The sequence below is a fragment of the Chrysemys picta genome, chromosome 11 (genome assembly GCF_011386835.1).
Source record: "Chrysemys picta bellii isolate R12L10 chromosome 11, ASM1138683v2, whole genome shotgun sequence".
NCBI lineage: Eukaryota > Metazoa > Chordata > Testudines > Emydidae > Chrysemys > Chrysemys picta.
Window position 1 is genome coordinate 68,825,577 of NC_088801.1, and position 107,679 is coordinate 68,933,255.

General features: G+C 48.1%; 1 protein-coding gene across 18 annotated transcripts; it reads right to left on the reverse strand.

The window, feature by feature from the left end:
• Positions 1-34,949: 34,949 nt before the first annotated feature.
• Positions 34,950-98,104, reverse strand: LOC101931742 (zinc finger protein 271-like). 18 transcript variants are annotated; one of them, XR_010591381.1, is made up of 8 exons: positions 97,826-98,104; positions 90,813-90,979; positions 88,266-88,392; positions 54,311-54,424; positions 53,429-53,887; positions 51,837-52,715; positions 45,636-46,981; positions 34,950-35,524 (listed from the first exon to the last, which is right to left on the reverse strand). XR_010591381.1 is itself a non-coding variant. In XM_065561101.1 (8 exons), the coding sequence occupies exons 4-8, from the start codon at positions 88,297-88,299 to the stop codon at positions 46,011-46,013; spliced, it is 2,457 nt and encodes an 818-aa protein (XP_065417173.1). In that variant the 5' UTR covers positions 88,300-88,392; positions 90,294-90,428; positions 90,813-90,895; positions 97,826-97,880; the 3' UTR covers positions 41,318-46,010. The 18 variants fall into 18 exon arrangements, 14 of the variants coding, with proteins under 14 accessions (XP_065417173.1, XP_042701567.2, XP_042701566.2 ...); XR_010591382.1 differs by lacking the exon at positions 97,826-98,104 and adding an exon at positions 97,271-97,644 and having other exon boundaries at positions 90,813-90,895; XM_065561101.1 differs by lacking the exon at positions 34,950-35,524 and adding an exon at positions 90,294-90,428 and having other exon boundaries at positions 41,318-46,981; positions 90,813-90,895; positions 97,826-97,880.
• Between the last annotated feature and the right edge of the window lie 9,575 nt (positions 98,105-107,679).

Genomic DNA, 107,679 nt, shown 5'->3' on the forward strand with positions numbered 1-107,679 from the left:
CCTGCGTCTTCCCACCAGATCATCCTTCCTAGGCTGGAAAGGCGTCATTTAGTGCTGTTCTTTGCAATTCCTATGAGCAGGGTGAGTTCCAAAGGCTGCACAGACACTTGAATGGATCCTCACAGCCGCCCCACCCAGTGAGAGAGGTAGGGGAAGACTAATGGCCCCCATTTCTTGATGGAGAAACTATGGCAGAGGAAGGCGAAGTGACTTCTCTAATATCAAATGGGCAGGCAGTGGCAGAGTTAGGACTAGAACCCAAGCATCCTGCCTTCCCTTGGGAGACTTTCCCCAGGCTCTAGGAGGAATGGGACCCAGGAGTCCTGACTTCCAAACCTACTGACTGCTCAAATTTCAGACACCAAATGCTCACAATAAAGTGCTCTCAAATAAGCTACACGAATTGTACATTGAAAATATGCAGCAAGTAATTTGGAAGAACTAACATACTCAAGACAATCACACTCCTCCCAGACATTACTGGAGTGAAGGTGGTAAAACTTATCAACTAAACATCTTTGTTATGAATTGTTGCTCAGTTTTCAAAGTGAATAACTAGAGGGTGGAACGCTTGGTCGCTACCAAAGGCTGAGCTGGCAGGGAGTGGAAGGGGCAGGAACACAGTCTCTACCCCTGAGCCTGTAACAATTCTTGTCTGAGTGAAGTGAGGCTACCATGCAACTCAGTGGCAGAGAGAGAGATGGTAATTTCCTGTGATATCCTCCTCCTTTTTTTTTGTATGGCTGATGTAATGGTAGAGCAACAACTATAATTTTACATGGTCCATTCTGGGTGAACAGTCGCATGATGGAGAGTCTTTAATTTTCCATTTGTTCAGAAAGTATCCACATCTGCCATGGTTTGTGTGGACACAGTTTAGGGTTGCCCATGAGCTTCGTGGGAGATCAAAGCCACGGATCTTCTGCATCAGGTATTTCATGAGGTGTTTGTTTGTGACTTCTTGTGAACTCCATGCGGCTCTCCCAGCTTCATCAGGGTTGAAGTTCCATTGTTGAAGATTCAATGCATGAGTTTAAAAGGGCTTACGTGACTTCAAGCAGTATATCAATGCAATAGCCTGAGTGATCCCTGCTGAATGATGTTAAACCTGATTAAACTAAGGTTCAGTGTTTTAGGAGATCATTGTATTGAAAAGGCAAATGTTTCTGTATTATGGTGGGATTGTATGGAAGTTCTTTAAGGAAGAGACGTGGCAAATGGAAACCTTGAGAAGTGCTATGAGCTTCAAGGGACTCTTTGAAACAATGTGCTAGAGAAACAAAGTTGTGTCATTCCTAGGAAATACTGGGGAGAAGGGAAGACAATATCTCAGTCTCAGACCCAACCCTTTGAAGCTCCACCCTGGTGAAAGACCCTTGCCTGCTGATCGCCCGTTGCATGAAGACAAGATCAGAGGCCTCTAGTGGGTAAAAGAGCGACTTACAGATTCCTGGGTGTACTTGTTTTGAGCCATGGTGGTTATGATGAACTAGTAACCACAAAAACCCACCTGGGAGGGGTTTGAAGGCCTGGTCACTGGCCAGAGCCCTTGCTGGAGTGGGGTGATCTCTGGGAAGCTTAGCAGTGTGTATGTAGGTTCTTCATACAAAGGAAGCTGTGTTTGGGTACCCACTCCAGGATAATGTACATGTGGCAGCTTCCACATTCAGTCATCTTCGTTGTCTCACTCCCACTGCGGCCTCTGTATCTGTCATAGCCCTTCCAAAAAAAACCCCCAACCAACCAAACACCACCCACTCCCTCCCCCCAGTTCCCCTTACCAACTCCCACACAAACCCTCCTGTAGTCAGCTGCTTGCTAGCTCCTTGCTGAGACTTTTATACTTAATCATGTAAAGCAGACAAGAGTACAATCATACAAAATAATAAATATTAACCTGTGTCCCTGCCTCAGTTTCCTCATCACTCCAGGGAATTATCTGTGCTGGGTCAAAGACCCCGGGCTAGCCAGAGTCCTGGGGCCCATCTGGGCTCAGGAAAGTAGGCAGCTCCTCCCCCCACACTCCTCATGAGGCTTCTACATGTTAGGTGACCTCTCTCCTGGACCCTTCATCCAGCTTCTGTGACCTTGCTCTCTCCCTCCCCTACCCCTCACTTCCTCTTCCTGTCTGGCCCCTGTTCCTGTGTGTTTATTTTAAACCCCTCATTCTCACCTAGTCCTTTTTGTTCTTCTCCTTATAATTGTAAGCAGTCAGGATGAGCTCTACCCTGACATCTGGTGGTGAATTATGGCGAGTGTGGAAAAGAACTCCAGGGGCTGATCTTGTTTGCATAGGCACACCCACCCGCGTGGCATGAAACAACAGCAACTGAAAGTGGTTACTTTGGCTGTGTGGGATCCCCAGTTTCTCTGTTATTGGGGCAGGAAGAATAAAGTTTTGTTACCCTGATTCTGTGAATCAAGGCCAGTGGAACTGTTGTATGACAGAAGGACTGAGTGAGTCCTTCACCATTACCTAAGTAGCACTTGCTTGACAAAGAGCATGGGTTACAAAACCTAGTGAATTAAGAGAGAATGGTGATAGGTGTTTGTATCTGATGGTATTGGACAGTACCCCTGTGTCTCTGAGGGCTTGGAACACCAATTGCACTACCTTCTCTCTCTACTGTTAAATGTCAGAGCTAACTTTGATTCCATTAGGAGTCTAGTTACAGACTGCTGAGTTGAATTCACTTTGGGCTAATGGTACACCAGCATTGGGGCTCCTCTACTCTGACCTGAAATCACAAAAGAGTTAAAGTTATTAAGTGCTGTGTTAACTAGTGGGGGAGCCTGAAGCTATATTGCTAAGCAGCTAGTGGAGCAATTTGTAGGGTTGACTAGAGGAGCAATGAGCAGTGTGGAGCCTTGTGGGGACGGTTGGAGTGGCCCAAGGAATGGCGAGCAGAGCTGTTTGCGGGGCCGGCTGGAGTGGCTCACAGGTTGCAGAGTGGAGCGCTTCGTGGGACAGCAGGAAGTGGACTGGCTCATGGTGAAGGCTGTGGTGGAACCCCACGGAGGGAGAGACGGCCAGGCTCGGATCATGTAAGGTGCCCCTTGACACCCTGCGTGCTCCCCTTTTACTCTGGGGCTGCACTGACCAGGAACAGAGACTTTGGGAGTTGTTGGACTTTTGGGACTTTGGGTGGTTGCTGGTCCCAAGAGACTTTGGGGCTGTTGGACTTTGGGGACTCTGGGTGATTTTTGGGTTGCTGGATTCAAGAACCAAAGGGAAAGAACACAGCCCAATTTGCTGGGGTGGGTTTTTTTGCTCATGGTTTGTGTTATGAATCCTGTTTGTGGTGTTTTTCCAATTTAATGCTGATGTTGTTTTACCTCATGTTATTAAACATTTTCTGCTACACTCAGACTCTGTGCTTGCGAGAGGGGAAGTATTCCCTCTTAGAGGCACCCAGGGGGTGGTATGTAATTGTCCCAGGTCACTGGGTGGGGGCTCGAGCCGGTTTTGCATTGCATTATTGAAATGGAACCCCTAGATACAGAACCCGGCCCTTGTTGCTGCCAACTTAGATGGGCAGAAGGGTTAATGTTCCACTGACACTGCTCCTGCTCCTCCTCCCTTCAGGAGCCTTCTACACGTGTTTTCTAAGGATGCAACTTACCCATTGTCCCAGATGTTTGAACCTCAATAGGGTCATTCTGTCCTAAGCACCTTGTAGCTGTCTGGTGCATGGTGCTATAGGGCTTGTCAGCACTGGGGGCTCCACATACTTACAGGCTCTCCTGACACAGCAGATTTTCATAGCACAACTCCACAAAAAGAACCACAGTCCATCACTTGTACTGTCATAACCCCAAACCATACAGATGTGGTGGGAAAACGGCAGCAGGAAGAGAAATAGAACCCCTGAGGGCCTGCCACTGATTAACTGACTTCAGTGCTGGGTGATGGAGGAAATGAACTGAACTGATTGAAACACAAATACACACCCAGTGCTAGAATGGTACAATAATATCACCTACCAGCAGTGCAGACAAATCACTGAGGCTGAACAGGCAGTGTCAGTGCCTGAAATGGCTTCTTGCTTCTCCTCTCATTGTATTTCTCCTTCTTCCCCTCCACCAGAGGGGCATGAGACACAGGAATCTGGGGAGTCAATACTGCCAAGCAGAAAGCAGGTTTAGCCTGAACTGGGAAGTTACCTTGTTTACCAGGAGATAAGAAGCTAGGGCATTGGAGCAGGGGAAGGAGGAAAGCAATGGACATTACTCATCAGATCCTAAGCACATTGAAACTCTGGAGAGGGAACAGCTAGGGAGTGTTACTAGACGTAATTCAGAGCAATGGGAGAAGTTAAATATGAAGCAAAAGAAAAGGTATGTGTAGAACACAGTTTGTTCTCAGGGGCCTGGGAGGGGAAGGAAATCTGCTAATTTCTTCCTGTTCATTCAGTTTGCTTTACTTGTTCTCCTCCCTTATCCTAAAGACACTCAGGGTGGAAGTGGTGAGACTTCTCCCCTGAGGGAATGGCTTTGAGTCACTTTCCTTTGCTTCTTCCCACCTTTACCAGGGCAGCTAGCAGGGAGATGATCCTGACCGACAGCTATTTTCATTCTTTTCTTTCTAAGGGTATGTCTACACTACGAACTTAGGTCAAATGTATAGAAGCCGGTTTTATAGAAATCGGTTTTATACAGTTGATTGTGTGTGTCCCCACATAAAATGCTCTAAGTGCATTAAGTCGGCAGTACCAAGGCTAGCGTCCACAGTACCGAGGCTAGCGACGACTTCTGGAGCATTGCACTGTGGGTAACTATCCCACAGTTCCCGCAGTCTCCGCCACCCATTGGAATTCTGGGTTGAGATCCCAATGCCTGATGATGCAAAAACAGTCTCGCGGGGGGTTCTGGGTACATGTCATCAGGCTCCTCCCCCTCCGTCAGAGCAATGGCAGGCAATCGATTCACGCCTTTTTACCTGGGTTACCTGTGCAGACAACATACCACGGCAAGCATGGAGCCCGCTCAGCGTCACCATATGCCATCTGGGTGCTGGCAGACGTGGTACTGCATTGCTACACACCAGCAGCTAATTGTCTTTTGGCAGTAGATGCTGTAGTATGACTGGTAGCCGTCATCGGCTATCTGGGTGCTGGCAGACATAAGGCTGCATTGCTATACAGCAGTAGCTCCTTGCCTTTTGGTAGTAAATGGTGTATTACAATTGGTATCCATCATCGTCGTATTCCTCAGTGAGTTCAGTCAGAGGCACCTGGGCAGACATGTTTTGTTTCCTGGAGACTCAGTACTGCCGGCAGTCCTATTGAACCGTCTTGATGATGATGGCTAGCAATCGTAATACAGCATCTTTTGCCAAGCACCCAGAAGATGCTGATGGCTATCAGTCATGCTGCACTGTCTGTTGCCAGCCTAAGATATAAAAGATAGATGGACCAGCTTTGTTCTGTATTCATTTGCTTCCCCGTCCCCCCGTGAAATCAACGGCCTGCTAAACCCAGGGTTTTGAGTTCAATCTTTGGGGGGGCCATTCTGTGTGACAGTTGTTTGTGTTTCTCCCTGATGCACAGCCACCTTTGTTGATTTTAATTCCCTGTAAGCCATGTCGTCACTCGCTCCTCCTTCAGACAATAGTTTCGCGCGTTTTTTCAGCCCAGACGCCATAGCACTGGGATCATGGAGCCTGCTCAGATCACCGCGGCAATTATGAGCACTATGAACACCACGCGCATTGTCCTGGGGTATATGCAGAGCCAGAACATGCCAAAGCAAAACCAGGCAAGGAGGCGATTGCAGCGCGGCGATGAGAGTGATGAGGAAATTGACATGGACATAGACCTCTCAAAAAGTACAGGCCCCAGCAATGTGCAAATCATGGTGTTACTGTGGGAGGTTCATGCCGTGGAACCCTGATTCTGGGCCCGGGAAACAAGCACAGACTGGTGGGACTGCATTGTGTTGCAGGTGTGGGACGATTCCCAGTGGCTGCGAAACTTTCGCATGCGTAAGGGCACTTTCATGGAACTTTGTGACTTGCTTTCCCCTGCCCTGAAGCGCCAGAATACCAGGATGAGAGCAGCCCTCACAGTTGAGAAGCGAGTGGTGATAGCCCTGTGGAAGCTTGCAACGCCAGACAGCTACCGGTCAGTCGGGAATCAATTTGGAGTGGGCAAATCTACTGTGGGGGCTGCTGTGATCCACGTAGCCAACACAATCAAAGACCTGCTGATATCAAGGGTAGTGACTCTGGGAAACGTGCAGGCCATAGTGGATGGCTTTGCTGCAATGGGATTCCCAAACTGTGGTGGGGCGATAGACGGAACCCATATCCCTATCTTGTCACTGGAGCACCAAGCCACCGAGTACATAAACCGCAAGGGGTACTTTTCAATGCTGCTGCAAGCCCTGGTGGATCACAAGGGACGTTTCACCAACATCAACGTGGGATGGCCGGGAAAGGTACATGATGCTCGTGTCTGTTTCAAAAGCTGGAGGAAGGGACTTTCTTCCCAGATCAGAAAATAACTGTTGGGGATGTTGAAATGCCTATAGTTATCCTTGGGGACCCAGCCTACCCCTTAATGCCATGGCTCATGAAGCCATACACAGGCAGCCTGGACAGTAGTCAGGACCTGTTCAACTATAGGCTGAGCAAGTGCCGAATGGTGGTAGAATGTGCATTTGGACATTTAAAAGCGTGCTGGCGCAGTTTACTGAGTCGGATAGACCTCAGCGAAACCAATATCCCTATTGTTATTGCTGCTTGCTGTGCGCTTCACAATATCTGTGAGAGTAAGGGGGAGACATTTATGGCGGGGTGGGAGGTTGAGGCAAATCGCCTGGTCGCTGATTATGCACAGCCAGACACCAGGGTGGTTAGAAGAGTACAGCAGGGCACGGTGCGCATCAGAGAAGCTTTGAAAACACGTTTTGTGACTGGCCAGGCTACGGTGTGAAACTTCTGTTTGTTTCTCCTTGATGAACGCCCCCCCCCTCGGTTCACTCTACATCCCTATAAACTAACCACCCTCCCCTCCCCCCTCTGAGCACCGCTTGCAGAGGCAATAAAGTCATTGTTACTTCACATTCATGCATTCTTTATTAATTCATCACACAACTAGGGGGATAACTGCCAAGGTAGCCCGGGATGGGTGGGGGAGGAGGGAAGGAAAAGGACACACTGCAGTTTAAAACTTTAACACTTACCGAAGGCCAGCCTTCTGATGCTTGGGCAATCAACTGGGGTGGAGTGGCTGGGTGGCCGGAGGCTCCCCCACCGTGTTCTTGGGCGTCTGGGTGAGGAGGCTATGGAACTTGGGGAGGAGGGCTGTTGGTTACACAGGGGCTGTAGCGGCGGTCTCTGCTCCTGCTGCCTTTCCTGCAGCTCAACCATACGCTGGAGCATATCAGTTTGATGCTCCAGCAGCCAGAGCATCGACTCTTGCCTTCTGTCAGCAAGCTGACGCCACCTATCCTCTTCAGCCCGCCACTTGCTCTCTTCTCCTTCTAATCTTCACTAGCCTCTGCGAAGGAGAAACATTTGCAGATGGTGGAGGAAAAGGGAGAGGTGGTTAAAAAAGACACATTTTAGAGAACAATGGGTACACTCTTTCACATTAAATTTTGCTGTTCACATTACACAGCACATGTGCTTTTGTTACAAGGTCGCATTTTTCCTCTTATATTGAGGGCCTGCTGGTTTGGTGTGAGAGATCACTCATGCAGTGCCAGGCAACAGAATTCAGCTTGCAGGCAGCCATGGTAGGCCACAGTCTTTTGGCTTTTTTAACCTTCATAACATGTGGGAATGGTTTCAAACAGCAGCGCCCTCATTTCCCATACCAAGCACCCATTGGGTTGGCTATTTAAAATGGGTTTGCAATGTAAAAGGAGGGGCTGCAGTTTCTGGGTTAACATGCAGCACAAACCCAACTACCCCCCTTTTGCAAAGGCTTTGGGAGTACATGAAGGGGAGCTTTCTGGAGATGTCCCTGGAGGATTTCCGCTCCATCCCCATACACGTTAACAGACTTTTCCAGTAGCTGTACTGGCCGCGATTGCCAGGGCAAATTAATCATTAAACACGCTTGCTTTTAAACCATGTGTAATATTTACAACGGTACACTCACCAGAGGTCCCCTGTGTGCCCTCAGGGTCTGGGAGCACGCCTTGGGTGAGTTTGGGGGTTACTGGCTCCAGGTCCAGGGTGATAAACATATCCTGGCTGTTGGGGAAACCGGTTTCTCCGCTTCTGTTAAGGCTGGATCCCCACTTTGAACTTTAGGGTACAAATGTAGGGGCCTGCATGAAAACTTTTAAGCTTAACTACCAGCTTAGCTTTGGTTTCGCTGCCACCATTTTAATGAATTCCCTTCCTGGGAAGCCTTGAAAAACCTTCACCAATTCCCTGGTGAATACAGATCCAAACCCCTTGGATCTACAACAGGGAGAAATTAACCATCCCCCCTCCTTCCTTCCACCAACTCCTGGTGAACACAGATCCAATCCCTTTGGATCTAAAACAAGGAGAAATTAACCATTCCCCTCCTTCCTCCCACCAACTCCTGGTGAACACAGATCCAATCCCCTTGGATCTAAAACAAGGAGAAATTAACCATTCCCCTCCTTCCTCCAACCAACTCCTGGTGAATCAAGATCCAAACCCCTTGGATCTTAAACAAGGAAAAATCAATCAGGATTTTAAAAAGAAGGTTTTTAATTAAAGAAAAAAAGTAAAAATCATCTCTGTAAAATCAGTACGGAAATTAACCTTACAGGGTAATTAAACTTAAAGAGCTTAGAGGACTCCCCTCTAGTTTTAGGTTCAAAGTACAGCAAACAAAGATAAACACTCTAGTAAAAGGTACATTTACAAGTTGAGAAAACAAAGGAAAACTAACATGCCTTGCCTGGCTATTTACTTACAAGTTTGAAATAGGAGAGACTTGTTTAGAAAGATGTGGAGAACCTGGATTGATGTCTGGTCCCTCTCAGTCCCGAGAACGAACACACTCCCCAACAAAGAACACAAACAACAACCTTCCCCCCCCAAGATTTGAAAGTATCTTGTCCCCTTATTGGTCCTTTAGGTTAGATGCCAGCCAGGTTACCTGAGCTTCTTAACCCTTTACAGGGAAAAGGATTTTGGAGTCTCTGGCCAGGAGGGATTTTATAGTACTGTACACAGGACAGCTGTTACCCTTCCCTTTATGGTTATGACACGCCCCCCAAATTACAGGGTTTTCTTTAGCAAGGGCTAAAGAGTGTCGGATGGTGCTTTGTAGGTTGCTTACAAAGTCTAGAATGTTAGTTCCTGGAGAAGGCGTAAACCCCTCCCATTGCTGCTTCACCAACTGTAATGGCCCCTTAACCTTGTGGCCATACACAAGTTCAAATGGTGAAAACCCTAAACTGGGATGTGGTACAGCCCTGTAGGCAAAAAGCAACTGCTGCAGCACTAGGTCCCAATTATTGGAGTGTTCATTTACAAATTTACGTATTATGGCCCCCAAAGTTTCATTAAACCTCTCCACCAGGCCATTGGTTTTATGGTGGTAAGGGGTGGCAACCAAGTGATTCACCCCATGAGCTTCCCACAGGTTTTTCATGGTCCCTGCCAGGAAATTAGTGCCCGAATTTGTAAGGATGTCGGAGGGCCAACCTAACCTGGCAAAAATGTCTGTTAATGCCTGGCACACACTTTTAGCCCTGGTGTTGCTTAAGGGTACTGCTTTCGGCCATCGGGTAGCAAAATTTATGAAAGTCAGTACGTACTGCTTTCCTCTGGGTGTCTTCTTTGGGAAAGGACCCAGAATATCCACAGCTACGCGCTGAAATGGGACCTTAATTATGGGTAGTGGCTGGAGAGGGGCTTTAACCTGGTTTTGGGGCTTTCCCACTTGTTGGCACACCTCACAAGACCGGACATAATTAGCAACGTCCTTGCCCATTCCCTCCCAGTGGAAGGACTTCCCCAACCGGTCTTTGGTTCTGTTCACCCCAGAATGGCCACTGGGATGATCATGGGCTAAGCCCAAGAGCTTTACCCGATACTTAGTGGGAACTACCAACTGTTTTTGAGGATGCCAGTCTTCGTGGTGCCCACCAGAAAGAGTCTTTTTGTATAAAAGTCCTTGTTCTACAACAAACTGGGATTGGTTAGAAGAGCTGAGAGGCGGTGGGGTGCTCCGCGCCGCTGCCCAAGCTTTCTGAAGGCTGTCATTTGCTTCCTGCTCGGCCTGGAAAGGTTCCCTTGATGCTGGAGACATTAGTTTCTCCTTGGACTGTGGACTGGGGCTTGGTCCCTCTGGAAGCGATGCAGGTGCTGGGGCTGTTTTCATTGACTGTGAACCGCTGTTTGCTGGTGCACTATGTGGTATCTCAGGCTCTGGCTGAGCCTCTTGGGTAGGGTTATCTGCTGCTTTCGCCAGGTTAGGCTCGCTGGTGCCCTCTGGCATTGGAGTTGTAGACGGGTTTGCAAGCGCTGGACTCAGGGCTCGCAATGGTTTTGGTGCTGGTTGCGTTGCCAGTTCTGGTTCTGGGACTGGCTTTGGCTGGGTCTCTGGGATTGGATCCACTACGGCTGTTGCAGTCGTTGGCAGGGGATCCAGTTCCACCACCTTTGTTTGGGTTTCCGGTAACACAGACGGGGCCCTGGTGGACGGCTCAGGAACAGGGATGGGGGTGAAAGCTTGCTTAGCCTGGCTGCGGGTGACTATTCCCACCCTCTTGGCTAGCTTCACATGGTTGGCCAAATCTTCCCCCAGCAGCATGGGAATGGGATAATTGTCATAGACTGCAAAAGTCCACATTCCTGACCAGCCCTTGTACTGGACATGCAACGTGGCTGTAGGCAAGGTTACAGACTGTGACACGAAGGGTTGAATTGTCACTGTAACCTCCGAGTTGATGAGTTTGGGGTTCACTAGGGATTGGTGGATAGTTGACACTTGAGCCCCAGTGTCCCTCCAGGCGGTAACCTTCTTTCCGCCCACTCTCAAGGTTTCCCTTCGCTCTGAGGGTATGAGAGAGGCATCTGGGTTTGGGGATCTTTGGTGTGATTGGGGTGTAATGAACTGTAATCGGTTGGGGTTTTTGGGGCAGTGAGCCTTTATGTGTCCCAGTTCATTACATTTAAAACATCGCCCTGCTAAGGTATCACCGGGGCGATGTTGGTTGGTGGAGACTGGTGTGGTGGGGTGAGAAGGCGTCTGGGGTTTCCCTTGGGATGTGGGTGGGGCCTTGGGTTGTCCCCGGTGGTAAGGTTTTGTTTTGGCTTGCCCCTTCTGATATTCGCTCCAACTGCTACTAGTTTTTTTTTTTTCTGCCACCTCCACCCATTTGGCTCCAATCTCCCCCGCCTCAGTTACAGTTTTGGGCTTCCTATCTAGGATGTACCTTTTTATTTCCTCAGGAACACCCTCTAAAAACTGCTCCATTTTTACTAGGGAAAGCAGATCTTCCAGAGATTTAACATTTGCTCCTGATACCCAGGCATCACAATTTTTGTTAATGTGGTAGGCATGACGGGTAAATGACACATTGGGTTTCCACTTTAGGGCTCTGAACCGCCGACGGGCATGCTCGGGTGTTAGCCCCATTTTGAGTCTGGCCTTGTTTTAAAAAGTTCATAACTGTTTATGTGTTTCTTAGGCATTTCAGCCGCCACCTCTGCTAAGGGTTCACTGAGCTGCAGCCTCAGCTCTACCATGTACTGGTCTGCAGCGATGCTGTATCCAAGGCAGGCTCTTTCAAAATTTTTTAAGAAGGCCTCAGTATCATCGCCTGCCTTGTAGGTGGGGAATTTTCTGGGATGGGAAGTGGTACCTGGAGCGGGGTTGTTAGGATTGCCTGGTGCATCCTGCTTAGACTTTGCTACTTCCAGTTCATGCTTCCTTTCTTTTTCTCTCTCCTCCATCTCTTTTTCTTTCATCTTCATCTCTTTTTCTTTCAGCTCCATCTCTCTCTTGTGGGCCTCCTCTTTGGCTTTTTCTTCTCTTTCTTTTAGCTCCATCTCTCTCTTGTGGGCCCCCTCTTTGGCTTTCTCTTCTCTGTCTTTCAGCTCTATCTCTTTTTCTTTCAGCTCCATAGCTCTCTTGTGGGCCTCCTCTTTGGCTTTTTCTTCTTTTGTAGTCATTTTCCTGTTTTCTTGTGCTGGGTCACCCCCTCTGCAGTTGACTGAAACTGGGAAGCTCTCAGCTCTGGCTGCTGCTGAGTTAACAGAGACTTTCTAACTAGCTACTCCCGAGGATGTAAAAAGAAAAAAAAAACAATTCAGCTTGTAAATTCCCTTTACCTTTGTTTGCCCATTGAACCCTTCTCTTAACAAAGGACCTTGTTAAAAAAACTTAACACCTTTGCCTTCAGGCAAGGAGAGATAAGATATGCATCTATCTCCAGCTCTGCTTTCAAGCAGCTAGAAGGAAAAAAAAAATCTCACTGGCTTTTGGGTTTAAAATGATCCCACCGCTATGCCACCATGTCAAGGCTGGATCCCCACTTTGAACTTTAGGGTACAAATATAGGGGCCTGCATGAAAACTTCTAAGCTTAACTACCAGCTTAGCTCTGGTTCCGCTGCCACCATTTCAATGAATTCCCTTCCTGGGAAGCCTTGAAAAACTTTCACCAATTCCCTGGTGAATACAGATCCAAACCCCTTGGATCTACAACAGGGAGAAATTAACCATCCCCCCTCCTTCCTTCCACCAACTCCTGGTGAACACAGATCCAATCCCTTTGGATCTAAAACAAGGAGAAATTAACCATTCCCCTCCTTCCTCCCACCAACTCCTGGTGAATCAAGATCCAAACCCCTTGGATCTTAAACAAGGAAAAATCAATCAGGTTCTTAAAAAGAAGGTTTTTAATTAAAGAAAAAAAGTAAAAATCATCTCTGTAAAATCAGTATGGAAATTAACCTTACAGGGTAATCAAACTTAAAGAGCTTAGAGGACTCCCCTCTAGTTTTAGGTTCAAAGTACAGCAAACAAAGATAAACACTCTAGTAAAAGGTACATTTACAAGTTGAGAAAACAAAGGAAAACTAACACGCCTTGCCTGGCTATTTACTTACAAGTTTGAAATAGGAGAGACTTGTTTAGAAAGATGTGGAGAACCTGGATTGATGTCTGGTCCCTCTCAGTCCTGAGAACGAACACACTCCCCAACAAAGAACACAAACAACAACCTTCCCCCCCCAAGATTTGAAAGTATCTTGTCCCCTTATTGGTCCTTTAGGTTAGATGCCAGCCAGGTTACCTGAGCTTCTTAACCCTTTACAGGGAAAAGGATTTTGGAGTCTCTGGCCAGGAGGGATTTTATAGTACTGTACACAGGACAGCTGTTACCCTTCCCTTTATGGTTATGACAGCTTCCTTGCTGTGAGCTATCTTCATTGTCTTCATCGTCATCTTCCTCGTACCCCGAACCTGCTTCTCTGTTGCGTGATTCTCCATTGATGGAGTCAAAGCACACGGTTGGGGTAGTGGTGGCTGCACCCCCTAGATGGCATGCAGCTCCGCATAGAAGCGGCATGTTTGCGGCTCTGCCCCGGACCTTCCGTTTGCCTCTCTGGCTTTGTGGTAGGCTTGCCTTAGCTTCTTAATTTTCACGCGGCACTGCTGTGCGTCCCTGTTATGGCCTCTGTCCTTCATGGCCTTTGAGACTTTTTCTAATATTTTGCCATTTCGTTTACTGCTATAGAGTTCAGCTAGCACTGATTCGTCTCCCCATATGGCGAGCAGATTCCGTACCTCCCGTTCAGTCCATGCTGGAGCTCTTTTGCGATCCTGGGACTCCATCATGGTTACCTGTGTTGATGAGCTCTGCGTGGTCACCTGTGCTCTCCACACTGGGCAAACAGGAAATGAAATTCAAAAGTTTGCGGGGCTTTTCCTGTCTACCTGGTCAGTGCATCTGAGTTGAGAGTGCTGTCCAGAGCAGTCACAATGAAGCACTGTGAGATAGCTCCCGGAGGCCAATAACGTCAAATTCCGTCCACACTACCCCAAATCCGACCCTCAAAGGCCGATTTCAGCGCTAATCTCCTCATCGGAGGTGGAGTAAAGAAACCGGTTTAAAGGGCCCTTTAAGTCGAAAAAAAGGGCTTCGTTATGTGGACGTGTCCAGGCTTAATTTGATTTAACGCTGCTAAATTCGACCTAAACTAGTAGTGTAGACCAGGCCTTAGGAACCCACTATATTAAAAATGCAAATGGTTATGTCCTATTGTGGGAGCATATGCAACTTCAGTAGGAGGAAGACAGGATTAGTGCAATAGCTGGGCAATACTGTGACCATTTCAAGACTGTGTGTGGAACAATGTAGCAAATGTGGGGTTATGGAAGGAAATGGGCAACTGCTGGGTGGTTGCTGTGGTGGAGGAGGCCTAGGAGTTAATGGCTTATGAATAATTCTATTATCTCTGCCCCACTCCCACCCCTACCCCTGAGCTAAAATCATGGTTTCTACAGAAAACCCCGCATCTCAGGACCAGGGGCTGGGAAGTGGGCCTACCAATATGCAGACAGTCGGCCTGGGTTTGATAGAAAAATTAAGGGAGATGGGTCCAAAGCTGACCCCAAATCAGGAAGCACCCCGATGAGAGAAGTGGCACCTCCTCAAAATGCAGAATGGGCTAAAGCAGAGCTGGGTGGGAAGCAACAACTCAGAGCAGGATCCCTGGCTAGACCACTGAGGGGAAATCCAGGTGCAGTTGCCCTGACCTGTGACATCCAGGTGGGAGTGGGAGGAGCAGAGCTCAAGTTGAAGGTTTTGGGGTAAGAAGGGATGTGGGAGAGCTGAGCTGCAGAGGATCTAAAGAGAAAAATTATACAGGATGCTAGATAAACACCTCTGCATGGAGTTTGGAAGTTGCACACTGGCTGGCTAGCAGAATGTTTGTTATCTGAACAGGTGAAATGTCACAATATGAACCATAATGTGCAAACCGCCAGTTAGGAAATAAACCTATCAAAGCAATATGTCAAAGTGTTTCCCTAGGGTGTCAGTCAGCACCGTAGATACACTCCCTTCTTCAGCGGGGAGATGGACAGATTGCAATTTCCTGCAGTATTCTGGACAAACCTTACTGCGTTGTTTCAGTATTTTAGAAGCCCATTAAATTAAAAATGGAAATGTTTAGATACTGTTGTGGGATTTTTGTAAGATCTCTTGGAGGAAGCCTTATTGCACCATTACTGCAACCTCTGGGAAGTAGTTCAAACTTGAAAAGATTCTGTGGCACAATGTAGCAGACCTGAGTGGTCTTTTGGGCCAATACATGGGAAGTGCAGTTCCTAGGAAGTACTGGGGAGGAGGGGATTGCAACCCCCACCTATGGGCTCAGCCTTTGAAACTTCACCCTGAGGGGGTCACTTTATCTGCTGACCACCTGTTACATGAGGCCAGTTCAAAGATCCCAGTTAGAATCACCAGGGACAACAGACAAAGAAAGGACGTTGGACTCAAGAGCCTGAGTTTAAGCTGACTCTGGGCTTTCGTTCTGACCTAGTAAATGGCAAGGACCTCAGGTTCATGGAGACCCCCAATCCCTATGGATAGGCTGGAAGGACTGACACTGACCAGAGCCCTTATGGTAAAGGTGGGTGGTGAGCTCTGGTAAGCTTACCATGTTTGTAGGTTCTTTTATTATTTTCAATGTTTCCCCTCTAATTTAGTTTGATAGTAAAGTGACATTTTATAGATGTCATCTCTCTTTGGGCTGGGATCCCTTGACTGCAGCAGCTCCCAGATATCCTACCTCTCCTCTTTCCCTTACATCCTTCACTTCTCTGGCCATTGGTTTGCTGCATCTCTGAGTCCTCTCTCTATAGGCCCTGCCCCCAGCGGCTAGTTACCCAGGCTACACTCCCATTGCCATCCGTGGGGGTATCCTGGGCTGTGAGGGCTGCAGGTTTTGGCCCATGGTCAATGCAGGCGCTACGGCTGCTGCACACCTACTTGGTGACTCCTGCAGCCCATCGCCAAACTGCTGGGCCATATTCTGCAGGGTGGCCTCCCTGGCTGAGAATCTGGGAGCAGAGAAATCCTGAGTTAGAGAAGGAAAATAGTCCCAACAGAACACTCTGTAAATGGCTCCCAGAGACGTCCCAGTGACACCCGACTGTGCAGCCATGGGGTTCTCTCGCAGGAGTTCTCCTGCTTCTTCTTTGTCACCGCGGGCAAGAGTCTGGCAGTGGGAATGGAGAGGGGTGTCTGCAGGCTTTCTGAATTGGAGCCTGACAGGGCTTGTGCCCTTGGTGGTGGAGGGCCCAGATTCAATCCCCACCTGTGCCCATGGTGTCTCTGTGTGGCCATGGGTTCTCTTACCCATCACGGCAGACTGTTCAGGAGGTGGAGGAGAACCTTAAGAGGAGGTGGCTCTGGGCCTGGGCAGCACCAGGACTGGGGAAGCCAGGCGGGACACTCTGGTACCTGAAGTTGAACGTGGTATCCATGGAGCTGGAGAGGACAGAGCTGGGCCCAGAGTCCAGAGGCAGCTCCTCAGTCAGCTCCTGTGAGACCCAAAGGAAACAAAGTAGCATGTGAAATTCAGGCCTCACTGATCCTTTGGCGCTTCCCAGAGAGAAGGCTGCCCAGCACCCAGACACAGACAGCACAACTGGGCCCTATTCTCCCTATTCCCTCCCTATTCAACTCAAACTTGGCTCTTCCTCTCCCCACCCCTCCTCAGTGCCAGGAATCCCTGCTCTCTCCTGTCCCCTTCATCCCCACCCATCAGCCTTCTGGCACAAGGCAGGGCCCCTCCTCATCCACTGTCTCCTGCCCCCGCAGAGGTCCCATGTCTCACCATGACCCTCTCCATTAGGGTGGCTTTGCAGCTGGGCAACTCCAGGGTGTCCTGCCAGCTCTTCTGTGCTGGCGAAGTGCACGGGGGATGGTGTGCAGGTAGTGGATCTGCTCAGCCATGTCCTGAACCCTGTGTGATAGGAGTGGGACAGAGAGAGTCTGATAGCCAGGGACACCCCTTGCGATTCAAACCAGCTCTGGGTCTCATGCCCACCATGGGGGAGGCCAGGAATGGCTCCCCTTTCCCCAAACCAGCACCTCCTCCAGCAGAGGCAAGGTTAGAAGTTGGGACAGGGCCTGTGTGGGAGGGGCCCTGCTGAAAGTGGGACCATTTCTGGGGGATCCAGAATTCTAGGGGATAAACATCCCTATTGGGGCTGTGGATTGTCAGGAACAAGACCCATCCATGGAGTGCTGGGATGGGATGAAGGGCAGACAGACTCAGTTCCCACTAAGATAGGCAAATTTTGTACCTTGTCTCTACTTATTTTGTGGTCAGATCCCTCATTATCTTTCTTCTCCTCTGCAGCCAGGTCCTTCTCCTCCTCTTCTTCCTCCTCCTCTCTGGCATCCTCTTTCTCCTCCTTCTCCTCTCTGGCCAGCCCTTCTGCCTCTTCCTCTTCTGCGGCAAGGTCCTTCTCCTCTTCCTCCTCCTACATGGCCACAATCTCCTCCTCTTCCATGGCCAGTTCCTCTTCCTACATGGCCAGGACTTCCACCTCCTCATCCACGTCCTAGTCTTCTGCTCCTCCCTGGCCAAGACCTCCTCTTCCTCCTACGTAGCCATGTCCTCCTCCTCCTCTTCCTCCATGGTCACTTCCTCCTCCTTTTCTATGGCCAAGGCCTCATCATTCTCTTCCTCCTCCTCTGTGGCCAGGTTCTCCTCTTCCTCCTACTGCTCCTCCTTTTTCTCCTCTACGGTCAGATCTTCCACCTCTTCTATTGCCAGGTCCTTGTTGCCATCCTCCTTTGACTGGTTACTGGGGGTCACTGGGCAGAGAAGGGAAGAGAGGGACCTCTTATGCTGCTGGGGGAGGAAGGGGACAGACAGAGGTGCAGCATTTAATGTTCCCCTCTCCAATGCAAGGGCCACGTGGCAGAGAGGGCCCCACATTGCCCCTTCTACAGACCCCCCTTCAACTCCTGGGCTCCATGGCAGAGAGGGCCCTGCATTGTCCCATCCTCCCTGGGAGGACCCACCCCCAGAGCATCAGTGACCCACTTCCCAGCACCACACCCCATACCTGCTGCAGGGGGCAGCTGTGCGACTCCCAGTGGCATCAGTGGGGTGAGTGGTTCAGGCCAGACCCCTTGGCTGGGATCCCCCCAATAACTGACAGAGCGATGAATCACAGGGGGTTAATGACCCCTTACTACTCCCTGTGCCCAGGGATCTCCTCACCTGCAGTAGAGAAACATTCAGCACCTGTGCTCCAGAAAGCTTCCAAGGAGTGTCTGCTCTGCTCAGCAAAAGCAGTCCCAAGACATGTTGCCTGTCTCTCATCATGGGCTGGATCCTGCCTGTCCAGCTGGAACTTGGGCCACCTCCATCTCAGCCCAGATGTCGTCTCTCTCCCCTTGCCACCAGCCCCGGGAGCTGGTCTCCTCCTGGTGAGCAAGGCCAGACACGTCCCCCCTGCTTTGCTGATGTGGAGATGCTTCTCCCCCAGTGGAGATGGAGGGGCAGCTCTCTGGGGATGATGGCAGCTGCCCCCCTCTGTCTCCAGGGCCACCTGCAAAGCCTTCCTCCTGAGAATCCTCCTCAGCACCTCCATCCTGGAACTGAGCACAAAGCAGCCGTAAGTCTGGGGATCACAGCCTCTCACCAATGGGCCTGTCTGCCCCCCAGCTGGGGTGACTCCCCTTCACCCTGTGCCCATCGGGGGGCACCTGGACTGGGATCTGCACACACTGGCAGGGCTCACCATGCAGGCTGCTCCCAAAGCTCCCCTGGCACTGGGACTCCTGGCCCTTGTTCCCATTTGCCTTGGCATTTTATAGCTGGTTTTATTAGTGACTTGTGGGACCTTGAGCAAGTCGCTCCCCACTCTGTCACTCAGAGCCCACCTGTAAAAGGGGGATCTGATACTTACCTGCTATTATATACGGCTGTGAGATTTACCCAGGGAAATCTGCTCTTGAGTCCACCCACAGAGACATGTTGTAAATGTAAGCAGGGTCTGAATGAGCTCTCCCCTGACATCTAGTGATGAGCTGGGGGAAGAGGACTTCAGGAGCCGACCTTGTTTGCATGGGCACACCCACCCTGCATAGGTGCTCAGCATGATGGGATTGCTTTGCCCAAATGATCACTTCTGGCAGGTGTTGGATCACAAGTCACTTTGTTATAGGGGGCAGGAGTGCTAAAAGGTTGTTATCCTTGTATGAATCAAGGGCAGCAGAACTGTGCTTTGCATGCCCTGATTGAGGGACTCACCCTCAACTAAACTGCCAAAGTCTTGTAGAATTGAGAGTGTGTGGGTATGTATGTTTATACAGGAGGATGGGGGTTGTGTATAAGGTTTTTTGGACTCTATTTGGTTTTTTCCCCTTTTACTGTGTCATAGTAGAGCTGATTAAGATTCAGTTGGGAGTCTTGTTGCAGGCTCCTAGAGCTGAAACCAGGTCTAAGCATTAGACTTGCTTTGGAACAGTGTTTGATGTAAGATACTTTTTAGGTTGTACTACCAGTGAGGCTCCCTACTAATAGCTAAACTCCTTGAGAGCTGTGTTAAATGGTGGGACTTCAATACATCCCAGAGGGTGTAGAGTGGCTGGCTGGGTAGCCGATGGAGTGACGAGTGGCTGGCAGCATGGCTGATGCTGGAGTGAGTGCCTGGCCAGCAGAGCAAGCAAGGTACTCCCTCCCCTCTGCCAAGGTGGCAGGTGAATTCTGCACATGCAGCTCTGAAATTTGGGTCTTCACTGACCAAGGACAACAACTGTGAGCAGGGTGTAGTGGAGGGAGAAAGGAGGGGTATGTTAAAGGAACTTTTGGTTGCTGGTCTTAAGAACCTGTGGCGAAAGGACACTGCCCAATGTACTTTGGGGTGTGGGTTTTTCTCATGTGTTTTTCTCATTTTCCCAAGTTAATGATGGGTTATTTCCCCACTTTTTATTAAAAGTTTCTTTTCTACACTCACTCTGTGTTTCCAAGAGGGGAAGTATTGCCTTTAGAGATACCCAAGGGGTGGTGTGAATTATCCCAGGGTTACTGGGTGGGGACTCGAGCAGGTTTTGTGTTGTATTATTGAAAAGGAACCCCTAGATATTGAACCCAGCCCTGGTTGCTCCTGACTCCAACTGGCAGAAGGGTTATATTAGACATTTCATTATTGGCTTGGGATGGTGCCCAGCAGGAGATCAGTAGGGATTCTTGCCAAACAACACTTACCCACTGTCCTTCTGAGCTCAGAGGATGTAACACCCATTGTCTGATCAGGACTCACTAGTGCTAGGAGCTGGAGAAGTGTCTATACCATCCCTGGACAGATGGGGACGCTGAGGCATAGAGTAGGGAAGTTGACTTGTTTACAGTGTATAAGCACAAGGGATAAAAGTACAGTCATAATCCCCACAGTAACAATACAACAAGAGGGGGAGCTTATTAGGTACAGGGAACAAATGACAGGGCTAAGGAAAGAACAGGAGTAACCGGAAGGAGAAGCCATCAACAGTACTTTAAACCCAGTGCAATGCCAGCATTTACAAGGGACCCAACCCCTCTGCCCCCATCTCACTCCCAGCCCCTGTGTAGCAGAATGGTAGTTGAGTATCAGTTCTCTAGGGGATGCTGCCGCCCAGTACTCATTGGCCAGCTTGAAATTCACAAGTAAAGCAAGCAAACCTGTGGAGTCTCACCAGGTCTTCAGTCTCCCTCTACAGTGGACAATTCGGGTGGCTCTTGGTAGCCTGACCACGAATCGTTCCTCAGCCCCCGGGTCCTGGTCTCTGTGGCTGATACCCATGGCCCAGTGGCCACCAATAGGGTTCAAAGTCTCCCTTTGTATAAGAGTGGGAAGGCCAATAGAGGATAAATACCCCCAAAGACAGGGCTCGAATCCAGGGGTCCTGACTCCCCACACCCTGCTGTAATTACTGCACCCCCCGTGCTTCACAAGTTGCGTCTTCCCACCAGATCAGCCACTAGGCTGGAAAGGCATCATTTACTGCCGTTCTTTGCACTTCCTATGAGCAGGGTGAGTTCCAAAGGCTGCACAGACACTTGAATGGATCCTCATAGCCGCCCCCGCGCAGTGAGAGAGGTAGGGGGAGATTATTGTGCCCCATTTCTTGATGGAGAAACTACAGCAGAGGAAGGTGAAGTGATTTATATAATATCAAATGGGCAGGCAGTGGCAGAGTTAGGATTAGAACCCAAGAGTCCTGCCTTCCCTTGGGAGACTTTCCCCAGCCTCCAGGAGGAATAGGACCCAGGAGTCCTGACGCTCAAACTTACTGACTGCTCAAATTTCAGACACCAAATGCTCACAGTAAAGTGCTCTCAAATGAGCTACAAGAATTGTACATTGAAAAGAGTCAGCAAGTAATTTGGAAGAACTAACAATCAAAGCCTCCCAGACATTATTGGAGAGAAGGTGGAAAAGCTTATCAACTAAATATCTTTGTTATGAATTGTTGCTCAGTCTTCAAAGTGACTAATCTTTCAGAGGGAAGTGGCAAAATCAGAGGGGATTTCAAGCTCTCCCCCCCACCAATTTCCTGACTGCTCCCAACTCAGACTGTCTCTCCCTCCATCTCTGGCCTTCCCCCACCCTCCCCTGCCTGGCACCTCCATACCCCAGACACACAAAGGGAACCCCACTGAGTTCTCTTCCCCTCCTCAATCCCCAGTTTTGCCATGGGGCAGATCCTGGCAGGAGATCAGTGGCTTCAGTGCTGTTAAGGCAGCTCGGATCCCACCCACAGGTGCATTAACAACAAGCCCCAGGGGCTGTGAGATCTGAGGCTCCTGGTGGCATTTGTGCAGTCACTTTTCTGACCATCCCCAGGGTCTCTCTCAGTCACCTGGAGTCTCCGGCTCAGCAGTTGGGGTTGGCAGAGCCTGGGGCTGCCTTGGAGGGCTAGTTCCTGCCACTGGAGGAAGTACCTGCCTGGACTGGGAACAGAGGAGGCTTTAATGAAGGTCTCTCCACAGCACAGACCCTCCCGAGGAGCAGCAGTGGCTCAGCCTGGGCTCCCAGATCACAGGGGAGGCAACACCATCACACCCAACCCAGCAGAAGAGTCTGTCCTATCTCGGGGACTCTCTTTTTGCCCCAGCACCCCCACGAACATGATACAGTTCTGCAGTGATCTGGAAGCCTACTTTTGCCGCTTCCGACTCAAAGAATACTTTCAGGATAACACTGAACAGTGCACTGATACACAGATACCCTCCCACCAACAACACAGGAAGAAGAACTCCACATGGACTCCTCCTGAGGGTTGAAATGACAGTCTGGACCTCTACATAGAATGCTTCCGCCGACGTGCACAGGCAAAAATTGTGGAAAAACAACATCGCTTGCCTCATAACCTAAGTCGTGCAGAACGCAATGCCATCCACAGCCTCAGAAACCACTCTGACATTATCATCAAAGAGGCTGATAAAGGAGGTGCTGTTGTCATCATGAACAGGTCTGACTACCAGAAGGAGGCTGCCAGACAACTCTCCAATACCAAATTCTACAGGCCACTTTCCACTTTCCTCAGATCCCTCTGAGGAATACACTAAGAAACTGCACCATCTACTCAGGACACTCCCTACACTAACACAGGAACAAATCAACATACCCTTAGCGCCCTGACCGGGGTTATTCTATCTACTACCCAAGATCCACAAACCTGGAAATCCTGGACGCCCCATCATCTCAGGCATTGGCACTCTCATTGAAGGACTGTCTGGATATGTGGACTCCCTACTCAGACCCTACGCCACCAGCACTCCCAGCTATCTCCGTGACACCACAGATTTCCTGAGAAAACTACAATGCATTGGTGACCTCCCAGAAAACACCATCCTAGAGGCTCTCTACACAAACATCCCCCACACAGATGGAATACAAGCTATCAGGAACAGTATCCCTGATGATGACACAGCACAACTTGTTGCTGAGCTCTGTGACTTTATCCTCACACACAATTATTTCAAATTTGGTGACAATATATACCTCCAGACCAGTGGCACCGCTATGGGCACCCGCATGGCCCCACAGTATGCCAACATTTTTATGGCTGACCTGGAACAACTGACCTGGAACTTCCACAGCTGACCTGGAACTTCCTCAGCTCTCGTCCACTCACGCCCCTTCTCTACCTACACTACATTGATGACATCTTCATCATCTGGACCCATGGGAAGGAGACCCTGGAAGAATTCCACCATGATTTCAACAGCTTCCACCCAACCATCAACCTCAGCCTGGACCAATCTACACGGGAGGTCCACTTCCTAGACACCACAGTACAAATAAGCGATGGCCACGTTAACACCACCCTATACCGAAAACCCACCGACCGTTACGCCTACCTTCATGCCTCCAGCTTCCACCCCGGACACACCACACGATCCATTGTCTACAGCCAAGCGCTGAGGTACAACCGCATCTGCTCCAACCCCTCAGACAGAGACCAACACCTACAAGATCTTCACCAAGCTTTCTCAAAACTATGATACTCACACAAGGAAATAAAGAAACAAATCAACAGAGCCAGACGTGTACCCAGAAACCTCCTGCTACAAGACAGGCCCAAAAAAGAAACCAACAGAACTCCACTGGCCCTCACCTACAGTCCTCAGCTTAAACCTCTCCAACGCATCATCAGTGATCTACAACCCATCCTGGACAATGATCCCTCACTTTCACAGACCTTGGGAGGCAGGCCAGTCCTCGCCCACAGACAACCCGCCAACCTTAAGCATATTCTCACCAGCAACCACACACCGCACCATAACAACTCTAACTCAGGAACCAACCCATAGAACAAACCTTGATGCCAACTCTGCCCACATATCTACACCAGCAACACCATCACAGGACCTAACCAGATCAGCTACAACATCACCGGCTCATTCACCTGCATGTCCACCAATGTTATATATGCCATCATGTGCCAGCAATGCCCCTCTGCTATGTACATTGGCCAAACTGGACAGTCACTACACAAGAGGATAAATGGACACAAGTCAGATATCAGGAATGGCAATATACAAAAACCTGTAGGAGAACACTTCAACCTCCCTGGCCACACAATAGCAGATGTAAAGGTAGCCATCTTACAGTAAAAAAACTTCAGGACCAGACTCCAAAGAGAAACTGCTGAGCTCCAGTTCATTTGCAAATTTGACACCATCAGATCAGGATTAAACAAAGACTGTGAATGGCTATCCAACTACAGAAGCAGTAGTTCTCTCCTCCCTTGGTGTTCACACCTCAGCTGTTAGCAGAGCACCTCACCCTCCCTGATTGAACTAACCTCGTTATCTCCCTACTGATTTATACCTGCCTCTGGAAATTTCCATTACTTGCATCTGAAGAAGTGAGGTTCTTACCCACGAAAGCTTATGCTCCCAATACTTCTGTTAGTCTTAAAGGTGCCACAGGACCCCGTTGCTTTTTACAGATTCAGACTAATACGGCTACCCCTCTGATACATCACACCCAAGAAACTCAACCCTGATACCTTAAGTAAAGAGAGACAGAGAGAGCAGCCTCCCCTCCCTTAGCAACAGCCAGAGCCCTCTGGTGACAGCAGCTAAGGACACCACTTCCAGGTTCTTATTGGCTCCCATGTTAATCCAAAGTCACTCCTCTTCCTTCCTTGCAGCAACTCTGGAGTCAATGAGACCAGAAATGTGACATTGGGGAGGGGAAGACGCCAAAATCTAGTTAAACACTTCCCCCTTTCCCCTGCTCTCCATATCTGGGGCAAGGACTCAGGGCAACTATCTTCCCTCCAAACCCTGAACATCCTACAGTTCTGAAGGGGGAGATCAACAACATTTGTGGTGATTTTATATTAGTATTTGATCAATGGAGAGAAAGTTATCACTGCCCCCGACCGGCCATTCACACAGTCCTGGGCAATGCTGCTTTAACAGGAGATGGGAGGGGATGGAGGAGCCAGAAGATTCAATAAACTTCCATGCCCTGTTGCTGGCTAATAATGGCTACCGTGGACCCACCCCAGAAATGGCTGGTCTCAGCACTGCAGGAAGAGACCCCTCATGGTGAACGTTCTCCATGGTCTATTCAGGACCCTTCTGGTGAAAGCAGCTATCAGAATGTGAGGAGTTAGTACATGAGGATGGAGCATCTCAGCCACTCTGGGCTCTGCCTGAGGGAACAGGGACACATCCACACACAGAACAGTCCACTGAGGGGATTGAACCCCTTGTCTCGCACCGTCTGAGGAAAGGAAATTCAGTCAGGGTCTGAGGAAAGGAAATTCAGTCAGGGTCTGGCCACCTCTCCTGTTAGCAGTTGGAAGTTACGGGATAGTGTGAGGCCAAGATAGTGCGAGGCCCTGCCTGGGATGTGTATCTGAAATGGGGCAAGTCACTCTGATCAGCAACCCTGTGGATTTTAATGGAGATAAAGGGGGAAACAAATGATTCTCAAATGTGATGGGGAAAGTTGATCCCTGGGGAATTTAACCCCTCTGCAACCTCTATTGTGGAGAATGACTCAGGGCAACAGGGTCCCTCCAAAAAGGAGAAGGGACATCAAATGAAAAATATGGGGAATACCTCAAAGCCTAAAAGGATTTTTTAAAATTAATAATCGATAATTATATGGCAATGGTAAAATCTGAAATGTGATATCAGTAATTAAAAAGAAAAAGGGGCAAATATGAGAAATCTGGAAAAGTTTGAGGGATTTTCTATCAACCATTGATACAAGATAAAGAGGTAAAATCTGAGTGGATTTCATATCAATATTTGATAATTAGGGAGAAAAGGGGAAATCAATATTCAAGGATTTAAGAAAAGGACAACGTCTGAGGAGATTTTATGTTAATATCAGACGATTAGATGGGGAAAATCTCAGGGGATAATAAATCATAGATAACGAGAGAGAAAATGGAGCAAAATGTTCAGGAATTTTCTGTCAATATTTTAGAACTGAGGAAAAAATGGGGCAAAAACTAAACATTTCCTAATATAACAGGAAAACACCAACATCTGGGGGGACTTTATGTCAATATTGAAGAATTGGAGGGAAAAGTGGGAGTGTTTAAGGGGATTTGTGATGGGATGCAGCTGGCCTTTGCAGCTCCCTACAGGAGACCCCCACAATCTTACTACACCCCACCCCAGGAAGCAGCGAAGGTGGGTCCTCTGGGCCTGCCTAGTGCCTACACAGGTCTCACAGAAGCAGCCACTCAGAGCCCAGCAGTCTCAGAGAAAAGTTGCTGCAGGGGAACAGCAGGTCAGTCCCTGGCTGGGACTGAAGGAGTAAAGCAAGGGGACTCTTCCCTGGCCTGGTGAGTGAGAAGAACCTTGTGACAGGGCTGCAGATAGAAGGGCCCTGTCGGAAGAGGCCAGGGAAATAGCAGTGATGGATTGGAGTGAGCAGTACATGGCTGCTGTGTATAGGGTCGAAGCCTAAAAGGATTTTTTAAAAATTAATAATTGATAATGATATGGCAATGGTAAAATCTGAAATGTGATATCAGTGTTCAGTAATTAAAAAGAAAAAGGGGCAAATTTGAGAAATCTGGAAACCTGGGTTGGAACCTGGGGTAATGGCCGGGCTCCCCTGGCAACAGGTAAAATGCTGTAAGCCCCCAAAAGGGGACAGGCCTAATTTGGGAGCCTGAACAAAGGGCTGAATTAAAAGGACCCAGAGCTGGGGCTGAAGGCCCTAGCGAGGAGAAGCAGACTGCTTCTTTGTTGGACTCTAATACCCTGGCAGGGGTTCATTGAGACTTTGGGACTCGGCCAGAGGCCCGACGACGGAATTCCCACCAAGTTGGCCGGCGGCCTGCAGGGGACACCAGGAGGAGAAAAGGTCTGAGATGCTGCACCGAGATCCTCCAGATCTTGGTGCCCCATTAGGGGATTATACAGCAACATACAACAAACAGCACAAACTGATGGATCCCCCTTGCCTGACATTCACAGAGGCAGCAGGGAGCCCTGGGCAGTGCTGCTTTAACAGGAGCAGGGAGGAGCTAGAAGGCCATGAGGGGCAGGCATTGGGGTCTGGCAATGAGCTAGTGGCTGAGGGAGGCTGGGCAGCTGCCCTTCCTGCTGGCTCTCACCCTAGATAGAATCATAGAATATCAGGGTTGGAAGGGACCTCAGGAGGTCATCTAGTCCAACCCCCTGCTCAAAGCAGGACCCCAATCCCCAGACAGATTTTTGCCCCAGATCCCTAAATTGCCCCCTCAAGGATTGAACTCACAACCCTGGGTTTAGCAGGCCAATGTTCAAACCACTGAGCTATCCCTCCCCCCTCATCCCAGCCAGGGCTTTGTCAAGCCTGACCTTAAAAACCTCTAAGGAAGAACATTCCACCACCTCCCTAGGTAACCCATTCCAGTGCTTCCCCACCCTCCTAGTGAAATAGTGTTTTCTAATATCCAACCTAAACCTCCCACACTGCAACTTGAGACCATTACTCCTTGTTCCGTCATCTGGTACCACTGAGAACAGTCTAGAGCCATCCTCTTTGGAACCTCCTTTCAGGTAGTTGAAAGCAGCTATCAAATCCCCCCCGTTCTTCTCTTCTGCAGACTAAATAATCCCAGTTCCCTCAGATGTAGCTGTGCCTCACAGCTCTCCCAAATTGCATCCCTCACCCCATTCCTACTTGGCGAATGACTCATGGCAACAATTTCCCCCCTAAACAAGGACAAATTGCTGCAGATAAAATGGGCAGGAACCCCCCCCAAATCTGAGGAGATTGTAAATTCTGCACTGGGGAGAAAATGGGGCAAAAGCTGTGGCAGAGAACAGAGGAACTCAATCATGGGAGAGAGAAGAAGGGAAAGCAACAGGGGTTTTACATCCATATTTGCTAATTATGGAGCAATGGAGCAGAGCTGGGGAGGATTTTATCAGTCTGGGAGAGGGAAGAGGTAAAATCAGAGGGGATTTCATTCCCCCCTCCCCCTCCTGTATGGGCACCTGCTCTTCTCGCCCTGTAATGTCCTGGCTGCACAGAGATGGTAAAATCTACCACTCATCACATGATCTCTCTGCTCCTTACTTTCCTTTTCCCTTCATCCCCGGCATATTTCACCCCTCCTCCACCTGACAATTCTCCCCCCCCTTGATCCCCAGAGCACCCCCGCCCCCAGTGTCTTTTCCGATTGCATCCCCCGGCCTTGTCCCGGGGGCAGCCCCTGGCCGGCGCAGTCACAGCACGGGTCAGTTGGGGGCAAACGGCCCTGGCTCCAGCCCCCGCCACAAGCTGCAGGTTGGTTGGGGGTGCATGGCCCTGGCTGCAGCCCCCAACTGCAGTCCTGCCACAAGGGTGCACGAGGGGGTGTGGGCTCTGGATGGCGCATACTTCAGGTGGCTCCCTGGAAGTGGCGACATCTCCCTCTGGTCCTAGGTGGAGGCATGGCCAGGTGGCTCTGTGTGCTGCCTTGCCTGCAGGTGCCACCCTCCCAACTCCCATTGGCTGCAGTTCCCAGCCAATGGGAGCTGCAGAGCAGGCGCTCATGGCATGGGCAGCACGCAGAGCTCCCCTAGCTGTCCCTGCACCTAGAACCCAGAGGGAGATGTCACCACTACCAGGGAGCTGCGCGGAGCCGGGTAGGGAGCCTGCCAGGCTCGCACCAACCAGATGCCTGGCAACCTTAGAATATCAGGACAAATGGCGTCCCGATTGTACATCAGTCGAGATGCGGGACAAACAGTTAAATATCGGGACAGTCCCAATTTTATCAGGACATCTGGTCACCCTAAATACACCACTCCTATCTCCTGCACTGCAACACTTTCACAGTTTGCTAACCAAGGACCGCCAAGACCCAGAGTTCAGAGGTGCGTCCACGTGGTTTCAGCACCAGCCCCTGAGGGGAGCAGGGAGCATCAATCAATGCCTCCATTGCTGCTGCTTCCCTGTCTGCAACTGGCTCACAGAGGTGGGCCTGGGTTACCGGAGCTCTCTGTGCTAACCCCATGTATTGGGGTGTGAAAGGGGAACTCTTAGAGCTCAGACCTGTGGGTGCCCCCTAAAGTTCATTGACACCCAGTGACTGTGAGCGGTGTAAACTGCAGAGCCTGGAGTTCAGGGCAAGCTGTGGCTGGGGAGCTAGGATGCAGGGCCCTGTGTACTGGCTCCCTGGAGTTGCTCTAGCGGTTGGGGAGACTGCAGTGGAGGGTCAGATTATGGCAATCTCGCCAGGACTGCTGAACACCCTCAGCCAGTGACCCCCGGAGGGTAGCATGCTTCCAAACTCCAATTGACTCCAGCTTAGGGTCTCTCTGATCTGCTAACTAAGGGCATGTCTACACTGGCAGAGTTACAGTGCTGGGAGTTACCGTGCTGCTCAGAGAGCGCTGAAGGGAAACTGCTGTTGTGTGTTCACACTGTCAGCTGCCTGCGCAATAGCGTGTTCACACTTGTGGCACTTGCAGCGGTAGTTGGAGCATTGCATTCTGGGAAGCTATCCCACAGAATATTTCTTTCTCTTCTGCCGCTAAGAGTTGTGGGACGATGGAGGGGGTCACGGGGCATCCTGGGTCCTGTCCCAATGCCATGTGATGCATTGCTTCGCATCCCAGCAATCCCTGTGCTTCTGTCCGCATTTGGCGCCATCTTTCAACGGTTTATGTATTGCGTACCCTGCCTCTTTGGGCTGCAGGAATGGATCCCGAACTGTTGACCAGTTTGCTGCTTGCTCTGACCAACACATCACAAATAGCAGTGGAGGTATTCCTTAAACTACAAAGCCAAGAGGAGTGCGACATTGATCTCGCCACTCGTACTAGCTACGACACGAGATTGCTTGTGGCATTCACGGAGGTGCTGACCAGAGTGGAACACCGCTTTTGGACTTGGGAAACAAGCACTGCGTAGTGGGATCACATCGTGATGCACATCTGGGATGACGAGCAGTGGCTAAAGAACTTTCAGATGAGGAAAGCCACATTCTGTGTGATGAGACTGTGTGATGAGCTCACCCCAGCCCTGTAGCGCAAGGACATGAGAATGAGAGCTGTCCTGTCGCTGGAGAAGCATGTGGCGATTGCACTGTGGAAACTGGCTACTCCAGACTGCAACCAGTTCAGAATGGGAAAGTCGACTGTTGGACTTATGTTGACGGAAGTGTGCAGGGCCATTAATTGCATCCTGCCCCGAAAGACCATGACTCTGGGCAACGTGCATAACATTGTGGCTGGTTTTGCACAAATGGGCTTCCCTAACTGCGGAGGGGTGATAGATGGCATGCACATTCCAATTCTGGCACTGGACCACCTAGCCACCGAGTACATTAATCGCAAGGGGTATTTCTCAGTGGCTTGTGGATAACCGTGGGCATTTCACAGAGATTAACGCAGAGTGATCTGAAAAGGTGCATGACGCATGCATCTTTTAGAACACTGGCCTGTTCAGGAAGCTGCAAGCAGGGACTTTCTTTCCGGACCAGAAGATCACTGTAGGGGAAGATGAAATGCCCATTGTGATCCTGGGAGACCCTGCCTACCCCTTAATGCCATGGCTTATGAAGCCATACATGGGGCAACTTGACAGCAGCAAGGAGCGGTTCAACAACAGGCTGAGCAAGTTCAGAATGACTGTTGAGTGTGCTTTTGGCCGTTTAAAGTCCTGCTGGTGCTGCCTCTGTGGGAAGCTGGACCTGGCTGATTACAATATTCCTATGCTTATAGCCTATGCTGTATGCTCCATAATATTTGTGAAGGGAAGGGTGGACTGCAGAGGCTCAGCGCCTGGAGACTGAGTTTGAACAGCCAGAGACCAGGTCTATTAGAGGGGCGCAGCGCAGGGCCATAAGGATCAGGGATGCCTTGAGGCAGAAATTTGAAGCTGAAAGCTACTAATATTTGTTGCTATGCTTGGGAGTGCAGTGCTTGTAATGCTAGTAGGTGATTGTGATTGGTGCAGACGATGCAATATGAAGGTTTATCATAATTGTCTGTTGCTTTGCAGGGCTCTGTTTGCTTTCAATTAATAGAATAAAGATTGCTTTCAAACCAATACAATCCTTTTATTAAAAAACAACTGGAGGAGAGAATCAAACAAACAAAAAATCAGCAGTGAGGGGGATGGGAGAAGGGAAGGTCCCAGGAGGAGGTGGAGTCCCAGAATGGCTAAAGATTTGTGTATGTTCAGGGATCAAATCCAACCTTCTCCTTTGGAGTACAGTGCAGCAGGTACTGTACTTCAGCAGGGCCAAACTGAAGAGGGATGGGTGCTGAGTCCAGTGGGCAGTGACAGTCCTCAATGCTGGACTGTGAGGGGGGAGGAGTGGAATGCCGCAGGTATAGACTCGAGCCAGGAGGTTGATAACAGTGTGTTGGCGGTGTCTGGGGGGAGCATGGGAAAGAGTTTTGTGACAGCGGCTGCAGGGGAGGGTGGGCGTGGAGCTGCTCGGTTTGCAAATCTAGTATCGCCTGGAGTGTGTCCACTGGTGCTCTATAACATTTAAGAGCCGCTCCGTGGCGTCCTTCTGGCATGCCACATTCTCCTTTCGGTGTCTCTTCTCGCTGTCCCACCACTCCTTCAATTCCTGTTTCTCGGTGGTGGAGCGCATCATAACATCACGCAGAAAGTCCTCCTTAGTTCTTCTTGGCTGCTTTCTAATTCTGTGCAGCAGTTCAGCCACAGATAACTAAGAGGAAGGCTGGGCTCCTAAGGTCATCTCTCTGAAGTTTAAACACAACATTTTACAGAATCAGTATTGTTTGCAACACACAACACTGATTCAGTGATTTAAAACATAGCCAGTACTCACACACCTGTCACTAACTGGCTGACCCCAGGCAAGCATGCATGAGCCACAAGACCCCCAAAATGGTGAGTAGCCGCAGGGCAGGGTAAATCACTCTTCCCGGACCCTGCTGTACACTGGGCACATGGCTTTTGGGGAGAGCCAGCACTGGGGGGAGGGGGGGCTGATAATCATTCCTGTCCCCACACTTTCTACAGGATGTGATCATTATGGAAAATATCTCGCTGCTGAGGGTGAGCAGGGAATCAAGAGAGAGTCTAGTCCAAGACTGCGGCTTCCATCCTGGCCTCTATGTGGCTGGCCTGTGTGCAGCAGTGGTCCCCTGCCTCCCCCCGTGATGGCACAGCGATGCGGGAAAGTTACCGTTAATGGGGCAAGAAACAAAGCAGCTCTGCTGAAGAACCTGCAGCAGCGAATTGCCCAGTATCTCCATGAGAGTTTCCTGGATATCTGAGGGAGATTCCCGTGAAGTGAGGGAGTCAATCAACAGCCTGTTCCACCACTCAGACTAGGCATGCGGTGGGAGACAAGCCTGCTTTCTGCAACCCTCCTGCCCCCAACAACTCATGTCAGCAATTCCCCAAATCAGATCCACTTACCAGGGGCCTCCTCTCCTGTTTGAGCTTTGCCAACATCTGACAGCTGCTACTGGCTAGGCTCCTCCAGGATAGAAAAGAGCTCCTGACTGCATGCATCTCTGACCTCCAAGGTATCCTCTGCCTCTGGGTCCCCCTCCCCCTCCTCATCCTCCTGACTTAGTCCACTCTCGACTGGCACGCAAGCCACCCAAGTATCCACAGTGGTCTTCGCAGTGGAGGTGGGGTCGTCGCAGAGTATCATGTCCAACGCTTTGTAGAACCAGCAGCTCATGAGTGCAGCACCGGAGCAGTGGTTTGCCTCCCATGCTTTGTGGTAAGCGTTCCGCAGCTCCTTCACTTTGACTGTGCACTGCAGTCATGGCCTCTTTGTCATGCATTGAGAAATCTGTCCGTAGGTATCATAATTCCTATGGCTGGAGTGCAGCTGGGACTGGACAGCCTCCTCTCCCCAAATGCTGATGAGGTCCAGCAGCTCAGCATTGCTCCAAGTGGGGGATTGCCTGGTGTGTGAAGCAAAAGATGTGCTGAGACCATCACCGAGCAAAAAGGAACGGGACTTTCAAATTTCCAAAGGAATTTACGCAGTGGGGATGACAGTTGGTCACCTGAGGGCAGGGCAGCAGAGTTCAAACCAATGACCAGAGAGGCGAGAACAGGCATTGTGCGACCACGGTGTCTACAGCGTTATAGCCCCAGCACAGAAAGCTCTACACCTCTCTTTGGGGTGGTTTTTTTAAAGCGCTGCAACAGCTCAGTTTCTATGCACTAAGTGGCTTGGCAGTGTGCACACCTCGGGAGTTACAGTGCAGAAAGCTGCTTTACTGCGCAGAAACTTGCCAGTGTAGACTGGGGGTGTGTCTACACTATGGGATTAATCCGAATTTATATAATTTGAATTTTGGAAACAGATTGTATAAAGTCGAATGTATGCGGCCACACTAAGCACATTAATTCGGTGGTGTGTGTCCATGTACCGGGGCTAACGTCGATTTCCAGAGCATTGCACTGTGGGTAGCTATCCCATAGCTATCCCATAGTTCCCGCAGTCTCCTCCGCCCATTGGAATTCTGGGTTGAGATCCCAATGCCTGATGGGGCCAAAAACATTGTTGCGGGTGATTCTGGGTATATCCTCTCCCCTCTCCAGGGAAGCAATGGCAGACAACCGTTTTGCGCCTTTTTCCTGGGTGAACAGTGCAGACACCATACCACGGCAAGCATGGAGCCCACTCAGCTCAAGATAGCAGTCATGAACATTGTAAACACCTCACGTGTTATCTTGCAGTTTATGCTGAACCAGAACCTGCAAAACCAGGTAGCGAGGAGTAGGCTACAGCAGCGCAGCGGCGAGAGTGATGAGGATATGGACATGGAATTCTATCAAACCATGGGACCCGGTGCTTTGGAGATCATGCTGTTAATGGGGCAGGTTATAGCCGTGGAACACCGATTCTGGGCCCGGGAAACAAGCACAGACTGGTGGGACCGCATCGTGTTGGAGGTGTGGGATGATTCCCAGTGGCTGCGAAACTTTCGTATGCATAAGGGCACTTTCTTGGAACTTTGTGACTCGCTTTCCCCTGCCCTGAAGCGCCAGAATACCAAGATGAGAGCAGCCCTCACAGTTGAGAAACGAGTGGCAATAGCCCTGTGGAAGCTTGCAACGCCAGACAGCTACCGGTCAGTCAGGAATCAATTTGGAGTGGGCAAATCTACTGTGGAGGCTGCTGTGATGCAAGTAGCCAAAGCAATCACTGAGCTGCTGCTACGAAATGTAGTGACTCTGGGAAATGTGCAGGTCATAGTGGATGGCTTTGCTGCAATGGGATTCCCTAACTGTGGTGGGGCGATAGATGGAACCCATATCCCTATCTTGGCACTGGAGCACCAGGGTGCCCAGTACATAAACTGCAAGGGGTACTTTTCAATGCTGCTGCAAGCACTTGTGGCTCACAAGGGACGTTTCACCAACATCAACATGGGCTGGCCGGGAAGGGTTCATGACGCTCGCGTCTTCAGGAACACTAATCTGTTTAAACGGCTGCAGCAAGGGACTTACTTCCCGGACCAGAAAATAACCGTTGGGGATGTTGAAATGCCAATAGTTATTCTTGGGGACCCAGCCTACCCCTTAATGCCATGGCTCATGAAGCCATACACAGGCAGCCTGGACAGGAGTCAGGAGCTGTTCAACTACAGGCTGAGCAAGTGCAGAATGGTGGTAGAATGTGCATTTGTCCGTTTAAAAGGTCGCTGGCGATCGTTACTGACTTGCTCAGACCTCAGCCAAACCAATATCCCCATTGTTATTTCTGCTTGCTGTGTGCTCCACAATCTCTGTGAAAATAAGGGGGAGACCTTTATGGCGGGGTGGGAGGCTGAGGCAAATCACCTGGCTGCTGATTACGTGCAGCCAGACACCAGGGCGATTAGAAGAGCACACCAGGAAGCGCTGTGCATCAGAGAAGCTTTTGAAAACCAGTTTCATGACTGGCCAGGCTACAGTGTGAAATTTCTGTTTGTTTCTCCTTCATGAAAACCCGCCCCCTTTATTGACTCATTCTCTGTAAGGAACCCACCCTCCCCCTTCCCCCAGCTTGCTTTCACAGGAAATAAAGTCACTATCGTTTAAAAATAATGTATTCTTTATTAATTGATTATAAACATAGAAAGAGAACCGACAAGGTAATCTGGGTGAGGTTTGGTAGGAGAATAGGAGGGAAGTAAAAGGCCACTGAAAAAATTCAATATAATGACAGCCTTTTGATTGGGCTGTCCACTGGGGTGGAGTGGGAGGGTGCACAGAGCCTCCCCCCCCCCCGCGTTCTTACACGTCTGGGTGAGGAGGATAAGGAACATGGTGAGGGGGGAGGGAGGTTATACAGCGGCTGCAGCGGCAGTCTGTTATCCTGCTGCCGTTCCTGAAGCTCCACCAGATGCCGGAGGATGTCCATTTGATCACGCAGCAGCCCCAGCGTTGCAGCCTGCCACCTCTCATCTCGAGCGTCCCTCATGACCTCACGTTCACTGGCATCTTTCCTGTATTTAGATACCGTGTCCTTCCACTCATTCAAATGAGCTCTTTCATTGCGGGTGCATTCCATTATTTCCGAGAACATCTCGTCTCGCGTCCTCTTTCTCCGCCGCCTTATCTGAGATAGCCTTTGGGATGGAGGAGGGAGGCTTGAAAAATTTGCAGCTGCTGGAGGGAGGGTTGAAAAAAAGGAGAGAAGTTTTTAAAATGATACATTTTACAGAACAATGCTTATACTCTTTCATGGTGAACAACACTATTCACATTACATAGCACATGTGATTTCAGTACAAGTTCGCATTTTCCATCTTAATATTGAGTGCCTGTGGCTTTGGTGTTAGAGATCACAGACGCAGGTCCGGGCAACAGAATTCAGCTTGCATGCGGCCATGGTAAGCCATTGTCTTTCGGCTTCTGCACCCTCCTTTCCCACATACCAAGCAAAGCCCGTTGACTGCTGCGGTTTTCCTGTTAACCTTCAGCAGCAGAAAACAAACTAACCTCCCCCCCGCATCCAATTCTCTGGGATGATCGCTTTATCCCTCCCCCCACTGCGTGGCTGGTATCAGGGAAGATCCCTGCTAGCCAAATGCAAAAAGCTCAGGGCCAAATCCCCCCCCCCCCCCGTGCTTGGCTAACTGCAGGGAAGGATTTCTTTTCAGCCACAGGCAAACAGCCCAGTAGGAACGGCCACCTCTGTCCCCTTAATTAAATTCCCGTATTTCAACCAGGTTACCATGAGCGATATCACTCTCCTGAGGATTACACAGCGAGATAAAGAACGGATGTTGCTTGAATGCCAGCAAACACTGGGACCATACGCTGCCAGGCTTTGTCATGCAATGATACCAGATTACTTGCTGCAAGCATGGTGTGGTCAAGTGTCCTACCATGGAGGACGGAATAAAGCTGCACTGCCCAGAAACCTTGTGGCAAGGCTTTTGGAGTACCTCCAGGACAGCTTCATGGAGATGTCCCTGGAGGATTTCCGCTCCATCCCCAGACACATTAACAGACTTTTCCAGTAGCTGTACTGGCCATGAATGCATCCCAAGTCCTCAGGGCAAAGTAATCATTAAAAAACGCTTGCTTTTAAAACAAGTTTTATATTTTAAAAGGTAAACTCATCTGAGGTCCCTTCCATGGGGTCATGGTCTTGGATACTGGCTTGGGAGGGTTGGGAGGGTACTTCAGTCAGGCTGAGAAAAAGATCCTGGCTATTGGGGAGAACGGAGTGCTAGGTGCTCTCTGCAAGCTCGTCCTTCTCCTCCTCTTCCCCGTCTGCAGACTCCTCAGGTGTAGCTGATGAGATTATCCCCGCCTTGGAATCCACGGTCAGAGGTGGGGTAGTGGTGGCGGTCCCCTCTAGAACTGCATGCAGCTCGGCGTACAAGCGGCATGTCCGCAGCTCTGACCCAGAGCGACCGTTTGCCTCCTTTGTTTTTTGATAGGCTTGTCTGAGCTCCTTGACTTTCATGCGGCACTGATCTGAGAGGCCTCTCTCCATCATGCCCTTGGAGATTTTTTCAAAAGTTTGGGCATTTCGTCTTTTCGAACCAAGTTCTGCTAGCACTGAATCCTCTCCCCATATAGCGATCAGATCCAGTACCTCCCGTACGGTCCATGCTGGTGCTCTTTTTCGATTATCGGCCTGCATGGTTACCTGTGCTGATGAGCTCTCTGTGGTCACCTGTGCTCTCCACACTGGGCAAACAGGAAATAAAATTCAAATGTTCGCGGGGCTTTTCCTGTCTACCTGGCCAGTGCATCTGAGTTCAGATTGCTGTCCAGAGCAGTCACAATGGTGCACTGTGGGATAGCTCCTGGAGGCCAATACCATCGAATTGCGGCCACACTAACCCTAATTTGAAATGACAATATCGATTTTGGTGCTACTCCGCTCGTCGGGGTGGAGTATAGAAATTGATTTTAAGAGCCCTTTATTTCGAAATAAATGGCTTCGTTGTGTGGACGGGTGCAGGGTTGATTCGATTTAACGCTGCTAAATCTGAATTAAAGTCATAGTGTAGACCAGGCCTGGGCCTAAGTGAACTAAGGAGGAGCTTTACTCCTGTCCTGGGCAGGTGGCTGCGCTCAAAATGCCCTAAGCAGTTAGTTGGTTGGAGGTGCTTTCTTCCCTGTTAGACCCAGCTGCCCCAGGGCACTGACACGGCCTGTTGCGTGAGTAGCTGTTCCCCCTGGGTTGGTATTGTGTAATCACCATGCAGGAATCCTTATTTAACTAGACCCTCAAAGCACAGGATACTCTCTACTATGGGACAAGATGAAATGGATCTTTAATGGCCCACAGTTGGGCGGATTGTTACTGGTGCCAGTGAAAATTCGGAAACAATGTTTAATGCATAGTAATTTATTTGAGAAAGAATCACACAAGCAATAAAGGTTACATAATAAACATCTCCCTAGTAAGCCTCAATTCCCAAAGCATAAAGCCTCAGTAACTACGTTGCACTTACACAGTATCCTGATTGGCAAACAAAGCAGGTATAGCCACCAGTTCTAGACGGAGACTTCTTTTCTTTTCTTCTTTCCACTCTCAGGTACTTGGTCTGTCAAATGCCTCCTGGAGTAAGGTCTAGGTTACCCTGAGGCCTTCTGGTTCAAAGGTCCCACAAAGGTCCCTCACAGCAGGGTCTTGGTTATGCTGAGGTCTTCTGGCTTCCAGTATCACGGAGCTCTTCAGATGTTAATTGGGAAACTAACCAGCTAATTTACTTTGTTTAGCATTTATACCTTTTCTTCTCAAAGGAGTCAGATGTTCCAGAAATATGCCCAGTGGGTGTTTTATTACTGTTGTTTTTTCTAATTCATATTTTGGAAGTGGGGCTGCAAAAAAGATGCAGACCAAAACGCAATCAACGTTTACTCTCTCATCAATCATTCACTTGAGCTCTTAGTGCGGTGTCTTCCAAAAGTGGTTATTTCGACCTGGGTCAGCCTGTACCAAGCCCACTTGTTTTTATGTCTTCTTTATTTTGTGAGCTGCCCCCTCCCCCCCCCGGCTGATATATTCCAAAGTTGAAATTCTTGCACAAATTGAGCCATTTCAGTACTTCTAGTACATTTCCACATCTAATGCTAAGAGAATTCTGCTCTCAGAATCCTTTAGCCACTTCAGACATCCCAAGCCACACTGAACTCATGCTTATCACATTCATTCATATCAGCCACAGTAATTCACAATAATTTGGCACTGTTCCAACAGTTTCACAATAATTTGGCACCGTCTCAACTGTCCCCCACTCGATATCCAATTATCAAAGGTAATCCAACTTATTCATAAATTATCTGGAGGAAAGGGTAAATAGTGAGGTGGCAAAGTTTGCAGATAGTTAAGACCAAAGATAGTTAAGACCAAAGCAGACCGTGAAGAACTTGTAAAAGATCTCACAAAACTAAGTGATTGGGCAACAAAATGGCAAATGAAATTTAACGTGGATAAATGTAAAGTAATGCACGTTGGAAAAAATAACCCCAAATATACATACAATATGATGGGGGCTAATTTAGCTACAACTAATCAGGAAAGATATCTTGGAGTCATCGTGGATAGTTCTCTGAAGACGTCCTCGTACTGTGCAGCAGCAGTCAAAAAAGCAAACAGGATGTTAGGAATCATTCAAAAAGGGATAGAGAATAAGACAGAGAGTATCATTTTGCCCTTATATAAATCCATGGTATGCCCACATCTTGAATACTGCGTACACATGTGGTCTCCTCATCTCAAAAAAGATATACTGGCATTAGAAAAGGTTCGGAGAAGGGCAATTAAAATGATTAGGGGTTTGGAACAGGTCCTATATGAGTATAGATTAAAAAAGCTAGGACTTTTCAGCTTGGAAAAGAAGAGACTAAGGGGGGATATGATAGAGGTATATAAAATCATGAGTGGTGTGGAGAAAGTGAATAAGGAAAAGTTATTTACTTGTTCCCATAATGTAAGAACTAGGGGCCACCAAATGAAATTAACAGGCAGCAAGTTTAAAACAAATAAAAGGAAGTTATTCTTCACACAGCGCACAGTCAACCTGTGGAACTCCTTGCCTGAGGAGGTTGTGAAGGCTAGGACTATAAAAGGGTTTAAAAGAGAACTAGATAAATTCATGGAGGTTAAGTCCATTAATGGCTATTAGCCAGGATGGGTAGGGAATGGTGCCCCTAGCCTCTGTTTGTCAGAGGGTGGAGATGGATGGCAGGAGAGAGATCACTTGATCATTACCTGTTAGGTTCACTCCCTCTGGGGCACCTGGCATTGGCCACTGTCAGCAGACAGGATACTGGGCTGAATGGACCTTTGGTCTGACCCAGTATGCCCATTCTATGTTCTTATGAAAAGTGATGACTAAGAGGGCATATGATAGAGGTCTATAAGTTCATGAATGGTGTGGAGAAAGTAAATAAAGAAGTGTTATTTATCCCTTGTCATAACACAAGAACCCAAAGTCACCAATGAAATTAATAGGCAGTAGGTCTAAAACAAACAAAAGAAAGTACAGTAGAACCCCATTTATCTGAACCTCCATTATCCGTATTAACTGAACAACCAGTGCATGCAGGTCCAAAAGCAGGTGATTTCTCCTGTGGCTGCTAGATGATGATGCATCCTCACACATTCCCATTCTCCAGATTATCCAATTTTTGATTATCTAATGTGGCCCAATTAGATTGGATGAACAGGGTTCTGCTGTACTTCCTCACCCCCCACACAGCCAACCTGTGAAACTTGTTGCCAGGGGATGATGTGAAGGATAAAACTGTAACAGGGTTCAAAAAAGAATTAAATAAATTGATAGCGGATGGGTACATCAACTGCTATTAGTCAAGATGGTCAGGGATGCAACCCCATGCTCTCGGTGTCCCTAAGCCTCTGACAGCTAGATGCTGGGATTGGACAACAAGGGATGGATCACTTAATGGTTGCCCATTGACTGCTGTTGGAAGACAGGATACTGGGCTAGATGGACCATTGGTCTGACCCAGTATGGCCAGTCTTAAATCGCATGCCTGACTGCCGCAGAAACCTCTGCCCCCACAGTTAATTTGCCAAGACCAAACTGGTTAGCAGTGGACCTGTAGCAGTCAGGAGTGCACAGCTTCCAGATGATTATAGCAATCCACTTCTGGACCAACTTCGCCACCCACTTGTATGTGTCTTGACACTGCAGAGTCAGGGCAAGCTCCTCACAAAGCTCCAGAAACATTACTTTTTGCATATGAAAGTTCTGCAGCCACAGCTGGTCATCCCAGGTCTGCATAACAATGTGATCCCATCAGTCTGTGACTGTGGCCCTTCTCCACAGGTGCAGGACTACATAGGGAGCATCAGCAGCTATACCAAGAATCATGAGCCGCATCAGCCAGTTGACGTGTATCTTCCTCCTCTGACAGAAGCCTTCAATAGCTCGGAATCTGCCACCAGCATCTCACGTATGTTCTGCCCACTTTATGAAACAGGAGTGAAAATGCAAGCATGGCAAATTCTTCAAATGGGGCCTCACGCATGTTGCTGGGTCCAGCTGACGGCAGCTTGCAGACCCAAAACACAGCTTGGCTGGCTGTATTGGCGGGTGAGACAACTTCTGATAAAGTGCTGCGAGAGGGACACTCAAGTGTTTCCATGGTGCACAAGGAACAAAGGGCTGAAGAGGCTACAGCTCGGAGAGAGCTAGGAAGCCTGGGAGAGGCTGATTTGACTGGGTCTGTGCAGTGCACTGTGGGCACGTGAGCGCTGGTGTGAGACTCAGGTCTTGAAACTCTAAACCCAGGGTCACCGTTCAGTGTGGACTCTCCAGCACAGGCTTAGACACACTGAGCCTGCAGACGCGAGTCCCACACACCCAGGCTCACAAAAAACAAAAAAAGAAATAAAAGAAATAAAAACCAATATAATTTGCAGTCTTACAATAGAATTCCGGTTATCACATAATCAGTCTCTTATTCTGTAATGATTAACATCATGTTTAATTCCATTATCACTGGTAACAACAACATATTCAAAGATTACAAAATCTTATCATATTGGTTAGTTTTCTCTCAATCCTCATTTCCACCAATGAGCCCTGTGTAATGCTCTGTTCTCCACTAACACAGGTGCCTTCCATTTCTAAGAGTTCATTTGTCTCTGGGGTGTGTCTATACTGCAACATAAGACCATGATTGAGCCCAGGCTCAAGCCTAAGCCCTTTTGCATCTACACTGCAATTGCGCTAACCCAGGGTCCCAGGACCCTGCAAGGCTGGAGGGCCCAAGCACAAGTTAAGCTGAGATCCAGGGTCTGAGCCCCATTGCTTTGCAGTGTAGATGCAGCCCTGCTTGACTGGGATCCCAGGAGTCAGCTGGAAGTATCCCACAATTCCATGGGACAAATTCCTTAGTCTTCTCTCCCCCAACAATCTGCAATCCACTCTACTGAAAGCAGAAGCCTTCCCCCCTTTGCAAATGGCAGCTGCTCAGGTCAGCATTAACCCATTCGCTTCTGACTACTGATCTGAAAGCACACTATCAGAGTCTCTCCTGGGTGTGCAAAGGAGAGCGAACCCATCAAGCCTTTGGCAAAGCGAGCTGCTTCCTGGTAACATGCAGGGTGGGCAGTAAATTTTCCCAAAGTGCACCACAGTCCTGGAACTAGAATGGCCACAATTTTTTGGTGGGGAGGGGAGACAAGGGATGTGGGTACTTTGACTGGAGTCTGCGCACATCCAAAAGCATGCTTCAGTAGGATCTTGTGAACCAGGAGTATCGGTGGGAAAGCGTACAGCAGGGTTCTCATCCAAGGGAGCAGGAAAGTGTTGGACAGGGAGCCTCTACTACTTTCAGCACCCCATCATGCACCGGGAGTGCCACCCTAGATGGCACCGCAACGGCCAAAATATCCAAGAGGCTGTCCAAGGGCTCAGTGAGTTCCTCCGCCTCTAACCCCAAGTTTGAGGTCACCCTCTTCAAAATATCCTGATGGGCCCTAAAGTCATCTGGAGGGAGCGGGTGAGCAGGCCTGGCGACCACCTCGTCCGGGGACGACGAGGACGATGGTAACACTCGGTGGGGTACAGGTGCCCCTTCCTCCACTGGAGAGGCTTCCCCCTGAGTCGAAGCCTGTACCTCGGTACCCACGTCAGAACCCGAATCCGGTTCCTGTACTGAGGTGGGGGTGGGGGATGGTTCACTTTCCCAACACGGCTATGGACGATTGCGGGGAGTATGGTCCCAGCATCATAGGGAGCCTCCATGGGTTCCAGTACAGCCAATGAAATGGCCACTGAACTTGTGGCAAGACATCCGCTGCAGGGCTGGTACTACTGTCTGGTGTGTGGGCAAACCCAGTTCCTCTGGGAACAGGAACCAAGGTCCCCTTCCAACTCCAAGGAGGACTCCTCCCTCAGGGACCAATGCTGTGCCTCTCGCTGCCGGTTAAGATGCAGAGCCAAACAGCGCCGGGGGGAACAGGGGCTGCTAACAAGGAGTTTCACAAGGGAGTTCTCCAGGTGAAGGAGGAGCAATACAGCACCCTTTTGGGGTAAGTGACTGTAGTGTGTGTTTGTTTGTGTTTGGGGGTTACTTGCTGTGTGCTGAGCTTGTGTTTGTCAGTCTGTTTGGTTGTTTGGAGGACCGTGTGCTGTGGCTGGCAGTTGGAAGCTGTGAGCTTCAAAGGAAGGTTTGAAAGCTAGAAGCCTCTGGTAAGTGCCTGAGCCTTAATCAGTGGGCGGGGCATTCATACAGGCCAGGGCTTTATAAAGCAGTGCACAAGCGACCAGGGAGCTTTTGCGAACAGGGGCTGCTAACAGGGAGTTTCGCAAGGGAGTTTGGAAGGGGAGCAGGAAGGGGGCGAGGGTCCCTTGCCAGTTCTATCTGTTTTCCCTTTATTCCCCTTAAAACCTATAAACCAACTACATTCAAAACTTCTCGCTTAAACAACCCTTTCAGCGGACAGGGGGCTGCAGACAGGAGTTTGACAGAGGGAGCCTTACGATGGTTAGGAACACCACAGAAGGGTAGCAGACATTTTCAGTTTCATATAAAATGAAATTCCAGAGCAGCTTATATCGGATAACTCAAAATCAAAACAGATTCTCCCATTGTGTTCTCCTCTGGTCCATTCAAACTTTCTTCACTCTGTGCCATCTCATTATTATTGAGTCATGTTATATACAAAAGATTTAGTATCAGGGGGTAGCCGTGTTAGTCTGTATCCACAAAAACCATGAGGATTCCGGTGGCAACTTAAAGACTAACAGATTTATTTGGGCATAAGCTTTCGTGGGTAAAAACACTTCTTCAGATGCATGGAGTGAAAGTTACAGATACAAGCATAAATATACTGGCACATGAAGAGAAGGGAGATACCTTACAAGTGGAGAACCAGTGATGACAAGACTAATTCAATCAAGCTAATGCTGCTGGGGCGAGGGGGGATTGTGACAGTGATGGGGAAGGAGGGAATCCGTTTGACTCACCCCATTTCCTTTGGGTGTCACCCGAGGCTGAAATGACACATTTTTCCTACCCCGCTCCTGCTCTTTGTTCTATTTCAATCTACTATACATGAGGAAAATGGTAGAAAAAATATTTCTGTCCAGCACAACCCAGACCAAAGTGAGAACAACTTGGATTGAGACAATCTGTCCCCAAAGGGGAACTCGATGACTAACAATCACTTTGTAATGGGGGAATGGTATCAATGTGATGCTCATAGTTTGTCTAGGGTAGGAAAAATGACGGAGGTGAGATCAGGCCAAGCTAACCCCAGCCACTGTACCCGGGTTATGTCTGCACTGCAAATGTAGTCATGTTGTTACAACAAGATTGCTGAGCACCTACTTCCATATACAATCCCAGTGGAGACAAGACACAGGCTGTTTTTACCTCAGTGTAGCTAGTCAAGGTCAACACTATCTCTCGTACGTGGTGCTGATGGATATTTCTGGCAGGAGAAGGACACACTCCCAGCTCCTGTCTTCCACAGGGACTGGTAATGTAGGTACTCTTCCTTTCTGTATTATGCTGTATTAATCTTTGTAATAAAAACCTCACTAATAAATTGATTAAACCTAGTTATTGGACAGATCTTTTTTTTAATTTACATTGCACCCACAACAAGTGTGATCGTGTCCAGTTACTTCAATTAGTTCTACAATTTGCGGTATGCCGTTGTTTACTGTTTCAGAATAGAAATATTAAAATGCTACCTGTTCCTAGGTAGCACGCCAAATAGCTTGGAGTATTCTTTCCCGCTGGCTGAACTACACTTGAACTTCCTCCATATCATGATGGAGGAGTGGGGGAAAGACCCACAGAAAATAAGATATCAATTTAGCAAACGGTCATTTGTCTCAAAGTCCCCAAAAAATCTGAGGTACATTCTGTCAAACAAAAGTAATATCCAATTATGAGACCAAATCACCTTCAGGACAGAGAGAAAAATCCACAACACAGAGGGGTAGAAGACACTTTCAGTTTCATATAAAATGAAATTCCAGAGCAGGGTATGTCTGATAACTCAAACTCAAAATAGATTTTCCCAATGTGTTCTCCTCTGAGCCATTCAAACTCTCTTCACTCAGTGCCATCTCATTATTATTGAGTCATGTTATGTACAAAAGATTTAGCTTCATCACAAGGGGGGGAAAGCAGCCAAATTTCTCACCTGCAACAATCCCAGCTCAGCAGGAAAAAGCCCAGAAGCAGCTTTGCCGGAAGCAGAAATGAAAGCACAGAATGATTACTCTGTTTGGGATCCATTCAAATTCCCCCGCCAGGTCTTGACAATTTCACATCTAGCCCCAATGACTCTGATTTAGGATCAAAGTGTGATACCTAAGCACAGGGAGCATACAGATCATGGCATCACGTGACACACTGGGAGGTGCACGGGTAGAACGTGGGGAGGATAAACGCTATTATGGCTTACACAGAAGCTAATGCTGCTGGGGCAAGCGGGGATTGTGACAGTGATGGGGAAAGAGGGAATCCCTTTGATCCTTTGGGTGTCACAGAGGCTGAAATTACACATTTTTCCTACCCCTGCTCTTTGTTCTATTTCAATCTATTTTAATTGAGGAAAATGGTAGAAAAAATACTTTTGTCCAGCACAACCCTAAGCAAGGCGAGAACAACTGGGATTGAGACAATCTGTCCCCAAGGGGCTAGGAATCACTTTGTAATGGGGGAATGGTATCAACGTGATGCTTGGGGTTTGTCTAGACTAGGAAAAATGATGCGGGTGAGCTCAGGTCAAGGAGAAAAATAACCCCATCCACTGTACCTAGGTTATGTCGGCACTGCAAATGTAGTTGTGTTGTTACAAGATCACTAAGCTGAGCAGCTACATCCATGTACAATCCCAGTGGAGACAAGGCACAGGTAGTTTTTACTTCAGTGTAGCTAGTCAAGGTCAAACCCATCTCCCCCATCTGGTGCTGATGAATATTTCTGGCAGGAGGGGGGCACAGTTCCAGGTGATAGCAGACAAAGGAGTTGATAAAGGATGATGGGATTCACCCCAAAAGAGAAGGGGCAAAAGACAGAGGCAGGCAACTCACGTGGAGCTGAGAGACCACACTGAACAAAATGGTGCAAATTACTTGGGAATTATTTTACAAAAAATCTTTGGCCAGCTCTAGTCAAGAGGTTTATGGCATTACTTGCCTGTGTGGATTCTCTGATGTCTGATAAAAGCTGACCTCTGTCTAAAACTTTTGCTGCACTCAGGGCATGTGAAGGGTCGCTTTACTGTGTGGATTCTCTGATGTGTGATGAGGGTTTTCCTTTCACTAAAACTTTTCCCACATTCAGAGCACGAGTAGGGTCGTTCTCCTGTGTGGATTCTCTGATGTGATATAAGGTGTGAGCTCTGACTAAAACTTTTATGGCATTCAAAGCATGTGTAGGGTCTCTCTCCAGTGTGGACTCTCCGATGTGCTGTCAGGTTTGATCTGTGTTTGAAGCTTTTCCCGCACTCAGAGCATGTGAAGGATCTCTCTCCTGTATGGACTCTCTGATGTGTGATGAGGGTTGAGCTCACATTGAAGCTTTTCCCACACTCAGAACACGTGTAGGGTCGCTCTCCTGTGTGTATTCTCTGGTGTGTAATGAGCTGTAATCTTCCATTGAGGCTTTTCCCACAATCAGAGCATGTGTAGGGTCGCTCTCCTGTGTGAATTCTCTTATGTATGATGAAGGCTGAGCTCCAACGAAAGCTTTTCCCACACTCAAAGCATGTGTAGGGTCTCTCTCCAGTGTGGACTCGCCCATGTCTGATAAGGTGTGAGCTCACATTGAAGCTTTTCCCACACTCAGCGCATGAGTAGGGTCGCTCTCCTGTATGGATTCTCTGATGTATGATAAGGCTTGAGCGCTGATTGAAGCTTTTCCCGCACTCACAGCATGTACAGGGTCTCTCTCCTGTGTTGATTTTTTCATGGCTAATAAGGTTTGAGCAGCTACTGAAGCTTTTATTGGGCCTACGCTGACTCTCACAGGTTTTTGCCTCTGCACGACTCAAAGAATCTTTCCCTTTGGATCTTTCTGCTAAAATCCCATGTGGCTCTACTTCCTCAGTATTTTCCTTCTTGGGAGTCGTCTTCTTGTTCTCACTCACCATCCCATCACCTGGAAGGACAGAGAGAGAATCGAGACATAGGTCACTCCCTGTGCTGGGGAGAAAGGAAACCTCAGAGAGTGGAATGGAAAAAGTGAGAACAAACCAAAATAAGTGCGGGAAAGATCAAACAAAATAGGATTTGATTTCCACCCTTTATCCCTGCCCCCCAAATCCCTTCCCCAAAGGACAGAGAGGTGGGCAGTAAATTTTCTCACAGTGCACCACAATCCTAGAACCAGAGCAGCTATATTTGCGGGGGGCACTAGAAATTCTGTGTGTGGTTATTTTGACTTGGGTCTCAGCACTGCTGTGTGGACACCAGAGTCCTAAGTTCCAGCACAGGTTAGAAAAGTCTTAACACAGGCTTAAAATATAATACAGACACTCAAGACCAGGGTTTTTTCACATGTGTCATCTGACTCAATTCCCACTAAGCCTGAGCCCTGGTCTACACTAGGGGTGAGGTCAACCTAAGATACGCAACTTCAGCTACACAAATAGCGTAGATGAAGTCGACGTATCTTAGGTCGACTTACCTGGCCGTGAGGACGGCGGCGAGTCGACCGCTGCCGCTTCCCCGTCGACTCCGCTTCCGCCTCTCGTGAGCTGGAGTTCCAGAGTCAACGGGACTAGACGAGATGCGATAAATTGATCCCCGATAGATTGATTTCTACCCGCTGATCTGGCGGGAGTGAAGACCTGCCCTGAGATTATATTGCAGTGTAGATATACCTAATGTCTTTTGCTGTAAGCATTGGAGGAAGGGGTCTCGCACTTTGTTGGAAGATTTGCATCATGAGAAAACCACCTGTATTCTATTTTCTCATTTTCTAATCTGTCAGAGTAGCAGGAGGTGGAGAAGTGATGCAAATGCATAAGACACAAGAGCAAAGCTAAGAGATAAAAGCATAGAATCAGGACTCAACATTCCTGTACCCTGCAGTTTGAACTTGGAGTATGACACATTCATTCCTTCACTGACCATCATCATGTGCACAGCATGGAAGTGCTCCTTGTCCAAAAAGGCCGTTAGATGGGGATCCAGGGAGAAGGAATGTCCTCTGAAGGCACCAACTGTTTCTCTCTTTGCCCCATAAACTTTGGACCCAAATGGCAAATGACAATTGCTCCCAATTTAATCATGGCATTCTTTGGCACCAGAATGAATTCCCCTGAACTAAGGAGCAGTGTTCTAACAATAAATAGTTTAGCTGAGCCATAGGTCATCATAGTTTCCATCTCTGTGGTGAAAATCAACCACTGGATACCTGCTATTTCTGCCTGATCTAATCCTTGGCCTTGCTCGGGATAACTTGACACTTCTCTGTGGTAGAATCCTTACCAAACCACACCAAACGTCAGTAGTAATAGTGAGGAATAGCTTCCCCAAACATGCCCCATTTGTTTATTAGATATGGTGGCACAGATCTAAGATAGGGACTAGATCCAGGCTTGGACCAGAATCCCTGTAACCCACCAAAGGTGGGGTGTTTATTAAAAACTGGCATAATTCTGAAGCTGTCTCACATTCAACAATGACTTCGTTGTATACATATTTGCAGCATCTGCAAGAGGTAAGCTCCTCAAAAATGCCACTTCCATGTTCTCCATCTCTGCAGAGATAGGGATTGTGTTTCCCAAATAACAGGCAGCGTGCACCTGATTTGGAAGGAAATGTCTTCAATAGTAAGCTCCTGTAGGGCCTGGACAACAATTGCTTTGTCACTAACTGGGGAATACACTTAGAATCATAGAATCATAGAATATCAGAGTTGGAAGGGACCTCAAGAGGTCATCTAGTCCAACCCCCTGCTCAAAGCAGGACCAATTCCCAGCTAAATCATCCCAGCCAGGGCTTTGTCAAGCCGGGCCTTAAAAACCTCCAAGGAAGGAGACTCCACCACCTCCACCACTTCCCAGATATCTGAAATTATATTGCCATATTGCCAAGTGAACAACAGTGTGTTGACCAAACTAAGTTAAAACCCACAGTGCTTCATAACACTAGCTGACAGAACTGGATCAGAGGGATTTGCGATCCAACTATTAAGCAAATTGAGTCAGTATACTCTTCAGCTAACTAAAGACAAGTGGAAAAATACCGGTTGTGAAATCATGGCAGTGCTGTTGCAATGACAGCTACCATGTAAGAATGGAATTTTACTGAACCCTAAGTTCTACCATGGAACTATTATTCTGGAATGTAGTTTGCTTATCTAAGTTCTCACAATCAGAATTATTATTCAGGGATGTAAATTGTTTTACTACAAACTACCAGTTTGTCTGGATAAGATGTACTGGGATATCAGTTCTTATAAGTAAAAGGTTAAAAGTGTGATAACTGATAAAAATATAAATGTATTATTGTAGCAAGTGTAAGTGAAATAGTGGTATTTATAATCAAAATAAGAAAATAATCAATAATGCATATATAAAGTATATTATATTTGAAGTCCTTTGTATTCATGTTAACTTCTAACAAACTGTATGGCAGGTAGATGCTGCAGGAGGAACATCTGATTTGTATCTGTGCTGCAGAATGAAAGCTTAGCAAAAATTAAGATACAAGAAGCTTGTAAAATACACTTAAATACAACAACTTCTAGGTGTTGTGCTATATTTGGCTATGACAATATATATATGAAATTAGGTGAGAGAAAGTCTGTAAATTCTATAATTAGCCTATATTAATAGTATATACAGTATGAAAATTATATATAATATCACATATGTTTCCTGAACTGTCCTCATGTTAATATCTTCCAAATTGCTTTTTCACTTACATTAAACAAAGAATTGAAATATTGTAATTAAGGGCTAGGCACAAACATAGCATAGATCAGTGCTTCTCAAAGTCGGGCCGCCTCTTGTTCAGGGAAAGCCCCTGGCGGGCCAGGCCAGTTTGTTTACCTGCCGCATCCGCAGGTTCGGCCGATCGCAGCTCCCACTGGCGCGGCTCCCACTGGTGCTCCCAATGGAGGCTGCGGGAAGCGGCGCGGGCCGAGGGATGTGCTGGCCGCCCTTCCCGCAGCCCCCATTGGCCTGGAGCGGCAAACCGCGGCCAGTGGGAGCCGCAATCAGCTGAACCTGCGATCATGGCAGGTAAACAAACTGTCCCGGACAGCTAGGGGCTTTCCCTGAACAAGCAGCGGCCCGACTTTGAGAAGCACTGGCATAGATAACCTAGGCCTGGAATGTTCAAAACAAAATTCTAGTCTTGTGTATATGCCTCACTGTTTTTCTTCAATGAGTGGGGTCTGCATAACTGTCAAAATGTGAAGTATACGCCATACTGAAACCTACAACATATCCACCACATAGAAGGAGTAGCAATTACTGTCTATGAAAAACATATCACAGAAAATAAAGAGGAAAGATACATTAGATAAAGTGATATGGGGAAAATTGCAAACTCCCCCTCCCTGTTAGGTATAAATATAGGAGGGACAAGCACAGAATCTTTGAGGAAGTGGACTGCTGCAACTCCTGTCTTCCGCATGGATTTGTAACATATTTACTCTTCCTTTCTCTATTATGCTGTATTAATCTTTGTAATAATAATTTACTTATCACTTGATTAAACCTAGTTATGGGACATCTCTTGCTTTTAATTTATATTGCATGCAGAACAAGTGTGATCATGTCCAATTACTTCAGTTAGTTCTAGAATTTGTGGTATGCCATTGTTCACTGTTCCAGAGTAGATTTTTTTAAATGGTTCTGTTTCCTTGGGAGCATGCCCAATAGCTCGGAGTATTCTTTCATGATGGCGGAACTGCACTTGAACTTCCTCCATATCATGATGGAGGAGTGGGGAAAAGACCCATAGAAAATAAGATATTATCGCATTAGCAAACGGTCATTTGTCTCAAAGTCCCCAATAAATCTGAGGTACATTCTGTCAAACAAAAGTAATATCCAATTATGAGACCAAACCACCTTTAGGACAGAGAGAAAAACCCACAACACAGAGGGGCAGAAGACACTTTCAGTTTCATATAAAATTAAATTCCAGAGCAGGTTATGTCTGATAACTCAAAATCAAACACATTGAGAGGTGCAGGGGTAGAACGTGGGGAGGATAAACGCTATTGTGGCTTACACAGAAGCTAATGCTGCTGGGGCGAGGGGGGATTGTGACAGTGATGGGGAAGGAGGGAATCCCTTTGATTCACCCCATCTCCTTCAGGTGTCACAGAGGCTGAAATGACACATTTTCCCTATCCCGCTCCTGCTCTTTGTTCTATTTCAATCTATTTTAATTGAGGAAAATAGTAGAAAAAAAATTATTCTGTTCAGCACAACCCTGAGCAAGGTGAGAACAAGTGGGATTGAGACAATCTGTCCCCAAGGGGGAACACTGTGACTAACTATCACTTTGTAATGGGGGAATGGTATCAATGTGATGCACGGGGTTTATCGACACTAGGAAAAATGATGGAGGTAAGTTCAGGTCAAGGGGAAAGCTAACCCCAGCCACTGTACCCGGATTATGTCTGCACTGCAAATATAGTTGTGTTGTTACAACTAGATCACTAAGATGAGCAGCTACCTCCATGTAGAATCCCAGTGGAGACAAGGCATGGTAGTTTTTACCTCAGAGTAGCTAGTCAAGGTCAACCCATCTCCCCCACCTGGTGCTGATGGATATTTCTGGCAGGAGGATATAAGAGAAAGAAGTTGATAAAGAATGATGGGAATCACCTCAAAGAAGGGGAAGGGGCAAAAGACAGAGGCAGGAAAGTCACGTGGAGCTGAGAGACCACACTGAAGAGAATGGTACAAACTATGTGGGAATTCGCTAATGTAGTTTACAAAAAATCTTTGGCTAGCCCTAGTCAAGACATTTATGGCATTACTCACCTGTGTGGATTCTCTTATGTCGGATAAAACCTGAGCTCCAACGAAAGCTTTTCCCACACTCAAGGCATCTGTAGGGTCTTTCTCCAGTATGGACTCTCCGATGTCTGATGAGGTATGCACTGACTTTGAAGCTTTTCCCGCACTCAGGGCATGTGAAGGAGCCCTCTCCTGTGTGGATTCTCTGATGTGTGATAAGGTGTGAGCGCTTGATGAAGCTTTTCCCGCACTCAGAGCACTTGTAGGATGTCTCTCCTGTGTGGACTCTCCGGTGTCTGATGAAGTATGAGCTGTCTTTGTAACTTTTCCCGCAGTCAGAGCATGTCAAGGATCCCCCTCCTGTGTGGATTCGCTGATGTCTAATGAGGTGTGAAGTCACACTGAAGCTTTTCCCGCACTCAGAACACTTGTAGGGACGCTCTCCTGTGTGAATTCTCTGATGTCTGATAAGGTGTGAGCTCTCACTGAAGCTTTTCCCACACTCAAAACACTTGTAGGGTCGCTCTCCAGTGTGGATTCTCTCATGTATGATAAGGTTTGAGCTTCGATTGAAGCTTTTCCCACAATCAGAGCATGTGTAAGGTCGCTCTCCGGTGTGGATTCTTTGATGTGTGATAAGGTCTGAGCGCCGAGTGAAATGTTTCCCGCACTCAGAGCATATGTAGGGTTTCTCTCCCGTGTTGATTCTATCATGTCTAATAAGGTCTGAGCCACTACTGAAGGTTTTCTCTGGCCTATGCTGACTCTCACAGGCTTTAGCCTCTGCATAACTCCAAGAAACTTTCCCTTTGGATCTTCCTGCTAATGTCCCATGTGGTTCTACTTGCTCAGCATCTTCCTGGCAGGAGGTCTTCTTCTTGTTTTCACTCACCATCCCATTGCCTGGAAGGAGAGAGAATGCAGACACAGGTCACTCCCTGTGTTGGGGATAAAGGAAACCTCAGGAAAAGGAATGGAAAAAGGTGGGAACAAACCAAAATAAATGCTTGAGAGATAAAAGAAATCAGGATTTGATTTCCACCTTTACTGCCCATCCTCAAATCTCTTCCCCAGAAGACAGAGGTGAGCAGTAAATTTTCCCACAGTGCACCAGTCTTAGAGCTAGAGAGGGCACATTTTGGGAGGGGAAACTAGGGACTCCGGAACGTGTTTACTTTGACTCAGGTCTGGGCATTGCTGTGTGGATGCCAGAGTCCTAGGTTTCAGCACAGGTTAAAAAAGTCTTAACATAGGGTTAAAATACAATGTAGACACTCAACCCATGGTTTCTTCAAGATTGTTAAGCTGAGCAGCTAACTCCATGTACAATCCCAGTGAAGACAAGGCACAGGTACTTTTTACCTCACTGTAGGGTCAACCCCATCTCCCCAATCGGGCACTGATGGTATTTCTGGCAGGAGGACAACACAATCCCAAGACATATCAGACAAAGAGTTGTGAAATAAGGGTGAGGTGCAAAAGACAGAAACAGGCAACTCACGTGGAGCTGAGAGACCACACTGAAGAAAATGGTGCAGATTACTTGAGAATCAGCTAATGTATTTCTTTAAAAATCTTTGGCCAGCCCTAGTCAAGACATTTATGGCATTACTCGCCTGTGTGGGTTCTCTTATGTCTCATAAAAGCTGAGTCCTGTCTAAAACTTTTCCCGCACTCAGGGCATGTGAAGGATCGCTCTCCTGTGTGGATTCGCTGATGTGTGATAAGGTGTGAGCGCCGAATGAAGCTTTTCTCACACTCAGCGCATGTGTACGGTCGCTCTCCTGTGTGGACTCTCCGATGTCTGCTGAGGTTTGAGCTGTGGTTGAAGCTTTTCTCACAATAATAGCATGTGTAGGGTCTCTCTTCCATGTTGATTCTTTCATGTCTAATAAGGTCTGAGCAGCTACTGAAGGTTTTCTCTGGCCTATGCTGACCCTCACAGGCTTTAGCCTCTCCACAGCTCCCAGAAACTTTCTCTTTGCATCTTCCTGCTAATGTCCCATGTGGTTCCAGTTGCTCAGCATCAACCTGCTGTGGATTCTGCTCCTCGTTCTCACTCACCATCCAATTACCTGGAAGGAGAGAGAGAGAATCCAGGCATCGGTCACTCCCTGTGCTGGGGAGAAAGGAAACCCCAGAGAGGAATGGGAAAAGGTGGGACCAAACCAAAATAAGTGCTGGAGACATCAAACAAAACAGGATTTGATTTGCATCCCTGCCCCAACCTGCCCTACCAAAAGCCCTTCTCCTGCGGACAGAGAGACGGGGTCATTTCTGGGTCCACATCCAATTCAGGGGGAAGGAAGATTGGGGAGGAAGCTACAACCAGATGTCAATCAGGAGAGGTGGGAAGCCAGGAGTGACATCTGTCATGAGGATGCCAAACCTGCTGGTAACAATTTTGAATTCCAAGAAGTCACAAGATCTTTGTAGGAAATCCCAAATGTTTCCTTCATTCATGGACAGTTTCTGAGTTGGTTCAACAGATGCCTCACCTGTCTGGGCACCTTTCTGGAGCTCTCTTTCTTCAGAGCCCTGGAGATCTGGCACCCATGGCTCTTCCCCTCGTTCCAGCTGGAAGATCACATCAGGTTTGGAAACTGGAAACCCTGCGTAAGAGAACAAAAACAAGAGAGATCAGTGGAATTTGTGGGATACTTGTCACAAAGAACATTCCATGATTTTACCCTCAGATCACTTTTAAGCATTCCTGGGCTCCAATCAGTAGGACAGTTATTATTATTAATCATGTTCATTACAGTAGTGCCTAAGGGCCAATAAAAAATGGGGCCCCATTGTTCTCGGCATTGTATAAACACAGAGTAGTAGAATGTCCATGCCCTGAGGTGGGGGAAGAATTAGAATACAGGAGCAGAGTGAACAATGTAATGGCACACAGATATGACAAACACAGGCATAACCTGATACTATTGTATTTAACTGTGATGGGGTACACAGTCCCCACATTGGGCCTGATAGGGTTAAAGGACTACCGGCTACAGGCAGCCACGCCCCGAGGCCTATGAAACATGCTTCAGCTGGAGGAACAGGTTAAAAGATGCTTAGAAGTCCAGGGAAATGGGGGAGAGGGAACAGGCTAAGGGAAAACAGGTCCTTCTCCTGAAAAGCCACTTGGAAGGTTGGACCTGGGATAGAATGACAGTGGTGAGACCCCCCCCAGGCCATGCCTTCTCCAAACCCCACTCCTCCTTTTCTCACAACCAACAGACCCCACATGGCTCTGCTCTTTTGAACTCAGGGGGAGCTTGAATGGGAGATGAGACACTAACCAGGACTCTCAACAGAGGCCGTTGCCATGGTGGAGAACTACCTGATGTCCCTTGGGTCCAAAGCTGAAACACCAAAAGCCAGTCTGGTGCACCTCCGGAGCCCCAAGTCCCACTGAGCCCAAATCTCACTGAAGCTATCCAGCTGGTCTTGGACACTGAATCCTAGCAGATAGGAATACAAAGACCAATAGAGGAACCTGGAAGCCCACCTTCAGCTAGTGAAGAGACATTTGGGTCAAGCCGAGCAGCCTTATTTGAAGGGGACATCCCACTCAGGAGAATTAATGGCAAAACCTGGGGGTTGCTTGCATGTGAGCAGCCAGGCCATTTCAGGTGGGACTGCCCACTCATGGACTATAATTATGGGCAGGCCTGGAGAGTGGATAACTGGGCTCAAAAATGGGCCCAGGGAAAATGTTAGTCTCCTTGCTAGTGAATGGAGTAAAAGTACAAAATAGACTCTGGCTGCAGTCAGACTTTAGTCAGGGAGCGATTGGTGGAGTCAGAAGCAGAATCTAGAGGCATGATCTACTGCCCATGTATCCATGGGACATACAACCCTGTTCGATGGGACCAACTCACTGTGCAAGACCACATCGAGACAGTGCAGGCCAGAGTGGCCAAAGACCTGGCCTATCTGGTCATACTTCGGCATGACTGGAAGTTTTTCAGGAAGGATGTCCAGGGATGGCGTGGAGCATCTGCAGAGGGGCTAGAGCCTGGACTGGAAGAACCAGGAGGAAAGCAGATGGCCATGGTGGCCAAGAGGAGGTACCAGAGGAGATAGCTCCATTGGAAGCCAAAGATCCAGGAGAGAGAAAGTATGCTGATGGATAAATGACTTTTCTCCTGAACTTAAATGAAGCAGTAAGGGCCTGCTACCACCTCTCAACCTGGACCTGCTGTCTAACAAATAAACATTGTGGGAAAGCAAAGGAGGGACCCAACCCTGAGTCAGGTTTACTAACATCTCACCAATGTAGATGACAAAGTGCTAGACGCTCAGCAGCTGAAACAGTGGCGCTATTTCTGATAGGGGAGGTCAGAATACAGCTTCTGTATCCAGGAATTTCCAAAAGGGATGTGCTTCAATTGGCCCATGCAGTGCTGTGCCGGGGCACTTGGGGACAGAGAAGACACTCAACAGAGTGACCACGGAGTTCTACTGGCCGGGCATCCATCCCAGAGGCATGGGACTATTGTGCCTCCTGCCCCAAATGCCAGTGGGTGAGCCAGAAAAAGATCTTAAAGGCCCCCCCTGGTACTACTACCCACTGCAGGGGTCCCTCTGACTGTCAGATGCTGGGATTGGGGGACAGGGGAAGGATCACGGGATGATTGCCCTGTTGTGTCCATTTCTTTGGAAGCATCTGAAATTGGGCCCTGTCAGAAGACAGGATATTGGGCTAGATGGACCATTGCTCTCACCCAGTATAGCCATTCTTAGGAATAGGCATAGAGCTCGTGGGCCCATTGAAAACGTCTGCAGCCAGGTACTAATGTATATTGGTGACCTTGGACTGTGTGACCACATAACCTGGGGCTATTCCCCTCTGGTCACAAATAGCTGTCATCGCCAGTAAGCTCATGAAAGTATTTGCCTGACTAGAGATCCCAAAAGAATTATTGACAGAGCAAGGGACAAACGTCACCTCACCGTTAATGAAGGAGGTGTGCGACCTGTTGCAGTTCAAGTCCTTGAAGACATCGGTATACAACTACCAAACCGACAGCCTGGTGGAACAGTTTAACAAAACATTAAAAAATTGAGGAAGATCATGACCACTGATTCCTAACACTGGGACCATTCTACCTGTTCTGCTCACCACCCATGAGGTGCCCCAGGCATCCACAGGTTTCTCCCCATTTGAATTACTTAAGGGAAGGTAATCAAGGGGAATCCTGGACCTCCTCCATGAGACATGGGAAGGGCAGAACTCCAGAACAACCTACGTAGTGCAGTATGTTATACAGTCAAGAAAGAAACTGAAGACCCTGGGGGCACTTGTGAGGGAAAAGCTGCAAATGGCACAACACCACCAGGAGCAGGTCACCAGCAAGGCCCATCTCTGAGGGCTCCAACCTGGAGACTGAGCGATACTTCTGTTCCTGACTTTGAAATCCAAGCTACTGGCCTGATGACAGGGCTCTTTCAAGGTGATAAGACAGGTGCGGGAGATTGTTTATGAGGTCCGATAACCCAGAAGGAAGATATCAACCCAGGTATATTATGTCAACCTGCCCAAGTCTTGGAAGGGACAGGAAGGCCTCCTTGTCATCCCATTCCCTCCCTACCCCAAACTCGGCCCTCCGGCCCCCACACCCAAGATAACATCACGGTACTGGTAGGGAAGAACCTGCAGCCCAGCCAAGAGCAGCGAGGAAATGGGGTAGAATGAACAGGCTGGAGGGAAGCCAGGTCCTTTTCCTGAAATGCCACATGGAAAATTGAACCTGGAAGGGAACCATGATGCTGGTGAGTCCCAATTGCAGTGCCTTCACCAAACCCTGCCCTTTCCTGAGAACTGGCAGGCCCTGCGAGGCTCTGCTCATCTGAACTCTGTTCAGTTCCAGATTGTTTGGACTCTAGAGGACCATGATCCAGCTCAAAGAGAGGAGAGGTAGGAAGTGGCCCAGGGTGGCAGGTTTACATCCTCTGCACGGAGGAGTTGGTTGGTGTTGCTTCCCACGGGTCCTTGGCTGGGACCCAGTGGAGAGAAAGGCCCGGGTCCCCCTACCATGCCCCGCTCTTGAGCTAGACCAGAGACGAGCCAAAATTGTGATGCCTCTGGCCTAGAAGCAGGTGTAGGCATCTCTACACACCCCCTCTTTGAGTCAAGAGATGGAAAACTGGGTATGCTAACCACTAGGTCACCTGGCCTCCCGAACAAACTATTACATTAACATCATGAATTTTACCTGTACATTTGAACAAGCTCTTGAAAGCATGAAAACATCACTGAGTATTATACTGAGATAGGCCAGACTATATTGGACCACAGAATATTTACACACCTTTGTATCAATGTGTCATGTATTTGTGTGTTCCTGGCTCGCTGGGGGTTGGGGTGGGGGATGGGTTTCCTGTGGAATCTGCTATCAGCACGGGGTGATTATTGCCAGATTCCAAGGCTGATTATGCAGATATCCAGCGTTTGAGGCTTTGTCCCACTTCGGTAAGAGCAGTGACTGGTGCTACCTGTTTCAGGAGACTGGGGAACAAAGAAAGATTTGGGGGCACAGAAGGCTGTTTGAGATGATTGAGGTGGGTATCCTTGGGTATGTACACTGCAAAAAAACACCTCACAGGGACCCTCTGAGCCTGGGTCTGCAGACTTGGGCTCACACTACGGCAATAAAAAAAGCAGTGTACATCCTGTTCAGGCTGGAGCTTGGGATCTGAAGCCTGGGGTGGTGTGTAGGTCTCAGAGCCTGAGCTTCACCTCAACCTGGAACATCCATGTGGCTATTAGTGCTGTAGTGCTGTCACCATGCCTCAGTGGGTCACAACTGAGAACACCAAATTCAGAACAAACTACTGAGAAATAGGGCAGACTCACCCCAAAGCTGGTGGTTATTCTCCCATAAGTTATATCAATCCAGCAACAAACGTAAACGTCTATCGCACCACACTGGCTAACAAGAAGTCAGAAATACAGCCTCCTTAGGTATTCCAGTCCTTGTATCACCACCAAAACACTAGACTTAATGATGAGGGGTTATTTACAACCAATTTCATTAACTAGAGGGTTCTTCTGATCCCAAAGGACTAGCCACATACCCAGGTCAATATATAACTCAGATATTACCCAACAGTCACTTTTGCCAATCCTTTAGTATCTAATATCTGAGGGTTTATTTATAAAAAGAAAGAAAGAGATGAGAGTTAAAATTGGTTAAAGGAATCAAATACATACAATAATTGAAAAGTTCTTGGATCAGGCTTGTAGCAGTGATGGAATAAACTGCTGGCTTGTTAAGTTTCTGGTTGCTTCCAAATCATTGGAAGGTTCTCAGTCCCTTGGTTAGAATGCTCCCATTAGTATAAGTTCATAGTCCAGAGGTTTGAGCAGGAAAGAGGCAAAACAGAAATGCTTCCAGGGCCTTGTGGAGGGAAACTCATTGTTTCAAACAAAGCCCTCCACACAACTTGTGGAAAATCACAGGTAACAAGATGGATTTTGGAATCACATGAGCAAGTCACATGCCCATGCATGCTTTGCTTAGTCATATCAGAGGCCATTACCCATACCCATACCCATTACCCATAGCAGAGGCCATTACACACACAGGACTTTCCTGTGAACACTCTGGTTAGAATGTTGACAGGAAAGTCCATTAAGCATAGATGGGCGACTTCCATGGTCCACTGTGAGTTAAATGTACCTTGATGGGCCATTTAGCTTGAATAGTCCCTTACCATATGCAAGCTAAATAACTTGTGGGTGTTACCACATGAGCAAACACATTTGAAATATATGTTATACATAGTTAATATGTTATACATAGTGAATATACATAGTTAATATTCATAACTTCAGATACAAAAACGATACATGCATACAAATAGGATAATCATATTCAGCAAAACCCACAACTTTTCTATTGACACTGTACTTGTCACACTTTGTACAAGATTTGTTACAATTTTATAACAGTGGTAGCAACAATGAATTACCTGGTCTGTAGACCCAAGCTCAGAGGCTTCCTGCCACGTGTATTTTTTTGCAGTATAGACATACCCATTGTCTTTATTGATACTCCACTGATGTGAGCTGGTTTCATCTAGTACTTTAATGACCCATTTATACCATCCCAGACACCTCATGTCTCCCGCTCTGCAGCATGAACATTTTTTTAATCCTTTTGCACCCCCTGGCTAGCAATCCCTAGGCAAGTAGGTCACTACCGTGTATATCATTCATGAAAATTCTCACTTCATCACAGCTCTTCCCCCTTTCAGACAGAACTGAGCAGGGTCACTTTAACCGGTGACCTTGGGAAGTTTAATCCCAGAATTGTTATCCATGGATGCCAAAACCAATTTCCTATGCCTTGGTAGCTGTCCTACCAGAATGTCATAGAATTATACAACCAGAGAAACACAAGATTAGAAGGGACCACAAGGGTCCACAATTCTTACAACACAGTTTTCATAAAAACATAAGAACGGACATACTGAGTCAGACCAATGGCCCATCTAGCCCCGTATCCTGTCTTCCCACAGTGGTCGGTGCCTGATGCTTCACAGGGAGTGAACAGAACAGGGCAATTTATCAAGTGATCTATCCCCTGTTGTCACATCCCAGCTTCTGGCAGTCAGAAGTTTAGGGACACTCAAAGGTGATGAGGTTGCATACCTGACCATCTTGGCTAATAGCCATTGATGGACCTATCCTCCATCAACTTATCTAATTATTTTCTGAACGCATTATACTTTTGGCGTTCACAAGATCCTCCTGGAAACCAATTCCACAGGTTGTATGTGTGTTATGTGAAGAAGTATTTCCTTATGCTTGTTTTAAACCTGCTGCCTATTAATTTCAGTGTGTGACATCCGGTTCTTGGGTGACGTGAAGGGGTAAATACCATTTCCTTATTCACTTTCTCCATGCCATTCATGATTTTATAGACCTCTATCATACCCCTCCTTAGTTGTCTCTTGTCTAAACTGAACACTCCCAGTCTTTTTAATCTCTCCTCATATGGAAGCTGTTCCATACCCCTAACCATTTTGTTGTCTTTCTCTGTACTTGTTCCAATTCTAATATATCTTTTTTGAGATGGGGTGACCACAACTGCATTCAGGATTCAAGATGTGGGTGTACCATGGATTTACATAGTGGCATTATGTTATTTTTTGTCTTATCTATACTTTTCCTAATGATTCCTAAAATTCTGTTAGCCTTTTTGACTGCCGCTGCACATTAAGAGGATGATTTCAGAGAACTATCCATGACTCCAAAATCTCTTTTGAGTGGTAACAACCAGTCATTTTATATGCATAGTTGCGATTATGTTTTCCAACGTGCACTACATTTTGCATTTATCAACAATGAATTTTATCTGCCATTCTGTTATCCAGTCATCCATTTTGTGACATCCTTTTGCAACTCTTTACAGTCTGCTTTGGGCTTAACTATCTTGAGTAATTTTGTACCATGTGCCAAGTTTGCCACCTCACTGTTTACCCCTTTTTCCAGATCATTTATAAATATGTTGAACAGCACTCGTCCCAGTACAGATTCCTGCAGGACCCCACTATTTACCTCTCTCCACTATGAAAACTGACCATTTATTCCTACCCTTTGTTTCCTATCTTTTAACCAGTTACTAAACCATGAGAGGATCTTCCCTCTTATCCCATGACTGCTTAGTTTGATTAAGCACCTTTGGTGAGGAATCTTGTCAAAGCCTTCCTGAAAGTCCAAGTACACTATATCCACTGGATCACCTTTGTCAACATTTGTTGACTCCTCAAATAATTCTAATGGATTGGTAAGGTACGACTTCCCTTTACAAAAGTCATTTTGACTCTTCCCCAACAATTAATCACAGTTAACTCATCCAATTAACTCAAAAAAATTATTGTGATTAAAAAAATTAATCGTGATTAATTGCAGTTTTAATCACACTGTTAAACAATAGAATACCAATTTAAATTTATTAAATATTTTGGATGTTTTTCTACATTTTCAAATATATTGATTTCAGTTACAACACAAAATACAAAGTGTACAGTGCTCACTTTATATTATTATTTGTTTTTACAAAACGAGAGCCAACATAATCCAGAAACTAGCAGGGGCAACCTGGGTGCATCAGCATCAGTGTTGCGAACATCTGCAAAAGTACTTGTATATTTGGTAGCTGAATATGGAGCAGATGCAGCCACACACAACTTGTGGATACCCAGCTAAATACAGTGATGTGGTGCATCACGGGAACCCTTAAGTCGACTCCAACACCATGGCTACCTGTCCTGTCTAACATCGCTCCCCTGCCAATACGCCAAACTGCTGCAACATTCCGTGAAGCTCAGTGAATCCAGGAAAACAGATGTCTTCCTATCACCAAGACCTTGACAACTCCCCCACGCAATGTCTTAAGTCCTGCAAGCCTTTTTGGGAACATTCGTTTAGCCTCATGCAATTAGACTATGATCAGAAGGAGGTTTGGAAAGCAACTGGGCTACACAAGATACAAAAAGTAAGCATCTTGTGCCAAATCCCATGCAGAAGGTTCCTGGGTTTAATCTTTCACAGTCATCTTGGTCAACGCCGAACCAAATTTGAAACAACCATGGTAGATGCGGATATCAGAATTCAAAAATGGAAAATCAAGGACTCCCCGGTGTGCGAGTGTGGTTCCCCATGACAGACCATCGAACATATCACTACCTACTGCCCAATTTATAAATATGAAGGAGGCATTACTGCAGTAGATCCTGCTACTCCTGATGTAGCCATTTGGCACGATCAGCTTCAGGTGAAACTGTACTTGATGCTGTACACCAGCCATACGAAAGAAGATTACAAATATTTGCACTGTAAAAAATGATGAACAAAAGAAATAGTATTTTTCGATTCACCTCATACATGTACTGTAGTGCAATCTCCTAATTGTGAAAGTGCAATTTACAATGTAGATTTTTTTTGTTACATAACTGCACTCAAAAACAAAACAATGTAAAACTTTAGAGTCTACAAGTCCACTCAGTCCTACGTCTTGTTCAGTCAATCACTAAGACAAACAAGTTTGTTTACATTTGTGGGAGATAATGCTGCCTGCTTCTTATTTACAATGTCACCTGAAAGTGAGAACAGGCATTCACACGGCACTTTTGTAGCTGGCATTGCAAGGTATTTACGTGTCAGTTATGCTAAACATTCCTATACCCCTTCATGCTTCGGCCACCATTTCAGAGCACATGCTTCCATGCTGATCATGCTCATTACAAAAATTATGAGCTAATTACATTTGTGACTGAACTCCTTGGGGGAGAATTGATGTCTCCTGCTCTGTTTTACCCACATTCTGCCATATATTTCATATTATAGCAACTGGTTTCGGATAATGACCAAGCACGTTGTCGTTTTAAGAACACTTTCACTGTAGATTTGACAAAACGCAAAGAAGAAACCAATGTGAGATTTCTAAAGATAGATATAGCACTTAACCCAAGGTTTAAGAATCTGAAGTGCCTTCCAAAATCTGAGAGGGACGAGGTGTGGAGCATGCTTTCAGAAGTCTTAAAAGAGCAACTCTCTGATGCAGAAACTACAGAACCCGAACCACGAAAAAAGAAAAACAACCTTCTGCTGGTGGCATCTGACTCAGATAATGAAAATGAACATCCATCAGTCCGCATTACTTTGGATCATTATCAAGCAGCATGGATGTTTGTCAAAAGGAACAGGAGGGGCAAGGATAAAACATAACATAATAACATAAAAATGGCCCTACTGGGTCAGACCAAGGGTCCACCTAGCCCAGTATCCTGTCTTCTGACAGTGGCCAATGCCAGGTGCCCCAGAGGGAATGAACAGAACAGGTAATCAAGTGACATCAAGAGACTTGGTGGGATAACTCACATGACTGGAGTACTGTCATGGATGGATATAATCTGTTCAGGAAGGACAGGCAGGGCAGAAAAGGTGGGGGAGTTGCATTGTATGTAAGAGAGCAGTATGACTGCTCAGAGCTCTGGTATGAAACTGCAGAAAAACCTGAGAGTCTCTGGATTAAGTTTAGAAGTGTGAGCAACAAGGGTGATGTTGTGGTGGGAGTCTGCTATAGACCACCAAACCAGGGGGATGAGGTGGACGAGGCTTTCTTCTGGCAACTAACAGAAGTTACATGAGTCCCTGGTTCTCATGGGAGACTTCAATCACCCTGATATCTGCTGGGAGAGCAATACAGCAGTGCACAGACAATCCAGGAAGTTTTTGGAAAGTGTAGGGGACAATTTCCTGGTGCAAGAGCCGGAGGAACCAACTAGGGGCAGAGTTCTTCTTGACCAGCTGCTCACAAACAGGGAAGAATTAGTAGAGGAAGCAAAAGTAGATGGGAACCTGGGAGGCAGTGACCATGAGATGGTCGAGTTCAGGATCCTGGACTTCAGAAAAGCAGACTTTGGCTCCCTCAGGGAACTGATGGGCAGGATCCCCTGGGAGAATAACATGAGGGGGAAAGGAGTCCAGGAGACCTGGCTGTATTTTAAAGAATCCTTATTGCGGTTGTAGGAACAAATCATCCCGATGTGTAGAAAGAATAGTAAATATGACAGGCGACCAGCTTGGCTTAACAGTGAAATCCTTGCTGATCTTAAATGCAAAAAAGAAGCTTACAAAAAGTGGAAGATTGGACAAATGATCAGGGAGGAGTATAAAAGTATTGCTCAGGCATGCAGGAGTAAAATCAGGAAGGCCAACTCACACTTGGAGTTGCAGCTAGCAAGCGATGTTAAGAGTAACAAGAAGGGTTATTTCAGATATGTTAGCAACAAGAAGAAGGTCAAGGAAAGTGTGGGCCCCTTACTGAATGACGGAGGCAACTTAGTGACAGAGGATGTGGAAAAAGCTAATGTACTCAATGCTTTTTTTGCCTCTGTCTTTACGAACAAGATCAGCACCCAGACTACTGCACTGGGCAGCACAGCATGGAGAGGGGGTGACCAGCCCTCTGTGGAGAAAGAAGTGGTTCAGGACTATTTAGAAAAGCTGGACAAGCACAAGTCCATGGGGCCAGATACGCTGCATTCGAGGGTGCTAAAGGAGTTGGTGGATATGATTGCGGTGCCATTGGCCATTATCTTTGAAAACTCATGGCGATCGGGAGGTCCCGGATGACTGGAAAAAGGTTAATGTAGTGCCCATCTTTAAAAAAGGGAAGGAGGAGGATCTGGGAAACTACAGGCCAATCAGCCTCACCTCAGTCCCTGGAAAAATTATGGAGCAGGTCCTCAAGGAATCAATTCTGATGCACTTAAAGGAGAGGAAAGTGATCAGGAACAGTCAGCATGGATTCACCAAGGGCAAGTCATGCCTGACTAAACTAATCGCCTTCTATGACGAGATAACTGTCTCTGTGGATGAGGGGAAAGCAGTGGACATGTTATTTCTTGACTTTAGCAAAGCTTTCTCCCACAGTATTCTTGCCGGCAAGTTAAAGAAGTATGGGCTGGAGGAATGGACTATAAGGTGGATAGAAAGCTGGCTAGATCGTCGGGATCAACGGGTAGTAATCAATGGCTCCATGTCTAGTTGGCAGCCAGTTTCAAGCGGAGTGCCCTAAGGGTCGGTCCTGGGGCCAGTTTTGTTCAATATCTTCATTAATGATCTGGAGGATGGCATGGACTGCACCCTCAGCAAGTTTGCAGATGACACTAAACTGGGAGGAGTGGTAGATACGCTGGAGGGTAGGGATAGGATACAGAGGGACCTAGACAAATATTAGAGGATTGGGCCAAAAGAAATCTGATGAGGTTCAACAAGGACAAGTGCAGAGTCCTGCACTTAGGACGGAAGAATCCCATGCACTGCTACAGACTAGTGACTGAATGGCTAGTCAGCAGTTCTGCAGAAAAGGACCTAGGAGTTACAGTGGACGAGAAGCTGGATATGAGTCAACAATGTGCCCTTGTTGTCAAGAAGGTTAACGATATTTTGGGCTGTACAAGTAGGGGTATTGCCAGCAGATCAAGGGATATGATCATTCCCCTCTATTCGACATTGGTGAGGCCTCATCTGGAGGCCTGTGTCCAGTTTTAGGCCCCACACTGCAAGAAGGATGTGGAAAAATTGGAAAGAGTCCAGCGGAGGGCAACAAAAATGATTAGGGGTCTGGAGCACATGACTTATGAGGAGAGGCTGAGGGAACTGGGATTGTTTAGTCTGCAGAAGAGAAGAATGAGGGGGGATTTGATAGCTGCTTTCAACTACCTGAAAGGAGGTTCCAAAGAGGATGGATCTAGACTGTTCTCAGTGGTACCAGATGACAGAACAAGGAGTAATGGTCTCAAGTTGCAGTGGGGGAAGTTTAGGTTGGATATTAGAAAAACTTTTTCACTAGGAGGGTGGTGAAGCACTGGAATGGGTTACCTAGGGAGATGGTGGAATCTCCTTCCTTAGAGGTTTTTAAGGTCAAGCTTGACAAAGCCCTGGCTGGGATGATTTAGTTGGGGATTGGTCCTGCTTTGAACAGGGGGTTGGACTAGATGACCTCCTGAGGTCCCTTCCAACCCTGATATTCTAAGTGTTCCATCCCCTGTCGCTCATTCCCAGCTTCTGGCAAACAGAGCGGGTTCGAGCAGATGATGGAGCAAAGACATGAGGAGGCTGAAGGGAAAAGCTCAGACTTGCAGATGGAAGCAGGACCAAAGAATTCTGAGGGGAGACTGCTGGGTGAGGAAAGTGGACAGTGAGAGGGCAAGGAAAAAGAGAAGAGCAGCTAGTCCTATAGGAAGAGGGGAAGAGTCAATGGAGATAACAACACCAAATATGAGCCCCAGGAGGATACGGGATGGGTTGTGGAGGTTTGCAAGGGACAATAGAAATCGAGAGGACTTGCAGCCAGAGGGAACAGGGGATAGACCAGAGAAACGCACCATAACCAGGGAAAGGCAGGTCTACGTGATTGGGGACTCCTTACTGAGAAGAATAGACAGGCCTGTAACTAGAGCTGATCCAGAGAACAGAAGGGTGTGCTGTCTGCCAGGTGCTAAGATACGGGATGTGGACCTGAGGCTGAAAAGGATCCTAACAGGAGCAGGAAAGAATCCGCTGATTGTCCTTCATGTGGGAACAAATGATATGGCTAGATTCTCGCTGGAAGGGAGACTATGCCAGGCTGGGGAAGATGCCTAAAGAAATCGAGGCTCAGGTGATCTTCAGTGGGATTCTGCCTGTTCCTAGAGAAGGGCAACAAAGGAGTGACAAGATTATGGCAATCAACAGATGGCTCAGGCTGTGGTGCTATAAGGAGGGCTTTGGGATGTATGACCACTGGGAAGCATTCACGGACAGAGGACTGTTCTCTCGGGATGGACTTCACCTGAGTAAGGAGGGAAATAGACTTCTAGGATGGAGGCTGGCACAACTGATTAAGAGAGCTTTGAACTAGGAATTTGGGGGAGATGGTTGGGAGATGTCCAGGTAATCTCCACGCCGGAATTTAACAATGAGAGGGAAGAAAACAAAGTAAGAAAGGATACAGCCATGGGTATGAGAATGGACATAAGGAGGAAGGGTAGTGTAGATACCAGTCTAATAGGTGGTAGAATGTCTGTGCCTAATCGGGTAAAGAATGTCAGTGAAGCCAAATGGCAAAAATTAAGATGTTTGTACACTAATGCGAGGAGCCCAGGTAACAAAATGGAGGAACTAGAGCTACTGGTGCAGGAAGTGAAACCCCATGTATTATAGGGATAACAGAAACATGGTGGAATAGTAGTCATGACTGGAGTACAGGTATTGAAGGCTATGTGCTGTTTAGGAAAGACAGCAATAAAGGCAAAAGTGGTGGAGTAGCATTGTATATCAATGATGAGGTAGACTGTAAAGAAATAAGAAGCGATGGAATGGATAAGATATAGTCTGTCTGGGCAAAAATCACATTGGGAAAGAAAGCTACTAGAGCCTCCCCTGAGATAGTGCTTGGGGTGTGCTACAGACCACTGGGATCTGATTTGGATATGGATAGAGGCCTCTTTAATGTTTTTAATGAAGTAAACGCTAATGGGAATTGTGTGATCATGGGAGACTTTAACTTCCCCGATATAGACTGGAGGACAAGTGCTAGTAATAATAATAGAGCTCAGATTTTCCTGGATGCAATAGCTGATGGATTCTTTCACCAAGTAGTTGAAGAACCAACAAGAGGGGATGACATTTTAGATTTGGTTTTGGTGAGTAGTGAGGACCTCATAGAAGAAATAGTTGTAGGGGACATCCTTGGTTCGAATGATCATGAGCTAATTCAGTTCCAACTAGATGGAAGGATAAACAAAAATAGATCTGGGACTAGGGTTTTTGATTTCAAAAGGGTTAACTTTAAGAATTAAGGAAATTAGTTAGGGAAGTGGATTGGACTGAAGAACTTGTGGATCTAAAGGCAGAGGAGGCCTGGAATTACTTCAAGTCAAAGTTGCAGAAACTATCAGAAGCCTGCATCCCAAGAAAGGGGAAAAAATTCATAGGCAGGAATTGTAGACCAAGCTGGATGAGCAAGCATCTCAGAGAGGTGATTAAGAAAAAGCAGAAAGCCTACAAGGAGTGGAAGATGGGAGGGATTAGCAAGGAAAGCTACCTTATTGATGTCAGAACATGTAGGGATGTTCAAAGAAAGAAGTGGGACCGCTAAACACTGAGGATGGAGTGGAGGTTAAGGATAATCTAGGCATGGCCCAATATCTAAACAAATACTTTGCCTCAGTCTTTAATGAGGCTAATGAAAAGCTTAGGGATAATGGTAGGAATGCAAATGAGAATGAGGATATGGAGGTAGATATTACCATATCCGAGGTAGAAGCCAAACTCAAACAGCTTAATGGAACTAAATCGGGGGGCCAAGATAATCTTCATCCAAGAATATTAAAGGAACTGGCACATGAAATTGCAAGCCCATTAGCAAGAATTTTTAATGAATCAGTAAACTCAGGGGTTGTACCGTACGACTGGAGAATTGCTAATATAGTTCCTATTTTTAAGAAAGGGGAAAAAAGTGATCCGAGTAACTATAGGCCTGTTAGTTTGACATCTGTAGTATGCAAGGTCTTGGAAAATTTTTTGAAGGAGAAAGTAGTTAAGGACATTGAGGTCAATGGTAATTGGGACAAAATACAACATGATTTTACAAAAGATAGATTGTGCCAAACCAACCTGATCTCATTCTTTGAGAAGGTAACAGATTTTTTAGACAAAGGAAACGTAGTGGATCTAATTTACCTCGATTTCACTAAGGCATTTGATACGGTTCCACATGGGGAATTATTAGCTAAATTGGAAAAGATGGAGATCAATATGAAAATTGAAAGGTGGACAAGGAACTGGTTAAAGGGGAGACTACAACGGGTCATACTGAAAGGTGAACTGTCAGGTTGGAAGGAGGTTACTAGTGGAGTTCCTCAGGGATCGGTTTTGGGACCAATCTTATTTAATCTTTTTATTACTGACCTTGGCACAAAAAGTGGGAATGTGCTAATAAAGTTTGCGGATAACACAAAGCTGGGAGGTATTACTAATACAGAGAAGAACTGGGATATCATACAGGAAGATCTGGATGACCTTGTAAACTGGAGTAATAGTAATAGGATGAAATTTAATAGTGAAAAGTGCAAGGTCATGCATTTAGGGATTAATAACAAGAATTTTGGTTATAAATTGGGGACTGTGATCGGTGTCGGCCCACCTACCCGCTAGGGGGCGGTGGGGAGCTACGAGGTCACTGGCCGGCCTGGGTCACGCCTCCGTCAGCGGGGAATTAGCGGCGGGGCGGCCGCCAGCCAGAGTCTGTAGCGCGCCCCTCAGGCAGGGGAGCGCCGGCTAAGGTCAGTAGCGCGCCCCTCAGGCAGGGGAGCGCCGGCAAAGGTCAGTAGCGCGCCCCTCAGGCAGGGGAGCGCCGGCAAAGGTCAGTAGCGCGCCCCTCAGGCAGGGGAGCGCCGGCAACGGTCAGTAGCGCGCCCCTCAGGCAGGGGAGCGCCGGCTAAGGTCAGTAGCGCGCCCCTCAGGCAGGGGAGCGCCGGCTAAGGTCAGTAGCGCGCCCCTCAGGCAGGGGAGCGCCGGCAAAGGTCAGTAGCGCGCCCCTCAGGCAGGGGAGCGCCGGCAAAGGTCAGTAGCGCGCCCCTCAGGCAGGGGAGCGCCGGCAAAGGTCAGTAGCGCGCCCCTCAGGCAGGGGAGCGCCGGCAAAGGTCAGTAGCGCGCCCCTCAGGCAGGGGAGCGCCGGCAAAGGTCAGTAGCGCGCCCCTCAGGCAGGGGAGCGCCGGCAACGGTCCCGGCGTGGCTCTGCCGGGTAGGGGAGCGCAGGCCCACCCTACACCACTGCGCTCCAGCCCAGGGCCCTGACAGTGGCAGAACGAGGGTCCCACCACTGGGTCAGCGGGGTCGTCCCGCTACATAGACTCACCACTGTGCAGCTCTGTCCCTGGGCTACTTCCTACCCGATTGCTCGCCCGAATCCCTCTGGTCCCGTGAGTGCGTCGGGGTAGTCCGCTGCTGGCAGCTCCGGCTCCCCCTCAGGCTCAGGCTCCTCCAGCTCCTCTGGGTACTCGGCTGCTGGCAGCTCCCGCTCCCCCTCCGGCTCCTCCAGTTCCTCTGGGTACTCGGCAGCAGGCAGTCCTGGCAGCCCCAGTCCGTCCTCCAGGTGAGGTTTCCACAGGTCCAGGGCCTCCCCTGGTGTGGCAGCAGGCTCTGAAGGGAGCAGCCCGCGGTCTGCGTCTGCCTCCCTCCCTGGTGCTGCCCTAACTGAGCTAAGGGCCCCGCCCTTTATACTTCCTGTTCCATCCCTCCCCTTCCGGGGGGTGGAGCGAGCTTGGGCTGGCCCCGCCCACTCAGGTTGAGGGAAAGGCACTTTACCCTCAGGGTCGGAGGGAAGCCACCCTGGCTCCCTACAGGGACACATCAGTTGGAAGTGACAGAGGAGGAGAGGGACCTCAGAGTATTGGTTGATCACAGGATGACTATGAGCCGCCAATGTGATATGGCCGTGAAAAAAGCTAATGCGGTCTTGGGATACATCAGGCGAGGTATTTCCAGTAAAGATAAGGAGGTGTTAGTACTGTTATACAAGGCACTGGTGAGACCTCATCTGGAATATTGTGTGCAGTTCTGGTCTCCCATGTTTAAGAAGGATGAATTCAAACTGGAACAGGTACAGAGAAGGACTATTAGGATGATCCAAGGAATGGAAAACCTGTCCTATGAAAGGAGACAAAAAGAGCTTGGCTTGTTTAGCCTAACCAAAAGAAGGCTGAGGGGAAATATGATTGCTCTTCATAAATATATCAGAGGGATAAATATCAGGGAAGGAGAGGAATTATTTAAGCTTAGTACCAATGTGGACACAAGAACAAATGGATATCAACTGGACACTAGGAAGTTTAGACTTGAAATTAGACGAAGGTTTCTAACCATTAGAGGAGTGAAGTTCTGGAACAGCCTTCCAAGGGGAGTAGTGGGGGCAAAAGACATATCTGGCTTCAAGACTAAGCTTGATAAGTTTATGGAGGGGTTGGTATGATGGGATAGCCTAATTTTGGCAATTAATTCACCTTTGATTATTAGCAGGTAAATATGCCCAATGGTCTGTGATGGGATGTTAGATGGGGTGGGATCTGAGTTACTACAGAGAATTCTTTCCTGGGTGCTGGCGGGTGAGTCTTGCCCACATGCTCAGGGTTTAACTGATCGCCATATTTGGGGTCGGGAAGGAATTTTCCTCCAGGGCAGATTGGCAGAGGCCCTGGAGGTTTTTCGCCTTCCTCTGCAGCATGGGGCACAGGTCACTTGCTGGAGGATTCTCTGCACCTTGAGGTCTTTAAACCACGATTTGAGGACTTCAATAACTCAGACATAGGTTAGGGGTTTGTTACAGGAGTGGGTAGGTGAGATTCTGTGGCCTGCGTTGTACAGGAGGTCAGACTAGGTGATTATAATGGTCCCTTTTGACCTTTGAGTCTATGAGACACCATTCCTGCCCATCCTGGCTAGTAGCCATTGATGGACCTATCCTCCATGAATTTATCTAGTTCTTTTTTTAAACCCTGTTATGGTCTTGGCCTTCACACCATCCTCTGGCAAGGAGTTCCATAGCCTGACTGTGCATTGTGTGAAGAAAACTTCCTTTTCTTTGTTTTAAACCTGCTGCCTACTAATTTCATTTGTTCTTGTGTTATGACAAGTAGTAAACAACACTTCCTTATCTACTTTCTATATACCAGTCATGATTTTATAGACCTCAATCATATCGCCCCTTAGCCGTCTCTTTCCCAACCTGAAAATTCCCAGTCTTATTAATTTCTCCTCATACGGAAGCCATTCCATACCCCTAATAATTTTAATTGCCCTTCTCTGAACCTTTTCTAATGCTAGTATATCTTTTTTGAGATGGGGCGACCACATCTGCACACAGTATTCAAGATGTGGGTGCACCATGGATTTATATAGAGGCAACATGATATTTTCTGTCCTATTATCTATCCCTTTCTTAATTATTTCAACATTCTGTTCGCTTTTTTGACTGCCGCTGCACATTGAGTGGATGTTTTCAGAGAACTATCCAGAATGACTCCAAGATCTCTTTTACACTTCATTTGCCAGAGTTTATGCTCCTTTCTATTTTCCTCACTAAGATTTAACTTCCACTTTTTAAAGGATGCCTTTTTGCCTCTCACTGCTTCTTTTACTTTGTTAGTTAGCCATGGTGTCTCTTTTTTTAATTTGGGGTATACATTTAACTTGAGTCTCTATTATGGTGTCTTTAAAAAGTTTCCAAGCAGCTTGCATAGATTTCACTTTTGGTGCTGTACCCTTTAATTTCTCTTTAACTAGCTTCCTGATTTTTATGTAGTTCCCCTTTCGTGAAATTAAATGCTACAGTGTTGGGCCACTATGGTGTTTTTCCTGCCACAAGGATATTAAATTTAATTATATTATGGTCACTATTACCAAGCGGTCCAGCTATATTCACCTCTTGGACCAGATCCTGTGTCCACTTAGGACTAAATCAAGAATTGCCTCTCCCCTTGTGGGTTCCAGGACCAGCTGCTCCAAGAAGCAGTCATTTAAGGTGTCAAGAAACTTTATCTCTGCATCCCGTCCTGAGGTGACATGTACCCAGTCAATATGGGGATAATTGAAATCCCTCATTATTAATTATCATTGAGTTTTTTATTTTAATAGCCTCTCTAATCTCCCTGAGCATTTCACAGTCACTATCACCATCCTGGTCAGGTGGTCAGTAATATATCCCTACTGCTATATTCTTATTATTATAGCAAGGAAGATTCTATGGTACAGTTTGATTCATTTACGATTTTTATTTCATTTGATTCTACGCTTTCTTTCACATATAATGCCACTCCCCCACCAGCACGACCTGTTCTGTCCTTCCGATATTTGTACCCTGGTATTACTGGTTTCAGAGTAGCAGCCGGGTTAGTCTGTATCCGCAAAAAGAAGAACAGGAGTACTTGCATCCGAAGAAGTGGGCTGTAGTCCTCGAAAGCTTATGCTCTAATAAATTTGTTAGTCTCTAAGGTGCCACAAGTACTCCTGGTATTACTGTATCCCATTGATTAGCCTCATTCCACCAAGTTTCTGTGATGCCTATTATATCAATATCCTCATTTAATACGAGGCACTCTACTTCACCCATTTTATTATTTAGACTTCTAGCATTGGTATATAAGCACTTTAAAAACTTGTCTCCTTTTAGCTGTCTGCCATTACACAATGTAATTGAATGGGACTTGTCATAACTATAAAGGGAAGGGTAACAGCTCTCCTGTGTACAGTACTATAAAATCCCTCCTGGCCAGAGACTCCAAAATCCTTTTCCCTGTAAAGGGTTAAGAAGCTCAGGTAACCTGGCTGACACCTGACCCAAAGGACCAATAAGGGGACAAGATACTTTCAAGTCTTGGGGGAGGGGGGGAAGGCTTTTGTTTGTGCTCTTTGTTTTGGGGGGTTGTTCGCTCTTGGGACTAAGAGGGACCAGACATCAATCCAGGCTCTCCACATCTTTCTGAACAAGTCTCTCATATTTCAAACTTGTAAGTAAACAGCCAGGCAAGGCGTGTTAGTTTACCTTTGTTTTCTCAACTTGTAAATGTACTTTTTACTAGGGTGTTTACCTCTGTTTGCTGTAACTTTGAACCTAAGGCTAGAGGGGGGTCCTCTGGGCTCTTTAAGTTTGATTACCCTGTAAAGTTATTTTCCATCCTGATTTTACAGAGATGATTTTTACCTTTTTTCTTTACTTAAAAGCCTTCTTTTTAAGAACCTGATTGATTTTTCCTTGTGTTTAGATCCAAGGGGGTTGGATCTTGATCCACCAGGAGTTGGTGGGAGGAAGGAGGGGGGATGGTTAATTTCTCCTTGTTTTAAGATCCAAGGGGTTTGGATCTGTATTCACCAGGGAATTGGTGAAGAGTCTCTCAAGGCTACCCAGGGAAGGGAATTAGCATCGAGAGTGGTGGCAGCGGACCAGATCTAAGCTGGTAGTTAAGCTTAGAAGTTTTCATGCAGGCCCCCACATTTGTACCCTAAAGTTCAGAGTGGGGAAGCAGCCTTGACAGGACTTTTTATTATTTGACTGTTTCTGATCTTTTATTATTTGACTGCCTGTACTTTATCATTTTCCATCCTCTCGTACTCACTAGGACATAGAGATTCTCTATTAATAGATCCGCCCCTAAGGGATGTCCGAACCACGTGCTCCTCTGCACCTATTGGCTTTCCCCAGCCCTTAGTTTAAAAACTGTTCTACAATCTTTTTAATGTTAAGTGACAGCAATCTGGTTCCATTTTGGTTTAGGTGGAGCCCATCCTTCCTGTAGAGGTTCCCCCTTTCCCAAAAGTTTCCCCAGTTCCTAATAAATCTAAACCCCTCCTCCCTATACCATCATCTCAACCATGCATTGAGACTCTGCAGTTCTGCCTGTCTAACTGGCCCTGCACGTAGAACTGGGAGCATCTCAGAGAATGCTACCATGGAGGTCCTGGACTTCAATCTCTTACCTAGCAGCCTAAATTTGGCCTCCAAGATCTCTCTCATATCCTTCCCTATGTCCCTACATGTACCATGACCACCAGCTCCTCACCAGCACTACACATAAGCCTATCTAGATGTCGAGAGATCCGCAACCTTCGCACCAGGCAGGCAAGTCACCATGCAGGAAATTGGAAAAAACAGAAAGCTGGCAGCTGAAAGAGGCTGCAGTGAGGGAGCCAGCAGCCACTCTCTGCACATTAGAGAGGGAAGCAAGGAAAACAAGCGGGAGAGGGTGTACAAAAGACTCAGGGAAAGGGCAGAAAGGTTTAAGAGGTGCAGACCTTGGTTGCTCATTATAGGGTCCCTGAGCTGAAATCTAGAGTAGAGGGCCGGCCCGGGTTCCCCTACCAGCTACTAGGGAAGTGGTGCAGACCAGGCAATGGATGGGAAAACAGTGCTGGAGACATTGTTCATGGAGAGACTTTAATAGCTGGCAAAACATATAGTGACCTGGCTAGAGAGCCAAACCACAGAGAGAGAGCACCCAGAGTGGCAGAGAGTGGGAGACAGAGGCAGCAGGGTGTGCAATGAGCTGCAGAAGTAGGCACTGGATCTGGAAAGAGCTAATCCCCAGAGCAGTCAGGAGGAGGCCCCCTAGTGGTGAGTGAACCTGGTGACAACTTGGTGGAAATGCAGGCACTCGGGGAACATAAGAGATTGGGCAGGATGAGCACCCCTAGTACAAGCGGTGAATGGACTCCATGACAGCAATAGATTACATACCAAAGTTAGTAGTTCTGCAAGTTCATATTTGACTTCCATCTGAAGTCTTGGGTTCCTGGGGACTTATTACTTTTTAATTTATCAATTTGTTCCAACACCTCCTATATTGCCTTCTTAATCTGGGACAGTTCCTCCGATTTGTCACCTAAAAAGAATAGGTCAGGTGTGGGAATCTCTTTTTCATTCTTTTGCAGTGAAGACAGGTGCGAAGAATTCATTTAGCTTATTTGCAATAGCTTTCTCTTCCTTGATTGCTCCTGTAACACTAGATTATCCAGTGGCCACATCTCATTGTTTGGCAGGCTTCCTGCTTCTCATGTACTTGAAAATTTTTTTACTGTTTGCTTTTGTGTCTTTTGCTACCTGCTCTTAATTCTTTTCTGGCCTGCCTAATTCTACTCTTAAACTTGACTTGCCAGAGTTTATGATCCTTTCTATTTTCCTCTGTAGGATTTGACTTCCCGTTTTTAAAGAATGGCTTTTTGTCTCTAACCACCTCTCTTATTTGGTTATTATGCCATGATGGAATTTTTTTGATCCTTTTACAGTTTTTTTTATTTGGGGTATACATACAGTTTGAGCCTCTATTATGGTGTTTCTAAAAAGTTTCCATGTTTAGGCCACTGTGTCCAGTTAGTATTCTAAACAAAATAATTAGGGCTGTCAAGCGATTAAAAAATTAATTGTGATTAATTGCACTGTTAAACATTAATAGAATACCATTTATTGAAATGTTTTTGGATGTTTTCTACATTTTCAAATATATTTATTTCAATTACAACACAGAATACAAAGTATGCAGTGTTCACTTTATATTTATTTTTTATTACAAATACTTGCACTGTTAAAAAACAAAAGAAAAAGTATTTTCAATTCACCTAATACAAGTACTGTAGAGCAAGCACTTTATCATGAAAGTGCAACTTACACATGTAGAATTATGTACAAAAAAACTGCACTCAAAAATAAAACAATGTAAAATTTTAGAACCTACAATTCCACTCAGTCCTACTTCTTGTTCAGCCAATTGCTCAGAAGAACAAATTTGTTTACATTTGCAAGAGATAATGCTGCCGCTTCTTGTTTACAATGTCACCTGAAAGTGAGAACAGGCGTGCGCATGGCACTATTGTAGCCAGCATCGTAAGATATTTATGTGCCGGATGCACTAAAGATTCATGTTCGCCTTCATGCTTCAACCACCATTCTGGGGGACATGGGTCCATACTGATGACGGGTTCTGCTCAATAACAATCCAAAGCAGTACGGACTGATGCATCTTCATTTTCATTATCTGAGTCAGATGCCACCAGCAGAAGGTTGTTTTTCTTTTTTGGTGGTTTGGGTTCTGTAGTTTCTGCATCAGAATGTTGAACTTTTAAGATTTCTGTTTAGCATATCTGGCAAGTAAATACTTTGCAATGCCAGCTACAAAAGTGTCAATCAAATGCCTGTTCTCACTTTCTGGTGACATTGTAAATAAGAAGAAGGCAGCATTATCTCCTGTAAATGTAAACAAACTTGTTTGTCTCCTAGTGATTGTCTGAAAAAGTAGGACTGAGTGGACTTGTAGGCTCTGAAGTTTTACATTGTTTTGTTTTTGAGTGCAGTTATGTAACAAAAAAAATCTACATTTGTAAATTGCATTTTTACGACAGAGATTGCACTACAGTACTTGTATGAGGTGAATTGAAAAATAATATTTCTTTTGTTTATCATTTATACAGTGCAAATATTTATAATAAAAAATATACACATTGATTTCAGGTACAACCTAGAATACAATATATATAAAAATGTAGAAATACATCCAAAATATTTTATAAATTTCAATTGGTATTCTATTGTTTAACAGTGCGATTAAAACTGTGATTTATTTCTTTATTGCAATTAATTTTTTTGAATTAATCGCATGAGTTAACTGCGATTAATCGGCAGCCCTAAAAATCATTTCATTTTTCCTAACCAGGCCTTGAAGTATGTCATTATCCTAAACTCTAGGGCACAATTCAAAATCCTTCTGTCTCTTTTTATTTTTTTTGTTAGTCCAAAATTTTTGCCATTCCTCTTTTTTATATTTTTCTGTACTAGGCTTTCTGGAAGCATTTGTAGCTAATTTCTGTGCCATTTATTTCCCTCTTATCCTGATATGCTGTGGGATCCAAATCCCCAACTCTACTCTGTTATTGGAAACATAATTTCATTGACGAAATCATTTTACATACAGAGACACCCTTTTTTTTATCACCGTAAATCCTGAGATTGAGTTTAAAAAAATGACTCTCTCTGTTGGGCATTCATCCCAGATCCAATTTAATGCTTGTATTATTGCTACTAGTTTGGCTGTCATGATAGCTGCAAAATCAGATATTCTTTTAGATATACAAATTCCAAATTTTGGTGTACAATATTTTGCCCCTACTACTTCTGTTTTTTTCTTGTTTGGACCCATCTGTATATATTTCACAAAACTGACTAGTTTTCATCTATATATTGGTACACTTCATTTTTAATACCTACTGTCACTTTTTTCCCCTTGAGTTTATAAAATAAATCTCAATCCACATTTGGACTTTTCATCCACAACCAATTTTCCCAAGACTAAAAGTTTTGACTGAGTTTAGCTTTTCCTTTCAACTTCTACATCCACATTTTAACTCAAACGGCATTGGAGGTCTAACAAGTTGTACTATAGTTCATCTATTGAATTCCCAGCAATCCTCACATTTATTGGGTACTTTCATCATTGCAACCAAGGCTGGTGGAAGCCAGAGAGGGCTGTGGGGCTGTAGACAGGATGCTGGGGTCAGAGCTGCTGAACTGGAGCTGTCTAGTACACACATATTCAGGGTGTGACCTGCATGTTGGTAGGCTGATTCTCAGCAGCCCAGGTTGGCAGCTATAGCAGCAAAGCATTGTGGGGCACTCAGGGTTGCAGGGTAGTGGTGACACAACCCCCCACTGATGTGTATTGCCCCCAAAACCGATGACAGGCACTGACTTCCTAATACTCTGTCTTTTCACATGCTTTTCCTTCTCTCATCACGGCTCAGTTCCAATGGCATCCTATACATCACCCCCTTTGCTCCAGGAACCTACTTTCATAGCTGGCAACTTATTTTAGCTCTCCCTAGCATTGCAGTTTTTAGCAGTTCATCAACCTGCTCTTTGTTCTTACATTCAGCTAAAAGATCCACATCTTGTAACCCAGTCAGCTACTTTCACAGGGTCACCTGCTCTCATTGTTTTGGCAAGGAAGTCTTATTTATGACAGTTCAGGTTAGTTCCTTCCTCAGATTTGCTTTTTTGCTGGTATCATCATCTGAGTTTGCTTCTATTTTATTTTTCTTTTCTACTTGGATCCATTTTCCCTCCCTACTAGGCTTTCCTTCACTTTCCAAAGTTACTTCATTTTAGGGTCAGAAAATATTCCATCTCCAGCCCTGCCTGCTTCTCTTCTCACCGCCAAGACCCCCTCTCCATCTAGCTCCCCCTCCTCTGGCCAGCAGGCAATCAGTTAATCAGCTTCCAGGTGCAGTGCATAACTAATTAGGTTCTGTCCGTTGCCTTACATGTGATGGGGAGGAAACCACATCACATATGCCCCCCACCCTTAAAAACCTTGCTCCAACCCCCAGTGAGGTCTACAAGCTGTGCTTCCACCGGATCATGTGCTTTATTGTTTCCACATCCCTCTTTAGCTGGCACACCTCCTGAAGCAATTGATCCTTCTCCTGGAGCGCCGCCAGCAAGTCTCCTCCATGTCTCTCAGCTGCAGATCGCACTCTTTGCATGATCTCATCTGTTTCTTGGGTCTCAGCTACATGTGTTACCAAGACTGCAGAGCCAGTTTTCGCCAGGGCCTCTGTATTCAGCTGACTTCAAGCTGCTTCCTCGCGGTGGTAACAATCCTGTCCCCCAGTTTCTCCCCATCTCCTACCAAGTAGGTCTTTTGGGTGGGTGTATGCTCTACTGCCATTAACGTTACATTCCCTTTCCCTGTCACTACTGCTTTTGTGCTGTGGGTTACCTAAACTCTTTCCTGTTCACTCATCTAGGATCCCTTTGTAGGGCCCATCCATTCTCCACCCACCAAAGTCATATGTGGTGGGCAGAGGTTGTCCCATAATTTCACTTCAACCCACAAGTCCTCACACTGGTGGGGTGGGGTGGGAGGGAATGACACACACTCTTCATTCTCACCCTCTTTGTTTTGTGGGGGGAGTTTGCTGGTGTCCCTCCTTCTCATGGTCTCCTGTTCTGCCAGCCTTCCAAGCTGCTCTTGGGGTCCCCCCTCGGCATTTCAGAGGCAGAAGTTCCAGTACCCGCTCGATCGCTTTTAATGAGCTTGGGTTAACTTTATCCCCTGCAGCTATTTCCTTTTCTTCTTCCTCCTTCGTCTCTTGGGGAATTCCCCTTTCTTTATTTTCTCTCTGGTTTGTGTTCTCCTGTGTGATCTTTTCTGACCTTTCTGTGCTTAATGGCTCTTTCCCTTAACCGTGTCATTCCTTCCCTCCAGGGTTTCCAGATGCCCCTTTGAATCCCTAATGGGAAGGGGTTCCAGGCTGTGCCTAACACAAGGAGATGGGTTAACCCATCCACTACCCCAGCCCGCTTCCATTTAAACTTCCCCTGAAATTCCAGGGGCACCTGTGCCACAGGGTAGCGTTTCTTACCCCCATTTATACATTCGAGCCTCACTCTTCCTCTGGGAAGTCTCCAGTGGGGTTTCACCAACTCATGCCTGATTAGTAAAAAGGCTGAGGCAATGTCTACCAGATCCCTTTGATAGCTCCTTCCCAATGTTATCGAAATGGTCAGTAACTTCCTTCTTCCTCCCTGCCCAGGAGTCCTGGCCCAACCACAGAATTCTGTAAACCCACACTCCATATACGGGCAGTCCCTTTTTATATGTCCCAGTCCTCCACACTTGTAACACACCATCACCTGAGACCCCACCGACGTTTCTCCAGCCTCTGCCCTCTTTTTCTCAGCGCCCTTTCCCGATGTAGCTTCTCTGATCTTCCTCCCTGGATCCAGACTCTTAAACTGCCGAGCCCTTCTGGGAATGTCTGCCTCTGCAAACTCCTCTGTTAGTTAACTGCCACATCTAGGGTGACCATTTGATGCCGCCTGACCCATAGTGGGGTCCTGTCTGGGAGATTCTGAAGGAACGGTTCAAGAATGACAGTGTCCATAATGTTGATCACATGTTGGGTGTCTGGCCTTGGCCAATGAGTGGCCCAGTCTGTCAGTTTTGGGCAAATGCCTGGGGCCATAGTCCTCCCGTCCATCCTGCGGCTTGAAATTTTTTGCCAGTACTTTTCTGCCAAGAGGTCCACCCAATCTAATACAGCTGCCTGAACCACTTCGTAGTCCCTTTCCCGCTTGTCACTGAGTGCCAGGTAGGCTGCCTGAGCTTCCCCCGTTCAACAGGGAGCTAGCCATAGGGCCCAGATTCCCTTATCCCGTCCTGTCCCCAGAGCCACTGTTCCAAATGAGACCAAAAATCCATTGGGGTCAACTGTGAGGTCCATCTTGCAGAGGCCAATCCCCTGTGCCCAGCTGCTGATCCCGGCACAGGACTCACCACACTTTGTAATAGCTGTTGTTGCATCAGGGATTCCTTCCTACATGCTTTTTAGTTCCTCAGCCTGACGGGTGAGCAAGGACTCTCTTCCCCAAATGGTGGGACAGCATGAAGGCCTGCAAGGTCTTCTGCATTTCCTTCTGCTCATCAACCTATTTTAAAGTTTCCTCCATCTCCTGGACTGCCAAACTTTTACACCATCTCGCCCGTCACGTTCTCCATTCACACGGAGAAAGGCAGGATCCCAGACAAGCCCCCACGTGTGATGGAGCACTCACTATGCCTGTCCTCTTTGCTTTCCACAGACCACTGAGACCTTTTCTTGCACAGATACCACTCTGAAGTTTATTTACATTGTCTCACTCCACCACCTTTTACATACCAGTGCAGTCACACTATTTACAGGCGTGCTCTACGCTACAAAACTGTGCACGTCTACGCTTAAAGTTGTCTCCTGCCAAGAGAAGCACCAACACAGTGACATCCCAAGCACTGCTGGACCATGGTCAATGAAGCATGGGTGTAGATGCTGAGTTACCTATGTCGACCATTACAGTCCTCCAGCCACTGTCCCACAATCCCCGACACTGACTGCTCTGGTCACAGTTGTGAACTCCACTGCCCAGAGGTCATGTAGACCAGAAGCCCTCCCTCCCCCCCACCCCTCTTTAAAACTCCTGTAAAGTTTTGAAATGCCTTTTCCTGGTTGTCCAGCTTGATGAGCACACCTAGCAGCTTTCCACTGCTGTGTGCAACTGCCCAGCTGCCGGTGCCAGCCGCATACTCCAGACACGCTCCTGCCTGGAGTAGACAGGAAACATTGGATCTCCTGTGCCTGTGGGGAGAAGTGGCTGTGCAAGTACAGCTCTGAACCAGCCATAGAAACATCGACATCTACAAGCAGATCGCTGGGGGGATGTAGGAGAAGGAGACTGGGACCAGCAGCAGTGCCACGTCAAAGCCAAGGAACTGCGGCAGGCACATGACAAGGCTAGGGAGGCCAACAATCGATTGGGTGCTGAGCCGTAGACAAGCTGCTTTCACAAAGAGCTGCACACCATGCCTGGCTGAGACCCCACCATGACCCCGCACACATGACCCCGCACACGACCCTGAGTCATAGGGTCCTGCCATGAATAGTAAGGAGGAGGCGGATGAGGAAGAGAACAGGTAACCAGAGGCTCCAGATGTGCCGCAAGCCAGGCCCAGTGTTCCCTCTAACTTTTCCCTCCCCTGTGTGGAATAAATTTCATTATGTGCACCACTATGGAGGTGAGGTGTGCACATATTGGTGCACATAACAAAAAACATGTGATTGGGGTGGGGCCAAGGGGTTCAGAGTGTGGGAGGGGGCTCAGGGCTAGGGCAGAGGATTTGGGGTGCAGGGGTGTGAGGGCTCAGGGTGCAGGCTTTGGGGTGGGGCCAAGGAATGGGGGGTTTGGGTGAAGGCTGCCCGGGGCTACAGTGGGCAGAGGACTCCCCCGACCTCTCTCTCCCCACAGCAGCACCTGGGTGGTGGGGGCGGTGCTTGTCTCTGCCGTGGCCGCTCAATGCCGAGGAATACGTTATTAGACTGGAACGGAACTGGGTAATAAGTGTAGGCTCTAGATTAAGTTTTATATTTTTCTTTTATCCGGAACCTTGTGTTTCCAATCCCCTTATTTGCCTTTAGTTTGGATTTTTGCCTTACGCCGAATTAAATACACTTCTAGTTGGTTTATTATAGCCAAGACCAAGTGCCTGACACTAAAGAGTGCGTTAAGCGGAGGGTAGGCTGGCGACCCCAGGGTGCACTGCTTCCCATCGAGGCAGCGGATGTAGAGAGTGGGTGCCCAGAAGACAAGGGAGTGGGCACTTCAGTGTAACAAGGTGGGTGCTGTGACGTTGTGCAGTCTATATAGTTTTATAAAAACTTAATATAATAAGTCAATATAATGTAACTGAGATGGTTTTAGAGAAAATACGGTAATAAGTGAATGTAACGTAACTGGGATATGCTTCATGCAAAAGGTCTCTTGTAAGGTATCATTACAAAGTTTATAATCTACTGAGTATGATCATCTGATTTGTATAAATGTACCACTCTTGTATCTAAAACTAGAAATATAAAATGTAACTCTGAGGGCCTATTGTAATTGTGTAAAGTGTGGACCATTAATGATGGTTTGGAATCTTGACGACTCCCATTGTCTGCAGATGGCTGTATTTACCTGTGAGTCTTCCTGTATATGTGTGTGCTGGCAAGTGAGTAATGAAGTCTTGCAGGTACATGTGATCATGTCGCCTGAACTGGAATCCATCTTTAACCTGGTGCTTTTCCAGTGAGGGGGGGTGGAAACCCAGAGAGACAAAGAGTTCCCGCCTTATGCAAAAGATATATAAAGGGGGGAAGAGAACAGAGAGGGAGAGAAGCCATCATGAAGAATCCCCTAGCTACCACCTGAGCTGCAACAAGAGCTGTACCAGGGGAAAGAATTGTGCCCAGGCCTGGAAGGTGTCCAGTCTGAGAAAAACTTACTGAAACATCTCTGAGGGTGAGATTATCTGTATTTAGTTTGATTAGACATAGATTTGCGCATTTTATTTTATTTTGCTTGGTGACTTACTTTGTTCTGTCTGTTACTACTTTGAACCACTTAAATCCTACTGTCTGTATTTAATAAAATCACTTTTTATTTAGTAATTTACTCAGAGTATGTATTAATACCTGGGGGAGCAAACAACTGTGCATATCTCTCTATCAGTGTTATAGAGGGCGAACAATTTATGAGTAAAACGGATTTATCTGGGTTTAGACCCCATTGGGAGTTGGGCATCTGAGTGCTAAAGACAAGCACACTACTGTGAGCTGTTTTCAGGTAAACTTGCAGCTTTGGGACAAGTGATTCAGACCCTGGATCTGTGTCTGGAGCCAGATGGGAGTGTCTGGCTCAGCAAGACAGGGTGCTGGAGTCCTGAGCTGGCAGGGAAAACAGAAGCAGGGGTAGTCTTGGCACATCGGGTGGCAGCTCCCAAGGGGGTTTCTGTGATCCAACCCATCACAGGTGCATTAACTGCTAGCTTGCAGAGGGAACACGTGGGGCTCGTAGAGCAGAGTGGTGTGCTTGTGCTGCCAGCAGCCGGCAGGTTTGGGAGAACTTCCCCTGATGGGCATAGCCAAGGCTCTCTCACGCTGCGTGCAGCTGATAGTGATTCACCCCAGACACCTCGGGAACCCCGACAGTGTCACAGTGAGATCCTGGAGAACCCGCTCCTAGCTAGCCCCTGGCTCCTTCCTGTGTCTGCACAGGGACATGAGCCACAGGTAGGGCAAATGGCTTCACCTCTGGCCCCTTGCGCCAGGCTGTGCATCCTTTCAGCATTCAGTGGGGTTTTTACCACACGGGGTTTGACAAGGGGTCTCTCATTCCCAGCATCTCTCCACCCAAGTAATGTCCCCCCAGTAACAAGTCTGAGCACACCGGACATGTGCACAGCGCCTGGGGTGGGAGCTCATCCTCCAGCTCACCCTTTAGCCCAGAGGAGATGGCTGTGAGATTGCTTTCCTCTGGAAGTTCAGTCACATAGCTCACTAGATGAGGCTGAGCTACAGGCAGCCTTCTTGGCTGGACACAGGATGACTGAGCCCCTCGGGCCTGGACACACCCCATCTTCTCCAGCCTAGAGCAGCGCACCCCTGTATGCTTGATTTTCCTGCAGATGCCACATGTCAGGTTTTTGGGATCCCTTGGAGTTGGTCTACCCGCATTGTCTATCACTCCTGGTTTCGATTTACTTGAATCCCACTTCTGGGGTGCCCCTGTGTGACCCCCCCTTTTGGGTCCCCAACTTGGTCCAGTCACCCTTTGGTTTTCTTCACTATGTGTCTTACCGTCCACAAACTCATATGCCAACTGGAATGTGCTACACAGATCCTCAGGCTTCTTGTCCACTAACCACATTCAAAACTCATGGAGACACATCTCACAGAGTTGCTCTAACCTCACCAGGTCATATAAACTTTCCAGCATAGTGGCACCTGCACCTTTATCCCCTTTGCAGAGATATTTCACCACCAGGACGGCAGTTTCCATATACAGTAAACCCTGGGTCTTTGCACATCCCAAAACCTTTTCCTATGAGCCACACATGTCAATTCAAGCTTATGCAGTAGAGCCCTTTTAACTGTTCATAGTTTCCAGTATCAACTCCACCCACCTGGCTATACACCTCTATCATTTTGGCACCGAGTAAGAGGGAAGACAGAGAAGACGGTCTGCAGGATCAACCTGGTTCCAGCCACAAGCCTCCTCAAAGGCAGTGAGGTAGGCATCTATACCGTCCCCGTCCCTCCCCATTAAGCTGGGCCAACCATTTGGTATCTGGGCTCCTATGGAACTGGCTTCCTGTGGTCTCTCCCACTTTCCCCCCTATGGGACTTCTTGCTTCTCCATACCCACTTCATGCTATCGCTGCTCTTCCTGGTTTTTCTTCTGCTTCTCCTCATGTTTACCCTTTTCTCTTGATCAGCTCGCTGCCTTTCACGGTATGCTAGTCTCTGTTCCTCCACCTAAAGCTCCTTTGCTTTCCACTCCAACTCCCACGGCTTCAACTCTAGCAAAGGGGGAACCAGATCATCAGGATGTCCCCCTGCTGCTGCTGTGGCCCTGGGACTCTCTCAAAATCCCACCTGGCTTTGGACCCTAATTCTTGATCTGATCATCCTTCCCCAGCCATGCAGTCGGCTGAGCCTTGTGTAACTTCCCAACACTGAACGCTCTCCCACCGCACAGCTCTGTGATGCTCTTCTTAGGGAGGTGGATATACTCCATTTTCTTCCTCTTTCCTTTGACTAGTCTTGTTTTTACTGCTGCAAATCACTTATTGCAAAATCCTCCTGTTGCATTCAGAATCCCGCCAGCCGCCACCAACTGTCATGGATCCTCCAGGTCTGTCCTATGCCTCAGCTTTTAAACAGTCTCTTAGAGGAACCCCTTCAGTGTGCCAAATCCCCAATGGGTCCCACGCTTCCCTCAGGGTAGGCCATGCAGCCTCAAGGCCTCCAAGACTGAGCCTCTGTGCTCCAGCTCTCCTGCCTTATACCATGAGCTGTACCCAGCAAGTCCAGCTGAGATAGTCTCCTGGTCAGAGACTGCTACGCTCTTCAGGGATTAATGCACCCAGCAAGTATCTGCAGTGATACCCGGCAGCCTTTTCAAAAAGAGTAGGGTTTATTAGTCAACTGGAACGCAGCATCGGCAAGTCCTTAGGTTAGCACAGAAAAGTAAAGATTAAGACATAATCCATACTGGCCAAAGCCCTTGAGCCACATTGCTGTAGGAACCCATTCGGTGTCCTTTCCGTGTATCTGTCCCTTTGTCTTAGCTACAGAAAAGCTCCCTGTTTCTGGGAGCCCAGTTCTTTCTGCTCCTCAGAACACGCTGAGTTCATGTGCGCTCCACCCAGACAAGCTGGGAACCTCTCATTGATAGGTGTCAAGTGTTCAGTCCTGGGGGTTACTGTGGACTCTGTATGGTCTTCCATTGATATGGGTTAGTCCCAGTCAGTGTCTTCATGAGCCATTTGTATCACCCTGTCACAGCTCTTAACACTCAGAGCAGAGCAACACCAAATACAGAGGGCTGTACTGGAATAACAGAAATGTTACCAAAATTTCCACATCTGTCACACACACACACTGGTCACAGCCCTTGGAGAGAAGCAAAGCACAGGGGCTGGACTTCAGGCCAGTGAACGCAATGAAGGGTGAGGGGACTGCAAGCCTCAAACCTTGGTCGAGATGCAGAGGCTCCTATGTCCCTGCCCACAGAGAGGTGATGGCTGGAGGCCTGGTACCTGAGAGGGCATTCCTTAAGCAGACTTTGGAGGGGGTCAAAGGTGTAGCTCCCCCAGACCTGTGACATCAGACAAGCAGTTTGGGGGGAATTAGGGCATATTAACCCCCCCTCCCCCGCCACAATGTCTGGGGCAGACTGGGGAATTAGACACTATAATTCAGGAGCAACAGACTCTAATTCCTCTGGAAAAGGAGAATGTGAAAAACAAGAACTGGGCCACATGGTCTCAGAAAGGACTGACTAAAAGATCCAAAAAGCCTGGAGGGAAGGCAGACCATGGCTGCTGGAGATGGGGGTGGGGAAGAGAAAAGACCTGGCAAGTCCCCAGAATTCTCACTGCCATCCTGTGACATCATCGACAAACAGTACATTTGTGCCGGGGCAGCGGTTGGCCTCTGGGATGGAGGAACGCAGCAAGGACTCAAAAATGGTGGCCAGGGTCGCAGTGGGTAGATACGGGGTAAGGGAGAGGGATTGCATGGGGGGCAATGAGTGGTGGACGAAGGACAAGAGTTTAATATTGGGGGGGGGGGGGAAACCTGTAAAATAAAGCAAAACTGAACAGAACTAAAACTGGAGCGTAGGCTCTGAAGCAACAAGGCCTGGGTAGGGATTCTGTGTGAAAGGCCTGGGATCCCCCACAGCTCCAGAGCCCCAAAACCTCTTCTCCTTCCCACTGACCCACCCTGCCCCCTTTCTGGGTGCCCTTCCTCTACACTCCCCTTCCCTTCCTCCCACTGCTCTCAGCCCTCCCCACCTGCTGGCACCCCAGCAATCTCTACTCCCCTTCTCCTCCCCTCCCACTGCTCCGTTTCCCTTTCGCCCATGAACTCCTGAGCGGCAACCTCCTACGCTTGCCTGTCAAAAGATGGGCTCATCTGACTGTCATGCCGTCCACGCACCACGTAGTTCCCCTGTTTACTGGACTGTATCAAGAATTGTACCAGCTGCACAAAGTCCCCTTCAAATGAGGAAAGAGGTGAAAGTTCTATTTATTCATTAGTTTTAATGCATCCAATGAGGATAAATTAAACTAAATTTTATAAATCATATATTTTAAAAAATGGCCAACATCAAATATACACACATCCAGAAATGACACTGGGGATGGACATAAGGCAAAAAGTGGGGAATGGAAACCTGTCAAAAATTACAGGCTGAGTAAAGGCCTGGAGTTACTACTACTCGGGTTCTGTAGAGACCCTACAGCTTCTATTACCAAGAGTACAGGAATCCTTACCCAGTGAGGCCACAGTGGCATAGTTCTCCTGCATGACCTCCCTGTAGAGGGCTCTCTGAGCAGGGTCTAGCAGAGCCCATTCCCCCTCTGTGAAGTACACAGCCAGCTCCTCAAAGGTCACAGGCCCCTGAAAGAACAAGAGTCGCCCACTCAGTACCTGCTGCCCAGTGACAACACCAGTATTCACAGGAGAGCAGGGCCAGTAAAATAAATAAATGAATAAAAAGAAATCTGATGAGGTTCAACAAGGACAAGTGCAGAGTCCTGCACTTAGGAAGGAAGAATCCCAGGCACTGCTACAGGCTGGGGACCGACCGGCTCAGCAGCAATTCTGCAGAAAAGGACCTGGGGATTACAGTGGACAAGAAGCTGGATATGAGTCAGCAGTGTGCCCTTGTTGCCAAGAAGGCCAACAGCATATTGGGCTGTATTAGTAGGAGCACTGCCAGCAGATCGAGTTAAGTGATTATTCCCCTCTATTCAGCACTGGTGAGGCCACACCTGCAGTATTGCGTCCAGTTTTGGTCCCTCCACTACAGAAGGGATGTGGACAGATTGGAGAGAGTCAAGCGGAGGGCAACGAAACAGTTTAGGGGGCTGGGGCACGTGACTTACGAGGAGAGGCTGAAGGAACTGGGGTTATTTAGTCTGCAGAAGAGAAGTGGGGGAGGGATATCTCAGTGGTTTGAGCATTAGCCTGCTAAACCCAGGGTTGTGAGTTCAATCCTTGAGGGGGCCATTTAGGGAACTGGGGTAAAAATCTGTCTGGGGATTAGTCTTGCTTTGAGCAGGGAGTTGGACTAGATGACTTCCTGAGGTCTCTTCCAAATCTAATATTCTATGATTCTGGGAAGGATACAGTAGCAGACTCCAATCCCTGTCCCACTCAGAGCAGCCAAGAAGCACCTGGGTGAGGGGAGAAAGAGAGAACCCCTTCTCCCTGTCAGCAGACACAGGGAGCAAGGTCCTTCACATTTATCACACACCTATTAACCAGGGGCTGGTACAGGAGAGGGAATCCCAAAACCCTAACCATAAAAACACAATATCTAACAAATAGAGGAAAGGGGAAATTGACAGTAAAGAATATAAGTCAGCAGCTTGGAATTGTAGAAAATTCATGAGGACAAAAGGGGAAATCTATGGCCAGCTGAGTTAAGGACAATACAAAGGATTTTTAAAAGTATATTAACAACAAAGTATCCTAACAATGGCATTAGTCCATTACTATGATAGAATTATCAGTAATAATACAGAGAAGGCAAAAGTGTTCAGTGAATACATTTGTTCTTTACTGGGGAAAAAAACAAACAGATGATAATGACACTCTTTATATTCCAGTAACAATTCATGAGGATGTTAAACAGCAGCTACTAAAGTTAGACATTTTTAAAATCAGCAGGTCCAGATAACTTGCATCCAGGAGTTTTAAAAGAAATGGCTGAGGAGCTCACTGGAAATATATCTCATAGAGCTGGAAGGGACCCCATAAGGTCATCAAGTCCAGCCCCCTGCCTTCACTAGCAGGACTAATTTTGCCCCAGATCCCTAAGTGGCCCCCTCAAGGATTGAACTCAGAACACTGGGTTTAGCAGGCCAATGCTCAAACCACTGAGCTATCCCTCCCACACTGGATCAGTGCTGTTGATTTTCAATGGGTCTTGCAACATTGGGAAAACTCCAGAAGAATGGAATAAAGATAGTTCTGTGCCAATATTCAGAACGTGAAAAGGGGATGATCAGGTAATTATAGGACTGTCCATCTGACATTGATACCAGGCAAGATAATGGAGCACCTGATAATTGTACTGATAAAAGACTGAAGGAGGGTAATACAATTAAAAACAATCAACATAGGTTTAGATCCTCGCAAACTAACTGCATATTTTTTTGGATGAGATTAGAAGTTTGGTTGATAAAGGTAATAGCACTGATGTAATATATGTAGACATCTGTAAGGCATTTGACTTGGTACAGAATGATTTTGGTACAGAACAATTCAAAATTAACATTGCACACATGACATACATTAAAAAGTGGCTAACTGATAGGTCTCAAAATGCAACTGTAAGTGGGGAACCATGGTTGAGTAGATGTGTGTCTAGTGGGGTCTCACAGGGATCGATTCTTGGCCCTGTGCTATTTAACGTTTTTATCAATGACCTGGAAGAAAACATAAAATTGTCATTGATAAAGTTTGCAGATGACACAAAGATTGGGGGAGCAGCAAATAACAAAGTGTATCGGTAGGTTCAGGCTCCAGCACTGGGAGTCTGGGAAGCTTTCCCAGTTCTGGCCAGGGGGGTTATTTCCTGTTCCACAAACAGGAAAAGTCCCACTCCCAACCCCCATGAGGCTGTTCCTCAAACGCAAGCCCCAGAGTCAACTAGTTCCAGCAGGATGGTCACACCGTGACCCCTCCCTTTCTCTACCTTGTGTATTTCCTGCCCCCCTCCTCCCACCTCCAGCAGCTCCCATCCTCTTGTGCATTTACTGCCCCTCTCCCTCCCATCAGAACCCACCACCAGCTTCCAGACAATCCCTTACCTGAGCCGGCTCCACTGACGCCATTTCCTTTCCCCTGGGAGGATGAGATGATCCGGAGCAAAATGTGGATGTTATTCTGCAGCCTGTCAGGGCGAGAAGGGCAGTTGGAGTGATTTCAGAAGGGGTTTTGTCCATTTCACATTCTCCATTCATCCCAGGTGTTCTCCCTGCAAACAGACATTCCAGGTTCTGCTGAAACTGAGAAACACGTAGGGTACATCTATACCAGACCGATACAGCTTTGGATTTCCTACTTTTGAGAGGTTTGAGTATTGCTGAACTCGACATGCTGGAAGGGCTCAAGACAGCACTGGGCACCCTTAGCGCTGCATTAATGAAGTTATCAGGGAAAATGGATTTTCAATAAACAAACAGAAAAGGATGGTTCCCCGCCCCACCGGCCATTCACACACCCTGGGCCTGGCAACTTGAAGAGGGGAAAGGAAGGGAGATGGAGCGGGCGGTTCCCTGGCAGTGGGAGGGGGTAGCAGCAGGGGATGACTGACAGTGGGGTTGGGGGTAGCAGGGTTCTAGGTAACCTGGGGCTGGGCAGTCTCCATGTGGGAGATTTGCTTCTCCCTTTCCCTCCAGTGCCCCTTCCATGCCCTGTTGCCAGCAGAGAATGGCCAACCTGGGGAATGGCTCAGAGCAACAATTCCCTACCAAACAAGGACAAAGCACTGCAGATACAAGGGGTAGGAAAGACCCCAAACCTGAGGAGATTTTAAATTGACACCGGAGAAGATGGGGCAAAAGCTGAATGGAGAAATTATCAATAATTTGAGAGAAAAGAAGGAAAAATTGACATAGATTTTATATCCATATTTGATAATTACAGAGAAATGCGACAGAATTGGAGAGGATTTTATAAATCTTTCAGAGGGAAGTGGCAAAATCAGAGGGGATTTCAAGCTCTCCCGCCCCGCCATAATTTCCTGACTGCTCCCAACTCACACTGTCTCTCCCTCCATCTCTGTCTTTCCCCCACCCTCCCCTGCCTCGCACCACCATGCCCCAGACACACAAAGGGGAACCCCACGGAGCCGGTCTCTTCCCCTCCTCAATCCCCAGTTTTGCCACTGGGCAGATCCTGGCAGGAGATCAATGGCTTCAGTGCTGTTAAGGCAGCTTGGATCCCGCCCACAGGTGCATTACCAACAAGTAGCAGATTCCCAGGGGCTGTGAGATCCGAGGGTCCTGGTGACATTTGTGCAGTCACTTTTCTGACCATCCCCAGGATCTCTCTCAGTCACCTGGAGTCTCCGGCTCAGCAGTTGGGGTTGGCTAGAGCCTATGGATGCCTTAGGAGGCTAGTTCCTGCCACTGGAGGAAGTACCTGCCTGGACTGGGAACGGAGGAGGCTTTAATGAAGGTCTCTCCACAGCACAGACCCTGTTGAGGAGCTCTGCCTGGGCTCCCAGATCACAGGGGTGGCGACACCATCACACCCAAGAAACTCAACCCTGATTTCTTGAGTAAAGAGAGCCAGAGAGAGCAGCTTCACCTCCCTTAGCAACAGCCAGAGCCCTCTGGTGACAGCAGCTAAGGATCTTATTGGCTCCCATGTTAATCTAGAGTCACTCCTTTTCCTTCCTTGAAGCAACTCTGGAGTCAATGAGACCAGAAATGTGACATCGGGGAGAGGAAGATGCCAAAATCTGTTTAAACACATCCTGGGAAGGAAGGTTCCACGCCTTCCCCTGCTCCCCACATCTGGGGCAAGGATTCAGGGCAACTATCTTCCCTCCAAACCCTGAACATCCTACTGTTCCGATGGGGAAGAGAAACAAAATTTGTGGTGATTTTTGATAAATGGAGAGAAAGTTATCATTGCCCCCGACCGGCCATTCACACAGCCCTGGGCAATGCTGTTTTAACAGGAGACAGGAGAGGATGGAGGAGCCAGAAGATTCAATAAACTTCCATGCCCTATCACGGGCTAATAATGGCTGCGATGGACCCACTCCAGAGGTGGCTGGTCTCAGCACTGCAGGAAGAGACCCCTCACGGTGACCGTTCACCACGGGCTCTGGGTACCCTTTTGGTGAAAGCAGCTATCGGAATGTGAGGAGTTAGTACAGGAGAATGGAGTGTCTCAGCAGCTCTGGGCAATGCCCAGGGGAACAGGGATGCATCCACACACAGAGCAGCCCCCTGAGGGGAGTGAACCCCTTGTCTCGCACCATCCGAGGAAAGGAAATTCAGTCAGGGTCCAACCACCTCTCCTGTTAGCAGCTGGGAGACACAAGATAGTGTGAGGCCCAGATAGTGTGAGGCCCTGCCTGGGATGTGTATCTGAAATGGGGCAAGTCACTCTGATCAACAACCCTGTGGATTTTAATGAGATAAAGGGGGAAACAAATGATTCTCAAATGTGATGGGGAAAGTTGTTCACTGGGGAATTTAACCCCTCTGCAACCTCCACTATGGAGAATGACTCAGGGCAACAGGGTCCCTTCAAAAAGGAGAAGAGACTTCACATGAAAAATATGGGGAACACCTCAAAGCCTAAAAGGATTATTTAAAAGTAATAATTGATGGCAATGGTAAAATCTGAAATGTGATATCAGTGTTCAGTAATTAAAAAGAAAAAGGGGCAAATATGAGAAATTTGTCACAAATTAGAGGAAAGTGGAAAAGTTTGAGGGATTTTATATCAATAATTGATAATTAGGGAGAAAAGGGGCAAATCCAAGGATTTAAGAAAAGGACATCTGAGGAGATTTTATGTTAATATCAGACGATTAGATGGGGAAAATCTCAGGGGATAATAAATCATAGATAACGAGAGAGAAAATGGGGCAAAATGTTCAAGAATTTGCTGTCAATATTTTAGAACTGAGGAGAAAAATGGGGCAAAAACTAAACATTTCCTAATATGAGAGGAAAACACCAACATCTGGGGGTACTTTATGTTGATACTGAAGAATTGGAGGGAAAAGTGGGAACGATTTGTGATGGGATGCAGCTGGCCTTTGCAGCTCCCTAGGATCTTACTACATCCTGCCCCAGGAAGCAGTGAAGATGGGTCCTCTGGGCCTGCCTAGTGCCTACAGAGAAGCAGCCACTCAGAGCCCAGCAGGCTCAGATAAAAGTTGCTGCAGGGGCACAGCAGGTCAGTCCCTGGCTGGGACCAGAAGAGTAAAGCAAGGGGGCTCTTCCCTGGCCTGGTGAGAAAGAACCACCTGAGGATGGTGGCCCTGCAATAAGGCTGCAGATAGAAAGGCCCCATAGGAAGAGTCCCAGTGAAATAGCAGTGATGGATTGGCACGAGCAGTACATGGCTGCTGTGTATAGGGTCCCTGGGTTGGAACCTGGGGTAATGGCTGGGCCTGTTTCCCTTGGCAACAGGTAAAATGTTGTAAGCTCCCAAAAGGGGACAGGCCTCCTTTGGGAGCCTGAACAAAGGGCTGAATTTAAAGGGCTCAGAGCTGGGGTTGAAGGCCCTAGTGAGGAGAAGAGTAGGCCCTAGTGAGGAGAAGAGTATTAGGGGGTAGCCGTGTTAGTCTGTATCTACAAAAACAACAAGGAGTCTGGTGGCACTTTAAAGACTAACAGATTTATTTGGGCATAAGCTTTCATGGGTAAAAACCTCACTTTTTCATATGCATGGAGGATCTGAATACAGCAGGATTATCTGGCTATTTGGACTCTCTCCTCAGACCCTACGCTACCAGCACTCCCAGCTATCTTCGAGACACCACTGACTTCCTGAGGAAACTACAATGCATTGGTGTTCTTCCTGAAAACACCATCCTGGCCACCATGGATGTAGAAGCACTTTACACCAATATTCCACATGAGGATGGACTACAAGCTGTCAGGAACAGTATCCCTGATGAAGCCACAGCACACCTGGTGGCTGAGCTTTGTGACTTTGTCCTCACCCACAACCACTTCAGATTTGGGGACAACTTATACCTTCAAGTCAGTGGCACTGCTATGGGTACCCGCATGGCCCCACAGTATACCAACATTTTTATGGCTGACTTAGAACAACGCTTCCTCAGCTCTCGTCCCCTAGTGCCCCTCCTCTACTTGCACTAACTACATTGATGATATCTTCATCACATGGACCCACGGAAAGGAGGCCCTTGAAGAATTCCACTTGGACTTCAACAATTTCCACCCCACCATCAACCTCAGCCTGGACCAGTCCACACAAGAGATCCACTTCCTGGACACTACAGTGCAAATAAGTGATGGTCATATAAACACCACCCTATACCAGAAACCTACTGACCGCTATACGTACCTACATGCCTCCAGCTTCCATCCAAGACACATCACACGATCCATTGTCTACAGCCAAGCCCTAAGATACAACCGAATTTACTCCAACCCCTCAGACAGACACAAACACCTACAAGATCTTTATCAAGCATTCGTAAAACTATAATACCCACCTGGGGAAGTGAGGAAACAGATTGACAGAGCAAGACGGGTACCCAGAAATCACCTACTACAGGACAGGCCCAACAAGGACAATAACAGAACACCACTGACCATCACATACAGCCCCCAGCTAAAACCTCTCCAGCGCATTATCCACAATCTACAACCTATCCTGGAAAATGATCCCTCACTCTCAGACCTTGGGAGGCAGACCAGTCCTCGCTTACAGACAACCCCCGAACCTGAAGCAAATACTCCCCAGCAACTACACACCACACCACAGAAACACCAACCCAGGAACCAATCCCTGTAGCAAACCTCGTTGCCTACTCTGTCCCCATATCTACTCTGGCAACACCATCAGAGGACCCAACCACATCAGCCACACCATCAAGGGCTCATTCACCTGCACATCCACTAATGTTATATATCCCATCATGTGCCAGCAATGCCCCTCTGCCATGTACATTGGCAAAACCGGACAGTCCCTCCACAAAAGAATAAATGGACACAAATCGGACATCAGGAATGGTAACATACATAAGCCAGTAAGTGAACACTTCAATCTCCCTGGTTATTCTATTACAGATTTAAAAGTCACTATCATTGAACAAAAAAGCTTCAGAAACAGACTTCAAAGAGAAATAGCAGAACTAAAATTCATTTGCAAATTTAACACCATTAATCTGGGCTTGAATAGGGACTGGGAGTGGCTGGCTCATTACAGAAGCAGTTTTCCTCTCCTGGAATTGACACCTCCTCATCTATTATTGGGAGTGGACTACATCCACCCTGATTGAATTGGCCCTGTCAACACTGGTTCTCCACTTGCAAAGTAACTCCCTGCTCTCCATGTGTCAGTACATAATGCCTGCATCTGTAACTTTCACTCCATGCATCTGAAGAAGTGAGGTTTTTACCCACGAAAGCTTATGCCCAAATAAATCTGTTAGTCTTTAAGGTGCCACCAGAGGAGCAGTAGACTGCTTCTTTGCTGGACTCTAATACCCTGGCAGGGGTTCATTGAGACTTTGGGAATCAGCCAGAGGGCCAATCATGGAATTCCCACCAAGCTGGCCTACGGCCTGCAGGGGACACCAGGAGGAGAAAAGGTCTGGGATGCTGCACCCTGCTGCTCCGAGATCCTCCAGAGGTGAGTGCCCCATTAGGGGATTATACAGCAATAGAAACAGCACAAAGTGATGGATCCCCCTTGCCTGATATTAACAGGGGCAGCAGGGAGCCCTAGGCAATGCTGCTTTAATAGGAGCCAGAAGGCCATGGGGGTGGGCAGTGGGGTCTGGCAATAGGACTGGAAGTTGGTGGCTGGAGGAGAAAAGGAAGTGTCTGGGCTGGGCAGCCTCCCTTCACTGCCCTGCTGCTGGCTCCCACCCCAGAGGCAGCTGTGCCTCATGGCTCTCCCAAACTGCACCCACCACCCCATTCCTACTTGGCAAATGACTCGTGGCAACAATTTCCCCCCAAACAAGGGCAAATTGCTGCAGATAAAATGAGTGGGAAACCCCCCCAAATCTGAGGAGATTGTAAATTCTGCACTGGGGAGAGAATGGGGCAAAAACTGTGGCAGAGAACAGAGGAACTCAATCATGGGAGAGAGAAGAAGGGAAAATGACAGGGGTTTTACATCCGTATTTGCTAATTCTGGAGCAATGGGGCAGAGCCAGGGAGGATTTTATTAGTCTGGGAGAGAGAAAAGGTAAAATCAGAGGGGATTTCATTTCCCCCTCCCACTCCTGTATGGGCACCTGCTCTTCTCCTCTCCCTGTAATGTCCTGGCTGCACAGAGATGGGTAAATCTATCACACGACACATGGTCTCTCTGCTCCCCACCCTCCTTTTCCCTTCCTCCCCGCCATATTGTCACCCCCCCCCACACACACACCTGACAATTCTCCCCGCCACCCCACCCCCAGAGCAAACCCCCGGCCGGCGCGGTCACAGCGCGGGAGCAGATCCCGGGGCGGGAGATCCCGAGCTCCTGGGGACGTGGTGCAGAGTCACTTGCCTGCCCGGCCCAGCCCTGGCCCCGGCCCCTCAGTTACCTGGGTCTCCGGCCCGGAGTTGATGCCGACAGAGCCGGTCCCGGGGGCTAGTCCCAGCTCCGCAGAGAAAGCCCCCAGACTGGATTCGTGCAGAGGTGGCGGGGAGAGGCGCCCAAATTTCTCCTCCCCTGTTAGCCTTGTTATGGCGGGGGGGGGGGGGCGGGGGCGGTGACACCGAGACTCTGTGCAGCGGTGTCCAGCCCAGGCTAGTTAGTGACTGACGGGGGCATCTGCGCCTGCATCAGTTGCTAGTCCTGGCTGGGCTGCGGGAGACGGGGACAGCCTGGGACTTCCTCTTCCCCTGACACTGCCGGCCGGCTGGGTCCAGGTCAGACCCACCCCCAGCAACCTCCCGCGTTCTCGCCCCCATCGCTCCTCCTCCACAAGGGACGGGTGGATCGGGGAGTTGCCCCTCCCCCCGTCTGCCCAACTCCGATGCATCCGGAGCCCCACACACCCAGAAGCCCCTTAGCCTGTCGGCACCCGGAATCGCCCCACTGAATCCCACCCCTCCCCGCACCTGCATCCCCCACGAACCCCAAATAGAGAAGTTACCTCCGCTGCTCCAGCCCCTTCCTGTGTCCCGCAGCAGCAGCCCCCACTCCCCGGCTGCCTGCAGTGCTCCCCGCACCGGGGCTCTCTCTGCCCGGGACCAGCGCAGCCCGGGCTCCGCCAGCATCAGCTCCCGAGCCGGGCACGGCAGGGGGAGACCTCGGGGCGAGGGCTGGGGCCGGGCAGGAAAGTGCTTCTGCACACCCGGTCCCCTCGTCCCAGCTCCGCTCCCCAGTCGGGGCCTGCAGGTCCTAGCGCTGCTGCAGGCGCCCGACACGCTGGGCGGGGCTGGGCACGTGCCCTACCGGCCTGGGGCCCAAAGGGGCAAAACCGGAGAGGGGTGGGCAGAGTCTGTGCCCCCCCCCACAGTTATTTTGCACCAGCGGTGACACATATCAGATGCTCCCCAGAAACAGACACTTTATAACTCATAGTTTTATAGATCTACCATTGATCTATTTCAGTGACTCTCAAACTTCATTGCACTGTGGCCCCCTTCTGACAACAAAAATTACTACCTGACCCCAGGCGGGGGGCAGGGAGCAGACAGAGCCTGAGCCTTATCCCTAGGCTGAAGCCCTTGGGCCTCAGCTTCAGCCCTGGGCAGGGCCGGCTCCAGGCACCAGCAGAGCAAGCTTGTGCTTGGAGCGGCAGATTCCAAAGGGCGGCATTCCATCTAATCTTTTTTTTTTTTTTTTTGCCCTTCACCACTTTGGCTGCCCCTGCAGGTTTTTTTTTTTTTTGGTTTGCTGCTCCCTCCGCCCTGTAGGTGGTGGAGGAGGGGAGCACCCTGTAGTAAGCCCAGCAGGGCAGCCCGCGTCCTTCCCCGCCTGCCGACTGGAGCGGCACGGAGCCCTCCCGGCAGGCGGTGCAGCGGGAGGGGCCATGTGGCAAGCACCCCACATAAGGAAGCCCTGGCCGCCCCCTTTCTCCCCCCCCCCCCCTCGCTAGCCGGGATGCGCACTCCGCTGCCCGGGGTCTGCAGGGCCGGGAGTCCCCCGTACACACGCTTCCGCCGCCCCACAGGTATTTTTTGTTTTTGTTTTTGTTTTTTCTTTCCTTCGCCGCTCCAGCTGACCGGCCAGTTTGTTTCCCCCCCCTTCACCGCTCTGGCCGGGAGCAGGTTTGTTTCCCGCCGCCCCCCGCTTTGCTGCTCCGGCCAGCTGGTTTGTCCTGTCCCCCCCTTTTGCCGCTCCGGCTGGGGGCAGGTTTGTTTCCCGGCCCCTCCATCCCCCCCTTTGCTACTCCGGCCGGCCAGTTTGTTGTCTTCCCTCCCCCCCCCCCCCCGCTCCAGCCGGGGGCAGGTTTGTTTCCCACCCCCCGCCCTGTGCTGCTCCAGCCGGCCGGTTTGTTCTCCTCCCCTCCGCCGCTCCGGCCGGGGGCAGGTTTGTTTTCTTCCTCCCCTCCCTCCCCACTTGCTGCTCCGGCCAGCTGGGCAATTTTTGCTTGGGGCGGCAAAAAAGCCAGAGCCGGCCCTGGTCCTGGGCCCCAGCAAGTCTAATGATGGCTCTGGCAACCCCATTAAAATGGAGTCATGACTGACTTTGGGGTCCCGACCCACAGTTTGAGAACCATTGAACTAACAATATCCCGCGACACCAGCATGCACATAAAGTGACGAAGGCAGAGAGTGGACCTTCCTCTGCATGAGCCACATTTGCCTGGAAAGCACCATGCAGGTGTTCAGGAAATGTAGCCTATGGGAGCTCAATGCATCCAGAGCTGTCTTTCCTCTCCTGCTGCCACACACTGCTCTCTGCACATGCCCAGAGCCAGGTAACTCAGTATCACCCTGCATGCATGGGGCTGCTTTGATGGGTGGGTCTAGGGATTTCCTCTGGACGGTGCCCTGAGCCAGTACATTGCTGGGTGGGCCCCCTGTGTGGCCCTGGGAGAGGTACATTGGGGGGGGGGGGTAAGAGGCTGGGTTATTGGATTCATAGGAACTGCCATTCTAGGTCTGACCAATGGTCCAGTTAGCCCAGTATCCCATCTTCCGACGGTGGCCAGTGCCGGAGCTTCAGGCTGTGTGTACAGAATGGGCTATTACTGTGTGATCCACCCCTGGTTCCTCGCAGTCAGAGGTGATCCTCTTGGCTAACAGCCAGTTCTGGACCGATGCTTCATGAACTTACCTAGTTCTTTTTTGAACCCAGTTATATGTTTTCTTCATAACAACATCTCCTGGCAATGAGTCCACAGGTTAATTGTGTGTTGTGTGAAAAATACTTCCTCTTGTTTCGATTAAACGTGGACTCTCTCTAATTTTTCCACATCCTTCTTGCAGTGTGGGGCCCAAAACTGGACACAATACTCCAGATGAGGCCTCTCCAATGTCGACTAGAGGGGAACGATCACATCCCTCGATCTGCTGGCAATACTCCTACTTCTACAGCCCAAAATGCCGTTAGCCTTCTTGGCAACAAGGGCACACTGTTGACTCATATCCAGCTTCTCGTCCACTGTAACCCCTAGGTACTTTTCTGCAGAACTGCTGCCTAGCCACTCCGTCCCTATTCTGTAGCAGTGCATGGGATTCTTCTGTCCTAAGTGCAGGACTTTGCACTTGTCCTTGTTGAACCTCATCAGATTACTTTTGGTCCAATCCTCTAATTTGTCTAGGTCCCTCTGTATCTTATCCCTACCCTCCAGCGTATCTACCACTCCTCCCAGTTTAGTGTCATCAGCAAACTTATTGAGAGTGCAATCCATCCCATCATCCAGATCATTAATGAAGATATTGAACAAAACTGGCCCCAGGACCAACCCTTGGGGCACTCCGCTTGATACCGGCTGCCAACTAGACATGGAGCCATTGATCTCTATCCGTTGAGCCCGACGATCTAGACAGCTTTCTATCCACCTTATAGTCCATCCAGCCCATAGTTCTTTAACTTGCTGGCAAGAATACTATGAGAGACCGTATCAAAAGCTTTGCTAAAGTCAAGGAATAACACGTCCACTGCTTTCCCCTCATCCACAGAGCCAGTTATCTCGTCATAGAAGGCAATTCGGCTAGTCAGGCAAGCCCTTGGTGAATCCATGCTGACTGTTCCTGATCACTTTTCTTTCCTGTACGTCCTTCAGAATTGATTCCTTGAGGACCTGCTCCATGATTTTTCCAGGGACTGAGGTGAGGCTGACTGGCCTGTAGTTCCCCGGATCCTCCTCCTTCCCCTTTTTAAAGATGGGCACTACATTAGCCTTTTTCCAGTCATCCGGGACCTCCCCTGATCACCTTGAGTTTTCAAAGAGAATGGCCAACGGCTCTGCAATCAAATCAGCCACCAACTCGTTTAGCATCCTCGGATGCAGTGCATCCGGCCCCATGGACTTCTGCTTGTCCAGCTTTTCTAAATACACATCTACCCCAATATAATGCTGTCCTCGGAAGCCAAAAAAAATCTTACTGCATTATAGATGAAACCACGTTATATCGAACTTGCTTTGATCCGCCGGAGCGCGCAGCCCCCTCCCCCCCCCCCCGAGCGCTACTTTACACCGTTACATCCGAATTTGTGTCATATCGGGTCGCGTTATATCGGGGTAGAGGTGTAGTCCTGAACCACTTCTTTCTCCACAGAGGGCTGGTCATCTCCTCCCAATACCGTGCTGCCCAGTGCAGTAGTCTGGGAGCTGACCTTGTTTGTAAAGAGGCAAAAAAACATTGAGTACATTAGCTTTTTCCACATCTTCTGTCGTTTGGTTGCCTTTCCCATTCAGTAAGGAGCCCACACTTTCCCTGACCCTCTTCTTGTTGCTAACATACCTGTAGAAACCCTTCTTGTTACTCTTAACATCCCTTGCTAGCTGCGACTCCAAGTGTGATTTGGCCTTCCTGATTTCACTCCTGCATGGTCATTTGTCCAATCTTCCACTTCTTGTAAGCTTCTTTTTTGTGTTTAAGATCAGCAAGGATTTCACTGTTAAGCCAAGCTGGTCGCCTGCCATATTTACTATTCTTTCTACACATCGGGATGGTTTGTTCCTGCAACCTCAATAAGGATTCTTTAAAATATAGCCAGCTCTCCTGGACTCCTTTCTCCCTCATGTTATTCTCCCAGGGGATCCTGCCCATCAGTTCCCTGAGAGAGTCAAAAGTCTGCTTTTCTGAAGTCCGGGATCCTGAACTCGACCATCTCATGGTCACTGCCTCCCATCCACTTTTGCTTCCCCTACTAATTCTTCCCAGTTTGTGAGCAACAGGTCAAGAAGAGCTCTGCCCCTATTTGGTTTCTCCAGCACTTGCACCAGGAAATTGTCCCCTACACTTTCCAAAAACTTCCTGGATTGTCTGTGCACTACTCTATTGCTCTCCCAGCAGATATTGGGGTGATTATAAAACCTAAACCTAATTTCCCCAATATTAATTTCCCGCTACTATTACTCACATCTTCTTGTCAACTGTCTGAAATGGGCCACTCTCATTACAACTTCAAAGGTTATTTTTCCTTGCGCCTCAAACTCCTTTATCCTTCTTCCCAGAGCCATGTAGTCTGCAGTGATCCGCTCAAGGTCATTCTTGGCAGTATCATTGGTGCCCACATGGAGAAGCAGGAAGGGGTAGCGATCCGAGGGCTTCATGAGTCTCGGCAGTCTCTCCGTCACATCGTGAATCCTAGCTCCCAGCAAGCAGCACACGTCTCAGTTTTCTTGGTCAGGATGGCAGATAGAGGACTCAGTCCCCCTTAGGAGGGAGACCCCGACCACCACCACCCGCCTCCTTCTCTTGGGAGTGGTGGTCGTGGAACCACCATCCCTAGGACAGTGCATCTCATGCCTTCCAATCGGTGGAGTCTCCTTCTGCTGCCTTCCCTCAGATGTATCATCTAGTCCACTCTCTGCATTAGTACCTGTGGAGAGAACATGAAAACGGTTGCTCACGTGTATCTGCATTGCTGGTACATGGATGCTCCTCTCTTCTTCTGGAGGTCACATGCTGCTAATTTTCTTCACTGTCCTCCTGTCCCCGCTGCGCAGACTGCTCTGATTCTTCAGGATGTAGTGCCCGTAGAAGCACATCCTGACGTCTGTCCAGGAAATCTTCATTTTCCCTTATGCAATGCAGGGTTGATACTTGTGTAACCCTTCTGCCCATCTAAGTTGGCAGCAACAAGGGCCGGGTTCTGTATCTAGGGGTTCCGTTTCAATAACGCAATGCAAAACCGGCTCGAGCCCCCACCCAGTGACCTGGGACAATTACATACCACCCCCTGGGTGCCTCTAAGAGGCAATACTTCCCCTCTTGCAAGCACGGAGTCTGAGTGTAGCAGAAAATGTTTAATAACAGGAGGTAAACGACATCAGCATTAAATTGGAAAAACACCACAAACAGGATTCATAACACAAACCATGAGCAAAAAAACCCACCCCAGCAAATTGGGCTGTGTCCTTTCCCTTTGGTTCTTGAATCCTGCAACCCAAAAATCACCCAGAGTCCCCAAAGTCCAACACCCCCAAAGTCTCTGTCCCTGGTCAGTACAGCCCCAGAGTATAAAGGGGGGCACACAGGGTGTTAAGGGGCACCTTACATGATCCGAGGCCGGCCATATCTCCGTGGGGTTCCGCCGCAGCCTTCACCACGAGCCAGTCCACTTCCTGCCATCCCACGAACCACTCCGCTCTACAAGCTGCTCCACTTCGCTCACCAACCTGTGAGCCACTCCAGCCGTCCCAGCAAACAGCTCCGCTTGCCATTCCTTGGGCCGCTCCTCCAGTCATCCCCACAAATTGCTCTGTCAGCTGCTTAGCAACATACCTTCAGGCTCCCCCACTAGTTAACACAGTACTTAATAACTTTAACTCTTTTGTGATTTCAATTCACAGTAGGGGAGCCCCAGTGCTGGTGCACCACTGGCCCAAAGTGAATTCAGCTCAGCAGTCTGTAACTAGATTCCTATAGAATCAAAGTTAGCTCTGACATTCAACAGTTGAGAGAGATAGGTACAAGTGGTGTTGCAAGCCAAAGGACATACCATCAGATACAAATACTTGACCCATCCCCTCTCAATTCACTGGGTTTTGTAACCCATGCCCCTTGTCAAGCAAGTGCTACTTAGGTAATGGTGAAGGACTCAGTCCTTCTGTCATACAACAGTTCCACTGGCCTTGATTCACAGAATCAGGGTAACAAAACTTTATTCTTCCTGCCCCAATAACAGAGAAACTGGGGATCCCACACCAGCCAAAGTAACCACTTTCAGTTGCTGTTGTTTCATGCCAGGTGGGTGGGTGTGCCTATGCAAACAAGAGCAGCCCCTGGAGTTCTTTTCCACACTCGCCATAATTCACCACCAGATGTCAGGGTAGAGCTCATCCTGACTGCTTACACTTGTTTCTCCAGACCTCGAACCTTCTCTTCCAATATGGAGACCAGCTTGCACTTTGTACAGACAAAGGCGCTTCTGTCCTGTGGAAGAAAGACAAACATGGCACATCCTGTGCAGGTCACAACAGCTGAGCGCTCACCATCCATATCACCTTCCGTCTAAGAGCTTCCTCAGCTGTTGCAGGAACTACTCAGAGAAGCCTGCAAAATGAAAGCCTCAGTGGGCTCTCTTCCTATATCTCTTCCTACACCTGGCAGTTAGTGCTTGGCTTATGCCCTGAAGCAGGAGGGTTAGAACCCTGACCCCCAGGTCATTTATCCTGGCTCCGGGAGAAGAGTGGACATTGTTACCTGCTCCTGCAAACCCAGCAGCTTTTCAGTTTTAAACTTTTGTTTCTCCGCTCTCCTAGGACCGAGTCCCAGAACCTGTCTCTTAAGGAGGCCTGTTAACTGCTTCTGCCTCCAAACCCTGTTGTACCCAGTTATCTTTAACTGCCTCCAACTCAGCCTCCCTTGGGGTCCCCTAATGCTGCTTCCATTTTTTTCTTAATCTCATTCCAGATTGACCCCTTAACTGGAATGGGCCCTGATTTTTCCATATCCCTTAATCCAAAAAATCCATTACCCCTGCTGGCCAGAACCCACAACTACCATCACGAGAGTCTGCCATAATAACCCACTCCAAGCAGCTGTGCGCACTGTTGGGGAGAGGGACTTACAGGCTGCCACCCACCTGTCCGATGCAATGCATGTGAGTCATGGCCAGGGCCGGCTCCAGGGTTTTTGCCGCCCCAAGCAGCCACCCCCCACCTCGCAAAACAAAAAACAAACAAACAAAAAAGCCGCGATCGCGATCTGTGGCACTTCGGCAGGAGGTCCTTCGCTCCGAGCTGGAGTGAGGGACACACTGCCGAATTGCCGCCGAAGAGCCGGACATGCCGCCCCTCTCTGGTGTGGCCGCCCCAAGCACCTGCTTGGTAAGCTGGTGCCTGGAGCCGGCCCTGGTCATGGCACCAAGATGTTCGAGGGTTTATCCCTTCACCCTCCACTCCCTGGTTCTTCTCGCGTAAACAGAGAGCTGCAAAACTAGAAGTCTGAAGGTGCAGACAATTTGATGTTTATTGGGCTTAGATTCCAGCAAGCAATGATTCCAGTTTCCTTTTATCTTTTTCCCTCAACCTACTTCCTGTTTGCCCCAATTTATATAGTAATAGTCTCAGCTATACCTTAACCAATCATTTTGTGGAAATGTCTAGCCCCACCTGTCTCTTGTCCTCCTTCAGCCTCTCTCCTTCCCTGCTGGGGCAATGCAGAGATAAGCCCCCATCTGGGGGAGTCACAGGGAGCCTGTAGCCAATGGAGTGTGTGTGGGACACGGAGAGGGTTGTGACTCTGTGTGTGGGGGGAGGGGCTGTCAGGGAATGAGTGATGGAAACCAAAGGGGAAGTGAAAGTGAGGCCCCTGTCTGAGTATTATGACCCTGTGTGGCGCTGCCATTCCCCTTCCAGAACCTCCCCGACCTCATCTGTCATTGAACCCAGCGTTTGTAACCTGTCCTCATCACAGATGTGCTGCGCAGCTATGCCTCAGATAGCGAGTGTCCCTCTCAGACAGCAGAAGCAGATCACAGACTCACGTAGGAGCGATGGGCAGATCCCCTGTCAGAGCCGCATTCATCTGGAAGGTGCTTCACAAAACAATACTTCCCCCGTGTAAGAGAAACACCCTCCTCACACACCCCTTACTGCTACCACCTTACTTTGCGCTCCGTGGGGCTGTTTGTCCCGTGGGATCTGGCTCTTTCTGGGAGGCCTATGGTCAGTCTTAAAAGAACATTTGAGGAACAGGAGTCATCCCCATGGAAATCGTTTCACTTCTTTCTCAGGGCCACCTTCTTAGCCTTGGCTTTGGGTTTGGTTTTAGCCTTGCTCCCTCTTGTCTTGCTTTCCGGGGGGCTCTTGACCACCTTCTGGGGTTTGGCAGCTTTGACCTTTGCGGGGTTTTTTTCTTCCTTTTTTTGTCCCTACTGCAGCCACCACTTTCTTAGAACTATTCCTGGACATGGGCATGGTGGCCTTTCTGGGGATCCTGGCAGCTCTAGCCAGCTTCTTGGTGGCTATTTTCCTGCTCAGAGCCACTGGCTGGTTCTTGTGGCTTGTCCTGGGGCCCAGCTACTGCTGGCTGACTGTGAAGGAGCCAAGGTGCTGGTGATCTCTGCTAACCCCTGAGCCCCAACTGGATGTGGTTCTTGTTCTTCTGCACAGCATCGCTCATGGAGAACAAGGACCTGCAAATGTGCATTCATATTCTATCATTGTTCGAACAAGGAGGAGTCCTGGTGGCACCTTAAAGACTAACACATTGATTTGGGCATAAGCTTTCATGGGCTGGAACCCACTTCATCAGATTTGTTAGTCTTTAAGGTGCCACAGGACTCCTCATTGTTTTTGCTGAAACAGACTAACACAGCTCCCCGTCTGAAACTTATCTTTGTTTAACCGATGAAAGCAAACTAGAGCCTCAGAGGACCGGAACTGATTTTAGACGATGGACAGGTTTGCTCGGCGTTTGTACATTTCAACAGGGAAAATGTTAAACGATTAAATTCATTTCACATCCCCATTCAGTGGAACTCCTGAACATACAGGAGATGGATATGAAAATATATTTCAATTAAAAAAAGAACACATTTAAGAGAACACCTAGATTTGAATCAGAAACCACTTTATCTGTTGTCAAATGCGCTACCACGGGGCTCTTTGAGGCAGTAGAGTATTAGAGCCAGTGATCTTGAAGAGTGTGAAGGAGACACTTATTTCAAAGAGCTTCTCTTACATTCCCAGACATGGGTGGTTTTAAAAATGGGGGTTTATTACATTTTCTATCTGCATGTAAACACCACAGCTTGCACAATCCCCAAAACTGCTCAGTCTCACCAGAGCACAACTTCGGAGGACCCACACCCAGCTCTGCTGGAGCCAGGCCCCTGGGCCAGGAATATTCCTGGTGCCCAGCACCACGGGCCCATATAACTTGCCACCTATGGCTTAGGGCCTGGGACATTTGGAGCTGACAGACCAAAGGTCTCTTCCCCTCCCCTGAGGGATGTCTCTAGTAACTGGGTCTGGCGGCTGCAGCCCGTGGGTTTGTTCCAAGGGGAAGTCAAACTGCAGCACGACAAGGACAATGTGGCCTCACCCAATAGGCCCCTGAAGAGGATGGGGTGTCTGCTCCCCGACTTGTGATGGCACTGGGCAAACCCCCCCACTTTCTGGGACTCCAAAAAGGATCTGCTCAGGCAATCGCTGGGTGTGTCCTGCCCAGCTCCCCTCTCAGACACTCCTGGGACAGCCAGGGAGACAGGGACAGGAGCGAGGTCTCCAGAGACAAAAGCCTGCAGTAACCAACCCCCCCCTCCCCCCGGAGAGTCTTTTCATGCCATGGAGCAGTGGATGGCCCATTAGCAAGGCTCCAAGCCAGGCCCTTGAAAGCCGTCCTCTCCCACTGGATGGACGAGGAAGTCTAGGAG

Excerpts from the sequence above, each read along its gene's own strand:
- LOC101931742 (XM_065561097.1), bottom strand. The coding sequence starts at position 97,949 with ATGCTGGCGGAGCCCGGGCTGCGCTGGTCCCGGGCAGAGAGAGCCCCG. Across the intron at positions 90,980-97,825 it reads AAGGGGCTGGAGCAGCGGAG|GGAGAACACCTGGGATGAAT; the intron begins GTAACTTCTCTA and ends GTCTGTTTGCAG. Across the intron at positions 54,425-88,265 it reads TGCCACTGTGGCCTCACTGG|GGTTTCCAGTTTCCAAACCT; the intron begins GTAAGGATTCCT and ends TCTCTTACGCAG.